Raw genomic sequence first — 120345 nt, forward strand, 5'->3', positions numbered from 1 at the left:
ACAATTTGTTTGCCTTACCTGGGACTAGTCACCTAAATAAAGCAAGATCAACTTGGCCCTATATAGGAAAGTTCACTTACCCAAATAAAACCTTTTAAAAATACTTAACTATTTAATGAGCAAAATCACTACTTTTGAATTCCCATTCTCCCATTAGTGTGAATCACAGCCTTAAAATTCAAGGCAATGTCTGAGAAGAATGTCCTGTTCTAAGAGGAAGCAACTATAATCTACTCTTTTCCTCCGAGACTCTGTTACAGGGAAATATAGAGAAAAAATATTTTCCTTTTTTTGACAGCACTGACTATAAACTCAGACAGGTAACTATAATTATAGTAATTAACATGTTCTCTATTCCTCCAATAAGTCAACAGGGATATTTCTATCAATTAAGAGCATGCTGATGGATATGGAACACAATTGTCTTAGGTGGCTGAACTGAAAAAGCTTTACACAAGCACTTTCTATACAAGCCATTTATTTGAAATGCCAACTATATGTAGGATAAAGTCATGGTACATGCTTCTCAGCAACAGTAGAAAAATAGAACCAGTGAAAACCTTTTTACAACTGTAATGGTACTCAAAAGAGAAATGTATTGTTTTACAATGCATCACACGAGACTAGAATTCAAGTTTGGAGGTACCTAAATAAAATACTATATTTAAAAAAAACACTATGTACAATTGAAGCGTAAACAAGTTTTACAAAGTACTGGTTATGCAGGTTGTAGAAAAAACACTTGCATAGGACATGAAGTCAGTTAAGAAAATTTTCTGAGCCTTTAGCATTGAAGGCACTTGACTACCAGTAACAGCACAAGGACAATAAACAAAATGTAACATTGCAGAAGGCCAGGCCACCTTCCAGAAGCAGAGATACGAAAAAAACTAGCAAAACAATTTAAAGGAAGCATCCTTTTCAGGAATTAAGGTATTCATCCATACACAGTGTTAGCAAACGGGGCGGGGGGGAGAGGAGAAATCTGTGTTTTGTTTTTGAATAAAAGATTGTGTACTGATGTTTTCAAGTAAATGAACATTAAATCAAGAACAGGAAATCATCCTATGAGTTGTGAAGTAAACGTCTATTGATGGATCTTGCATCAAACAATGTTACAAAGGTAAGCAGTTTTCTCTCTAATTCAGAATTATATGAAAGAACAGGGAGATCTTAGAATTCCCACTCTAATTTAAAAGTCTGTCATGTAAACAAGGGGCTTCTGCTGCAGCCAATAAACTGAAAAGAGATGAAGTATAGCCTAGGGCATGGTAACATGTCTTTTGTATTAAGTAGCTTAGACAACTCACTACCCCAGTATGTCACCTGCTTTTTGGGGTGAGGGGAACGAAGATTAGTTTCAGCATAATGCTTCTAAAGAGTAGGATGCATGCATTCCTTTTATTAGGTTTCACATGTCCAGTTATACAAGCCTGGGGCCAAATTTAACCTTGGGATGAATAGAGGCAACTCCATTCACTAAAAATGGGTTGTATCAACTTAAACCAGGGCATAATTTGGCCTACTTTGCCTATACTACTTAAAAACTAGAAGAAAAAACTGTCAGCATTACAAGCTAAGTCTTTCTTCTCAAGGAGACTCCAGTGATGACACAGGAAATACAAACTAGACAACACTCCTTTGATACATCTGCAAGAGACATTCCACTGTTACCTGGAGGTTCCACCAAAACAAACAAACAAAAAATCATCTCACTTAACTGATGAGATTTCTAAATTGGTTAGGACTTGGGGGGGAGGGGGAAGATGGGAAGTGATGCATGTTTACTATACACAAAAATATAAAACACCCCTGGGATTAGAGGACAATTGCTACAATGCTATCTCATGCAACTTTTGGTTTCAGTAATTACACTTTATCGACAATTTAGAATGTAGATTAAATCCTACAATTTAAAAAAAGAAAAACCCCAACGAAAGATGACAGTTACCCTCCCCTGAAAATATTTTGAGATCAGCAGCAATTCTCTATCTTCTTCCCAGATCAATATGAGTAAGTGAAAGTGTAGATTGTCTTAGTGGCCTGATTATCTTATGGCCTGTCAAGGACGTCATGCTTTTTCATGGATTTTTTCCTTAAGTACTGCTTGACGGTGTTAAATGCCAGCTTCTGAGATCTTGAAAGTGGCAACTGGTTTCTAAGGGCAGACAAACTTTCCAATAAAAAGCTTCTCACCGACATATTCCACCGCAAACACATTTCATGGGTGCGTTCAAAACATACTCATAAAACTTCTCAGCCTTCTTCACAAGCCACCCCTCCGCAAGTTCTATCAAATAACTACTCATACTATTTCTAAGAGATATGAGCCACAGTTTACCATACAGTACCACCTCAAATATCATCAATAGCTAAAACAGATTTCCTGTAAGCGGATGTATCAAGGTGTAGGTAAAGTAAGTTATACAGAATAGTAAGTCTTCTGTTGGAAGCTATGATTTAAAGTGATCAGGTTACTAACATTTGAACACAGCCTTCAATGCAAGTAGTAATTTACTTTTGGGAGAGGGTTGTATTGATTTCAGTGCTCATGAGCATGGCGGGGTGTGGGGAGGAGGAGTACGTATGGCTAAGAATTAGTGTTAGAAAATGTAGTGACAGACTTCATAGAGCAAGACCAATGTACCTCAGTCCCTAGCCTGTGCGACACCAGTGTTAACCCATCCTAACATTGGTGGAGGTGAGGACAACTTTCACACTGTGTTACAATTCTATGAACACAACATAGATTAGACCTGAGGTCAGAATCACCACATGCATTTTGTACTTGTGACCCAACCCAGATTTCAAACCAAGCCTCCTAAAATGAAAAAGACTAATTATCAACTGTAATTTAGTCAACCTTCACCACCCAGTATCATTAGACTAACATGACCGTACCTTAAAGGAATCTTAACATGGTATGAAAGCACTGCAGGAGAGATTATGATTTACTAGATCACAAACCCATGATAGTTTACCCAACCACCACTTTCTAGATTGAAAATTCAGTATATAGTTGCACAATAAGGTCTTATGGCTCCTAAGCCTTGTATACATTAATGAGAGGTGGAGAGGTTGCTTTTGAGTTTTGGGGGGAAGGGATGGGCAAGAAGAGACTCCTATCTTTTACATGAAAATTGACTTATACTAGAGGAAACTGAAAGATTTACATTTAAACAGCATTAAGCATTTTTAAGGTTAAAATAGTCTTTAGCTCACACTGATTGAGGTCTTCAACTGCTGCAAGATCTTTTGTTATAGTGACCAACACAAAAAAAGGCATTTACCAGAAGTTACTACACTGTGGTATCATATACCAGAGTCTTCACAACATTCAGAATGGGAAATAAGTGTGGGGTAACTATTGGCAAGTGTTGACTTTTCAATGACCATCAATAAACCCCTTATACCGGGTAACCGCAGCACAATGGCAAGGCATGTGTCCAAACCACCAGTGTCTCCTCTCTACCTTGTATTCATATTAGTGGAAGAGTTAGGACCACCCCCCCTCAAAAAAAATTGTTTTAATCAAGGGGCTAGAGGTGTAATTTTAAAAAGTACTAAGCCATACGCAACCAATGAAGAGAACACAGTTACTCTTCAGTCCATGAATTTGTTCACAAGAGAGAACGGCTGAAATGATAAATTCAAATATTAAGGAAAACTGAATGACATTAGGTAGACTAAAGCCCTTTGTTTTTCTCATAGGCAGAACAAAAGAAGGCAATGAGCAGTCACTTCAGCACCTCCACTAGAGAGACAGCCCTCTCATTTGACAGTGTTATAATTTAGACATCATCAGCCTGATCTTCCTAGAGCTTTAGGTTTTGGCATGAATCCTCTGAACTCTGACCTTCACACAGCCCAATTCAAGGGTATCCTGTCTAGCACAGTAATGTTACAATCAATTTGCAGTATTTCTAAGTTTTCTTCACAAATCAATCATTTGAGTCTAATAATAAGTACTTCTCAGTGCCCATGAAGTTCTCCAAAAATCACAAATGGACCAGAAAATGTAGGCTGAGATTTTCAAAGGAGCTGAATACAGCAACACCCAACTTCAAACGAATTTCACTGGTACCTGGAAATCAAATCTGTTAGGTTCTTTTGAAAGCCCCAGCCATATGTTTTAGAGTAGACTTGCGGAATCACAATGAATGGAGACCAGCTGCCATGACTTGTTAAACAGAATAGCATTAGACTGGATTTGCAATAGCGATAGACCAGGAAGATTTCAGACCTCAACAAACAATGTTACTAAAAAAGTATTTTGATGTGCTGTTCTTTGGAATTCCTATAATAATTCAAAAATAAACACATTGTTACTATCTCATAAGAAAATACATTTCATAGTGTGCAACCCAATGCACGTGGAGAATTGGTAGGTGAAAGGTAAAATGCAGAAGTATGAAAATACAGTCCTTTAAATGTAACAAGAAAGTTTAACATATTAGTACAAAACTAATACAGGTAAAATAAATGTACAGGTGCAAAAGGCTACCAATTTGTAAAAAAAAAAAAAAAAAAAAGTGCCAGCTATTTTTTTGTAAAGACTTAATATCTTCAAACCACAAAAATAAACCCAGAAGCAGCATTCAAAATAAACTGATAGCATGGCGTCTCCAACAAAGCAATGTATATACAAAAAAAGTGAGCAAAATTGAGTTTTCTGCTGGCATTAATGAATTTGTCTGACAAACGTCAGGCCAAAAGCTGTGAAGAATGGGGTGTTTCACAACTTTCAGGCACAGAGAAATAGTGGAGGTTGCTTTCAGAGGGCAGATTTTTTGTATAGAAAGTCTGGTTTGCTTGGAGACCTCCTTCCTCTGCTTACTGCATCTTCCCTTTCCAAATCTGTATTTCTCTGTGCGTCGTGTTCCAGAGGTTCTTCCTCTGTTAGTCTCCTGCTGGATCGCTCTTCTTGCATCTCAGAGCTGTATGTAGAGAGTGAAGGTCTGTTAGAGGTTAGCCCATACGTTAAGTCAGTTTCCATTTTTGTTCTTCCCCTGATGTGAACTGGGCCATTACCAGCATTTTCCTGGGCAGCCAATGCCAAGTCCAACCGCTGGGGAGGTTGTTCTAAGACATCGAGGTGTATTGGCTCATTCTTTTGTCTGTGCTGATGCCCATCTTGGGAAAGCACATATTCTCTCCTAGAATCCTCTTGCTTTTTAGGAGATAACTGGTTAGGTAGATAGGCTGACATTAAGCCACTCGGTGATGCCTTATTGTGGCTATACAAATCTGGACCAAAATACATGCCTTGGGAAGGGGAAGGAGTATGTCTGCTAGGTGCTGGAGTGGAAGGTCTGCATGCTGCATTAGAGAAATCATAGAAATCTGGATACTCCTGTTGATTTTCTCGAGTATCTATTTTTTGCTCTATTGCATGTTTCTTTCGAGAACTGTGCATGTGCCTAGTCTGAATACATGAAATATGCTGGGGTGGTCCAGGTCCGACCTCTGCCACTGGCTGGCTTAATTCTGTGTCAACAGTGAGCTCTGGCAATCTTCTGTCCTTTAGAGACATCGTTGACACACCCATAGCAATATCTGGCATCAACTCATTTAACATGGGCTGAGTACACTGGAAAAGAAAGAAAAAAAGTTAACTTTACTTGGATTTTCCTTTACTTCTATATTTGAATAAAATTTATCTATATCATCATTTTCTTTAGTAGTTGGTGATACTTTTCCTTTCTGACCCACTTCAGTCTTCTAGAGCAATCCTGGCCAATAAATTCAACATTGTTTCAAAATTTGTTTAAGAGCATGTACTACTCCAAATTAGTTAATATTTACACACACACACACACACACACACACACACACACCAATCAGTAGTTTACTTTTCAGTTTCCTAGAGGAGGGACTCATCTACTGTATTCCATACATTTGATCCACACTAACCAGCTTTAAAAGCAGGTTATTACCCAGAAGGTTATTACCTGAGAAGCAACTATTGAAAACATCCAACTCTGCACATTGCCCTTGGAAAGAATAAGTAAAAGGAAAAGATCATGCATATCATTTCTACATTGGAATATGCAACTAATCAAATCCCAAGAGAATGGCCCTCCCTTGCAAAGAGCAAACCATGTCGAATCTCTCTTCCCCGCTCCCTTATGAAATGGTAGCTACTTCCAATTGACAAAGAAGATTTTAGTCCTTTGTTCAATAAACAATACAAAATAAAATGTATTACATGTGCAAGTTCAGACTGCCAGTTAATAGACTTTAAATATGACTTCTTTCAGCCACCTACAATATTAGTTTTTCAAAAAATATACATTCAGTGCAAAACACAACATTAGTGAAACATTATAGCTGAGAATTTAAATGCATAAAAGTCAGGAAATGTATATATCTGGTTGCAACCTCTCTGCACATATTCTGTATTTTGTAAATACAGAATAATTACATTTATGCTTTATATATTTATATGCACACAATATGGCTGAGTTAAAATTGCTGTGGTAGTTATGAAATTGATTCTTCTCTCCTTGTTACATGTTTGGAGGTGATCTTATCAATTACAGACCAATAAACCTCCCAGGAAAATGGTAATTTCTACTTTTATCATCTACAGCAAACCATTAGATGAACACGACTTGACAGGGATAACCTAGTACAAGGGCTGTGAAGGAAAATTGTGCGTTTCTACTTTACTATTTGACCACATTGGCTAAAGAATGGATAAAGGAGAAAAAGTCGACATAAATTTGAACCCTCATATAAGGCTACTGAGGAAGCTACATATTCATGGATTGAGAAGTAAACATTTTTACTGATTAGAAACTAAGACAAGTGGGGATAAATAGTCAATTTTCAGCATGGCAAAAGGTTAACAGCAGGAAACTATCAAGGATTCTTTGCTAGGACCAGAATTGTTTAATATATTTATTATCTAGAAAAGGGAGCGAGTAGTGAGATGATAAAATTTGTAAGATGACAAAATTATTTAGTTTAGTCAAGACTAGAGAAGACAGAAGAACTTCAGATGGACCTAGCAAAGATAGGTGAATAGGCAGCATAAGTGGCAGGTAAAAAGTCAATGTTAAATGCAAGTGGGAAGGAATAATCTGAAACAATCATACACGTTTCTGGCTCCTAAATTAATTGTAATCACTCAGGAAAAATACCCAGGTGTACTTTTGCTTACTTCAATTAACACTTTTTCCCCCCCCACCCACTTTTGCATGCTAAGCAAACATTAATGGTATGCCCTCACCTGACATACTGTGTTCAAGTCTAGTCACTCAATCTCAAAGGGTAAAAGAAAAAGAAGGACGCAGAGATAAAGTGAAAATTGAACGGACATGGAAAGATTTCAACAGGAAGAGAGACTGAAAAGATTGTAACTGGTAAGAAAATGAATAAGGGAACAAGTTAAAGGTATCCAAAATAATGAAGTATAGAAAAGATAGTCTAACAGGAATCCCAACTTTTTAAATAATATAAAAATAAGGAGACAACCAAAGAAATTGAAAGGCAATACAATAAGGAAATACTTCTTATCCCAAAATATAAACAAACTTTGGAGCATCATTGCCACAGGATAAAGAGGCCAAGGGCTTAAGATTTTTTTTAAAAAAAGGATATATATGGATGACAATGTCTAAAGTTATGTTAGAAATGATAAAAGGATATTTAAAATGGTTCCTTATGCTTTAGCATGAGGCAATTACTAACAGAGTGTGCTAGAAAGCAACTTCTCTTGTGGGCAGGTTGTCTACTACAGGATTTCCTGCACCTTTCTCTGAAATATCTATTATTGGTAACTGTTCAGAGACCAGTAGGGCAATTCCTATGCTAAATACTTAGTTATTACTTTGCATTCAAGAGAGTGGGGGGTTTCTTTAAGTTAATGTTAAAGAGAATACAAAGAAGCATACATACAATTGCTTTAAATCAAGTTCCTTCTTTAAAAGCAGTTTCACTCATTCCAATCTGTGGAGTTCCCCCCATACATTTGCTTGTTAATAATCTAGCGGCTAATAAGCATGCAAGCTTTGTGCATGACTTTCAGACATTAACATATGTCAAAGGCATTTCTTAATATGAGGAATAAGTACATGGCAAGTTTGAAATCACTTAAAAAAGGGTTATTTTGTATTGGGAGCATAAGAAAGCACTTGAATATTTTCTTAGAATATGAAAACAATTTCTACCAAGTTCAAATAATTTAGAACAGGGGTTCTCAAACTGGGGGGTCGGGACCTCTCGGGGGGATCGTGGGCTGTCCGCCTCCACCCCAAACACCACTTTGCATCCAGAATTTCTAATGGTGTTAAATGTATAAAAAAAAAAAAGTGTTTTTAATTTGTAAGGGTGGGGGGGTCGCACTCAGAGGCTTGCTATGTGAAAGGGGTCACCAATACAAAAGTTTGAGAACTACTGATTTAGAAAGAGCTGAACTGAACTGAAAAACAAGTCACCTTTGGGTGCAGAAGCATATAGAAGTTCAGATTTAAGTAAATATAAATTGTTTGGAAAGATATGAGTGACTATAAACAGGTTTTCAGAAACTGAAGTATAGTGTGTTGGGAGACATGCACATGCACAGTCTCAAAACAGTTTTAGGAGTCCTAGAACTGATATCAAGTAATGTTAACATTAAAACTTTTCTTTTTAAAATGTACTCTTAGCAATTACATTTCTATCCAGACATACAACCAATCAAATGATGAAGTCAGCTTCATTCAAGGAAACCAGTCTTTCTACACAATTTTTTCTTTACCTTTAAATATTAATCCATGAACACTTTCTATATATGCATATATCCCATTCTCCATCACCTGCCACCGGCTTATTCATTTTAGAATCCAATTCAAAATTACCCTCTAGACATTCAGAACTCTCCATGGATTTCGTCCACATGCCTGTCTGTCTAAATTATTTCTCAAGTGAATATGTATTGCAAGAGTAACACCTACATCCACCTATTCCCCTGTCTATTCCACTAGTTCTGCTCCTTCTGTTTTGGCTCCCTCTACCATGATGGTTCAGGTATTTTACAGAAGGGTTGGAGGGGGAGAAGGTTCATTTATGCTCCCCATTGAGTTATAAATGCAGCCTTTGCACCTCCCTCCAAGCCATATTACGTCATTACATTTCACCTTAACTTTCCTTTTCATTACTTTACATTACAAATTACTTCAATGGGGGGGAAAAAAGATGCACTTACTGCTTGCTTTTCAGCTGCCATTACAGCTGCTGCTGCAGCTACTGTTTGTCTTCCCAGCCCTGTAGTGTTAGTGCAATCAGGGGGTGCTGCTGCTTTGACACCAGGTAAGTAGACAGGTGGGGGAACTTTAGGAGCTGTCCTGGAGTGGAACAGTGAATGGTTACATGGATAAGAAAAGGAACGTGAGGGATGCTGACTCGGCACCTTTTGCTTCCAGCCCATTTTGAACTGGCTATGAATAGGAGTAGCTGGTGGATGGTAAGGAGGTGGAGGAGGGGGCAGCGGTGGATGGAAGGCCACATAAGAATCAAGTTCTGTAAACATGGTTTCTGCAGTGGGAGTGCTGTTAACTCGACATCGTCCAGACTGTCTCATAGTTAGGAGTGGACTTTCATCCCCAAACCGCTCGTCAGGAAAGAACTTGTGAGGATTCTGCAAGGAAATGCAACAAAATAGAAGAGATTAAAAAAAGTTGTGGTTTTTGGGGCAGATTTCCTATAAAACTAACCAAAGACTGGGACTCGTAATCGAAGATTACGGACTAGTAATTACGGACGAAGATAATGGACTAGTTAGTCCCACCATTTTAAATAATACACTGAAAAACTCAAAAAAGGTGACGAAGAGCTGATCATGAACGAGTCAGAGGCAAGAGCCTTGCATCAGCTTCACTGGTCAAATTACTCACCGTGATCAAGATATCCAAATGTATTATTTGCATTCCAGCAGCATTTGGAGGCCTCAATCAAAATTGCCCCTTTCCCTTCCCACCAATCACAGGAGGTGCTGTACAGGCATATCGTAAATTCTTTAGGGGGCCAAGGACTGACTTACTAGCTAAATATTTAGTCCTTTTCACTCTTCATGACTTGTTCTTGAACCAGTTTGTTATTCTTAAGTATTCAGAGTTGTTTGGATGAACAATTTGCAGCCTACAAGTTGTTCACAAATTGCTCACTTTCACTATTTACAGTGAGCGGTCACTTAAGTCACATGGTATAATTTTTGCTCCGTGTCTAGATGGAAGCTTTTTGAAACAGGAAAATAACCACCAACAAATTACAAAAAGCAAATAATAAATAGTGAGCACAGTCTGCTCCTACTCATGCTTGAATGCTTGTGCAATACCTATATTATTTTGGGGGACAAGTATACCTATTCTCTAATGTTCATGCATAGCAAACACCACTGCAAATGTTACTGAACCAATAAACAAATCAGAATTCAAACCAGTGTCACAAGTACTGGAACACCGTTTTTGCAACATTTAACCAACCAGTTCAAGAGGAGGAAAAGACAGTGTATTTACAACCACTGTATTACATTATTGCAAAGACCTTCTCACCTTCCTATCTACTTTGAGTCTGTGCAATTATCAGCCCTTTCCCCAATGAGAATTTTTTAAAGGTAAGAGAGAAGTGTCTGAACATCAAGTGCTTTGCAGTGTGACAATGACAACAGCTTCTCAGATTCTGAGACTACATGTAACCAGTGTCACTAGAATCAGGCACTGGACATTTTCACTCCACATTATGGCATCTTTTCCAAAAAGAAGCATTAACATTTCTTCTATCTCCCCTCCACTTCTTTCAACAAATGCCACTGCTGGTTGATGCTGGAAATAAGCTAAATTTATTTGCTATAATAAAAATATGCGTTTTCTTACTGGTAAAAATTCTTCACTTTCAAGCCCATTTTATGATGTATAAATACCACCCTCTTTCTAGCATCCAATTTTCTACACCTCCAGCAAGCAGTTCATTACTAGTGCCTGATCACTGAGTGGAAATACAAGGGCAGATTAAAAAAAGTAGTGTACACCTATACGTTTGTTTTTGTTGCAGTCCTAGTCAAACATTCAGTTTTCAAAAGATTTGCACCAAATCACTCTGGAAGAGGAATTAAACTTATCCAGACAATTTTCCATACCTGCAAAAGCTCAGCAGCAGCATCAGAAAGTCCAAACTCTCGCAATACACGAATCTGAATTTCATAACTGACCGTGGCTCCTTCTCCACAATTAAGACCATATGCTCTTTGAACCTGCTCAGTATGACGGAGCTCCTGGAGCCGTTTGACCATCTCTTTAACAACAAGGAGATGGGGAACTGCGGGGGGGAGGGAGGGGGGAAAATGACAGTGAAAAGTTACAAGAGAATTTATTTGTTAAGATGTTAATGGAACTATGCAATTCAACGCTGTGACTAACTTTAGTTTTTAAATTCAGAATTAATGTTAGGTTGACTATGTTGCTGAAGACAACCGGCACCGAGCCAAGAATAGTATGACTTACATATTTGTGCTTAATGCCTTAGAGAAACTTTATGGGATAAAGTGTAGAATACACTAGTGCTAAGGACGTGTGCCATTTTTCTGGCTTTTACGAAAGCGAACCACAAATATACTCTTCTTTGTAAACGCCTTACAGGATGCAGGAATTTTATGATTTGGGGGCCATGATATTTTAAATCTCAACTGCACATTCCCTCTGGAATACTATACGCCAACAATATGCAGATGTTCTTGGCGTAATTTATGTTTTTGGTGGAATACTGAGATCACAAGACCATAGTACCAGTAATAACTACAGAAAATGCATTTTAAAGAAATTACATGAGTTTTAAGCCAACAAAAATCTGTGAAAATTACACTGTTTTATGCAGCTGCCTTGAAATAATTAGAAGCCTTTCCAAAAGGAAATCATATGTAATTTTGGTTATTTGGCTATCCTATTGCACAACTATCATGTAACATTTTGTTGCTGTCTGGTGATGGGTGATATTTCTTTGTGAATTTTCTGTCCCTAGTAACATGAGCATATCTTAAGAAAAGTTAAATTCAAGCCTCCCTAAATGCAGCGTCTGAATTGTGAACCTCACCAGCTATCCAGTGGCAAAATATTACCATCTGTGATGTCCACAAAGATTAAATGGATTAGACAGCAAGAGCAATGCATGGGGTATTTGCATTTCAGAGGTGAAATAAACACCACGTCACGTAACTACAAACGTCAATTGCTTCTAGTTTTATAAATATCACCACAGTGTGTGCAGTACAGGGTGGATTTGATTTAAATAATGATTTAAATCACTAGTCAGGAAGACTCAATTTAATCATGGATTTCTACATAAAAGTGCATTCTTTTTCTTTGGTTGTTATAACCTTAATACATATTCTTCACAACTCAGAGACAGATGTGGGTTTCATTTTTAGAAGGTACACACTATATATTTTTAATGTAATTTATTTTGAAAACTTTTTAGATTAGTTTTACAGCTATATCAGAAAATGAATGATTGGTTATTTCATTTACCAAAGGTAATTGAAGCAGATATTTATGAAGTCATTGAGAGGTGAACTATCTCCAATTCAACATGTTAATCATTAATATTTGGAGGATTTTCTTGCCATGCTGTATCAGGAGGAAAACATCACCAGACATTTAAGTTGTTTTATTTAACTAAAACAACAACGTTATGTATTCTGCAGTATTTTTCTTTAACAGCAAACATATATATTAACAAAACAAGCATATGAATTTTTGAATTCAGTTAAACATTGAAGTTTTTTAAAATCAGGTTTGTTTTTGCTAAAATTGTTTTTAACTAAAATAGTTAAATGAAATGAAAAAAATTAAATAGACAATGACAGCCAGGTCAACCTAAGAGATTTATAATATTGGCTTCTGCAGCTAACTCAGTTGTCTTTCACCTTCATTTTCCTGTTGGTCATAATCTGGAAAAGAAAAACAAGCTTTCCTGCTTTTTCAGGTCCCAAACGATTTCTCAGTCTGGAATGAATTTGTCCAAAGGAAGAAACTATTCTTTCTACACCTCTCAGTAAGTCCAACACAGCCAGTTTTTCCTCCAGCGTTGGAACAGATCATCTGGTGCTCAACTGAAGAAACAGCGAAGTAGTTGGCTTGTGTTTAGGGGCCATGTTGTACGAAAAATACATATCTTTAAACACCAGAATCACGCTCAGCGCGGTGAGATGCTCACCAGATCGGCAGGCAGCAAACAATCCAGCGGGGGTCAATTTTTCGTGTCTAGTCTAAACACGATAAATTGACCCCCGAGTGCTCTCCCATCGACTCCTCTACAGTACTCCACTGCCGCGAGTTATTGTTATTTTTCTTTTTTTTTGCTGAGAGCATATAGTTGAATTCGCGTAAGTTAAATGCGCGGATGATGCGACTCCGCTATACTCTATTTCACCATGGCAAAACACTCAGACAGTTAAACACTGTATGTGTCAAGGTAACACTATATGAAAGGAAGATTTCAAGGCAGCATGACTCAGCCTTCCCTTCAAAAGGTTTGTTAACAATAATCTGGCTTGAGTTTGGAGCTATTTTTCATAAGTCAACACACTCAATCTTCTAAAATCACACACATTTTAGCGTTGTCTGGATGACATCCATTGTAGAAGCAGGATACAGAAACAATATGGTTTCACTCAGGAGTTCATGGGCCAAGTTCAGCTCTTGCATGATTTCTGATTCAGACAAACTCAAACAGGTCCAAAGCAACCCTGACAAGAGTTTGCTGACCCTAACCTGAATATTGCAGGCACAGTTCAGCAGAGGTTCACAAAGCCTCAGGAACATGTCACGCTACCAGCCCAAAATGTTCAGTCTGTCCTTGTAGGGGAATGATCAGCTGAGAATCATACCTAGCCCCTGGAGCACAGACAGGAGAATGCTGCTTGGTTCTTCAGGTGACCAGCTCTTTTCTGCTATCTGTGCTCCAGGGACGGCTCCTGGCATGAGTGCACAGCTTATTGTAACATATGCCTGTAACACAAACCTATTTGGCTCAGTCCACAGCTCTAGTGATTTCCCTGCTCATGAACCTGGCTAAACAATCCCTTTTTCATATTGTTGGTGGAGCATTAAATAAGGTGGGCCACTACCAGCACAAAATCCTTGTGCTCAAAATGCTGCACTGGCTCACTCTGTTTTCAGGTGTGAGTCAAAGTGTTGGTGACAATCTTTAAACTTTGAATTGCCCAGAACCCAGCTACGATGGCATTTAAGATTGGTCAAGATGTTCATTCCATGTCCTTGGAGTGGAATTTTTCCAGGAGTGGCAGCAGAACATTTTCAGTCAAGGCCAACTTATTTTGGGGAACTTTTTCCCGTTGGCAGTTCACTAGTGTTTGAATTTGGCACAGTGCAACGTGTTATATAATTTGACATTTGGTTGATTTTTTTTTTTTTTTTTTTTTTTTTAGTCTAGTCTATGGGATGGCAGTGTTTCTTTCTTCTGCTGTTGGTGGCACGTCTGAACGCTATCAGTTATGGACAGCTCTGTAAAGTAGATATTTGATTCTAGTATCATTTATAAAAGTGCTTCTACACTAACTGAATACTAGCACCCTTTCTACCAGGGCGCCTCTCCCTCACATTTAGAATTCTACTCAAAAAAATTCCTACTCATCCCAAACTCAGAGTCCTTGGAGGAAATCTCTTAAAACAAGTAGTCCATCTACCAACCCCAGATGTGAAAACTCTGGGAAACAACAAGAATTTAATAATCCCCATCAACAAAACCCCCAGAGGACAGTAAATAGTTTGCTGTAGATCAACTAGCACTCTTACCTGGGATTTCATTGGCGACAACTGAAGGAGGACTGGACTGATTACTGCTGATTTGCTGGTGGCTAATTATATGACAGCACTGTGGCATTGCGTTGTTTACCATGTAGAGGGTATCGGGGACATTGGACATTCTAACCATCCGCAAACGAACTAGGTCTGTTTGTTCCACCATCATCTCATCTAGCACTGACTAAAAATAATAGTAGTTAGATAATAAGAACTGCTAAAAAAAACTATTTTTCCAAAATCATATTTTCCACATGGAGTAACCATAACACAACCAACTACTGCCCCCCGAAATATGCAGATCAATTCTTTTAAAAGATACCATGAGTATGTAGGAAGCACAGTACAGTGCTGTATGAAGGCCCAACAGTACACAAACCCATTTCTTCTGCTCCCAATTTATAACATTACTTGGGTTTTCTAGAGTATTTTCCACTCAAAAATCTCACAGCACTTTACAATCAATAAAGTAAGTTTAGGCACCCCTCACAGATAATGCTGGACATATAATCTCTTCATTTTATAGATGGAAGAACGAGAGAGTCAAGTCTGCTATACCCCCACCTTCCTCGGGTTACACAAGTAGTTCGAGACAGAGGTGGGAATATTACTCATATTTCCTGACTCCTAATGCTATAACTCTTAAAGATAATCCTTCCTTTAAGCCAATACACTATGCACCTTTCCTAGAGGTGAAACATGCTTCCTTAAAACTTCTCAGCTGATGACAGAAGGGGATTTTCATGGACACCCTGATTAAAGTTCTCATTTAGTTCTAAACTGATTCCTTTATATGAACAGGAGGGTAATTTAGGTATTTAAATATTAATGAAGGTATAAGAGAATTTGATGAAACTGGAAATATGTGATTTATGTGCATAACAATACTAATCTGGTATATGAATTAACATATACAATCACTAGATTAAAAATGAGTATGTATGCATAAAAGGTCAAAAATAAAATGTTCATGAGAATCAATTTTTCACATACAAAGTTAAATACTTAAGGATTGATTTAGAAACAGTGGAACCAAGCAATCAAACACACCTCGATTCCAGGCAATAAATACATTTACAGAATGTATCATCTAGTTTTTCCTTAAGACTAGTGATAATGCACCCTCATGCAGATTGCTAAAAACCACAAATATTAAATCTGTTATCTTAAAAGCATTACACTAATAGAAGTTACAATCAAAGATTTATCATGGTTAACTTTTTTAGTCAATACCTTTTCTTGCCGCTATACACATCAATGTTAGAAATTTTAAACAATATTCTCTAAGTCTAAGACACAAACTAGAGGGTAAGATGGATATTTTAGTGCAAATGTCTTAGTTCTTTTGAGTAACTCCGGCCAGATCCAATTTTGTTTTAGGTAAGATCTAAAACATGGAGGAATGAATTCCGATTAATATTAGCAAAAGAGCCTTTAATGGTAGCAAAAGGGAATTTAATGTTGGAGTTTCTTTAGTTTGACCCCATGAAGAACAAATTAGGAATCTCCCCTCAAAAAAAACACATCAAAATCTCACATGCTTATGGACTCTTCTTATGATTACAGAATTTCGATCTTCAGATGCACAAGAGCACCATGGGGGGGCAGTGTTGGGATATGAGAATAGCTGGCTTTACACCGCACTTCTGCCATCCAAACCTACACACTGCTGAGGCCAAACCAGCTCCTGGCATAAGTCATGGCTGCTTTAACATGTAGCAGTGGTCTACAAGGGGCCACTGTGATATCCAGGATTGCCAGATTGCATCATACTCCTAGCCCCATCACAGACATGCCCTGGCCCTTTCCTAAGCCTATCCTAGAACTTCACCTGCTTATGCTACCATAAGGTGAGTTATGGGAAGATGGTTGTTGGAGGTGCACAACGGAGGGCTTCAGAAGAGCTGGACAAAGACAGTCAGAGGATTTAGAGATTTTAAAATGCGGCTTAGTATACATTTGGAATGAAAACCAAAAATTTCAAAATTCTCTGAAAGGTAGAATTGCCATTCTCCACCTAGGAGAAGCCAGGACCCCCAGACTCTCTGCTCTCCATCAGCCCACCAGGAGGTCTTCCCTCAGAATTTCATCAAAATCAAAGACTCATCAAAACATTTTGATTTCAGTGAATCAAGAAATTCTGACTAGAAAAGTAGTCTAAATTCTGCTGACAAGCTGTAGACTTGGGTCTGATGATTTGTTAAACTGTAAGTGTTAGTATTTTAGACCAGCAGACGCAAACAATACAAGATATACGGAAACTTTCTGTCTGCAGAATTCCTTGTTGATGCCAGTTTAGTAATGTCCACATATTATCAAGGTTACCTTTGCCTCCTCTACATATGGTGAGAACAGTCGTGGCCTAACATATATCCCAGCACTTTTTTGCCGTAGCCAGGCATTTGACTTTCCACCTTCTGCTGTTGGTAGCATATCTGAAGGAGGGGTACTAATGAGGCCTCTCTTCATCTGTAAGAAACAGAATTTTTAAACTGAACATATTACAATTTATATTATTAATATTTTAGTAACCAAACACCTGAATAGGTACAGCCATACTCCCTGAGGAATTTAAGTGAAATCATTTTTTTTTAATCAAGTAGTATTCACTTGGATCCAAAATTCACTAGCCATTTCAAATTTTGCACAAAACTTGCATTAAAAACATTTTAGGATAATTATCAATAACAAAAGTTCATAAATATTCTGACTGATAACATTTTGGTGCTTCTGTCTCAAAAAGGTAAAATAACCCAGGACTTTTGCACTGCATGAAGTATAAAATTCCATAGGCTAGATCTGTGTGTCTGAAAGTAGACTGTGGAGTGAGGGAGAAGAAAAACTTACAGCATCACTCAGTATTTCACTGTTCATAGGTAAAATGTGCTCTATGCGGACAACAGGTAAAAGAGAAGACAGGATCTCTCTCAGCTCCTCAATGTCAAGATCTCGCCTCTTTACCCCTCGCTTGTTCACACTGTGGGCAGTACCACTCAGTAAATTGGGCTCTGTGGAAAGGAATAATAAATGTATAGTCTCCACCTGAACAAACATTTTTTAATAGGAAAACAGAAGTTCTACCTTTCTGTTGCAGGAAGGAATGGGAAATCTGCTTAGTCAGTGACAGTGCCTGGTATTGTTTTCCCACAAAATGAACCTGCATGCCACCAGCACAATCCAGTCTGATTCCTATGGATGAGAGTCAGCTGCCCCAAAACCATTTCCCCAACATTTATTTTCTATCTGGCTTGTTACTGCTTAAACTGACAGAAAGATGGTTTGTACAGATATTTCTCAGGCCTTTGCAAAACCATGCTCCTGCAGCAACAAAAAACTCTTTTCATCCCCAACTGTTGGTAGTTCCTCAATACTCTTCTGTGGATTCTTTCCCTTTCTCCAGGGGTTTCCAAGAAAGACCAGACTATTTTCACAGATTTTTAAGGGCAAAAGGGACCATTATCATAACTGAGTCAGCTATACAGCACTGGACATATAATCCATCTAGTAATTTCTGCAAGCCCATTATTTCTGCTTGAGATACAACACATATTTTACTATATACAACTGCAAATATGCTGAACAGCTCTGCAGAATGACTTCAGAAAAAACTGAGGAACCATCTCTTGCACCTCACATATTCCAGAAGGGATTACCTAAAACAAGAAATCACATGCTTCTACACACTGGAAGAAAAAATATCAGGAAACCCACCCAGAGACCATGCAAGAACCCCCAAACAACTATAAAAAACCTGATGACAGCTACCCACCACAAAAACAGAAAGTGGAACCAACTACAACTATTTGACAACCATGGAACACCACATTCAGGAGAAACCATAAACCAGGACCCACACCCAATCATCCACTTATCAATGCTCCTTTAACTGCAGTTGAATTATATGTACTCTTCAAGGGACTGAACTTTTCCCCACCACAGAACTTGATACCATACTACAAGAGAACTAGAAGAATTCTTTTGCTGACTCTGCCTTAAACAATTCTTTCACAAAAAAGACAGCACCACCCACAACTACCATCATACGCCCACAGACAGTCATAAGAAAAAAAATCATCTGACTTGACATCCCACAGCAGACGAAACTACACACTTGATCATTACATTAGTTGCTTGAGGAAAATCAGTGAAATTCTTAACAAGCATCACATCGATCACAATCTTTCCACTGCAGAGAGGGCAGCTATAGAGTCCCTGAAATCCAACCGCCAGATAGGGATCAAACCAACAGACAAAGGTGATGCCGCTGTAGTCCTCAACCACGATGATTATGTCAACGAGGCCAACTGACAATTCTCCGATACCACCTATTATAAAGGAATCAAAGAAGATCCCACACCACTATTCAACCAGCAATTTAGGGATATCATCAAATCCTTTCCCAAACAACTCTGAGAAATTATACAACCTCATCCTCCATCTTCCCAAGATACACAAATAAGGGAACCCAGGCAGACCCATTATATCCGACCACAGCACTCTTACTGTAGGAATATGAGGACTCTTCGAAACCATCCTCAAACCACTCAACACAGAAAGGGCCAGTTTCTTCCAGGACACAACTGACTTTCTCCAGAAACTCCACAACACCAACCTCCCACAGAACATTATTCTTGTACTTCCTAAATACATCAATCTCTCTCAAAACAATAGTACTGCTGTCTATCTCAAATATCTAGAAGACAATGGACAACACTGAGATATCCACCCTACAGACATTGTCAAACTGATCCTTTTCATCTTCAGCTTTAACAATTTTACATTCAGTAACAAACTTTATCCAAAACCATTGGAATAGCCAGGCTTACTAGAATGGCTATTCATGGGCTGCCTTGAGGAAGAACTTCTGAACAAATGCACCACAAAACCAGGGTGGATAAAAATCAATGATTTAAAATAAATAAATAAATAAATTTTAAGAAATAGGTTTTTTTCCTCAAAAAGCATTTTATCAAAAAAATCCGATCTAAAGACACATTATAGCTCAAAGATCTCTCTTCATGGAATAGGGATTATAAATTCTAATTCTATATATTCATGTAATGTTTAAGAAAAGTTTTATAAATGAGTTCCAATAGTTCATGGATTAGGGACCCAATTTTATGGAGTTTCAGGGGCTTCTGTATAGATTTAGGTTAATCTTTCTATCCTCCCAATGGGACTCAGTGCTCAGTCTAGAAGACACCATCAGAGATGCTTAGCTTTACAGTTCTCAAACTGGATTTGTATCTCCAGACATAACATGCTTATTAACAGCAAAAATGTTTTTAAATAAATAAAATAGAGAGAGATGAGAAATAACGGACCTCAACCCTATTGTCCCTCTGCAAATTTGTGTACACAGAGTCAATCCCTTACTTCTCTCTAAAAATGAAAAGTTTCAAAAAGTTCAATGACTAGAAGATCGTTGGGGGCAAAACAGATCTCGACAAAGAGAAGAAGTCTGGAGATAAATGTGAAGAGAGGAAACAGTCAGTAGAAACAAAAGTGAAACTGTTTGAGCAGCATATTTCAGAAGTCTTGAGGTCTTTCTGAGTGTAGCCTTCATTTATTTGAGATCTACCATGTCATTCTCTCACTAGAAGGGAAAACCTATAATGGCAGCAGGCCACAAAAGAGATCCAGTTTGGGAAAATTTTAATTAAGTTCCTCCATCTGTGGGTAAGACAGGCATGCGTGCAAAATGCAAACAGTGCAACAAAGAAAGGCAAGGCCTGGTTGCCAGAACGAAACATAATGAGGAGTGTTTCTTCTCAGGAGGAAGCTGCATTAAAGATGATGAAAGGAACATGTCTGAATATGAAGGATCTTCAGGTTGGTAAACTTTTTTTATTTCATACTTCTCTCTTAAGGACTGCCTGTCTTCCTTCTGGACTATTCTTGAATTCTCATGTTTGAGCAAAAAATATAGTTGTTACTCTATGGTACTATCATTTTAGATGCAGTTGTGATAAAAAAAAATAAATAGCTGAAATAGGCAGATCTTCCTTTTACAATCTCACCTTTAAAGTAGTACTGAGTGTCAGTGAATGCAGTGAGTAATACTAAATGAGCAGTATGGTAATAATAATTAAATAACTGCATTTACTTATTTTGTTTAAGAGAATCCATCCTCAACATACAGGATTCTGAAAACTATCCACCTTCAAGATCACTATCATTTTCTATAGTTTCAGAGTTATCTGCCAATGATAGTGTTTCAGTCACATAATGTATGTCACATAGCCACAATATATCATCTGTAGCAAAAAGAAAAAAAAAAATCTCTATCATCCAGAAACAACCATAGATAAGTTTGTGATACGGTTGCAGTGCTCATTTGATGCACCTCCTAACCAAAGACTTCAGTGTTCCAGAAATAAAGGCTAATGTTGTTGAAACTGCAAAAAACTTCCGTAACAACCACTTTGCAGCAGCTGCTCTGAAAAAAGTGGGAGGAACCAAGCTAACTCTCCCATAAGACGTGCAATGGAACTCAGTAGTGGAGTGTTTTGAGCACTATATCAAGAACTGGCCTAATCTGATGACAGTTTGTGAACAAAATCATGAAAAAATAGATGGCACTGTCACAGCCAAAGTTCTCAACATTGCACTTAAGAGAAATGTTGAACACATGCCGAGTACCCTGAAGCCTATTTCTGTAGCCTGCAGGGAAACAGCTGTTTTATTGCCGATGCTGATGAAATTTGGAAGGACCTGAGTGAGATCTTAAAAAGAGAAATATGCAATGACAGAATTAAATTACAAGCATTAAAAAACACTAATGGGACAAGCACTATCTCCAGCTCATTTTCTTGCAAATATTCTCAATGCTTGGTACCAAGGTCAAACCTTAACTGCTGAAGAAGAGGAGTTGGCTATGACATGAGCATCCAGCAATCATTACTGCATAATGCCAACTATAATAAACTTCTGATCTAAGGGTGAACCCTTCAAGAAATATACGTTTGCTGATGATGTTTTAAAGAAAGTCACAAAGTGAACTGCTGGAAGTCACTTAAGCACTTGGATTCAGAGACTGTTGAAGTGATAATCTCACTTTTAACAGCAGTAGCTTCTTCTGTCGGTGTAGAAAGAATATTTTCTTCCTTTGGACAAATTCATTCCAAACTGAGAAATCGTTTGGGACCTGAAAAAGCAGGAAAGCTTGTTTTTCTTTCCAGATTATGAACAAACAGGAAGTGAAGGTGAAGACAACTGAGTTAGCTACAGAAGCCAATATTTTAAATTTCTCATGTTGAGCTGGCTGACTGCCAATTTAATTTTTTTTTAAAATTTCATTTAACTATTTTAGTTAATTTTAACAAAAACAAATCGATTTTAATAAACTTGAATGTTTAACTGAATTCAAAAATTCATATACTTGTTTTGTTAATATATTATATCTGCTGTTGAAGAAAAAAATCCCGAATACATAACGTTGTTGTTTTATTTAAATAAAACAATTTAAATGTCTGTCTGGTGATGTTCTCCTCCTAATACAGCATGGCAAGAAAATCCTCCAAATATTAATGATTAATCAGTTGAATTGGAGATAGTTCACCTCCCAATGACTTCATAAATATCTGCTTCAATTACCTTTGGCAAATGAAATAACCAAACAATCACTCATTTTCTGATATAGCTGTAGAACTAATCCAAAAAGTTTTCAAAATAAATCACTTTAAAAATGTATAGCGTGTACGTTCTAAAAATGAAACTATATCTATCTCTGAGTTGTGAAGAATATGTATTAAGGTTATAACAACCAACAAAAATGCACTTTTATGTAGAAATCCATGATTAAATTGAGTCTTCCTGACTAGTGAAGTAAATCAATTTGAGTGCTGAGGGAAGAGGGGTTTGGGATGCGGGAGGGGCTCAGGGCTGGGGCAGAGGGTTGGGGTGTGGGGTAAGGGCTGTGGGAGGGTGCTCTGGGCTGGGGCTACAGGCTTTGGGGTGCGAGAGGGGGCTCTGGTTTGCGGGGGCTCAGGGTTGAGGCAGAGAGTTGGGGTATGGGAGGAGGTCAGAGCTCTGGGCTGGGGGTGGAGGCTCTTGTGTGGGGCCAAGGATGAGGGATTTGGGGTGGGCTCAGGGCTGGGGTGCAGGATTATCTCGGGCGGCTCCCAGTCAGTGGGAGAGCTAAGGCAGGCTTCACGCCTGTCCTGGCACTGCGGACTGCACTGCGCCCCGGAAGTGGCCAGCAGCAGGTCCGGCTCCTAGGTGGAGGCGTGCAAGTAGCTCCGCGCAGTTCTCGTCCACAGGCACCGCACCCCCATGGATTCCCAGCCAATGGGAGTGTAGAGCAGGTGCTCAGGGTGGGGGCAGCACACAAAGCCCCGTGGCCCCCCTGCCTAGGAGCCAGACCTGCTGCTGGCCGCTTCCAGGGCGCAACATGGTGTCAGAACAGGTAGGGGCTAGCTGGGCAGTACCGCCGACAGGACTTTTAATGGCCCCGTCGGCAGTGCTGATCAGAGCCGCCGTGACCCAGTGCCTTACATTCCACAGTTTGAAAATCACTGCCTTACCAAACAAGGATATTCCACAAGAGAAGTAGACTGCATCATGGAATGGACCACCCAAATACCCCAAGAGAACCTGCTTCAATACCAGAAAAAAAAAACTGATGACCACACACCCCTAGTTGTCACTTATCTCACAGGAAAGTATACAGGGTATCAAACAAGCAATTATAACCCATACTTGATGAGGACTATATCCTGAAAGAAATCCTTCCCAAATCCCCTCTTCAGAGGTAAGTTCCCCACAGACCAGGACACACAAACTCAAAATGGCACCAGACCCTGCCATAACAGATGCAAAAAACCTGCAGACATATCTCCACTGGTATGATGTTCAACACACACCACAACATACCCTTCAATAGCCACGGCTTCTACACATTACTATTACAACATGTGGCGTATCATATCCAGTGCATTAAATGTCCCAATAATTCAGTGGGGGAAATGAGACAATCGCTATACTCTTGAATTAACTCAAAAAAATAAAAGAAACACACCAGATCACCTCTGGACGAACGCTTCTCAAAAAACCATCACTCCATAGCTGTACAACACCTTCAGAAGATGAGCCTGGGAACTTAAATCCAAAATTCTGCTAGACATCAAAAGTAATGGACTTAAAGACACTGTTATAATAAGCCATAAATCCAATGTGTAACCGACTAACTCCCTTTGTCTTATGACTATGGCCCTACCAAATTCACGGTCAATTTCACAGCCAGAGGGTTTTAAAATTGGTCAATGTCACGATTTCAGATGTTCATATCTGAAATTTCAGAGAGTGTTGTAACTGTGGGGGTCCCAACCCAAAATGGGATTGTGGGGGGGTTGCAAAGTTGGTGGGGGTGTCCAAGATTGCCACTCTCACTTCTGTGCTGCCTAGGTAGCAGCCTCCGAGATTCTTGCAGTTAGAGGAGGTTCCGGGAGGTGAAGATGGGTAGGATCTCCCCTATGCTGCTAGGAACATCCCAGCCGGGGGCTCCTAGTCCAGGCTAGTGACAGATTAAGGAAGTCCCAAGCCCAGCCAGTGTAGTGCAAGAAACTGCTACCTGTAGCAGATACTCTTATGTAAGGGATTGTAAAAAACGGCTATCTGATATAGCAAATTCCTACAGATAGCAGTTTTTTGCAATCCCTTACATATGAGTAACTGCTACAGGTAGCAGTTTCAGTTTCTCGCACTGCACTGAAAGGAGCGGAAGCTCGGAGCCTTGGCAGGAGGGAGGCGGGGAGAGAGAAGCCCCGAGCCTGGACTACCCCGGGTGCAGAAGCCCAGAGCTTGTCTCTCTAATATCAAGAGTGCTTGTGGCTATTTTTTAGTACAATGTTTATTTGCTACTGCTTATGTTTCAGGGCTTGTCTACACTGGCACTTTACAGTGCTGCAACTTTCTTGCTCAGGGGCATGAAAAAACATCCCCTTGAGTGCTGCACGTTTCAGCGCTGTGAAGCGCCAGTGTAGACAGTGCTCCCAGAGCAGGTAGCTATTCCCCTCATAGAGGTGATTATTTTATAGTGCTGGGAGAGCTCTCTCCCAGCACTATGCTATGACTACACAGCCATGTTAACTACACGTTAACTACACAGCCTGTGGCAGTGCTTTAACATTGCCAGTGAAGACATGCCCTCAGTGAAGACAAATTACCAGTGTAGTGCTTTTGTTTAGCTTTCCTTCGCTCACAGTATAGTCAGGTTACACGTTTTCTTGAACGAAAAACTATCAGTTTGAAATATGTCCTCCATTCCATTCATTTTTTAAAAACAAGGTTCTTACCTCTGTCTGCTATTCTTTTCATCAACTGATGTTCTCCCCATTTAACAAGATACTTAAGAATATCTTGTTCACTTGCCTATAATAAAGAAAGGGAACACAATGCATACTTAGTTTATTAACAATGCGTTGCATGGGAACCACTGAACATACAAATATTTCTCAGACAAAAAACTTAATTGAGTCACCTCACAACAAAAGCATATTCACATTAGCCTTCATTCTACTGTACCACTATGGCTTCAAGTACTTTGTAGTAAAACTGATATCTAAACTTAGGAAAAGACAGAGTAGGAATATCTAGCTGTAAGTTCTGCTATATAATATAAGTTTCCCAAAGTAATACAGTTTGCAAAGAACCTGGTGTAATTCATCTAATCTACAAAGTGACTATTTATTTAAAAAAACAAAAATAAATCCTCCTCAAACCTGCTAACGCTGTTTGTTTTTTTCGTTATGATTTTACAAGTGTCCTCCCCCACTGCCTTCTCTCTTTTAGGAGTTTAAAGTTTTTTAAAAAAATATTGTTTCTAGAGTTAAAAAAAATCTCCCTTTTTAATAAATTCTTTCTATTCATAAAAAGTTCTGGAACTCACCTGTGCCACATGCTCCACCCTTTTCTTCTCAGCAATCTAGAGAGTTACCACCGGGCCAGTATTTTTACCAGTTGCCAGGGAAATAATTTAATCTGCGCCTCCAACCCCCCCTTTTAAAAAAAAAGTAGGATCTAAAGCTTTCCATCATCATCACAATACACTGGGGGGAGAAGTGGGGAAAGATATCTAATGTTAAAACTTTGTGCCCAGTAGGGCTATCAATCGCAGTTAACTCAAGTGATTAACTCAAAACAAATTAACTCGATTACAAAAATTAATTGTGATTAATCAGTTTTATTCGCACTCTTAAACAATACCAATTTAAATTTATTATGAATATTTTTGGATGTTTTTCTACATTTTCAAATATATTGATTTCAATTACAACACAAAACAGTGTATAGTGCGCACTTTATATTTTTTATTACAAATATTTGCACTATAATAAAGATAAGCAAAACAAATAATATTTTTCAATTCACCTCATACAATTACTGTAGTGCAATCTTTATTGTGAAAGTGCAACTTACAAATGTAGATTTGTTTTTGTTACATAACTGCACTCAAAAAATAAAACAGTGTAAAACTTTAGAGCCTAAAAGTCCACTCAGTACTACTTCAGCCAATCGCTCAAACAAGTTTGGTTACATTTGCAGAAGATAATGCTGCCCGCTTCTTGTTTGTGTCTCCTGAAAGTGAGAACAGGCATTTGCATGGCACTGTTATAACCGGTGTCGCAAGATATTTATGTGCCAGATACACTAAAGATTCATATGTCCCTTCGCGCTTCAACCACGATTCCAGAGGATATGCATCCATGCTGATGACAGGTTCTGCTTGTTAACAATCCAAAGCAGAGCAGACCAATGCATGTTCATTTTCATCATCTGAGTCAGATGCCACCAGCAGAAGGTTGATTTTTTTTTTTCGGTGGCGGTGGTGGTTCGGGTTCTGTAGTTTCTGCATCAGAGTGTTGTTCTTTTAAGACTTCTGAAAGCATGTTACACACCTTGTCCCACTCAGATTTTGTTCGGCACTTCAGATTCTTAAACCTCAGGTCAAGCGCTGTAGCTATTTTTAGAAGTCTCACATTGATACCTTCTTTGCATTTTGTCAAATCTGCAGTGAGTGTTCGTAAATCAAAGAACACGTGCTGGGTCATCATCTGAGACTGCAATAACATGAAATTTATGTCAGAATGAGAGTAAAACAGAGCAGGGGACATAAAATTCTTCCAAGGAGTTCAGTCACAAGTTTAATTAATGCACTATTTTTTAAGCGATCATCATCAGCATGGAAGCATGTCCTCTGGAATGGTGGCTGAAGCATGAAAGGGCATATGAATGTTGAGTGTATCTGGCATGTAAATACTTTGCTATACCATCTACAAAAATGCCATGCGAAAACCTGTTCTCACTTTCAGGTGACACTGTAAATAAGAAGCAGGCAGCCATATCTCCCGTAAATGTAAACAAATTTGTTAGTCTTGGCAATTGGCTGAAGAAGAAGGACTGAGTGGACTTGTAGGTACTAAAGTTTTACATAACTGCACTCAAAACCAAAACAATCTAATAAAAACAATTCTACATTTGTAAGTTATACTTTCATGATAGAGATTGCACTACAGTACTTGTATGAGGTGAACTGAAAAATACTATTTCTTTTATCATTTTTACAGTGCAAATATTAGTAACAAAAATAATATAAAGTGAGAACTGTACACTTTGTATTCTGTGTTGTAATAGAAATCAATATATTTGAAAATGAAGAAAAACATCCAAAATATTTAATCAATTTCAATTGGTATTCTAGTGTTTAACAGTGTGATTAATCAAAATTAATTTTTTTTAATCAGTTAGAGTTAATTGCATGAGTTAACTGCGATCAATAGCCCTACTCACAATTAATTGCGATTAATTTTTCAAAATTGTTTGACAGCCCTAGTGTCCAGCTAAAGATGCTGCAGTGTTCCCACTTCTGCAGTTTAAAAAAAGAAAATATTATCAACCTTGTGTGTGTTCCCTCTTTAGGTACTATAAGTGGCTGTTGAAGGGGGGTTTGCGAAGTCACCTTGTGGTTGGAGTTGCAGTGGGCTTGCCTTGTGGGGTGGGGATGCATTTCTTTTGCATTTCAAAGGTGATAACCCTATAACAATCCTGTATATTACTTTTTAAAAATATAAATTCTCTTAGTATGTCCCCAGTTACAGACATGAACGTGATCTTCAAAAACAAGTTTTGTAAGCTTAAAAGGGAAAATTGTGTCTCATCTGTGAATTTTCATTCTAGAACCCTCCGCTTCAGAAAGTCTTCACAGTGGGCATTCCCTGTCTCCAGGAGAACTAGGAACAGACCAGATCTTTGCTCAGAGCCTGAATTTAGGATCACCCCACAGAAGGAACTCTCCAGAATTATAGCTTCCAAAGCTGAAGAATACTAATTATATAGAGGTTCAAAAAGCACTATTCCACTCAAACCATTTGAAGTATAGTTGTGACATGAAATTTAGGGATTTCCTGGAGAAACACATTCTTCCCTTTCAAAGTGCTTAAGAGAGCAATAGCAAGAAAATACCCTGGACATATTCCAATCTTCCAAAGGACAGTCCCAGAATGAAAATTCACAAGTAACAGAATTTTACCTCTATCAGTCCCCTATCTGTCAGTCTTCACAGTGGGATGCAGAAAGCCATCCCTAGGAAGGGAGCAAGGATTCAAATTTACCCACACAGGACTGAAGATCAACTTGTGGATTACTGGGGCATCCTGGTCTGGAACATCTTTTCTACCAAACGTTGCATCAGGAGGACTGAAGATGTCAACATAGTGTTTGAGAAAGTGTGGGTGGGAGGTCTCATCATAACACGCATGATCTCTTTACCCATTAAATGGCTGCTGTTTTCATAGAGTGCATGGTAGTGAGAAAAGTTTTACTCCCTGTAAACTCTGTTCACATCTAACATGAATTTTACTTCCCTAGGATGTTTGGATTCATACAGAAGGACAATATCATCACTTATTACAGGTGGAAGTGGGGATGGAGGCCTGGCTAGTACATGGAACCACCATGTTTGATAGAACATAACAGGTTTTCAGTGAAGCATGGCAAGCTCTAAAAGCCCCTGAGAAAGAAGGTGGTGAATAGGCAAGATAGTTTTAGTGAGAAGAGGAAAGGACATACAAACTGAAGCTGAAGGTCGGTTTTATTAAGATTTGTATTGCACAGATCAAGATCATGACAGGAATCTTCCCATTGTGAGAGATTTTTTAAGATTGGTGATATTCAGGAATCTGTTATGCGACAATGATTAGGAATGGGTTTCTTACAGTGAAATATGCCTGCAGTCACTGACTTGTCTTTCCAAGAAGTTTTGGCCTTGATCCCCATGGTTGAGAATCTTGTAAAAACACTACAATGTCCATTGCTTCAGCCGACTTGGCCCATATGTCTCTTTCTTGTAATGCCAATATCTAAACCTCAAGTGATATATACAGAGACAAAATCTGAATTTCCTCTAAGATGCTAGTAAAATATTTATCACCATTTTAGAACAAGTGACTATAGTTCCTCTCTCTCAGCTTCCCAGCTGATGGGTTAGGCAGCACTGGATGCACTTACAGGCTAGATGGTCGACAGCATTCCCTCAGTTCTAAGTGTGTCTTGCTGAGCTGGCAGACCTTAACTTTCCTTCTTAGTGTAGAATCCTGAGGAACAGAGTGAACATGGATAGGACATGAGCAAAGCTGCTTCTCCAAAGAGTGCTGAAGGTTTTCTGCTTTTTTAGAAACATACCCCACGTGTCTGAAGAATCAGCTGCTGAAAATGAAGGAGTGAGCGTGATGGTCCATCGCATGACACAGGGTATACTCCATGTCTTCTCCTTGAGCCACCCAGCCCCTCTGTAGTCATACGACCCTAGATATATTTCTACATGCAATCTGGGACCTGCACTGATAACCAGATTCTCTGGACTTTACATTTGGTAACTTAAATAATATTAAGAACCAGTTCACTATGAGATTATAGTACTGGATCTGGATTAAGATCTTTATATACTGATTTGTTGCAATTCATGGTTGGAAACAAAGCAAGAATTGTGCTGAGTGTTAACACAAGACTCACTACCCCAGGAACTGACTCAGATTATTTTAGGAGGCATGTGCTATCTTCCATCTCTTTTCTGAAATAAAGATGGTCTTGGAAAATAGAAGATGTCCACATTTTGTGAAGGCTGTAACTGGCCCTTCCACTTGTTCATTCAAAGTCATGTTTCTAGAGACTTGGTGATGGCTTCTGGGCCCTGCATAACATGATGAGAAGCCAATCGGACAATGGTAGACATAAATCCCTTTTGCTTGAAAGAAGGGATGATATGGCAATTGTGAATAATCATGCAGAAGTTGCAAGTCCAAAAGGGGACTACATTATATCGAAAATTCTTGTTGTAACAGAAGCCAAAGTATCTTTGAGTGACTCTCCCCAATCATATGTTCACTAGATTCCAGGAGTTTGTTTTCATATTCTGAAACTCTGGGAAGATAATTCTGTAATGACAGATTTCAGTATTTCCATTTGGAATGTACATCTCCTTGTAGAGCTAAAACCTGAAATCTTAAATGGGCTGCATTGTTTTATTTTGTACCACAGATAATTATGTGACCCTACCAAAATGTCTCTCTCCATGGAACTGGTGCTACCGTTCCAATGAGCAGGAGATAGACTATTCCAACCTGCATCATTTGATGCTAACAAAGATCTTAATGATGTTGGTTTATTTTAATTTACTTTGGGGAAAGAATCAACTTGCCTCTGGAGCAATGAGTGAGTTCTACTGCATACAGTTCTCAGATTATCTCAAGCCTCTTTTTCTGAAGTGGTCCACTCCCAGGTAAGGGCCAATCCTGAAGCACTGCTCAGAGACCTTGACCCATTTCTACTGGGAGCTGGTTTCACTGTGGCCCGTTTCAGTCCATTGGTGTGGATCTTGCCCATACTCCAGCTGGGAGCTGGGCTCCTTAGCCCTGTTATCTCCATCTGCCATTTCTGAGGGTGGGGAAGGGAGAAGAAATGCTGTCCTTCAAACCCTTCTCAGAAAGTCAAAACACATTTTTTTGCTTTTCTTTTGTAGTTTTGAGGAATACCTTGAAGCTACTGAAGAAACTAAGACATTAGTTAAACGTCTTTTGAAAGCTCTGCTAAGGAGGGAGACCGTTGTGTCTGCTGCTTGGAGGCAGAGAATTCTGGAGAGTTCTTCCTGAGGTGCGGTTCTAAGCCCAGGCTCAGAGAAAAAGATCTGGTCTGCCCCCAGTTGCCCTGGGGACTGGGAACACCCAATGTAAAGATTGTCTGACATGACAGATTTGTGCTGCAGAACTGAAGCTTCTAGGACATGGCCTGGATAGTTTCACTCTTAAGTTCTTAAATTTTGCCCCGTAGCTACAACCTTTCCACTAAAACAAAGGTGTTAGAGAGGCAGGCCATTAGCATAACTGCTTCAACATATCTCCCAAGTCTCAGAAGCTTACTAACTAGGGCTGGTCAGAAAACAAGAATTCTATTTAAGGGGGTGGGAAGAGGTTTTGACATTTGTTTTTGTTCCACATCAGAAGACATTTTTCTTATTTACTAACACACACACACACACACACATATAGGGCACTCATCTCTGATGTGGGAGACTCAGGTTTAAGTCCCTGCTCTGCCTAATTCGGAGAGAGATCTGAACCTGGTTTTAAAACATCCCAGGAAAATGTCCTAACCAGTCAACTATACAGTGAGTCTCTAGTTTTGACCAAAAATTCCATCCTACACACAAGAAATCTTCGAATTGAAACCAATATGTTTCTGCAAAAAAGTCTTAGTTTTAACAAATTGGCATTTTCAGATGAAAAACACTGTCAAAAGACATCCAACCAGCTCAGTTACTCATGGATCACTTGTGTGGTGCAGTATGGCCATTACTCTTTGCCTACTGTCTATTTCTAGGATGCCAAAGGCCAAACTACAAGAACTAGCAGTCTGGGACCATGAGAAAATGCCAATAAATCATGATTAAGAATGAACTTTTATCAAGCCATAAAAGTTACAGAAGTTATTCCAGGCATCTACAGCACATCACTATGAAATTATGAGGAGCTTTGGCTTGAATCAGCAGCATCTGTAAATGAGAAGGGAAGAAAGGACACAGAGGCTAAATGCATTGCTGGCTGAACATCATTGCCACAGAATGGCACTTATGTCATTTGGATTCTAGATTTAGCTCATACATTCAGCCACACTGCAAACATAATTACTTTGAGAGGAAAGAGAAAACACAGACAGGTGGGAAAGTACAAAAATAAAGGTTCATTTGAGTGACTAATCTTTAGGTATGTCTATGCCATTGATCCAGCAGGGGCCTAGTCTAGACATGATAATCAACCCCCGATCACTCTCCCTTCAACTCCTGTAACTCCACCACTGTGAGAAGCGCAGGCAGAGTCGACGGGGGATCGGCAGCAGTCGATTCACCACAGTGAAGACACCAGGGTGAGTAGGTCCAAGCACGTCAACTTCAGCTACTTCATTCACGTAGGTGAAGTTGCGTAACCTAGATTGATCTCCGCCCCCCCAGTGTAGAGCAGGCCTTAGTTGTTTAAAAAGGTGATTTGGAAAGGAAAGAGATGTGGGCTTACGCCACCCATGATAATTTTTTCCACTTGTTGAAAGAAGTTCATAGTTCATTAGAAGTTCATAGTTTTCCAGACTACACAGAACCTGATAAGTGAAAAACTAGTGAAATGGCCACATCACAGGAGTTGAAGAATGAAAGAAGAAATTTTTATTAAGACTCTTCAAATCAATTTTTTTTGTTATTTTTTGTTAACATTTAATTTAAATTACTAATGAACATTTTAGAAAAAGGCCATGTATTACGGTTTTAACGCTTCTGCCCCTTCAAGAAAGGTGTAAGAGCAAACAGTATACATCTTCATAGAAGATCAGCGTAATCATCATTAATATTTCTAAGGTAAAAGATAAGCAGTATGTTTAAACACAAACCAAAATAATGTTTGAACACAGTTTATACATCAAAGTAGCAAAAATGAGACTGCAATTTTCATAAAAACTTAAACAGGCAAGGCAAAAGTTTAACCTAGAACTGTTTCACTTAAAATAATTCGCAGCTGTGGACTACTCTTAGACTTTCAAGGAATAGTTTATACAGCCAGTTTAGGTTGGGTTGAAAGTCAAGAAAACAAAATACTTTCCTTAATCAGTTCCTCTACTGTGATTTTTGTGTATATGTGAGTGAAAGAGAAAGCTTTATTCTGCGCACACAAATGCACAAGAATATTAGTATCTATTCTTCCCATTTAGGAAGATTTAAGATTTTATTCACTCTGAATGCTTCTGCTAAATGTATAATACAGCTTCAAAACATAATTAACTACTTTCGGAATGATGAGATTAAACATTTACCTGTAAATAGTCAGACTGGATAGCAGTCAGCAGGTGATCCTTGCTCAGTTCATAAAAGACATCTGAAGTCATGACCTGGGTAAACTCCTCACAGAGGAAATGCAATGCTTGGCGGTATACCCACTTGGAGCCATACGGCTGAGAACTCCACTTGAGAATGGCAATTAAAGTGTCTAGTGAGATGCTCTCAGCAATAATATCCTCACAGCCTACAAAAACAAAACAGAGCAGCAACACTACTAGAGGCAGTTTAATACTTAAGGAGAACACGCACCTAAATCTGTACCTAAGGTCTTACACGGCTCCCATCACTGCATAAATCTAAATAAAACTAGAAGAGCCCTGTAGACAAAGATTAGAAAAGGTCAAACTATGGTGTTCTGAGTACATTTAAAAACATTTATAGTTATGTTTCAGCATTCTGATGTATGCAATCATTCAAATTTAATCTTCTTAAAGCCAAACAGAGCTAGAATTTTGTTCATCTGCTTGTGTGCTCCAATAGAAAGAGGAGGTTACCTGTAACTGGAGGTTCTTTGATACGTGTGGTCCCTATCTGTATTCCACCAAGTCTTATGCGCATGCACCATGTCCCCGAAGCCAGAGCTTTTTAAAAGTAGTAATGTCTGTTGGTCTGCGCATGCACCCTTGTTTCATCTCATATCGACCGAGGTGATGAAGGGTGGGGCGGACCAACCGTGCCCTCAGTTTCTCCTCCACTACAAGTCCACCAGATCCATAGCAGAGGATAAGGAAGACGGGTTTGGAATACACATAGGGACCACACATCTCAAAGAACCTCCAGTTACAGGTAAGTAATCTCCTCCTCTTCTCTGAGTGACAGTCCCTATTGTATTCCACTGGTGTGACTGACAAGCAGTACCTAGTTAGGAGGAGAGTGCAAGGAAGATGATGGAACCATGGAACAAAGGGCAGCCACATTGACTGAGGCATCCATCAGAGTCTTGCACGAGTGCATATGGTGAGGAAAAGGTGTGCACCAAACTCCATGTGGCCGCCCGTCATATGTAAATGAATGACACTTTGTGGAGCATGGTTGTAGTGGATGCCTGTGCTCTCATGAAATGATCTCATGGCCCATGAAGCACAGACACATCCGATACTTGACAGCAGAGTGTGATGCACTCTAAAACCCACTTAGAGATCCTCTGGGTAGAAACGTCCTCCCTCTTAATCCTGTCCATGATAGCAACGAACAATCTAGAAGACTTCCTGAACAGCTTCATCCTCTGCAGGTAGAAGACCAGGGCTCTATGGACATCAAGGAAGCGAAAGTGTCATTTCTCTGCTGAAGAGTGCTGCTTTGGAAAGAAGGCAATAAAGCGTATGGGTTGGTTGAGGTGAAAACAGGAAACCACCTTTAGAAAAAATTTAGGATGCAAGCATGGGAAAACCTTGTCCTTATGTAATGTGGTGAAAGCGGGGTCTGCCATCAGGCCCCCATTTCGCCAACTCTTTTCGCAGAGGTGGTAGCTATCAGGAAGGCGATCTTCATGGAGAGAAGAGAACGAGAACAGGAGGCCAGAAGTTTGAAGGGTGACTTCATGAGTGCCATTAGGACAAGGTTACGGTCCCACTGCAGAGTGATGGGTTGGACAAAGGGATATGTTCACACGAGGCCCTTCCAGAACCTGACAGTTAATGGGTGAGTGAAAACTGTGTCCTTCCATAGGGGGTGTGGAAAACACTAATGGCTGCGACATGCATCTTGATGGAGCTGAGAGCGAGTCCTGATGCTTTTAGGGACAGGAGATAGTCCAGGAGGAGCGGAAAGCCTATGGCCACAGGTACCAGACTGTTGGGCTCAGAAGACTAAACATTTCCATTTGGCCTGGTAGGATTGCCTCATGGACTCTTTCCTGCCACACTAGCGCAGATGCCCATCAACAAAATAGGTTCTCAGGTGAAGCACCTTCAGGTCTGAGTGTCTGATCCTGCCACTTGCGGGTGATGCGGAGAAGGGGAAACCAGAACTGGAGAGGCCAGAACTGGGTGATCAGAAGGACCATCACACTCTCCTGTCAAATCTTGTGAAGGACATGGGGCAGAAGCGGAGGGAGGGAAGGCATAATTGATCTGGTCCTATCAGTGAAGGACCAAGATGTTGCCCTGGGAGCAGGCTCTGAGCATGCCCCTGGAACAGTACTGGGAGTATTTGGTGTGGGAGGCAATGAGATCCCTGGCCAAAGCCACCCAGCGATCAAAAATGTCTGCAACTACTGAGTCGTGTATCTCCCATTCATGGTCAGTCACAAAGTTCCTGATGAGAGAATATGGAACTACATTCTGAGTCCCCAGGAGATAGGCTGCTGACAGTGCACAATGCACTATTTTCAGAGGCACACCACTTCTGCACAAAGCACTGGCGACCTCATACCCCTTTGCTTGCTTATGTAGTAAACTGTAGTGGTATCGTCCAACACGATGAGAACATGACGGGAGTGGATGGATGGGAGAAAGGCGTGACCTGCTCATTGTACTGCCTGATGCTGTAGGATGTTGATATGCAGCCTGTACTTCCACGCAGTTCAAGTTCCCGAGTCATGTGGGCACCCCATCCATCCAGCAATGCATCTGTAATGATCAGCACGCTTGGGGAGGATGGAAAGAAGGACATTCTGTAACAAACCTAATTTGTGTTTGTCCAACACCGAAGGGAGGACAGTCAGAATGGTGTCCAAGCAATGGAGTGGAGAATGGGCTCTATAACCATAGTTGTAGACAGCAGAAACAATAATGGTATGGCACAGTGCCACGTGACCAAGAAGGGAATGACAAATACTGACCAGAACTTAGTGGTTGGAAGTCAACGAACTGATCAGTTCCAGCAGGGTTCAGAATCGGTCCTCTGGCAGGTAAGCACATACGGAGGTTGTGTAAACCAATGACCTGTGCTTCAATGAACTCCAGGGACTGTATGAGAGCCAAAGTCGAATTTTTTGGTATTTCTTCTCCTCCACTCCTCCCTCAGGGAGAGCATGATCAGCTGGGATGTTGACGCTTGAGTTTCTCATCTGGACCGTGCCATCAGCAACCAATTGTCAATGTAAGGGAAGATGAGGACTCAATGCCGGAGGTGGAACGCCACTACAGAGAAAACGTTGGTGAAGATCCAGGGAGCAGCGGTGAGTCCAAATGGGAGAGCTCTGTATTGGAAGGGTTAAGGGCTCAGCATAAATCTCAGGGATCACCTATGGGTTGTGTGGATGTCTATGTGAAAGTAAGCAGCTTGCATCTCGAGAGCCATAAACCATATGCCTTTTTCTAGCAAGAGCATGATGGCTGCAAGCATGTGAAACTTTAATATGTGTATGAAGTGGTTGAGACAGCAGACATCTAGGATTGGGGTCTCCATCCTCCTTTCTTTTTGGGTAACAGGAAGTAGGTGGAGTAGAACCCTGTGCCCTTAAAGGTCATGTGGAATGGGCTATATCACTATCTATTTCCCTTCAGGGGGGATGTGGATGAAGTAGCGTTGTGAACTTGATCATATAGCCATGTTGAACGACACCCAGGACCCACTTGTCCCTTGTTATCACACTCCATGCTGGTAGAAAGTCCCAGACTGCGCCCCCCAGGGGGGTGACTGGCAAAAGCGGTGGGGCACAAGGCTCTTTACATGCACTCAGAAATAACTTACATGAAGATAGGGTGTTTTGTGTGGAGAACAGTGCCAACCGGACCTCTGGGTCTCAGAATGCTTTTAGGGAGGCTAATAGGATCGCTGGTGGAAAACCTGGGGAGCTCTATATCACTGTGCAGAAGATGGACGATAAAACTTTATAAATACCCAGCGACCGTAGAGTGGCTTTAGAGCATTTAAGTGAATGCAGGAAATCATCAGTTTCTGGTTGAAAAGGTGGGCTTCATCGAAGGGGAGGTCTTCGATTATGAACCACCCTAGGGAAACCAGAGGAGTGTAATCAGGATTCCCTCCTCACAACAACCCCAGTAGCTACAGTGAGCAAAGATGTGTCTGTGGAATCTACCACAGTCTGTAGCATCATTTTGCCTTCCTCCAGAACAGAGTGGAAGCGGGCTTGACCCTGTTGGGCAGTTTGTCCACAAAGTCCTCTAACTGGCCATTTTTCAAAAAGTCGTATTTAGCCAGCAGTGCCAAGTAGTTAGAGATGCGGAACTGAAGGCTGGATGAGGAAAAGACCTTGCAATCTAGAAGGTCTAACCTCTTACCTTGTTAGCTGGGGTGGAATGCAGGTGCTGCTGCCTGTCTCGCTCTGAAGCGGCTTGGATAACCAAAAAATTTTGTGAAGGGTAAGAAAAACTCAAATCCCTTTGGGGTGGGAGTTCATGTGGTTGGGGTATGCCAGATAGTGTGGGCTGGTTGGAGAATGGCATCGTTGATCAGTAGTGCCACTTTGGCTGGTATCGATGCATTCAGAATGTCCAGCAACTGATGTTGACTGTCCTGCATCTACTCCAACAGAATGTGTAGAGCAGCTGCCACCCTCCCCAACAGTTCCTGGAATTGGAAGTAGTTGCTGGGGGAGAAGACGATGTCGATGACTCAGCTGCATCAGGAGACAATGAGGGGAACCGCTCCGTATCCAGTGGTACTGTCGGACCCTGGCTAATTGGTGCATCCTTCAGCCCTGGTTCCAAATGTCAAATTGACAAAGGGTGGAGTGGCAAAATGTGGGATTCCTTCCAGGTGGATCAGGATGGTTCTGAAGGCAGATATAGCCACAAAGAACCCCAGTACAGCCAGCCAGGCAGATTCTGCAGCTGTTGTGGTTGTCCCAGTGGAGCTGGGTATCAGTGGCTCCTGTGCTGGGACAGGGAAGGATAGTGCCACTGGGCTGGTGGAACTGTCAAGTAGTTCTGGTGATAGTACAGGAACCGTGGACCATGTGTACTGTCAAAGTCTTCCCACTCTGATGAAGAGTCAGATCCTTGTTCAAAGGGTGGTGCCACTGGAGCTGATGGAGTGGAGTGGAGCCACAGGGGAGCATGCAGGAACATGACTTGAAGGTGGCAAGTCTAACATAAGGGAGTGAGCCTGCTTATGCTGTGAGTGCACCAGAAAATGCGGAGACCTCACCGCACCCAGGGCAATCAGTTCATGAGGGCTGGGAGTGGATTCAAGCCTTTCTGGTATCAACGACACATGTTCCACAGACAGAACCGGAGCTGGAATGGGAGTGGAGGGCTTCCTCGGAAGCGACGACTCCAGGGACTTCAATGGAACCAATGCAGAGGAGGTACGCTGCTCCGAAACTGGGACCAATGGGTCTGGCTTCTGATGCGACTTCTAGTGCTTGCAGACCTTGGATCATGCTGCTTCTCTGTGACTGGAACTTGTGGACGATGCGGCATCTTTCTTAGGCCTTGAAGAAGATTTATTGCCATGCTTATGCGCATGCTTCATTGCCTCACAGTTAGGCCCCGGCACATGCTCTGTAGTGCTGGTACCAGTGGAACCAAATTGGAGCTCCATGGTAGGAGGTGAATTCCTTGAGTGCTCAGGCTGATGTACCGGGGGAAGGGGAAAGAGGATCTCTGGCCTGGGCCCAACTGTGGTGCTCTATGAGGTGCTTCTTGAGGCAGAGAACTTGGCCTTCCCAGGTACGGGCAGGGAAGAAGAGGCAGATAAGGCACCTGGACATGACATGGGCTTCCCCCAAACAGTATAGGCAGCACTGGTGCTCATCACTGATCAACAATGAGCAAAGGCAAGAAGCACAAATCTTGAAACTCATCTTCAGCATAATCATGAACTCAGGCTTGGTGCTGGGTGGTTGGAGGGAAGAGAAGGAAGGGGGCTGTTATAATTAAAAACTATTACAAAAAATAAAAGGCTAAGTGCAAGAATAAAACTTTTTTGCTAAGTTTGAGAAGTGTGTCACAAGGGATGGGAGATCATCAGAAGCACCGACCATGTGGTGGTGAAAAGGAACTGAGCATGCTGTCAGTCCGCTCTGCCCTTTATTACCTCAGTCAGTACCATGAAGTGAAACAAGGGTGCATGCATGGACCAAGGGACACTACTATTTTTAAAAAGCTCCGGGCGAGCATATGTGCATAAACCTCAGTGGAATACAACAGGGATGATCGCTTGAAGAAGAAACTGTAGTTACTGAATTGAGACACTACACTATGGCTCCCTTTGGTTTAAAAACAAAACATTATCTGAAGTTTTATCGAAAACAAATAAAACAATAAAATTCCTTACAAAATGTTTGAGTTTTGGATCACTACTGTTTACACTGATGATGCCACTCTTCTCAAACTGTTACCTGTTTTTATTAAGTACTTTCCATTTAGTTCTGCACATAAAACCAATCTTAATTTTTTTTCTATTAACAACCAACTCCAGGTGCAAACCTGCAAATACTTACCACCAGGCACAGTACTTAATATCATGAGTAGCCCCAGGATTACTCATAACAGTAAATTTTATGTCCAAGTTGAATAAGCTGTAACCACTGTTATCTTAAGAACATCTATGATGCTTTTAAAAATACCTTGAAATGGCATTGTCCTCAAAGTTAAAAGAGATGGTCAAAGTGTATGAAAAGCTTCTAGGAAATCAAATACATACAGTAGAGTAACTGTAGGCAGTATTACGCAGTTGAATGCTTTGCTATTTATCTTATAGATATTCCTGATAATCTTCTGTAACATCATCCCCTTTAAGGATGCATATTAAAACAAAAAATATTAAGGAATTGTTTTAAAATTATTTTCTATTACTGAATCTCACTGGTGGACTGCATTCTGTTCTATTATATATTAAAGATGTATAATATGGTAGCATCCAGAGTGCCTAATCATGGCCCCTTTCTGCTAGGAACTGCACAAGCACAAAGAGCTCATATGTTGACAAAGATAAGGTTGACAAAGCTGATCAGGGTATATTAATGAAATCAAAAAGATACAAACCACTATGAACAAAGGTGAAAAGTCAGTATAATGGTACATAAATATTTTCTCCATTTCTGTTGTATCCAAAATGGTAGTAGATAGGTATCAAATATACAAGAGTAGTAAGATTTATATAACTCCCCAAATAAACATAGTGCTTTACAGACAAATTAAAGGAAGTCCCTACTACAAAGATTACTTGGTTGTACACATGCTGCTTTCATTATTTTCATTTATAATTTGTTATTAAGACACCGTGTGAGATGCTTTCATCTGAAAAGACAGTCACTTCACTGAGTATTCTGGGGAGAGTTCTCAGATTACGTAGCTGATGTTATGTGGGAAGAAACATGCAGGCACATGGGCCTCACACTGTGACCCAAAGATAGCAAAGAAAACTTTTCTGTTTTCTGGCAGGAGGGAGTCAGCTATAGTCAAGGACCTCCAGCTCCCAAAAACTTCACCTGGAGCCGTCAACCACAGTGCAACCATTTTTTGATGTTGCCCATGTTGTCTCCAGAGAGAGACAAGCAGTATTTGAAAAGTGACTGAATATTGAGTGCTGACAGCAGTGTGCTCAGTGGATGGCCTCTTATTTTTTCATTCATTTCACCACACTGATGCTATAAAGCCCAAGTCTATTGATTTTTGAGGCATAGTTCAAGGTCCATCTGTTCTTCTCAGGCCTTCCCTGAAGTAATAACCACTGGATTAACACAGTTTGTGTTTTAGAGGGTTGTGGTGGTTATAAGTGTCTTGTTGACTTAGGGTTGAGATTTCAAAAGCATCTAAAAAAGGAGTCAGGCTCTTAACTGCTACTGAAAGCCCATGAAAGTTAGGCAACTAAAGGAATTCAGTATCTTTGAAAATTTCAACCTCAGTTTTATCCTCCCCTGCTCTCCTCACCTCCCAAAAATGGCAACAAACAAATCTAGTATCTCCGATGAGCAGATTTCAGGTATCTCTGATGAGCTGATTTCTGTACATTTTAAATTTTAAACACTTAACTTGTTAAATTTTCAAACAAGCAGCTTCATTCTTTCTCTGTCGCCCCTTGCGCTTGAGAGGAGCTCCCCATAAGCAACTATGAAGTATTATCATCTAATCCCTCCTTAAAACTCTCCTTCTCCGTGATGCCTAAAAAAAAATTCAGAGTGCTAAGGCCACTAGTGTCCTATAACCACTGCTGACTAAAAATGTTTCATTGTCTCCTGGTTGTTTTCCGTCTGTTGTCTTATATTTTTGAATGTAAGCTCTATGAGGTAAGGAGCATTTTTTGTTCTATTTGTACAGCATCTATCACAATGAGGTCCTGATCCAGGAATCAGAGTTTATGCCCAGAAGGGATCACCAGATGATCCAGTCCGACCTGTATATCACAGGTCACCTACACATGCACATTAAATCCACTGACCAAAATATTCCAGCCCACAGGAGACGAGATCATCATGTGCCATAGGGAGAGAACAGGAGGGACCAAGGTGCACTAGTGCCCAAGGCCCTGCAATGGCAGGAAATTGATTAAATGAAATATAGCCTGATGATCCCAACAAGTGACCTGCACCCTACATTACAGAGGAAGATGAAAAAATCCCATTGTCACTGCCAATCTGACCTGTGGGAAGTTGCTTTCTGACCGCACATATGGCAATCAGTCAGACACTGAGTATATAGGCAAGGACCAGTCAGCCTCAGAGTGAGAATGGTCGGTACCACCTCAGGACACTGACTGGGGTGGGCTGGTGCTTATCCACAACTGGGGCCATCCCTGATTCTTCAGGGGAAGGAGATTAAAACAATACATTTGGGGGGGAATCCCTCCCTAGGTTATCAGCTGAAGCATGAGATTTTAGGAACACAAGATGTAAACCACAAGGGACTCCCAGGGCTGCAGAGCCCTGCACCCCATCATTACAAGCAGCCCTATCATAGCACTCAAATTTGTCCAACTCTCTCAAAACTAATCTGTCTGCACAACTTCTTTTGGGAGGCTGTTCCAGAACCTCACTCCTCTGAGGGTTAGAAACTTTAATCTAAATTTCCAGCCTGACTTTGTTCATAGTTAGTTTATACCCATTTGTTCTTGTGCCAGAAGTATTCTTTAGCTTAAACAACTATTCAGCTCTCCAGTGTTTACCTTCCTGCCTCTCCATCCCCCACACCCAATGTATTTATAAAGAGCAATCATATCTCTTCCAGTTTCCGCTCCATCTCCCTGGTCATCCTAGTAGCTCTTCTCTGCACCTGTTCCAGTTTCAATTAATCTTTCTTGAACATGGGTGACCAAAATTGTACACAATATTTCAAATGAAGTCTTACCAGTGCCTTATACAATGGCATTAATATTTCTCTCTCTCTACTGGAAATGCATCCTCACATTTGCCTTTTTTGCAGCCACATCACCCTGGTGATTCACAGTCATCCTGTGATCGACCAAAATACCCAGGTCTTTCTCCTCCTCAGTTGCTTTCAAATGATGAGCTCCCAGCTTACATCAGAAATTCTTATCAGACCTTGCACTTTGACTACTGAATTTCATCCCATTTTTGTTACTCCAGTCTTCAATACAGAGGGTGAGTGGAATATTATTCAGGAAAACTTGGATGACCTTGATGATCCCTCCCAACTTTGTATCAGCAGCAAATTTCATTAGCACATTCTTACTTTTTGTGCCACGCTAATTTATAAAAATATTAAATAAGATCGGTCCCATGATCAGTCCTTGAGAAATTCCACTGGCAACCACTGTCTGGCCGTTCACCTATCAGCATAACCCGTTGCCATCTCCCTTTAGCCAGGTCCTTACACACCTCACAAATCTTTTGCTAATCCCCATCATCTAAAATTTAACTAAAATTTCCCATGCGGTTCCATGTAAAACACTTTACTGAAGTTCAAGTATATTAGATCAACTGAATTTCCCTTATCTGAAAAAAAGTTCTCCTTAAAGAAGGAAATCAGGTTAGTCTGGCATGGTCAATCTTTGGTAAACCCACGTTTCATTATACCCCCTTTTCTGTTTGCCCTAATTAATTTAATTATTCTTTCACACAACTTGTTCTAAAGCCTTGTACACTATTGAGGTACAGACTAACAGATCTAATTGCCTGGATTGCTCTTTTCCCCTTTTCTTAAATATAGGTATGATAGTAACTATTCACTAGTTATATGGTATCACCCCCAAATAGATAGCAAGGATTTTTAATAAATATACATAACATAAGAACGGTCTGACCTAGTATGGCCAAAGGTTCATCTAGCCCAGTATCACTGTCTTCCGACAGTGGCCAATGACCGGTGCCCCAGATGGAATGAACAGGTAATCATCAAGTGATCCATTCCCTGTTGCTCATTCCCAGCTTCTGGCAAACAGAGGCTAGGGACACCATCCCTGCCCATCCTGGCTAATAGCCATTGATGGGCCTATCCTATGAACTTATCTAGTTCTTTTTTGAATCCTGTTATAGTCTTGGCCTTCACAGCATCCTCTGGCAAAGAATTCCATAGGTAACTATGTGTTGTAAAGAAATACTTCCTTTTGTTTGTTTTAAACTTGCTATTAATTTTATTTGGTGACCCCTAGTTCTTGCATTATGAGGAGTAAATAACACTTCCTTATTTACTTTCTCCACACCTGTCATGATTTTATAGACTTCAATAATATTCCCCCTTAGTCCCCTCTTTTCCAAACTGAAAAGTCCCAGTCTTATTAATCTCTCCTCATACGGAAGCCATTCCATACCCCTAATCATTTTTGTTGCCCTTTTCCGAACCTTTTCCAATTCCAATATACCTTTTTTGAGTTGGGGAGACCACATCTGCACCAGTATTCAAGACGTGGGCATACCATGGATTTATATAGATGCAATATGATATTTTCTGCCTTATCTATCTCTTTCTTAATGATTCCCAACATTCTGTTTGCTTTTTGGACTGCCGCTGCACCTTGAGTGGATGTTTTCAGAGAACTATCTACAATGACTCCAAGATCTCTTTCTTGAGTGATAACAGCTAATTTAGACCCCATCATTTTGTATATACAGTTGAGATTATGTTTTCCAATGTTCATTAATTTGCATTTATCAACACTAATTCTTCGCAGTCTGCCTGGGACTTAACTATCGAGTAGTTTTGTATCATCTGCAAATTTTGCCACCCCACTGTTTACTCCTTTTTCCAGATCATTTATGAATATATTTAAGAGGACTGGTCCCAGTACAGATTCCTGACGGACACCACTATTTACTTCTTTCCATTCTGAAAACTGACCACTTATTCCTACCCTTTGTTTCCTATCTTTTAACCAATTACCAATCCATGAGAGGACCTTCCCTCTTATCCCACTATCGCTTACTTTGCTTAAGAGCCTTTGGTGAGGGACCTTGTCAAAAGCTTCCTGAAAAATCTAAGTACACTATATCCACTGGATCCCCCTTGTTCACATGCTTGTTGACCTCCTCAAAGAATTCTAGCAGATTGGTGAGGCATGATTTCCCTTTACAAAAAACATGTGGATTCTTCCCCAACAAATTATGTTCATCTATGTGTCTGACAATTTTGTTCTTGACTATAGTTTCAATCAGTTTGCCCGGTACTGAAGTCAGGCTTACTGGCCTCTAATTGCCAGGATCTGGAGCTCTTTTTAAAAATTGATGTCACATTAGCTATCCTCCAGTAATTTGGTACAGAAGCTGATTTAAATGTTACAGACTACAGTTACTGGTTCTGCAATTTCATATTTGAATTCCTTCAGGACTCTTGGGTGAATACCATCTGGTCATGGTGACTTATTACTGTTTAAGTTTATCAATTTGTCATCTAATGACACCTCAATCTGGGACAGTTCCTCAGATTTGTCACCTAAAAATATTGGCTCGGGTTTGGAAATCTCCCTCACAATCTCAGCCATGAAGACCAATGGAAAAAATTAATTTAGTTTCTCCACAATGGCTTTATTGTCGGCACCACCATGTTGCGCGATGGACACTTGACAAAATTACCATACTTAGTGACAGACATTTGGGGAGGTTATGTCATTCAATTTTTTGAGAAATTACTACAAACCTCAAAATTTTTACCACTGACATGTTGCTGACCCTTTAGCACTTGATCATCCAGTGGCCCCACTGGTTATTTAGCCGGCTTCCTGCTTCTGATGTACTTAAAAAAATTTTGCTATTACTTTTTGAGTCTTTGGCTAGCTGTTCTTCAAACTCTTTTTTGACCTTCTTAATTATATTTTTACATTTCATTTGCCAGTTTATGCTTTTTTCTATTTTCCTCACTAGGATTTAACTTCCACTTTTTAAAGGATCCCTTTTTGCCTCTCACTGCTTCTTTTACTTTGTTGTTTAGCCACAGTGCCATTCTTTTGGTTCTCTGTGTTTTTTAATTTGGGGTATACATTTAATTTAAGCCACTATTATGGTGTCCTTTAAAAGTTTCCATGCAGCTGGCAGGGATTTCACTTTTGGCGCTGTACCTTTTAATTTCTGTTCCATTAACCTCCTCATTTTTGTGTAGCTCCCCTTTCTGAAATTAAGTGCTACAGTATTGGGCTGCTGTGGATACTTGTATTATGGTTTCTATTACCAAGAGTTCCAGCTATATTCAACTCTTGGACCACATCCTGTGCTCCACTTAGGACTAAATCAAGAATTGCCTCTCCTCTTGTGGGTTCCAGGACTAGCTGCTCCAAGAAGGTGTCAAGAAACTCTCTCTCTGCCACCTGTCCTGAGGTGACATGTAACCAGTCAATATGTATCAATCAATGACAGAATGACAGATACATGTATCCAGTCAAGTTGAAATCCCTCATTGTCATTATTGAGTTTTTATTTTAATGGCCTCTCTAATCTCCCTGAGCATTTCACAGTCACTATCGGCATCTTGGTCAGGTGGTCGGTAATATATCCCTACCGTTCTATGCTTACAATTAGAGCATGAAATTACTATCTATAGAGATTCTATGGTACAGTTTTGGTTCATTTAAGGATTTTTACTTCATTTGATTCTACTCTTTCACATATAGTACCACTCCCCCATCAGCATGACCTGTTCTGTCCTTCTGATATATTTTGTACTCTGGTATTACTGTGTCCCATTAATTATCCTCATTCCACCAAGTTTCTGTTATACCTATTATATCAATATCCTCATTTAACACAAGGCACTCTAATTCACCATCTTATTATTTAGACTTCTAGCACTGATACCAGACAATCTCATGTGCCAGCTCTTTCAGTGTTCTGGGACAGAAGTTGTTCCCTCAAACTCACCCAATTTGAATGCATTAAACCCTAAACAGTCCCCCAGTGCTGTAACATTATTAAAATACTGAAACTGCTAATAGCCAAGATGTATTTAGATAGGCTTCTGCAGATTGTCTTGGTGAACCCAAAAGATAGATCTTCATTATCCACCAGATAGCAGCCATATGCCATTGTAGAGCTCCAAGAGCCACCCAGCTCCTTGATGTTGACTGCCCCCTGGGATCATAAAGAGATACACTCATTGAAGCAGGTCAGTAGAATTAGAGTGGGAAATGACAACCGCATTTACTTTAGGACTGAATAGCCAGAGCTCATGGATACTTGGTTCCAGATTATGGTTTTCCAGAGGTTCTTGGTAGGTTGATGTCAGCATCTGAAATGGCACAGCATATTTTAAACTAACTTTTAGATGGAAGTATGAACAAAGAACATTTCCCAGGAACACTTTGAAAGATGGCAATGTTCTTTACATTGGCAATCTTAGCTTCTCTTATGGAATTTGTTGTAGGCATCTCAGTGCAAGGCGACCACATACACCTATAGGCTACAACATGGCTGAGTGCTAAGAGAAGAATAGACTCTTTCACAAGAGGTATATCTGAGGACTCCTATGCCTCAACAAGTTAAATGTTGCCATCTTAGTCACTGGTGTCAGGCTCCCTGTAGGGTTTCAGGAAAGGGTGGTGCCTTTAGTGAGATAAGCACACTGTTCCCAGTGGTGACTTAGTGTGGTGGATAGCAGAGCTGTCTCCTGATTACAGTGAACAGAATTCTGTCAGGAAGGCTAGAAATAGATTTCTGCAAATTCAGTGCTCCTTCTCTCATAGTATTTGAAGATTTGGCTCCCCTCACCCTCTACAACTGCACAGGCAAAGCTTCAGTTTAGTATGTATGGAAGGCCTACGTGGGGCATCGGCTGCTTCTAGGAGCAAGGCAAAAACAGACTGGACCGTAGTGAGAGCCTGTGGAAGAGGGAGTGCCAGATTCAAATAGCCTCTGTTCAGATTGGCTGCCCTCTCTCTTATGGACACACCCTTCATTTATAGTGGTGATATCCAAGGCACAAAAAAAAAGTATTCTCTGAAAATGAAAGCTTTTAAATAAAAGTAATGACCAATTAAAACAGAGACCTACACAAGTTCTTGAATGCTACTTATATTTGTGAAAGAGTTACAGTTGTCTTTCCTACATGTGCAAACCTGGGATTTTCAAAGGAACCTAATGAAATTGAGTGCTTAATTCCCTTTAGATCCTTCAAAAATCCCATGTTAGATCTTTGAAGACTAACATTTAAAAGAAAGGCTATTTAAAAAGGAGGGGGTAAGCTGAAATCATTTGGGAAGTTTAGCTGTCAAAATACTTCATAGTGTGTTGCAAAATGTCATAAACCAGATCTTGGAGCTTAATTTGTATGGTTTAGAAGCCATTTTAACTATCATGAGATTTAATAATTTACATTTTAGTGAACTGCTATTTTAAAACCTTTTCCATTTTGATTTTAAATAGGAAGTTCTAGCAGAACAAAAAACTTGGCAATGAAAACCTATCAGCCCGTGGGAGATGATTTATGATGGTATGTTTAGAAGAAGGATTAACTTTTCTAAACAAAACAGCCTGACTTCTTGAAGGAGTTTTTTATGGAGGTGGCTGTTTTTTTTTTGGTTAGATTTCTTGTTGCATTCATTCTGTCCCTGCCAATATTGCACTGCAGGTTTCTGTGCAATCTGGTTATAAATAGTCAGATTTGCAGGCAAAAAGACTATCCGATTATTCCAAAAGTGTCCTGAAGTCTGAAAACGACATGAAAAGATTTTTGGTTCAAAGGAAATAAGCAAAGCTAATCACTGACACATCACTCAAAAGAAAAGTCTCTTCTCAGAATCCTAAAGAGATTTATTTCAAAGTAAATGCTGTCCATATATTTTACACCTAACATTTATTTTTGGAAAAATATGACTACAGCTGTACTGTGCAAGACTGAAAATCTGCATTTCAGTGAGATTCTTATCACGTACTTGTCTAGTCTTGAAAAGCTGAACAACATTACTAAAAAACGCAGAAAAGCAAAAGAATTGACCAACTGTCTTAAATTTTCTATTGAGATTGACAGGTGTATAGTGACCATATGTGTCACTGATTGGATGCAAGGCTCATTTGAAGTACAGAGTAAAGAAAATGGTACTTTTTCTCCAAAACAGAATGTGACAGAATACAGGCACAGTAAATAATTCCTTGATAAGCAAGGAAGTGTTAGGCAATAACGGAACTATCTAAAAAAATTGGTACATCTTGAACATTAGGCTATGGAAAGAGTCCAATTTAGTCTCTTTCCAGGCAGTCATGTGGCTATGAGTGACAGCCACCTGGCAAGGAAAAAGATTTACCTAAAGGATATTACGAGCCACAGTGTTGTTCCTCCCAATGGAATGGAGCTTTCTGCTCCCATGTAAAAGTACAATAAGGCAAGCCAAAATAATTTGAAGAGCCAAGAGCACAAAAATTAACAGCAACTTTTTTTTTAAAAAAAAATATATCAGAAGCAGGAAGCCTGCCAGGGAGCGAGTGGGGCTACTGGACAATCAATGTACTAAAAAAGCGTTCAAGGAAGACAAAGCCATTGCAGAGAAGCTAAAATAATTCTTTGCATCAGCCTTCAGTGCAGAGGAAGATCCCCACACCTGAGCCATTCTTTTTAGGTGATAAATAAGAGAAACTGTCCGAGACTGAGGTGTCAATAGAGGTAGTTTTGGAACAAACTGATTAACAGCCATAAGTCACCAGCATCAGATGGTATTCATCGAAGAGTTCTGAAGGAATTCAGATATGAAACTGCAGAACTGTGGTACATAACTTATAGCTTAGATCAGCCTCTGTACCAGATGACTGGAGGATAGCTAATGTAACCCTAATCTAAAAAATTAAAAAAGGTGATCCTGGCAATTATAGGCCAGATAACTTAATTACCAGGCCAATGGGTTGAAATGATAGTTAAAAAGAAAAAACCCACTAGAAATAAATGTTCAGTTTTCACAATGGAAAGAGGTAAATAACAGAGTCCCCCCAAAGAATCTGTACTGGGACCAGTGCTGTTCAACATATTCAACATATAAGTGATCTGGAAAAAAAAAAAAAAGAGGTGAATAATGAGGTGGCAAAATTTGCAGAGGACACAAAATTACTCAAGATAGCTGACTGCAAAGAGTTGCAAAGTTTGACCCGGTGACAAAATGGCAGATGAAATTCAATGTTGGTAAGTGCAAAGTAATGCATACTGGAAAAAAAACTATACTTACAAAATGATGGTATCTAAATTAGCTGTTACCACTAAAGAAACATTTCAGAGTCATCATGGAAATATCTATTCACTGTGCAGTGGCAGTAAAAAAAAAAGCTAACAATGCTAGGAGCCGTTAGGAAAGGGATAGGTTATACAGAAAATATCATAATACCACTATATAAATCCACTTGTAACCACACCTCGAACACTGTGCAGTTCAGGTTGTCTCATCTCAAAAAAAAAAAAAAAGATACTTTAGAATTGGAAAAGATGCAGAGAAGTATAACAAAAATTATTAGCGTTATGGAACAGTTTCCATGTGAGGAGAGGGGGGGAAAAAAAAGGGCTGTTCAGCTTAGAAGAGAGACTAAAGGGTAGGAATGACAGAGATCTATGATTTTAAAAACCATGAATGGTATGGAGAAAGTAAATAGGGAAGTGTTATTTACCTCTTCACATAATACAAGAATAAGGGGTCATCAGATGAAACTGACAGACACCAGGTTTAAAACGAACATAAGGAAGTAATTCTTCACACAACACACAATCAACCTAGGGAACTCACTGCCAGGGGATGTTGTGAAGGCCAAAACAATAACTGGGTTAAAGAAAGAACTAGGTAAATTCACCGTGGATAGGTCCATCAATGGCTATTAGATAAGACATGACTCCATCCATCCCAAAAAAACTCCAACTGCCAGAAACTGGGATTGGATGACGGGATGATCACTTGAAATTGCTCTGTTCTGTTCATTCCCTCTGAAGCATCCAGCACTGGCCACTGAGACAGGATCCTGAGTTAGATGGGCCATCAGGTTGACCCAATATGGCTCTTACGTATTTCAGTCCCCGTGATTCAGATGGGGCAACCTTTCCAAAGACCTGTTTGTCAGACTTGCCTGAGAATACTCTAACTCCAAGCTTTGGCAGCCATTACCATGATCTTTAGGAGATTCCTATGGAGCCAAATTTTGCCCTTCACATCTCCTATTGTCTCATATCTCTACAAAATTATCAGTAGTATCTGGACTATTTCATAGGAAACAAACAGGCTTCTTTTGTAGGATGTCAATTTGCTCTCTTAGGCCTTGGCTAGACAAGGAAAACAGGTGCTTTTTCAATCAAGAGAACTTGATTGAACTAACTTTGCTCAGTTGTTATTCAGTTAGATTTTCAGTGTAGACAGCCCTTTAGCTCAATTTGAACAGATTGAATTATAGCCTGGGGTCTTGCCAAAGCGATAATTCACCTTGCTATAAATCAAGCTGAATGTAACTACAGTAGAACCTCAGAGTTACAAACTCACCAGTCAACCATACACCTCATTCAGAACCGGAAGTGTGCAATCAGGCAGCAGTAGAGACAAAAACAACAAAAAACAACCACCAAACAAAAACAACAACACAAATACAGTATAGTACTGTGTTAAACCTAAACTACTAAAAAATTAAGGGAAAGTTAAAAAAATTTGACAAGGAAACTGTTTCTGTGCTTGTTTCATTTAAATTAAGATGGCTAAAAGCAGCATTTTTCTTCTTCATAGTAAAGTTTTAAAGCTGCATGAAGCCAATGTTCTGTTGTAAGCTTTTTAAAGAACTATAACACTTTGTTTACAGTTACAAACATTTTAGAGTTACAAACAACTTCCATACCAGGTGTTCACAATTCCGAGCTTCTACTGTAACTTAATTGGAGGAAAATAAAGAGAGGACTTCTTCCCTATTCTGGACAAGACCTTGAATCAAAACTCCACATCTCATGTAGCACATCAGATCTAAATTTCTTGGTAGGAACCTTGGATTTATTATTTTAAAGCAGCAGTGGACCGAAGAAGGGAGAAAGAGAGAGACCTGTGAAAGAGAGGTGATGTACCAGTTCCGCTTGCTGAAGAAGGGATCCATCCAACATAAGTCCACAGAAAGGGGTTTATGTGCACAGGGATGTAAATGGAAGGTAAGGAGAAATTTTAACTGGGGATCCTGGTGTCAGTGGGTATGTCTACACAGCAACTGACAGGCTCGCAGGGCTTGGGCTGTGGTGCTTTTTCATTTCTTTATAGACTTCTGGGCTTGGGCTGGAGCTCAGCCTCTGGGACCCTCCCACCTCAGAGAGTCCCAGAGCCTGGGGTTTCCAGCCCAAGCCTGGAAGTCTACACAGCAATGAAATGGCCCCAAAGTCTAATTCGGCTGGCACAGGCCAACCGTGGGTTTTTCTTTGCTGTGTAGTCATACCCAGTAAGGGTAAGAGGGATTTAGGCTTGATAACCATTAGCCATACTATTAAAACTTGGTTGTATGCACAACACAAATTTTTAAGTTGCAACCAATGAGCTTTTAATGTGGTCTTTGTAACTTGCTTTCCAAGCATCCCTCTTTGCCTTCCTTAGCCCCCTAGGTCCACTGCTTCCCCCTCCTCCAACCCTCACTATGCAGATTACCAACAGCCCTTCCCCACCCCCCCCGACTCCAATCTCCTGTAGACCTCAGGAGGCATCCATGTCTTCCTGTGCTTCTTGAAAATATTTTAGAACAATGCCTGCCCACCCAGATGCACAGCACCTCATCTCCAATCTGAATTTAGGAGCTTTGCAGAGGTAGGTAAACGTCACAGAAGCAGCAACAGCAAAATGGTGGAGTTATGCAGTACAAACAGGAAACTGCAACCTTTTTAGGAAAAAAAAGGTATACTACGCACCAATTTGCATGGCCCCATAATTGCATAGGACACACGGGGCCTTTCTCAGAGGGAATCTTTCATCATAATCTGAATAGTCCAGTGGCAGGTACAGGGCAGGCTAACTTCAGCATAGTGCCTTCTCCTCCCAGGTGATTAACGCTTTTCTTTAACATAAGAGATATGGCACTCTGGTAGTATACCACAACATTTAGAAAAAAGGTTTTAGTATCCTCAGCTAATCTTAGAGTTTATTTTTACTGCCAAAAAAATGTAGTTTTTACCTGTAAACTAACATGCATATGTGGGCTATCCTGAGGTAAAGACACAGTGAAGACAAGGCTTTCTGGTTTTACTAAGAGATCAGTTCACCAAGTTCAACCCTATCCTCCTGCCTGGGATTGACCTCTCTGAGCTCACTTTATGGTAACACTGAAGTGTCTTGCTTCCACTGTACTTTTACCTCAAGATAGCTCACACACTGTATCAGAGAGGTAGCTGCGTTAGTCTATCCACAAAAACCACGAGGAGTCCATTAGTCTTTAAAGTGCCACCGGACTCCTTGTTGTTTTCACACACAGTAGTTACCCTCAGGGGTAAAACAAAAACAAAGTTTTTTTTTTTTTGTTTTAAACAAAAAGGATAAGCCCTTAGACATACTGATTTTTTTAAATAATGGGTGAGACAAATGGCATCAGTACTCATCTGCTCTCAGTCCATTCTAGAGTTCAGCAACATTTTTTGAGAGTTATCTCACCAGGAGATTCTCTGTTTCTTCAAGACGGCAGCCCTTATTAAGCACTCCAAGCAAGCAAGTTGCTCTTGCCTTCAAACCACCCCCAACTAGTGTAATAGTTTGTCCTCACTCACTGCTCTAAGACTTCCTAGCAGAAGACCAAGAGAGTGGCAAAACACTTAGTAGTCCAGTAGGGTTTTTCCCAGTGCTCTTGTTGGAAAAATACCACTGTCCCAGTGTACATATATAGCCAGTCATCCTGGGGTTTCTAATAAGTGGGAGACCAAATTTCTCAATCTCATATCAGCTTTAAAGCCCTAAGTGCATACACACGTGTTTTTGTTTTGAGGACAGACATCTACCATGGAGCAGAGTGAGGCAAGCAAAGACATTTCATTTAAGAAAAGCCACATTTGAACTCCGGATTCCAGAGGAGAATAGCTGATGGATTTAAGACCAGAATGCCACTTCATATTCTCCTCTGGTTCAAAGGGAAATTTCAAATTTTTTCTGCATCTCTGACCTACTTCAGCAATGTAGGTTTCTTTTCTGTTCTTCAGAGGATATTTACAATTCAACTTCCTCAGGTTTTCAATCTTTAGTTTCTTCTAAACATACTTTATAACCATTAAAAATTTCAGATATTCATATGTTACCATTCTTGGAAGGCTGAATAAAAATGTTTTCTTAATTGCTACAATACAAAGTATGATTCTTTGCCCATTTTCAATACACATCTGGCTTTATTTTATGCACTTGATATCCTATTTGATTTTTTCTTTCATAACAGTCAAATTTAGTCCATGCACCATTTTGTTTAATATTAATTGTAACTTATTGATGTCCATGGAAACACATTTTCTTAGATGGGGCAAACGGCTATTAAGGAACACATTAAATAACTATTATGGACAATTCATATTAAGTTAAGATTTTTCAAGTCAAATATTTAAATTGTGACAAAATAGTTGTATAATTTACCTACTCTTCACAAAAGCTTCAACAGCTGGATTTCTGAAATACTGAATCCACTAAAAGGTCACAGATATCTAACAGTCACATATTTAGCATATTAAAATATTTCCAGGCAAAAAACAAAAGATGCCCTTTTTCTCTGTATGCTGAGAATATGAATTTTTCCCATTTCAAAATCAAAAAGAACTGCAGCATGTTCGAGTAAAATTTGTGACAATACCATTAAAGACAGCATGTAATTGCTTCGTGCAAATGATTCAATATTAGGAAAAGCACTCACATGCACAGCTTCATAGTTCATTTAGTTTGTCACACAGCAAAACAGATACACAAAGTTGTATGGATTTAGCAAGCCTGAAGTCTGCATTTACCTCTTCAGCTCTGTTTGTAATTATCAGTTGATAATGGCCCTCAACTTGGCTTCAACATTCCTTAAGAAGCACATTCAAACTGCATGAGCTAAACTGCTGAACAGGAAATAATCATGGAACAGAAGTGAAAGAGCTGCCAAATCAACCAAACTAAAACAGAAGGAAGAATTTTAACATGGGAACAATGTGGTGAAGCTGTAGTGAGTGGGAAGAGTGGGGGAGGGAGTGCAGCTAGCCATAAAGCCATGCACCTTGGAACATAAAGAGGCCGCTGAAAGAAAAAATAGGACAGTGCTTTCAATCAGTTTCCCTGCTAGAGTTCAATTTCTTTTTAAATGCCATAATTATTCATAACAGACCAAATTCTCCATTCTAGGAACTTTCCAGAATTTTGTATACCATGTTCACTATTCCACCTGAAAAGGGTATTCTTCCTAATTTTCTCAGCATAAAACCCGTAAACTGATGTAGGGATTAAGTACAAGTAGTTCAAGGCTAAACAGATCACAGATTACTTTAGATCAAGGGTTCTCAAACTGGGGGTCGTGACCCCTCAGGGTGTCGTGAAGTTATTACGTGGGGGTCATGAGCTGTCAGCCTCCACCCCCAAACCCTGCTTCGCCTCCACCATTTAGAATAGTGTTAAATGTATATATTAAAAAAATGTGTTTTTAATTTATGGGATTCGGTCACAGAGGCTTGCTAAGTGAAAGGAGTTACTAATACAAAAGTGTGAAAACTACTACTTTAGATTGTATATTTAGATATACTCACTTATATTTACTTTACTTTGTTGAAATGAGTAAACAAGTTCTTTGAGTACTTGATTATTCATGCTGCACTGATCTATAACTGACATAATATTTGCTCTAACTTTCCCACAATACATTTATGTACATTTAATGTTGCTAGTATGGGTTTCCTGGCACTTGGATATTTCTGTCCTGCTGAGATCAAGAGTACCTTTGATGTTAGATGGTGTGTGCCTCCAGATCAAAGACTGAATAAGGCTTTGAAAGAAATGAAGTGTCTTACTTTTTACTGCTGTTGAGAAACTAAATCAGCATCTCAAAAATAATGATACAACAATAGCAAGAGACCTGGAATTAAAGTTAATTTTTCAGGCAATTTAAAATTGTTTTCCACACCAACTTCAATCTCTAGACAAGGAAAAAACTACAGGCAAAATCCTAATACAATTGATATTTACATAGTATGCTATAGTATCTTAGGATCTATAACTCTATAAACACTTATTGCCTAAGCATAGCCTTTTTTTCCTACCTGAGTAGTCCCATGAGCATTAGGTCCAATGTTATTGACATGATCGGTCTATAGAGCAGACGTTCTCTGACCAGTTTAGTTCATACTCCAAAAGGCCCGATCTAATTTCCATTAAAATTAATGATTCTAGAGTAAATTGCAAGACTCCAATTAACTTTAATGGAAGTTACATCAGGCTCCAAGTAAAGCAAAACATTTTCATTTGAACAGTAGAGTGTCCTTCAAGAGCAAATACATTTTTTAGTTACGAAATAAAATCAGTGGCTTCATTCTTAATTGAATACTCAGTTAATCTGAAAGGTACTATTTGATTCATAGCTGCCAGACATCTGCTATCTAAAGTTTAGCAATTTGGTTTGAAGATTTAGTAAAAAGCTACTAATAAAGGCTAGTAATGGAATTTCAAATATTAACTTCTCCATTAAAGAAAATTAACAAAACTGACATGGGGCCTTGTCTTGATCTTTATACACAACTTAACAGCTGGCTACTCTGCATGGTATTTGGAGTTGTGTGAAAAATATTGCAGGTATCACCAGGTGGCCCTGTTGCACACAGTCTTACTTTTTTTTTTTTTTTTTTTCTATTAGCATGAAAGCAAATGGTCTTTCTTGGGAAGACATACTGTATTGTTATTTTTGATTATGCAAGATAATATGTAGAGGTTCTTGGAGAGTGTGCTGTATGAGCAACAGAAGAAAGTTTGCTCTCTGCCTTGGTCTCTAATGAGAGTCAATTCTCAAGGCAGAGTAGCTCTTGAGAAGTGGGCTCACATTACTAAAGAAGGGATTGCCTGCATGCTGTTTGACCATCTCTATTGCAGGACCGGTTGTATAAATAAAACAAAGTTACACTTAGAATATACCCAGACTCTGTGTTACTGACTACTTCTCCACCGGGGAGCCAGCATGCAGGGCCACAGATAGTAGGACAATGGTATCAGAAGAAACAGAAAAAAAAACAGTTGGATTAAAAGCTATAAAAAGTGTTTGCACTGATTTTGAAGCCCACCTTCAAATGCCCAGTCTGGGCTGGGGCAAAAAACAGACTGGAAAAGAGGATCAGCAACCTGACTAGCATGAACCAAGATGTTTTCCAGGAAACCAGGGAGACTCAAAGCTTTGGTCAATTTGGAACTTGCTAACAGGGAGGAGCTGCAGCAAGGATTTAAGGAGCTGAAAAAAATTACCTGTAGAGGTAATGTCACAGGATTCAGCTGCTTGAATGTGGCCAGAGAACTTGGGTTAGACAGGATTTACAGCACTTTTTACCCACTCCTTTATCCAGAAGCACAGATAGGAGTGATCTAACTGTCCCAGTTTGAGGAAAAAACTTCCTGGGAGGCTCATTTCATCCAATTTAACATCATACCACAAATGAATGATTGAATGAATGGTTGAAAGGTGGACAGATAGGGTTTTTCTAGCAGTCAACTTAAGTGAACCAGTTCTGATAGGGTTGGATAACTTATCCCCAGAAAAGACAGCTATCCAGACTTGGTAAAAGCTCCTGATATACTGTTTGGAGCCAGTAATCAGAGCTAGCAAGGGTTCAGCTAAGGGCCAGGAAAAGAGCAAAAGTAGAGACCAGAACTAAACTAGCAGAGGACCTGAGGAGACTGTTTTATCTAGCATATCCAGATACCTGTGAAGACATCCAGGATATACTGGCAATAGACCTATTTCTTGACGCGAAGATGGACATAAACTTGAAATCAAAGTCAGCAAAAGGAGACCAAAGGCACTTCATGAGCGAGCAGAATTTGCTACATAGCTAGAATCCTTCCATACAGCAGCCCAGTAGAGAAGGAAGCTATTAGTGAAAAAGGTGGAAGCTGATTGCCCATAAGCCCTACAGGCAGAAATCTGTATCTAATATGCAGGATAAAAAGGATTCTAGTTCAACTAATTATATTCTTATTAGTTAGATAAGTTGTCGCTTTGAGACATAGGCTCTAAAAGCAGAACAGATTCCTGTTGGCTTGCTAAATGTTTTGGACAAACAAAGTAAAAAATGGGAACCTCAGTGGCAAAAAGTAAGCCAGTGATTCTAGTAAATGCTGGCAGAAGAAAGCTCAAAGAAAGGGGAAGGGGAAGCGGGGGGACAGCTACCAATTGTTCCAGCACAGTGATGTACATTAAATTAGGAGCAACAGAACGGTTAAAAGCCTTTGTGGGAGCTGTGCTCCTGATTCAAAGAAATATGCTGTACCACTGCAACACTTAAGATTGGGTCAGCTTCCCCAAATGTCAAAATATGTATCTCAATTGTTATAAGTTCCAAAGAGACAAGACCACCAGTGTCAGGCTGAGATTCCTGAGAGAAGGGACAGCCTGAATGTTGTTCGACCACCTCTACTCCAGGACAGGTGTATTTAAATAAAATAAATTACACTTAGAATATACTCTATTTCCATGTCACGTATTCCTTGTCAACTGGGAAGCCAATCTGAAAAGATCCTGAACATCTGCTACTGCTTTCCAGAGGGGTCATGTGGTATCAAAAAAAGAACACTGGTGTGGAATAAGAGTTATACCATCACATACAGTTCAATAGATCGAGTTTTGCTTTGATGAATGAAAAATGAATCCTGTTACTTGTGTCATTGCATACATATAATTAGTTATACTTTTCCTTGATAGGTATACAGTCACACATTTAGTGTGCTAACTAGAATAACTATTGTTCTGAATCTTACAGATACCCACAGAAAGTCAGTCAAAATGAAAAAAAGGAACAGCAGTCTGGAAGTTTTGCAAGTTCCAGGTAGTCTCCATTGTAAATTTAAGATGTTACTGAGGAAACTACGGTTCTTCTACTATGTTTGAAGTTTGAGTCAGTAAATCGGAATCAGGCATCTTATAATTATTTTACATTTATCGTACATATTTATTCCATAGGAAAATGAAATAATTAATGGAACATTAAGACTGCACCATTAAGCACAAAGAGGCCAGGAAATACCGGTGTTAAAGTCGCAATATACAGTATTACCTCCCCCCCCCCTTTACAGTCAATTTATTACATGACCATATGCTATTTCTGTAGCAAGTTATTACATTTTTTTCATTCTTCATGTGCCTACACTATATTAATATTGTTCAGTATTGCTGACTTAGGCTAAAGTTTACAAAAATGACAAAGGCTCTCTCTTCATGAGGGGAAAAAAAAAGGTATGTTCTTTACTCAAGTTAGCTAACTTAAGTTAACTAGCATGAGTAAAACCCTAGTGAGATAAGGCAGATTGTAATTTTCACACTAGTTAACAAGTTGAGATAAACGCTAGGGAGCCGCCAAGCGTTTACCTGGACCTTAGGATTTTAATCGTGTGAAAAGTACAAACTTTGTTGTCTTCATCAGAACTTAGCTAAATTTAGTTAACTAAACTGAGATCAAGTTGAGTAAAGAACATGTCCTCACTAGGAAGAAAGGTAAAGACAAGGTGTCCTAGGAGCCTAAGTCTCATTTTCAAAAATTACTTAGGATCCTACAACTCACTGAAGGTCAGTGGATGAAATGAATGCAGAATTTGACTCAGTCTGAAATAGCTTTAACTGTGTTCTTTTCATAAAGTGAATTATTGACCCTTTGGCATAGAGAGTAGCATATAGTACAAGATGCTTCATGTTATCTTAAATGATGGGAAAAGTGTGTAGGATATTATATTGTATTTACAAAACTGTATCTGATCATGTAATTAAAGACTGTACTCAAATACATATCCTCGAAGAGGAAGAATTAGTGTTGTGTGTGCGCAACTTTGATGCTGGCATTTCTTGACTATAGTCTAGTTTATTAACATAACTTCTTTTTATATATAAATAGATTTCCAAGAGTGTTGTAGGGGGGTGGTTTTTCTTAAAAAAACAAACAAACAAAAAACCTGAAAAACTTCACTCTCTAGGACATCAAAGTTCCACTGACTTTCAAATGATTCCAAAGATACTATTTATTCCATAATCAGTCTGCTTGGCGAGATATCACTGAACATCTCTGGAATCCTATTCCATGCATCTTAGGTGCACCTCTCATACTTTAAATCTTTTAAACTTCGTATTCTTGGTCACAGCTTCAAATATGCTAGATATGGAAGCAGAGAATAGTACACTACTGGAGATTTATGTAAACTAATTATGTGAGGCTAAAATACTACCCGTCTCCCTTCTTCATCTTATACAGTGATCATTGGAAGAACCACTTACTATTGTGGTTATCCTTAAAAAAAATCTGCACTGTGCTAAAGGATTTGATAATCTAACACACCCATCTTTTTTTCTTGATTAATAAAATGCATTACTTTTCCATTTAACTGAGATTATACCTTTTCCCACAAATCTTCGTATCAAAACATTGATAAATGGGAAATATGAATTTCTGAGTACCACAGAAATGCAGGGAAGGAAAGGACCACGAGATCACCCAGTCTAGTCCCCTACACTGAGAAAGGATCAAGTATACCCAAGCCATCCCTCACAGGTGTTTACCTAACCTCCAGTGATGGGGATATCACAATTTGGGGCACCAAATTCCCCCCCCCCCCTAAATTTTGATACAATCCACTAACCTGAAGCTACAAGTAGCAATCACAAAATTTCTACAAAGTTCAAAGATATCCAGTTACTGGAAAACATCTTAAAATAGCACTGGACTTTTTATACTTAGCACTGGGACAAGTTAATACCTACGATTACTGTAACTGAAGTAGAGAAAACATGTTTCCACTTTCCACCCTAAATTTACATTGGATAGCACTTTGCATTCACTTTTCCCCTGTTTATAGTCCATCTCCCCTCTACGCTGTTTTTTCCATTGAGAGAAAAAAATTTGAAAATAGAAAAATATTTTTATAAGTCTTCAGAAATTGGCATAGGTCTTTAGGAGTAGGCTAAAGCACATCATTTACTTTTAAATTATTATGAAACGGAAAAGTTTTCAAGATGACTGTGCCCCAATAAGGAATGCTTAAATTAAACCCAATAATTTAAAATTATCTATATCAACAATAATGCCACCATCTTCATGAAAATAGAATAACAATATAATTAAAGTTGAAATTCTATCATCTTTAGTTGAAACAGTTTAAAACACGCTGAGCCAAAAATGTTTCAGTTAAAAAAAATTAGCAGAAGTAAAACAAAATGTAGGTAGTGAGAATCAAATTTTAGTTGTTCAGGTTGTGTCACAGAAACACCTAACGGAATCATTTCTCTATGCTCACTATCAATAATTCTCTGTGTCCTTTTGCACTCAGTTTCATATCCGAATATGACAGTTTATCAATTTAAAAGCTGATTTTACTCCTGAGGGAGTTCTGTGCCAAAAAAATTAAAAACTCAGCAAATTTTATTTGTCAATAAATAAATGTGGAGGCTCCAGCATGGCAGTGGAGAGCACAGGCCACTAACTGCACAGAGGTGGGAGATCACCGTGCAGCCCCTCTCCCTGTCCCCCAGGACACGGATTCAGTGGTGAGACTGCACCTAACCCTGACACAATGCAAAGGCCAGACCAGCCCCAGAAACACTTTGGGGCTCTGTCCCTTCCTGACAAGCACACTAGATGTAGGCAGGCAGGCTCAGCCCAGCAGCATCCAAGTGTGGAGGGGCTTAGTGTGGGGAGATCAGAGTCTGAGATGATAGGGTTCTGTGTGGGGCTATCCGATTGCGGGCAGTTTGGTGAGGGGTGCAGAGGAAGGGGGGACTGGATAAACAGGGGCTCATTGAGTGGGTTCTGGGTGCAGAGGTAAATTGGAGCCTGCAGAGGGGTCCAGGTGAAGGAGGTTGGGGCTTAGCAGTGGGAGTCTAGGTGTGGAGGGGGCCTGGATGAAGGGGGCTAGTCAGGGTGGTCCAGGTGGGGTAGGGCTTGTTCAGGTGGAAGTTTGAGTGCGGGCAGGGGGGGCGGTCTGTTTGCAGGGTGAGGTCCGGATGCAGGGAGGTGGGAACCTCCAGATGCAGAGGCTGAGGCTTGTTGGGGTGTGGATTTAGGTTCAGGGGGCTCGGTGGTGGGGTTCTGTGTGCAAGGGATGAGGCTTTGCAGGACTATTTGGGTATGAGGTGGGTCCAGATGCACAGTGATTGGGCAGATGGGGAAGCAGCTCCCTGTACAGTGACCCCTCCTCCCACCGGCTGAGGAGTGGGGGGGGGGGGAGGGGCAGAGCTTCCTGCAACTGGAGAGGTTTCTGGGGGTGACTTTGACCCAGCCCTGGTCACTCCTTACAGGGAAAGAGGAAGTCCCATCCTCCCCAGCCCAGCCAGAACTAGCAGCTGAACCTAGTATAGAGTAGGAGCCACTGGCTGCCTTCCCCCAGTGATTTACCTCTCTGCTGGCTGCTCTGGACACCCAAAACAACGCACCCAAGCTGCTGGGGAGCAGTGCATGACCGCTTTTGCCGCACCCCTTTGCTTTCCCCATCAGAAAGTCAGTTTTCTGTGGGGAAACAAAGAAATCTGCTGTGGACATAAATTCTGTGCATGCACAGTGGTGCATAATTCCCCCAGGAGTATAATTTATACATTTGTGGTGTTTACTGAGCATCTTTAAATTCCTCACTTTCATTTGTTGGGAATCAGACTTCTGATTTATTTATAAAAGAAAATAGCACAATCATTCAGTGTCCAAGTGCTTTATTCTCAGCTTCTAATTTCCTCATTAATATTCTTGAGAGCTAATCCTTTTGCCAGTATGTAGTGTGTATGTACACTTAAAAACTGTTGAGTTTTGAGAGGTTCTACAATTAGAAGTAGACATGAAAAATTATAAAAAAATAATGATTACCTATCTTTCATAACTATTGTTCTTCGAGATGTGTTGCTCATGTCCATTCCATTCTAGGTGATTCACAAGAAATATCTGTGGAGGTGGGCTCGGAATTCACCGCTTGGCAGCTTGCTGTACTGCTCTACCAAAGCCAGCATTATCCCAGACCTGCTGGGTAAGCTCATAGTGGGACGTGAAGCTATGGACCAATGACAAGGTGGCTGCCCTACAAATGTCCTGGATAGGCACTAGGGCCAAAAAGGCTGCCGAAGAGGCCTGAGCCCAGGTAGAGTGAGCGGTGACTATCGCCGGGGGTGGCACCTTTGCTTGATCATAGCAAAAGCGAATGCAGGCAATGATCCAGGAGAAAATCCTTGGAACAGAAACAGGTTGACCTTTCATCACAGTCAAATAATTGCATCGACTTGCAGAATGGCTTGGTCCTTTCAATGAAGAAGGTCAGAGCCCTCCTAACATCCAAGGCATGTAGCGTGCGCTCCTCCTCCAACTTATTCGGCTTCAGAAAGACGACCAGTAAGTAAATGTCTTGGCTCAAATGAAACAGACCACCTTTGGAAGGAATGCTGGGTGAAGTTTCAGCTGAACCTTGTCCTTGTAGGAGACCATGTAACACGGCTCTGAGGTGAGCGCCTGAAACTCAGATACCCGGTGGGCCAACCCAACCATGACCAGAAATGCGACCTTCAAGGAGAGGAGAAGGAGAGAGCAGGAAGCCAAAGGCTTGAAGGGGTGAGCTGTGACAGCATCAGATTCAAGTCCCATGGAGGAACAGGATCCCTGACATACAGGTAGAGGCGGTCCAGGCCCTTGAGGAATCTGGCTGCGATATCCTGAGAGAAAACCAATCTGCCTTTGAGTGGCGGGTGGAAGGCTGAAATAGCTGCTAGATGGTCTTTGATAGACGAGAGCGACAAGCCCTGAAGCTTGAGGTGTAGGAGGTAGTCTAGAATGATCTGCAATGCAGCTCGCTCAGGACAAATCCCCTTATCCACCATTAGCAGGGGAATTGCTTCCATTTGGCCAAGTAGGTGGGCCTGGTAGAAGGCTTTCTACTGCCCAACAGGACTTGCTGGACCTTGGATGAGCACTGTCGTTCTTGCGTGTTTAGCCAGGCAGCAGCCAAGCTGTCAGATGAAGCGCCACCAAGTTCAGGTGCAGGAGACTGCCATGGTTCTGGAACAACAGATCGCCCCAAGTGGCATCCGGAACAGTGTCATCATCAAGAGGTCCAGAAGTGTGCTGACCAGTGTTGGCGCGGCCATGCCGGCATTATGAGGATGACCTTCACCCCGTCCTGCTTGATTTTCATGAGGACCCTAGGCAGCAGCAGCACTGGAGGGAAGGCGTACATCAGAGCCCCCGCCCATGTGAGTAGGAAGGCATCTGACAGGGATCCCCTTTCCCTGCCCTGGAATGAGCAGAAGACGTGGCATTTCCTGTTCTGCCTGGATATGAATAGGTCCACTTGGGGAGTTCTCCACCTGTGGAAGATAGAACTGACCACCTCCGGGTGAAGGCACCATTCATGGTGAGACGAGAATGTTCTGCTGAGGTGGTCTGCCCAAGTGTTCCTGGCCCCTGGGAGTTGAGTGGCCACAAGATGGGCGTCATGCTGCAGCCAGAAATCCCAGAGCCGGAGCACTTCCTGACATAGGGTAGACGATCTGACTCCCCTCTGCTTGTTGATATAGAAGACGGTGGCTGTGTTGTCTGTGAGGACCTGAAATCGCCTTGCAAGGGAGGCCCTGACCTCCCTGACATTGATGTTCAGGACCGATCATGATTGGACCAATGGCCTTGAGTACTGAGATCACACAGATGGTCTCCCCGACCCAGGTCCGAAGTGTCAGAAACAAGAGTCACCAATGAGATTGGGGCTGCGAAAGGGACTCCCCGCCAGCACCAATGCAGGATCTTGCCATCAGGTAAGGGACGACAGTATGCTGTCTGGAACCCCGATCACCCAGTCCGTACTGTGCTGGTTGGGCACATAGACCGACACCAGCCATGCCTGTAGGGGCCTGAGGCAGAGTCGCGCATGCCTGACCACGTAAGTGCATGCTGCCATGTGACCCAACAGTCTGACGCACATGTGGTGAGTGGTTGGGCACAGAGATGAGATGAGGACCACTATGGCTTGGAACTGAGCCAGAGCCTTCCTCCCCAAGACTTGAGTACTGCCCCAATGAATTCTATAGGTTGCACTGGGGTCAGGGTAGTTTATTATTAGGCCCAGGTAGCAGCAGGTGGAACAGATCAGATTGAGATGCCTCCGCCTGATCTGAGGACCAGCCCCTTATCAACCAGTCCTCAAGGTACAGGTAGACCTTGACTCCCCGACGTTGCAGGTAAGCGGCCACTGGCGCTAAACACTTTGTGAACACTCTCCAGGCCGACAAGACACCAAAGAGCATCGCTATGAACTGGAAATGGCGCTGGCCCAACATGAAACTGAGGAAACGCTTGTGCCCCGGGAATATGGAAATATGGAAGTACGCGTCATTTAGGTCTAGGGCGGAGTATCAGTCTCCTGGATCTCAGGAGGGAATGACAGAGGCCAGGGAGACCATACGAAACTTCAACTTGAGAGACTTGTTGAGGTGGCGCAGGTCTAGGATAGATCTTGGGCTCCCTTTTGCCTTCGGAATGACGACAAAGTAACGGGAGTAAAACTCTCTTCCTTCCATGTCTTGTGGAACCTCTTCCACTGCTCCTAGGTTTATGATGTTTTCAACCTCCTGAACAAGTTGTTGCTTGTAAGAAGGGTCCCTGGAGAGGGATGGGGAAGGGGAATGGAAGGATTGGTCGGCTACAAACTGCAGGGTATAACCCGACAAAACTGTGTCAAGCACTCAGCGGTCCAAGGTGATATGGGACCAGGTTGACCAGAAAGGACGGGGGCGGTTGAGGAAGACGGAGAGCGGATCCGGTACAGTGACTGGGGCATCATCCTCGGGCGCACCCTCAAAATGACTGCTTCCAGGTGCCTCAGTCCCTGGAAGAACCAGGATGAACAGGTGGATGAGACGACGGCAGGTGGTGTCACTTAAAACCGTCTTTGTCCTTTTTGTAGGAGCCAGAACCAGGGGTACCCCAAGACCTCAATAATGGTGGAGGGGGCAGAATGGCTTTCTGGCCCGCTGAGGAATATTAAGGCCTAAAGGAGTGGAGGGTGGCCTGGGAGTCTTTAAAGTCATGGAGCCTAGCATCAGTTAGCTCCAAGAAGAGCCCCGTTCCCTCGAATGGGAGGTCCTAGAGGCTGGATTGCATCTCCTGGGACAGCCCATAGGTCTGTAATCAGGAGCTACGCCTCATGGCTATTATGTAGGTGAACACCCTGAATGCAGAGTCTGTGGCATCCCAGGGCATCTGGAGGACACCCTTGGCTATCGCCTTGCCCTCATCTATGAGAGTGGTGAACTCCCGCATCAGATCCTGTGGGAGGCTCTCTTTGAACTTGCCGACGGAGTCCCACAGGTTGAAATTGTACCTGCCAAATAGGGCCTGATGGTTAGAGACCCTAAATTGGAGGCTTGCTGTGAGAGATGGAGCAAAAAAACAAATCAAATAAACACAAACCACTTTCTTCCAAATACGTCTAGTCTCTTGGAATCTTTATTTTTGGGGGTGCCACTTGCCTGGCCCTTTCATCGGTGGAAGACATGACCAGGGACCCCACAAGAGTGGTGTATAAGTATTCAAACCCCTTGGTGGGAACACAGTACTATTTTTCCGCCTTCTTGGATATGGGAAAAATGGAAGAAAGCATCTGCCACACCAACTTGGTGATCTTCAGGATCCCTGGGAGAAGGGGCAACATGACCCATGGAGCAAAGGCAGAAATGACACTGAAGAGGTCTTTGGGCTCCTTGACCTCCAAAGTTCAGGTTGGCTGCCACCTTTTTAAGGAGGGCTTGGTGCTCCCTGAAGCCATTGGGTGGGCTACCAGTTTGTGAGGGCCCCGTCACCTCCTCATCCATGGATTAGGAGGATGACTGCACCACCAGAGGCCTCCCTCGGGGTTACCGCTTCAGATTGGGCCCCTTGCTCCGATGCCGGCTGTGCCAGAGGTAGCTTGTCCGATGACACCTGGGGAGGAACCATGGGAGTACGGTTCCGGCATTACAGGCACCCCTGATGGGTTCCAATATTGCCACTGGGCAGGCTAGATCGGCTGGGAGATGATTCATCCCGTACAGGGGAAGGGCTAAATTGTTCATCCGACCCAGACCACTGTCCTTCTGGGTACCAGGGCAGGGCTGTGGAAGCCCGAGTCTGTTGATTGACTCTTGTCAACGACCAGTACAAGGAAAGTGAGGTCCAGTTCCTGCCTGAAGAACGGTACCAGCAACCAGTGCCATGACCAGGAATGGTCTTGCATCTGAGGAGACAGACGCCTAGGTGACCTGCGAGGCGATGGCAACCAGCACTTTGGTTATTTCTGGCGGGAGGTCCACTGATACAGAGAATACGGGGATCGGCATCGCGATTCCGGAGTCTCGTGTCTTGCAAGCAGAGACCGTGGCATCAGAGATCTGGGCCTCCTGGCCAGAGACCGGGGTTGCAGTACTGGGGTCCTTGGCCATGGCGAAGGAGAACAACGCCTATGGTCCGGGGGCATTCCACTGCCTTTAGGGGCAGTCCCATTACAGGCTTGGTCATCTGAGCTGGCGTCTTGGTGGAATCCGCCATGCGGCCAGGCGTCTGTTGTGCTGGTCGGCCTAACTGTTCTTCTGACCGCCGGGCCCACCTGAGGCACAGATGGCCTGCAGGGATCCCCTACCACTCCCTGGCGTCAGAGGTGGGTCCCTGGCTGGTATCCACCAACTGGTACCCATGAAAGCCTCCATTCCAGGCATGCGGCCTAACCTTTGCCTGAAGCTCCCTTTTGCAGTGCCTGCAGACCAGATGACAGACCACTTCTTCAGTACTGGTGAGGACGAACAGTGCTGGGCGAAACCTGGTGCCGGCGGTGCACTGCGTGCCAACACTAAGGCAGTATGCATGGAATCCGAGTGCGAGGGTTCCGATGCTGGGCACAGAGCAGCCTCCATTAGGAGGGCTGTAAATCGAATGTCCTGCTCTTTTTCAGTTCGGGGATGAAAAGTTTTGCAGATCCAGCATCTGTCATTTCGATGAGACTTTCCCAGGCACTTCAGACAACTGTTGTGAGGGTCACTGATGGGCATCAGCCGGCTGCACTGGGAACATGGCTTAAAGCCGGGGGGGAGTGGGGCATGCCCCGCTCCAGGACAAAGTCCCAGCTGGGACTCTAATTACTAAACTACTACTAAAACACTTAACAGCTAACTAATCACTGACTGAACAACAAAGGAGAACAATCTGAACAGTGAAGAATCCCTAATGCTCTTGCTAAGCAAGACCAGGCACTCCAACCAACTGTCAAGGTCAGTCAGAAGGAACTGAGAGGGCGTAGGGCTGGTGGTGCCTGATATATCGCCGCATGAGAGCGCCACTCCAGAGAGCACCACAGCTGGCTCTACAGAAACAACTGTATACATGGGCGCGCACACACCTAGAATGGAACTGACATGAGCAAGCACTCAAAGAAAAACCTGTTTTCACTATTTGTTTTCAATTCATATACCAAATACTCCAGTTTTTAGATTGCAACATTTGTTATTGCTTACAAATAAATACCTACTACTTTGATTAGCTACAGTTGTATATTTTGTCACTTTTTACTTATGAACTAAAACCTGCAGTTTCATTTTCTTAAAATATATGTTTTATGTTATTTGTCAAATTAATCCATAACTGCAATATAAAACAGCAATACACAAACAGTTATTGATCTGAAAATTCCACTATCAAAATTTTGAAACCCAAGGAGACCTCAAAGGATGGTGGCACTAAAGCTCTCTCATCATGACTTGGAACATACCTCTTTAGTTCCCAATTTCATCATCATTATTATTATTTTGCTTTGCTTGCAAGATGGACATATATTGCTCTGGTACCTTCCTTCTTATCATCATGGAGATTCTCATTTGGACATTGACAAAATTCTTATACAAGAGCAATGGACTAATCAACTTTCTGATGTAGTTGCTAAACTGACAAGCCAGGAGATCATACAGAAGGTTTTCCATGTACTCGGACACCTTCAGAGTAGAAGCAATGACATTTCTTAGTGCCAAACATACATTTCACATTCCTCGACTGTAGAAGTTACAGAAAAGTGTTTCATTATAGTTCAGTTCATTCTACATATCATGGTTCAGACACATTTCTAGTAATATTACAGGAAAGAAAACTCTGCAGTAGCATTCTTCAAGAAACATGCATCCTTCATGTTTCAGTAGTTCTTATGTCAGCATCAAGAACTGTTTCACAGCCTTCAATACTATTACCTGCAAAATGTTTTCCTGATATAGTCCTCTAGGAAAGGACACAAACTACTTAAACAAGTCAACATCCCACATTTCTGTCTTCCACAGTTCAATATCACTCTTACAGTAGCCCATATAAGACATGATCTTCCTCCAGTAATTTCATCTATTCTTTAACACCAACATTGCAGACTAGAAAGATTCTGGCAGTGTCTGTTAAATAATCTATATTCTGTAAGTTTCCTAAACTATCCAAGTTTCTTGTTACAGTTAGGAACGTGCAGATCTACTTTGAAAAGTGACTGTTTAAAAAATGGCATAACGGTACTGTATGTCACTAGATAGTCTCAATATATTCCATTACAAATCTGCCAGTTTACAAGTAAAATTATGGTTTTTTTCCCTACAATTGTCAACACTGAAGACAAACTGAGTTCTGAATGTCCTGCTATGTTCTCTACTTTATGCATCGTCAATAATAAAGATGCCACAAGACAAATTATACCCTCAGTTATACCTACACAATGCCTGTCCAATGTCAAGCTGGGTAGGAAAGGGCCTCCATGAAAAGGAGAAAAAAAAAAAAAAAAGGTACTCAGGAGGAGGTCTGAGCAATGGTGGCCTGAAAGGATAGAGATGATCTTTTCTCCCTCAGACAGGGAGATTAGAAGCACTGCGGTTGCTGCTCCATGCTATGATTCTCCCATGGATCCAAGCTACCTATATACTTGGCCTGCCATATACTGCATCTTCTGTTCAAATTCATTGCAACATTATAAGGTATGTCGGATAAGAGCATACGAACTGCAATACGAGATCAGACAAATGGTCCACTGGTCTAGAATCCTGCCTCTGACACCGGCCAATACCAGATACTTCAAAGGTGCAACTCCCAGAACGCATGACATGGTAGCACCTTAAATTCAAACAACAGATAGTAAGGGCCAACACCTGACCTCACCAGAGTCTGCAGGTACACTGGAGCTGTCTGCATTATCTTCACAGGCGTAAGGACCAACAACATAAAATGAAAGCCCGAATTATGCATAAATTGATTACTCCCTAACCACCACTCCATTTGCTAGGAAGTGTCCTACTTGTCAATGATTAAAGGATTTTTCAAACCCAGAAAAATGTTTGCAGCTAAAACCACTTTTTATTCCTGTTATCCACAATGCCCAACATTTGTTTCTCATACATTTTGCTTTATTCCATTCTTCTTCTTTGTATTCAGTGATATTTCTCATTAATCTAACCTTGAGAGGCACTAGCCATCAACTTTTCTCCTTTGAATTTTTATTTGAAAACTTTTTTGAAAATTGAAAAATTGTTTAAATATCCTTTCAATTATCAATGTCTTTACGAATTTAAAGCCTTCTTTTGCTCTGAACTTCCCCAGTAATCCGCAGAAATCATGTAATCTATTTTGCATAATCTATATAGCCAGTCATTCAAATTTATACATCATCTTAACAACTTGCATCCTATTATGAAACTCGGACTATTTCCTTCGGTCTCAAGATGAGGCTTAATAACAAAGCTCACTAATTTTCCCGTCTCATGTCATTTACACCCACAAATAGATATCTGCCTTCATTCTTTTTCAAACGAGCGAAAATGTATTTCATTTAAACAAGTAAGCCTATGCTAACAGTGAAACAAAATATCTAGGCTCTTATATCATGCTTTTCACCCACAGACTTTAAATATTTTATAAAGGAATACATGAAGTTATCCCCAATTTACAGATGAGTAAGTTAACAGGCACAGAAAGATGAAGTGATCTGCGCAAGATCACCCAGCAACTCAGTACCAACAGAGCTCATATTTTCCATCCACTGGACCATGCTCTCTCCCTTGAAGTGAAAATTTTAAACAAGGTTTAATTCAAGACTTACAAAAGTGACTAGTGATTTTAGGTGCCCCACTTTTGGGGTGTCCTGGTTGAGACACAGTAAAGGGCCCTGTTTTTCAGGTGCCATTCCTCAAAGATGTACTCATATTAGCACACCCTGACTCAAAAGTAGATTAGAACAAATGAGCCATGTCTTTCTGTAGTGTCCTGGCTTCTAGTCTTGCTAAAATAAGTGGCTATGTTATGGGAGACAGTGTGGCCTAGTGGCTAGAGCACTGGATGGGACTTGGGAGACATGGGTTCTATTCCCAGCTCTGCCACTGCTGGGTGATGTTTGGGCAAGCCATTCAAGTTTTCCTTGGTGCCTTGGTTTCTCCGTATGTAAAATGAGAACAATGACACATATTTTGTAAAGAGCTTTGAAAGCTACTGATGAAATGTGATAAATAAGAGTTAGTACCTAATGGCATAATAAAACTCAAGTGTGACAGGGAAAACATTTTCAAAAACTAAAAGGAAGAAGCAGTTTAACCTTGTATTCAATCTGAGGAGTTAAAATGAACACAATATTACATACCTTGTGCAAGCATGTTAAACTCCAAAAACAGTGCTATGTGATAAAGCTCCATAGCTTCTTCAGCCCTAGTCATGTTTAATTTTCCTGCTACAAGAGCCTGAACTTCGCTTAGACTCCCCACTGAGGGGCTGCAGTGCAAAACTGAGAGGTCCACCACATCTGTATACATACAGTTTAAAATGACCTTAGCATATTTTTTTGGTATGATAGATTCATCCAGTATAATTCTAGTTGGAGTCCGCAGGGTTCGGTCTGTGATTTCTTCACCAGTTCGTATCCTCCTTTGCAGTAGGTGTCGAAAAAATGGTGACCGTGATGAAATAATAGCTTTGTGAGCTCTGAGCTCTTCATCTAAACAGTTTGGACTTCCACCAAATGATTCTACCAGTTCAGAGTTGGATGAAAAACTAAGAACCACATCATAGTAACACATAAAATCAAACAACCCACGCATATCAACATCTAAGGAATTTGGTGTTCCAAATTCTTCACTAAGCTGCACAAGGATATCAACATTTTGGAATCTCGAATCCTCCATTCCAAACTCTCCTGTATAAAGGTAGTGTAACAAAGCAGAAAACATTGGCATGTCTATGCCAGCTGTGTTGATATCCATTATTATCTCTGCTCCATATTCTGGTGAGGAAGAAAGCAGTGTCTTAAAAAATGGACACCTTGCTGCTAATATCGCACGATGCACAGGGAAGCAAGTTTCTTGAAATATTAAGTCTACATCAGTACAGTATTTGTACTCATACAAATCAGCCATGTCTTTCTGCAGTGTCCTGGCTTCTGGTCTTGCCAAACTCGCTTGTAGAGAAAGTTCCTTTAAGGCTGAAGTTCCCTCATACTCTTCTACTAATGCATTGACATCTCTAACATCCCAGCCTGAGAGGAGCTCTCGCATCTGCTTGGCATGATCAGCAGACCGGCTAGATTTCCGACGCTTAATAAATTTCTTTTTGAGGGTGGCAAGGCCAGAGCTTTTCTTTTTCTTGTCTTGAGGTTTCTCATGGCCATGGTCAAGGCTATACAGTTTTGATTCACAGCCATAACCTTGATGAGAGTAGGATGATGTTCCTGAAAATGAAAGGAAAATTTAATGGGATTAAAAACATTTGAAGAAAAAATTTAAAGCTGAACCACTGGTATCTTTGGTTAGATAAAGATTAGCAAATGTCATCACAATTTACATAATCTTCTCTTCTCTTTACATCAAGTTCTTTAAATAGGCACTAGTCAGATTTGCAAATGAATCACTGCAGGTTCATTTATTCATCTCAGAGCAATAGCCTGTAGTACAATTTTGTTAACCAGAGGCAAAAGAGTAATAAAATGATCCACTTTTCCAGAGTAGATAATAAATTTGTATTATCTAATTCTAAAGTTCACAAATACAATATGGTTCCCACCCTAACCCACTACATTGTGAGAATCCATTTTAATTTAAAACAGATGTTTTGACTGCATTTCCAAACTGTATCTACTGAAAAAGGCATGACCAAACTATGGTTTTCGCAGATTTTTATTTCATTTAACAAATTTTTAAAATTTTGTTGCAACCCACGTGTTGGCCTCATTTTACTGATAAACTCCAATCTCTGAATACACTATTGCAAACATGGCAAAAAACACACCAACGGAAGTCTTATTTTTTCCAGTTGCCATATGACAGGTGGGAAAAAGATTTCACCTAAACCAAACAAACCTTACATGGGGAAATATATTCGTCTACTTTAGAAAGGCAGCAGATATAATCTAGCAATTAAAAAAAAGTTCCAAAATGGTTATGGTAACTATACTCATTTAGAATAGTATTTTCAAATATAATTTTTAATAAAGTATTTTATATGTCTACTATTGATATTACACAGTGTGGTTCTATCTTTTCCAGTCTGCAGATTCACTACACCACCTCTATTCTCAACTAACTCTAAGCCTCTGTGCCCTATATAAACTAAAAGTTTTATCATAGACTTTATAACATATATACTTTATTGTACATTTCTCTAAGAGATCTTTATTGTTTTAAGTAGGATTGAGTGATAAATTCATGTTACAACATTACCATGAAATTAGCCTGTGAAAATACAGTGTTACTTATGTAGCATTTCAGATTAAGCCACATGAACTGTGAAAAGCACAAACTCAGCTGAAACCACTTTTAGAACCTGGTGGACTGTGGGAACAAGTAATTTTTCTATAAATTGTTGTGACTCACTGTCACCAATGCAAATGGCTATCTAATTCTACCGTTTACCCGTTACGCAAAAGCAGTTCAAAACTCGCCATCCATTTTATGGGATTTGCTTTACTGGTTCTGCAACAGTTTGTGGATGAAGGAAGTGTCTCTCCCACTGTACCCAGCTTTGTTTAAACTCTACCGGATCAGAAATGCATCAAGTTTACAGTACGAGTAACAAGTAAAATTATCTAAAGATTATTTAAATGAAAAGCTAAGGACAACTCAAATGACTGCAAGCCAAAATATCCTACTTCACAATTCCAAAAACAAACATCCTTTCTCCCTATGTTTTATTGTTCACTGATCTCCCCATTGCAACATCTTTATTTGTGAAATCTTTATATTAGACAGAAAGCTAGGAGCAGGATTCTGCTCTTATTTTCTATCAACGAAGTGCCAGCCACACTTGTGGCACTATGTAAATAATTATAATTCCATAAAATACACTATGTTAAAGTGCATTTTCCAAAAAAGGGACATGCAAGAATGTCAAAAGACTTGCAGAAAAATTAGAAGTACTTAAGTCGCATTTGATAGTTCTGTGATCCCCAGGCTCCAAAATATAAGATTACAAAAAGCACCTAAAATAAAGTGTAAAAAAAAAAAAAAATGCAGACCAGGACTGCGGAACTCTCATCCCCTCTTTTCTTTTACTTGCACCTGAATCACCACTGGAAATCAAAACATGGTTCAAATTAGCATGTACTAGATACCATGTATGAGGTACAGACCCTAACTAACTAATATTACAGTATTACCCACAATCATGTATTCGCCTATCTATTCTGAGAGACTAATAGTACACTATTATTTTAATAACTATGTCACCCAGGTTTGAGCCAGAGGGAAAAAATGAGAAAGCCTGAAGATTTAGATGGGTCATTGTTGTAATCTAGCAGCATTTAGCAGCTCAGCATCTCTCTGCAAAACACTATTTTCAATTAATGTCTCCATATGCTGATTTGATTTTCTTCTTAGTGTAACAGTGGGAAAAGAAAATTAAAGAATTTATTTTTCCCCTGTGAGACACTGAGTTGTTAAGTGCTATGAATTTTAAGATGACAATAGCTTCATGCTCCTCGGTTTAAACTGGTCTTTGAGCAGATAAACATTTCAAAAAACAGATAACTGCCCAAAGAAACTACTTGGCCAACTGACAATGAATAATAATGGGATTTATCCAGTCCTCCGCATGCCTATACTTTTTCAGAATGGAATTGCAGAATTATATTTAAAAATAAAACCTTAAACAGGCATCTCACCATGGTAAATGGTATGAAAGCCTTATTCTGAGTTTTGTAAGCAAAGCAGTAACAAAGATGAATATGTTATGTTTAAACCTTTAGTGGAACAAACGTAATCTGACAGCAGCAAAAAAAAAAAAGAGGGTGTACCTTCTACTTTACGTACTCTCTCTTTATGAGCTGCAAGTGACACTAGTGTTCTTGGAAGAAAGTGACTAGCAACACAAGGTAGGCACCATGAAAATACTCCAACTGCTTTGCCAATCAGTTTTCTCAATTTGTAGCACTCAGACTATATCTATACTAAGACGGTGGTATCAAGTTTTAATGGGGAATAAGTAGAGACTAAGATAACATGGATTTGAACCTAGATCCCCAGAAGTAAAAAGCTAGTGTATACAAAACCACTTTATGACCTTGTTCTCATATATCCAGTTCTATTTTTAGAAAGTAAATAAATCTCATGAATAGAAAACACGTTCCATACACAATCACCATGTAGAAAAGTGCTGTTTTCTAAGAACAAACACTAGTTATTCGATCAACTGCTGAAACACTCAGTAACAGTCTTATTCTGTTTGAGCAAAATATCTGTTTTCCTCTGTCATGGAACCAAAAGAATGAAGAAATAAGAATCAAGACGACAAAAAGGCAAGGAAACAAGAGGGAGGGGGAAAAAAAAGGTAGGGAAAGATATTAGGGGAAAAGGCCCTGATAAGCCTTATTTATCATTCTTATATAGCATATATAATCATGGTATTGTAGGGTTTTAGGCTGGGATTTTCAAAGCAGCCATAAGAGGACTGGGTGCTTAACTTCCATTGATTTTTACTGAGATTTCATGCCCCATTTCCCTAGGCTTCTTTGAAAATCTCAACCTTAATTCTCACTGGATAAATTGTGCGTCGCTGAAATTTAGAGATGACAACAATGTTGGTATCTATCTTAGGGTTTTATATTGCAGCCCATCACTGCATCTTCCACATACAATTAATAGCAATAGCGAAGTTCCTAGTTAACTCCATGGAGTCTCTGGCATGTCTCCTTTTCAGGGTAAAACTGCTTGGGGTATGATCTGGTTGGCTGGTTGACTGATTTCAGGGTCAGCTGTTTGTGGGAGGAGGGGTGGTTTGCAGCATTTAGGTAGATGGAGATATCAATCTTGTGAGTGTCATTCTTGCAATAGTGGAAAGACTTTAGCTTGGGACTGTAAAGGAAGATAGCTCAATTTGTTTACCACTGTTAGTTAATCAGAAATTAAAGTGATCTAAGTGGAACACTTAATTTTTAAAGCCTTGAAGGAAGTAATGTCCCATACACTGTAGGCACTCAGGCAATATTTACTACAAGAGTTTTCTTGGCATTCTAAAGTGAGTACACACACAAAATGGAGAGTCTACTTTGGAGATAAGCAATATGTAATGAAGATTGCATCTACTCAGATATTCAGTAACTTCTGGTGGATTAAAAGATACATATTCAAAAAGGATTTGCAGATAGCAGATGCTTCTCTGCTTAGGACATATCTGCACTTTCAGTGATTATTAAATATAGAACAGGAGTACCTGTGGCACCCTAGAGACTAACAAATTTATTAGAGCATAAGCTTTCGTGGGCTACAGCCCACTTCATCAGATGCATAGAATGGATCATATAGTAAGATTATATATGCCCACGAAAGCTTATGCTCTAATAAATTGTTAGTCTCTAAGGTGCCACAGATACTCCTGTTCTTTTTGCAGATACAGACCAACACAGCCGCTACTCTGAAACCCGATTAAATATAGGAATAACATTGCATCACGATCATTGGTTAACTATTGATTCCACATCACACGTCAAAGCACTCAAAAAAAGGAGTTTCAAATCTTATGTAACTAACTCTGTGCTTACATTATAATTTAGGATTTTAAATCTCAACAAGGGGTAATCCAAGAAAATAAGTGGTAGCATAAGAACATTTATGCTATATACCATTAGAAGAACAATCTTTAGGCTGTCAGATTTCTGAATAATTTTAAAAAAAAAAAAAAAAAAAAAAGATGCCATCAGTGAAACCACTCAGCGTTTTATTTTTTTGTGCTATGGTTGTGTTTAGGGGTTCCCATTGTGACACACACACACCCCTCCAAAGATCTTTGTTTTCAGAGCTCCTAAAATACACAAATTTCTGTTTAAGTGATTTTAGTGCTGCTGGAAAATAAAGGCCTCTGTTTATCAGAAGAAAAATGTAGTGGGGACAGGAGGATGAAGTTTCCCAGGTTGTGCCCAAACCATATACTGGAGTGATCATCTCTATGGGGGAGAAAGTGATTCAATCTCTGTGTAGACAGTGTCAACAACACAGGAAAGAGGACATGGGGGGGGGGGGAAGAGAAGAGGAGAAAGAGAGAGAGAGGGGCGGTAGGAATAAAAATAGAAACATTTTAATTTTATTAAAATATGATGCACAGAGCTTTCTGGAGCAAACAAAGCAGAAAAATGGTACATGTACTGTTTAACAGTTACCATCTGTCCCTTATAAGCAAGAACTGTTGTCATGTATGGTTGAGATTGTCCAGAGAGCCAACTGTGATGGTGGTTTTTAATCACATGGACATCTGTCCATTAGGAACTGGGAACATCAACTCATTTTGCACATAGGGCAAATAGTTATTAGAAAGTACCAAATTTCACACACTACTGAGCTTGAATGGATTCAAACAGGTGAAGAAGATGATAAAAGGCTCTGCATCCCACTACCGATACTTCAAACAATCCAATACAAGCACATACAATACAGTAAACGTTATAAAAATAGAGGGAGAATTGAAAGTTACCTATGAATGTCTGTTGTGCCTGCGAATTTCCCCCTACCCTTGGGGAACACGAATGAGGGTAGTTAGATGCATTAGCACCCATTTTGTTTAGTCACTCAGGCATGCCGCCTGCTGGCTCTTCAATGTATAATTCTATAATCATTATAAGCCTTTAATCCCCGATCCAGCAGCCTATGTTCTTCCATTTCTAAAGAAAAAAAAACAAAAAACAACAATAAATTATTTAATTTTGTTCATTGTTCTCAGTAGGTACTCTAAAATATATTAAATTGAAAAAGTTCATTTATGTTCCTAATCGGACATCCTCAAGTACAATTTTCAAGACAAAAATAACTTTAAAAAGTGATCATCCCATGGATGAAGATCAAAGAATATTTTTCTTCCAAATTATTCATATTAATAATGCAGTTGCATGTTAAAATCGCCAAGTAACAGGATAGCTGTATCAATCATGAACTTTTAGCTCGCAAGTTTACAATTATGGGCTTGCCTATACTTTACTGATAATTAAAGCAGCAAAGCTTTAAAGTTAAAATGACAAGAATTTCCTTTAATGTAGGTACAGCTGTAACTATATAAAATTGATTAAACCAGGTACAGCTTCTTCTGGTTGGAAAAGCAGAATAAACTATCCTGGTAGAATGCACCTTTATACCATTATAACTGCATCTACACCAGAACTTAAAACTATTATATTTATTATGTAAGTAAACTCCTAACTTACGGTAATAATTTTCTAGTGTAGACCAGCCCTAAAAATTTAGATAAATTTGTTAAAAGCAAACCAAGTCTTAACATAAAATAAATTCCTTATAGAAAATCTAAGGTGTACTTTAATGTCAAAAAGGTAGTTAATCATGTACAAGTAAATATTGTGAGGCACTAGGTAAACCAGGGAACTCAGCACCAAAGACATACAGCACAAGGATTCATGTTGTATGTACAGACCTTAGACCAGGAGTCCCCAATGTGGTGCCCGTGGGCGCAATGGCGCCCGTTGGGGCAGTTGTGTGCGCCCGCAGGACAGCACGCTGCTGAAATGCCGCTGCGGAGCGAGGCCACCGGAGAACCACCGGCCGAAATGCCGCCGAGAAGCGTTGCCATTTCTCGGCAGCGATGCTTCTTTCTGCTGCCGCTTCTCGGCGGTGGGTGTCTGGCACCCACCACAGGTCTTCTGGGAATAGGAATGTGCTATTCCCACAGTAAGGTTGGGGACCACTGCCTTAGACATTAGTCCATCCCGTGCTTTGCTGCATATTGGGCTACCCACATTTGCCATCCTTGCCTGTCAACTGCCCTTCTCTTCAAATCTTCCCATTTCATGTTGAGGTCTTGGATGTCATTCAAAAAACTTATTTTCCATGTTATTCGCACTCTTCCTCTCTTTTTTCTTGCCTTTTCTGGATTCCATTCAAGGGCGGCATTTGATAAGAATTTTTTTCCATTCTCAGCACTTCCCAGCCACTGATGTCTTCTTTTGTAGATTACTTGTGAGAGAGTGCCTTGTCCAGTAATTCTGACTTCTTCATTCCTCTTCCAATCTCTAGATGTTATTCCCAATATTCTTCTCAGACATTTGTGATGAAATGCATCCAGCTTTTGCACATCTTTCTTGGTAAGTTGCCATGTCTCACTGCTATATGTTGTGATGGTGATAACAATTGCTTTGTACACGTTCAGTTTTGTATTGAGGGAGATGTTTTTGAGTGGTATAGAGAAAGTAAATAAGGAAGTGTTATTTATTCCTTCTCATAAGACAAGAACAAGGGGCCACCAAATGAAATTAATAGGTAGCAGGTTTAAAACAAACACAAGAAAGTATTTTTTCACACAAACACACTCAACCTCTGGAACTTCTTTCCAGAGGGTGTTGTGAAGGCCAATACTATAACGGGGTTCGAAAGGGAGCTAGATAGATCCATGGAAGATAGCCATTGATGGACCTATTAGCCAGGATGGGCAGGAATGGTGTCCCTAACCTCTGTTTGCCAGAAGCTGGGATTAGGTGACAGGGCATGGATCGCTTGATGATAACCTATCTGTTCATTCCCTTTGGGGCACCTGCCATTGGCCACTGTCAGGACAGGATACTGGGCTTGATGGACCTTTGGTCTGACCCAGTATGTTCTTCCAAATGCAGCGTCTGTCTTCCCAATTCTTATTTCCTTAGAACTTTTATGTTGGCTGATGGTACTTCCAGGATATGTAAAATTGTCCACCTTCTCCAGTTTCTTTTTTTCAATTTTGATTTCTGTCCCTATAATCCCCTTTAACATGACTTTACATTTCTTTGTATTGTATCTCAAACCTATCTTCTCCATTACTTCTTTCACTTGGTTTGTACATTTTTGTAGTCTGTTGGCATCTTCATTGATAAGAGCAATGTCGTCGGCAAAGTCTAGATCAAATAGCCTTTAACTGTTCCATTTTAGGTTATACGTATCACTGTTGCATTGCTTTATTCCATAGTCAATGACTAGCATAAACAAAAATGGAGACAGGACACAGCCCTGCCTTATATCTGTCTTGATGCTGAATGGCTTACTCAATCCATTTTAATGCAGCATTTTGAGTTGACGTAGAATGCATTCATAATGTTAATTAATTTTGTTGGAATTCCATACTGTTGCACAATTTTCCACATATTTTTCCTCTGTTTACACTATCGAATGCCTTTTGAAAGTCCACAAAATTGATGGCAAGACTGCCTTGGAATTAAATTGTGTTCTTAATAATCCATCTCAGGGTGAAAACAGCGCCTGTGCACAATCTCCCTTGTCTAAAACCAGATTGTTGTTCACATAGCATGGTATCCATCTTTCCTTTCATTCTGTTCAGGAGGACTGCTGCTAATACTTTTCCTGTGACTTTTCCTTACTCCCCTCCAATTTGAACAATTGTTTAGATCACCTTTCCTTGATAACTTGATGATACCAAGGGTCCATTTTTCCGGCACTTTTTCCTCCATCGATACTTTGTTGCATAGCGAACAGACGACTGATTCCATGTCTTCACCTCCATATTTAAGCATTTCAGGATGAATGCCATCCAAACCAGGTGCCTTGTTGTTATTCAGCTTCTGCAGTGCTTTTTTTTTTTTTTAACCTCAAATAATCTATATCTAGGTCTAATAGTTTATCATTGTTACATTCCAGTCTTGTAATTGGTTCTGGTTGGTTTAGCACTTCTTTGAAGTGTTCCACCCATCTATTTTCTTGTTCCTCCTGTGTTTTCAAAATTTCTCCTTGTTTCTCTTTCACTGGGTCACTTCTGAATTTTGATCCATATTATGTTAACTGTTTCAGGATTGCGTAGACTGTTCTTGTACTGTTTCTTTCCCCTGCTTCTTCAGCTTCACTAGCCTTGCTTTCTATCCAATTTTGCTTATCTTTTTGCATTGTTTCTTTACTGCTTTGTCTATATGTCTATGTACAGGCACAAGTTTATTTACATTCTCTTCTCAAGAAGATCTGTTTAGATTTGTTTTCAATTTGCAGTGTTAACATTTTGTCACCATAGGGAACAGCCTAATGGTCAACTGAATAGCAGCAGCTTAAGGTGCACATCCTCCCCCGCAATGAAAACACAGATGCATGGGATGGAGGGGATTATGTACTTACAATGTCTAAGTTGAAAGATGTCTACAAAATTCCTTATTATAATAGCCCAGGAACCCCAATAAGGTTTAGGGACCCATTGTGCTAGGCACTGTATAGAAAGCAAAAACAGTCCCCTGCCCTAGAGAGCTTACAGTCTAAGGGTTTAATCTACATACAAAACTTGTAACAGTTTAACTATACCAGTATAAAGATTCAAGTAGTACAAACCCTCTCGCCCCCATAATTAATGCTGGTTGAACAACAGAACAAAAGTTAACAAGTTGCATTTAAATGTACGAAGTTAGATAACTGTATTTAATTCTAACACTGGCAAACAGTACACATTTTATTCCTTTAAATCATAGAAGACATGACTTTGAGGGTAGTGACTTTTGAGGTGGGGAAGGGGAGGTGGAGGATATTCTTTCTAGTTAGAAGGCTTAGGACTTAGGCTAGTAAGTGTAAATTTTTCAAGCTCTGTACTTAAGCAACAGGAAAAAAAAAACGGTCTCAAATAGCACAGGGGCTCAGAAAAACTTGTCAAACAGAAGGCGATGAGAGAATAAACTTTCTTTCTGCCAACTCCAAAATTTGGTTTAATTATAAATAGATTTAGTTTCTATAAACAAGATACTCTTATTTTCTTGAGCTCTCTATTCAACAACTGTATTGTCTTCCAGGATACATAACTAAAGAGCAAAGGTTACAAGGTTCTCTTGTTTCTGTTCTTAAATATCCTGAAGTGACTGTAAAGCTGTCACAGCTACTGACAATTATAAACAGTCATTTAATTTCTATTCCCTCAGCCCTATTTTCCTTTTGTGTTAGTTATACTTGGGGATTGATCCTCAAAAGTGCCGAGTACACTCAAGACACAGTGAGTCAATGGAAGCTGAGGATGCTCAGGACCCTTGCAGAAGGCACTATGCACTTCACAGTAACCAGTCCTTAAACTGCAACTCACTGAAATCTCTTGGTATAAGTCTCTTGGGCACCCAAAGTCCCCACTGAAGTCAATGAAATATCTGGATGAGCAAGATGTGCAAGTGGCCCATAAATCTACACAATATAATAGAATTCACAAATATTTAAAGCTGCTCAAGTGTTGCATACATTCACTAAAAAGTAGTTGCTAAAATTTCCCAAATTACATTAGACGAATAAGCGAATTTCAGCCAGAGATGGATTACAAAAATATTAGATGCTATATATTCTATTATTAATAATCAAAGTGAATCCTTTCAACAAATCTAGAATATCTAATGTGAAAAAGTTATCCAAGATGACGTAGGCTGTGTCAAAACAGTCACTCCACAATAAATAAAATTCCATTTATATACGCAGGATTTCAGCGTGGGAGGAATTTAGTGAAAGATTCAGTAAAATATGCTTTGCACAACCTTACCAAAACCTCATGCTTGAAAGTCTGCTGTTTTATCTCCTTTTTAGCAGTCTCTTTGTTCTTCTTGAAGTTGCTTTCTGGTGTTGCATGGCCATTTCTATGGAAACCATAGGAGTTTCACCAGCCACCATGCAAATAGCACAGATATATGTGGAAAGCGCTGCATATTTGTAATGTTAATATTGAAAGAATTCTTTAGCCCAAGATACAGATGTATGAAGGAAAGTGTGTAATTAGAATATATTTAAATGATATACATATATTTAATTATATCTTATAGGTCAAAGTTAAAGTTACTGAATGTTCATGTCAGTATGGTCATTAACTACATATATGAATTGCAAGTGTAATGGAATACTTCTGTAAATTTTAATTGATTGATATTTTCCTCCCCCACATATTTTGAAAGCTTGTTTTTCTTCTATACATTTCTTCTGGAATTGGAGTTATTGCCAGAGAATTATGAAATATGTCCTACTCTGAAAACTGAAGAGGCTAGTAAGTTACTTACACAAACATGATGTCTTTATGTCTACAATTTAAATCAGTGGTTCTCAAACTGGGGTTCATGAACCCGTGGGGGTTTGCAAAATGTTACATGGGGTTCTTGGGAAAAAATTCCCTAATGGTGAACAGCTGTCCCTAGGGACCCACGCAGCACAGGGCCAGCAGCCCGGAGTCCCTGGACTTCCAAGAGCTAAGCAGATCAAAGCAAGCATGTCTATCACACTGAGGAGATTTAAACTTCAAGACTCCTTATAAGAAATGGAAAGGGAGGTGGATATTTTTTGCTGTTTTTAAAATTAAATAGGCAGCTAGTAATGTTTTTAAAATTATTACGAAGAACACATTTAAGCTTTGTTGCAACGTGCGTTGTTTGCCTGGACTGCTCAAGACCTGAATGCTTGTGTAGGAGGAACTCTTTTAGTTGGCTTCTTAAATACCTTCATGCTGCTTCACATCTGACACTCCTTGATGAACCATAGGAGCCTTGTCTTATAACAGGCTTATTCAAAGTGATACAAGCTATGAAAGTGAGATCTTGGAAGAGTGTTGCTGTTTTCATAATGTAATAAAAATACTGTAATGATAAACAATTAATAATAGTGTGTAATAAGCATGTCAAAAACAAATTTTATATTTCCAAGATCACTGCTCTTATCATTTGTACTCAGGTAAAGGAGAAAATCCCTGGAAATATTCATTTTTAGGAGGGAGTTCGCAAAACTTGACATTTTAGTGAAAGGGTTTCACAGGTTGTTAAAGTTTGGGAACCACTGATTTAAATGAACACATTTTACACAGAGAGCAAAAAAAGGTTCACAGATTATAAGGCCAGATGAGACCATTGTGATCATATAGTCTGAGCTTCTGTTAAAATAAATAGATTGAGCTCCTTGAGTTTATCATGATAAGGCATGTTTTCCAAACTTTAATCATTTTTGTTCCTCTTCACTGAATCCTCTCTAATTGATCAATATCCTTCTTGAATTGTGGACACTAAAACTAGACATTCTATTCCAGCAGTGATTGCATCAGTGCCAAATACAGAGGTAATAGAGCCTCCCCCTATTCCTACTTGATAGTGCTGTTTATAGCTCCAAGGATCACATTAGCCTTTTGGCCACAGTAAGAACTCATGTTCAGAGTTAGGAATACCAATTGCATAAAATTATACACTTGTTTCTTATTGCTTTTATCCAGGCTAGGGATACTATAGTGTTTGGTTCACCCAACCATTCCTTGGGCTTAATATCAAGTAACGAACTAAGATTCCATTTTCAAGTTTTAACTTTAAGACAACCAAGAAATAGCACTGCACTGTGATTATACCATAAAAACAACTGTATGCAGTGTAGTTGTAGACGTGTTGGTCCGAGGATAGTAGTGACAATGTGAATGAGGTAACATCTGAAAGGCAAGGTCTAACCATAAGTATGTCAAATATTTACAAAAAAAGAACTTTACAGACTGTGCAACAAAACCAAATGAAGGAGATTTTGGAGGGACCCAGTCAACTACAGGCTGACACTATTATTAATCTCGTAGAAATCTGGCTTGATGTAGTTAAAGCATTTGAACACAACAGTAAAAAACCTAGAGAAACTACAGGGAACCTTTCAATTACCTAGCCTGACCACAAATATGAAGGTCATAAGTTTAGGCCAAAAGAGGAAGAAACATAGCTGATGGAAAGTAATCTTGAGTTTATCCTTCTCATGTAGCATTAAAAACCTGATGGTCCAAATCTATAGCTCCAAATCCGCGCTTGCAAAGGAGGCTGTTTCACAGTTCTTTGCATCAAAACAGTAAGCAAAAAAATCACAGTAGAAAGGACGGTTACATTTACATTTCTGACCATTTTTAAGAAACCGGCACATTCAAATTAGCTTGGTCAAAACTTCATACTAGGCATAAAAGCGTATCAGAGGTTACTAAGGAGCAAGTACAAAGAGTAGGCCTAATTAGTCAGTTGTACTAGGAAAGATTATTCTTGTGGCTTTCTTGAAGAATTACAAGCTTCAGACAATGTGCTCCTTTATGAAGTTAGGATAAAAAAAACCTTTTCCCTGTAAAAAAGTGGGTGTTTTACAAATTGGAGAAAACAAAAACAAAAAAACCCACAAAAAACCCCAAACAAAACACAGTAACCCTGGTCCTTCATTCTAAGGCCTTCACAACAAGGCTTAAGCGAGAAGGAAACGCCAGCAAAGCTCTCTGGCGCCATAGTGGTGAGAACCACATCCAAGCTTTCTTCTTCCACAATGTCACATGCGTAGCCTTAAAGGTGCATTATACGAGAGAAAGAAAATAGAAGAGCGTATAGTTACAAAAGCAGTCTACTTTTCAAGGCCATTCACAATAGGCAAAGTTGGAATTTGACACCCAAGGCCAAGACCAGATCAGTGCAGCTCAAAGTGATACTCTGTGCACACATCCTGTCCTAGCAGCAATCATAAAAATTTCATCAGCAGGAAATGTTAAATCCAAGGATTCCGCTCCCCACACCCCAAAAGAGCAACATTTATATAAATGGTCAGACAGAAGAACAAAACCCACAATAAAATGTTGTGCTATACAGCAGACTAACAATAGCAGTACTAAGTCCCTATTTACTGTACCAAGCTACTCCCAACAATGTTTTAATATACTGACAAATTGAATCTCAATCTTACCACATACGTCTTTCCAGCTCATTACACGTGCTCTAAACTTAAAATCAACCTACTTGCATTGATCAGATTTACATGCAAGACTTTAATAATTCATATTTCATTCAAGATTTGATGAACATGAAGCATTTTTCGGTCTAGCAAATTCAACAAAAAGCCACCATTTTTACCTTCTAGGACTTCTGTTCAAATTACACACGACTGCATGTCTTCTGCAATGACTTTCCATTTTCAGAAAGTTGCTTAATTTTATCTGACTCAAAGACAAAATGTCTTTGCATCTCTGCTATGCAACAGCATTAAATATATCCAGCCCCCACCCCCAAAAACCACCCATGCAAATATCACTGAACAATACCAAGTCTAACTGCACACCTTTACAACGAATACAAAAAATGAGGAAAATCCCCCCTAATTTAAGCTGATCTCCGGCATTTGCAATGTCTTCTGACATAATATGCTACCGTGGCATATTTTTGAGAAATCTGAAATTAAAAAAAAAACATTCTGGGCAAATCAAAAGGAAGTATTCTTTTTCTGTTTTTTTAAGTACACAAAATAAAATAAATAAATCCTTTCTGATACAATTAATATGCCGCAGGGGCATTAGCAAAGTAAAGATGGACAATATAATTGTCATGGAATATTTCAGGCTGTTAAAAACAAAGTTGAAAACATTTTATGTGCTTTTAAATTTCTTGTATATTTATAAAATATACTGCTGGTTTTAATGCATATCTCTGTGTGCCATATAACCACATGTCTTGTTTACTGTATGACTTTTCCAAGCAGAATCAGTTAAAACTTAAACCAAACTAGGAAATAGCTTGGACAGTATTCCCCACCCCCCTCCAGCCCCCTTGAAAAAAAACAAACAGCTATATGATTAGTTTTCGTTCTAGTTGAGTCAAATATCTGAGAATTCAGTTTTTAATTTTCCACAGCACATAATTAGCTTCAACCATTTTGTTTGGCAACTGCTATAATTAGTTTTCAAATATGCAGTCCAACTAGAAACACTGAGCAAGGCAAAAGGTTATTATCAGCACAGCATATCACAGTCAAAGTGCCAAGAAAAAATACCTTAAGACTCAAAAACTAATCTTTTAGTGGTAAAAAACCTATTAGAGAAGAGATTGGGTTTCTTGTACAGCATGTTTACAGTGCTAATCATTTAGTAAGCATTAGTAAGTAGATCAGCCAAGCCTAAATAATTTTTAAAAATATAAATATATGGCATCTTCACTTCCAAAACGCAGCAACTCTCTTATGCACTGAGGAAATCCATTCTTAAAAATATGTGAAGATTAATACTTGTTAAAGCCTTCACAATTCGAATTTGAAAGAACCCTTAAGCGTATGTGCACTTTTGGTTTGTTCTCAGGGCTTAAACTAACGATATCACATAAAACAGAAGTGAACTGTAACAGTAGTCTTGGAATTGGCATGCAAAAAAAAAGCACACAAACAAAGGCAATTCAGAATTCTTATGTTCTGGGCCACCAAAATAGATTTGCTTTTATTTAAATGGCATTTTTATGGGGCTTAACATTAATATCTAAATGTCTCACAATACCTCACAAAATAGGAAAGTATTATTCCCATTTTATAGATTGATCACAGAGGGAGTTATTTATAACTTCCTAAAGTGAGTATGCAGTAGTGTTGTGGCCATGTTTGTCTCAAGATATTAGAGAAACAAGGTGTATTTTATACCTCACCCATTCTGTCTCTCTAATTTTCCTAAAGTAATAGAGCAGGGGTTCTAAAACTGGGGGTTGGGAGCCCGCAGGGGGTCAGGAGGTTATTACATGGGGGGGCACGAGCTGTCAGCCTCCACCACAAACCCCGCTTCGCCTCCAGCATTTGTAATAGTGTTAAATATAAAAAGTGTTTTTAATTTATAAGAGGGGGACGCACTCAGAGGCTTGCTGTGTGAAAGGGGTCCCCAGTACAAAAGTTTGAAAAGTAGAGGAAGTAATCAGCAGAGCCAGGAATAGAACTCAGACCTACTGATTCCCAAATCTGAAACATAAGACCATCTTTTCCTGCCTCAACATATAGTTTTATAGATTGTAGCAGGTTTGCCCAATATACGCTATTGTCATAGCTCTTATAACAAATTAGATGATCTATATCAACATGCTTGTCCGAGCATCCAGAGTTCCACAACTTGCTGCCAAAACACAAAAAGAAGGCTTCTTTCCTTTCTTTTAGCCTCCATATATTTAGGATTTTCTCTCTGATAATATAATTACCAGTAAAAACTTTTATCTTTCTGATTTACTTACAGAAAATAAACTTAATACACCTATTTTGTGTAAACCAATACCAAGCACACATGAATTGGGTGAGGTTACTTACTATGCTGATCTCCAAGACAAAAATATGTATTTCTGGTTCCACAACAAAGTTGACTAAACTTACGGCATCCTAAAAAACTTGGTGTGCTGTAGCAGTAGAGGACAAAAGAGCTCTGAAAGAAAGTGGGATACATAATATGCTCGTTTGCATGGTAAATACCCAGAAAGCTCTTGTAGCATTCAGCTATTTCACTGAAAAACTTATGCATCTTATAGTGCATGGATCAGTAACTTGTTAAAAGATAGGAAGCAAAGGGTAGTAATAAATGGCCAGTTTTCACAATGGAACGTGATAAACAGTGTGTTCGCCCAAGGATCTGTACTGGAACCTGTGCTATTCAACATATTCGAAAGTTATCTGGAAAACTGGGTAAACAGTGGGGTGGCAAAGTTTGTACCCAATATAAAACTACTCAAGATAGTTAAGTCCAAAGCTGATTGCAAAGAGTGACAAAGGGATCTCACAAAACAGGGTCTTGGGCAGCAAAGTGGCAGATAAAATTAAATGTTGATAAGTGTAAAGTAATGCACATTGGAAAACAATCCCAACTACACACAATATGATGCGGGGGAGGGGGGTCTAAATTAGTTGTTACCACTTAAGAAGAGGTCTTGGAGTCATTGTGGACAGTGCTCTGAAAACATTTTCTCAATATGCAAGGGGCAGTCAAAAAAAAAGCTAAATGAATCTTAGGAACCGTTAGGAAATGGATAGATATGACAAAATATCAATGCCTATATATAAATCCATGGTTCACACATCTTGAATACTGTGTGCAGTTCTGGTTGCCTCATCTCAAAAAAAAAAAAAAAAAAGATTAGAATTGGAAAAGGTATAGAGAAGGGCAACAAAAAGGATTACAAGTATGGGAAGCTTCCATATGAGGAGAGATTAAAAAGACGGACTGTTCATCTTAGAAAAAAGAAAAGGAGTACTTGTGGCAAGTACTCCTTTTCTTTTTGCGAATACAGACTAACACGGCTGCTACTCTGAAACCCATCTTAGAAAAGAGATTGTTAAAGGTGGATAGGATACAGGTCTATAAAAATCATGAATTGTGCGGAGAAAAATTAATAGAGAAGTGTTATTTATCCCTTAACACACACAAGAACCAAAAAAAACATAAGAAAGTACTTCTTCACTTAACACACAATCAACCTGTAGATCCTGTTGTCAGGGAATGTTGTGAAGGTCAAAGTATATCTGAGTTCAAAAAAAGAATTAGATACGTTCATAGAGGATAGGACCATTAATAGCTATTAGCCAAATGGTCAGGGATGAAGCCCTATACTCTGGGTGTCCCTAAACTTCTGATTGCCTGAAGTTGGGACTGAGCAACAGTGGATGGATCACTCAATAATTACATTGTTTAGTTCACTCCCTCTGAAGCATCTGGCCACTGCTGGAAAACAAGACACTGGGCTAGATGGACCATTGATCTGACCCACTATGGACATTCTTATGTTCTTATGGTATCTGGGCATCAGGTCTAACTTCTCTCACAGTTTTTTTTCTTAGAAGTTGTTTACTCTGTGCTCTGTTCATTCACGGCCCAGTATTTTCAGCCAAACAAGTGATTCTACCATGATCCACAACAAAAAAAACAAAAACAAAAACAAAAAAAACAGCTTGTGGTTAAGCTATTCACGATTTTCAGTTCAATCCCTTCCAAAGGAAAGAATTTATTCTGCATGCACTATCAAGCAGAACTGCAGTATCGAAGTACCACTTACACTATGTTTTCTTATGAAAATGCTGATCTAAATATTAAAACGAGCTATGGGATAATGTTTTACATATTAATTGGAAAACAACTAGAAGTAATTTTTAATAGATTGGGGGGAGGGCTTTGGGAAGACTAATTTTTTTATACAAATAGAAAGCCACAAGTCTGTTTACCTTTCACTTGTTTTTCATAATTTATATTTTTGACAGTTTCTTTGCAAGGTGCATTGTTCTGCGGTTTGGCTGAACAAATGTTCAGTCAGGGTGCAATTCTTTGGTAGGTACGGTTCATCTGCAAGAGCTACTGAAACTTCTAACTAGCCCAAGATGTTCTCTTTATGCATTTGTTCTGTCCTTTTGTTCTGACACGAATGAAGGGAAGAGAAAAAACATTTGCTATACTGAATTACCCTATTTATTATTACAGTATACTAATTTCACTCCAAGCAGACTGAGGATCATCAGAACCCTATACACCCTTATAGCTAAATACATCTACAATAGGAGCATGTATTCCAACAGTATGAATTTAAATTACAAAGGAGTGCATATAAAGGTAATAAAGTACAACATAGCTTTGTATTGTAGAAACAGTTCCATCAGTGTTTCTCTGCAATCTCCCATGGTTTCATAAAAGGTGCCTAGAAAACAATCACTGGTTATAGCCACCCCCTGCCGCCTTCCAACCCCTTCCAAGCTATCATATAACAACATACTAGTCTCTCTTCTGAAGCACTGGGCAGACACAAGCCACATTTTCTCTCCCTCCACATGGCAGTTACGTTAGCATGATTTGATTATATCCAGTCATAACGAAGTCCTGATCAAATAGGCTCTCCCATTGATCCCTGTTCATTTGGGCAAACTAACATTTTTTGCATAAAATTCAGATATTTCTATATTTTTCAAAGGTCTGAGGATCAACTTTCAGGTAACTCCAACAATAAATGAACTCAAGTGGCCACACAGCTTCACTGTGCAAGCATAATTCACGGGCAAGTATTAAAAAAAAAAAAAAAAAAACCAACAAAACACAGTTGAAATGAATTAGCTCCACATGAGGTAGGAATAAAATTGGACAAGTAATTTGTCTCAGCTTCCTTTAAATTCAAACACAAATCATCCGGGGTGTTGCCTCCTACATCAGTGATAAGATTCCTTATCTCAAAACTGGTGGAAATGAATCTGCCATTTTACACTGGCAAAAACATTTTTAAAATGGCTTTACTGTAACTTCTACTTGCAACATATTCCTCTGCATTACACAAGGACTTTTGCTTCTCTGAAAGTCATTCTACACACCTTAACTTCCTACCTAGAGTCTTAAAAAGAGAGTCCCCCCTTCTTGCTAAATACAGTTGACCAGATGGAAACAATTTTAGACCACAGATTATGTTTTATCAATTATTGCTTGATCTTTCTGAATAAAGGGATATTTTCCTTTAGATATGCATCTGTCTATTTACAATATAATATTGGATCATGTCTATAAGATGCACCTAGTTTTGTAAAACTGACTTGCCACATCACAAGAATTTAATCTCTTTAGATTTTTTTTTTTAAATCATAATCTACTGATTTTACATGCACCACAAAGAGGTGGCATTGCTAGAGAAAAGTAGGAAGTGTTATTACCTTTTACAAGTTTGACGCTTCTTGATGGGTCTGCTTATGTGGGACAAAAATTGGAGGACGAATGTTAACGGCCTCCCCGTTTCAGGTCAGTATTAAGTCAGACTATGGTCACAAAACAGAATATGTCAACTAGAGTTTAAATGGAATGGCTAAAAAACAAATGTATTGCCATCATGTAAGCCACAATCAATCAGACTCCAAATATCTTAACAATATACGTGTGACTATTATTTAGTTGTATTACCATAGAGCAGGGATCAGCAACTTTCGGCATGCAGACCACCAGGGTAAGCCCTCTATTGGGCTGGGCCAGTTTACCTGCTGCGTCCTCAGGTTCACAGCCAGTCGTAGCTCCCACTGGCTGCGGTTCGCTGCTCCAGGCCAATGGGGGCTGTGGAAAGCTGCGGCCAGCACATCCCTCAGCCTGCACCGCTTCCCGCAGCCCCAATTGGCTTGGAGCAGCAAACCTGCAAATGCGGCAGGTAAACAAACTGGCCCGGCCCACCAGGAGGCTTACCTTGGCGGGCCGCATGCCAAACTTTGCCGATCCCTGCCATAGAGCCTAGGAGCCCTAACCATGGACCAGGACCTCACTGTGCTAGGTGCCATACAAACAGAACAAAACCATGGACCCTACCCCAAACAGTTTACTATATAAGAGACAACACATGGAGCACAAAAATGAGACACGATTAGTCAGCATGATATGCAGGAGTCTCACCATACAAACAGCCTAGCTAGCTATATAAATTGTCTTACTATCCTTTGTTTAAAAAAGAAAATCTAACTAAAAGAAACACTTAAAAATGGCACACACAAAAAGCTACACTCAAGTTGCCTGCAAACCAAGAATAGTCTACAAAAATGTGGACAAATTACATAACAGTAATTGCTATTAGGACCCAGTAAGAAAAGAGCTTCAGTTATAAATCCACCTTCAGGAGTTTGTAAATCAGTTGTTATGCATACACACACCCTCCTCGATAAAACCTGATATGCAAGATCTCAGCCAAAGGGAAACTTTTTGTATTTAGCCACTTTCCCATTACAAGAATGCAAAAGCACAGGCATTCTGATCTCAGATACTTGTTTGTAGTGAAGTACCCAAACATACAATCTACGGCCCTAACATGGCTGTTCTCATTTAGCTATTAAAATTTATATATTGTAATTTCTTATGTAAAGAGATCTTTAATGGGTCATCAGCATTGATCCTTTCAGCATATTCTGAAACAGGCATTTCAGCACATGTACATAAGGAAGCATAACACAATGACACTTGAGTGCTGCAATATCGGCATACACAAGCACAAGTTCTAGATAAAAAGAAAAGGAGTACTTGTGGCACCTTAGAGACTAACAAATTTATTAGAGCATAAGCTTTCGTGAGCTACAGCTCACTTCATCGGATGCATCCGATGAAGTGAGCTGTAGCTCACGAAAGTTTATGCTCTAATAAATTTGTTAGTCTCTAAGGTGCCACAAGTACTCCTTTTCTTTTTGTGAATACAGACTAACACCGCTGCTACTCTGAAAGCTCTAGATAGCGTCAGAAATGCACCATATTAAGAGCTAAGCCAGCCACTTATCTACATCTAATTTTCAGTCTGACTGCAACCTGCTGTAACTTTGTTCATAAGGTTTTTTTTCTATTTGAAAGAAGATGCTGTGTTGATGAAGAAATAGGCTCTTTCTTCTTAGATGGGAAAAGAAGAGAGACCAATTAAGCTCAGAATGAAAGATTTAATCAGAGAACCATTTTAGCACTTAGATAGCAAACTTGGATCTTTGTTTACAATTTTCCCCCAGCAAGAAGAGGAAGTTATGTCTTCCAGATTTTCTACAGCAAGCATTTTCTGGATTTCTGAAGTGGTCGCTCCTTGTCCTATCGCATGAAGACAATCATAACAGAAATTTTACATAAAAATCCAGGGAGTGTCAAATACTCATGTCAATTTATTAAAAGCCTAAAACAGATAAATATTTTATGGAAAAGTACTATATACACATGCAACTCATTTACTGAATTTTGCAACACCCACATACTGCAAAACGTGTGAATGTATGCATCGTCGGTCTTGACATGTAACTACTAGAACCTCTGGCAAAATAAATAATTAGACTAGTAAAATAGCCCCCTGAACAGCGTGATTATCCTTCCCTAAGACAGATATCTTGGACCTTTACAATTGTCCCACACCACAAATTAAGTACACTCTGTCTTTGGATAGGGCTGGTATATTCTAATATTATGTATAGGGGAGAGGGGAAATTTCTATTTATTTTTATCATCAGTCAACTAGGTTGTGTTTATTAGTGGAAAGACACCATTACAATCTACCCTCTAAAAATGAGAGAGTAATCTGTGCCCTATTTTATACTTCACAAAATACGCTATCTTTCTCTGGTCCCCACAATTTCTCCCTTCCCCATTTCATTTTATCCTGCACGCTCAGTTAATGTGTTGGGGAGCGGGGGGAGGAGGGAAAGAAGAGCAGATGACTCGTCCAAGATCTCACATTTTTCTTTACACTCGTCCATTATCTGCAATGGTGATCCCTTTATGGAGGGCTGAACATGCACTTCTGAAGACTGTCAACATGGCTTTTTAGTCAAACAATTAGTTAGGAGAGAACAATACAAAACACTCCCTCTTGAGTTCTTTTCTGTTCCTCCAAGTGAAGAAGGAAACACTCTTTCCAGTTAACATATATTGATTGCCACTTGATCCTCAGTTTAGCTTCCCACTGCTGCTTCTTCCTTTCTATTTCACAAAATGGTAAAAGCTCCTTTACACTTGGTGGAGGTGAAAGAAAGCGAGAGGAAAGAAATTTCTGTATTACTCACACAATAATAATAAAAAGAAAAGGAGTACTTGTGGCACCTTAGAGACTAACATTTATTTGAGCATAAGCTTTTGTGAGCTACAGCTCGGTGCATCCGATGAAGTGAGCTGTAGCTCACAAAAGCTTATGCTCAAATAAATGTGTTAGTCTCTAAGGTGCCACAAGTACTCCTTTTCTTTTTGCGAATATACGGCTGCTACTCAAACCTAACAATAATAATAATAATAATAATAATAATAATAATAAAGGGAACAACAGACTCAGTAACTGGCATATAGTTTCCAAATTAAAGTATTTGCAGTTACACACTTTAAACACCACGTTCGGTAACCTCTTGTTCATTTCAAAGTAATTATTCAGTAGGCTCTAGAAGTTAAGATGTCACACTGCTATATTTTGAGGCATAAATCTTCTCATATTTGTACAACAATGGGATAAACCTAGAGATCAATAGGTAGCTGAGAAATGTCTTTCTAGTTTTGTAAAATGTTAATAGTTATAGATACATACAAAAGAACAAATTGATAGCATTAGAAAATGTGTAGTCACTGACTGTATTAACAAAGATCTATTCAAATGTTTGTTGATTTAGTTGTGGGGGGGTTGTTTTTTGAAACTGAACCATAACTCCCCACCCCCTACCCCAAAGTATGGTGAAGCTGCCATGGAGCATGGTATGAATAAATGTCACCGGGGCTGCCTGACAGTCCAGGAACATTCTGTGAGACCAATCAAAATGTGTTTCTAAAATGCATTGGACATATTGTTATGTAAGCAACACATGGAATGTTAAATATGTTTCCCTGCTTCAGCCTGTTACCAGTTAAAATGTTTAAAGCAGGGCTGTCTACGTAAGGTAGGTCTCCACTGCAGGTTATCCAGGTCTAGGCACTGTGGTAAGCCAAACCCATCTGCAAGATTTCAGAGCTACACTTGACTCATATCCACATAGCTGCAGCCACATTGGTCCTGCAGTAGTCCAAGTTAAGTGCTAGGATTTCTGTAGGCATATCCCAGGATTCTTAGTGCTTCACTAACTTGAGCCACTCTGATTTATATTGTGGGAGAACTTGGCTGTTCTTCCCAAGCGTCTGTGTGGAAGTGTTCACAGCCTGCCACCATAGTAGCATAAAACACTTCTGGCTCAGCACACTCCTCACTTCTTTCCTCTCCATCCAGGTCAAGGCATGGTTCCCACATCAGGTGTATGAACTGTTTCCTACTTTTGGTAGCACTGTTGTTTCAGCAGGATGCAATTACAGATATGGGATACGGTGGAGGGCATTTCAACAGCTGTTTGCGACCTCCTAAGGCAACCACAGTTATTCATTAAAAGATCATGCAAGCTAGATGTTGATATGGCAGAGCAGAGACAGCTGACGCATACCATCTATCGTATGTGGACTGACACTTCTAGTGTACAACAACCTGTAGTGTGATTACATCATCATGCAGATCTGGGAAGATCAGCGATGCCTCCAGAACTTCCCCATGAGAAAACAGATCTTCAGGGAGTTATGTAAGGATCTTGCCCTGACCTTTCAGTGCCAGATCATGCTAATACGGGAAGCCATACCAATCCAGAATGGGTTGATACTGCCATCTGGAAGTTTGCTACCCTACACTGCACAGGTCCATGCCTAACCACTTTGGTGTTGGCAAGCTAACTCAGTGCTGTAGTGATGGAGCTTTGTGGGGTAGGTACTGCTGTGTTTTACCGATGGGTAGCAGACACAGTTAGTATGCCTGAAACAACTGGCTTTGAGAGAATGGGGTTTCCAAACTGCACTGGAGCCACTGATGACATACCTCTATCCATTGTTTGCCCGGCACAAGGAGCATATGTCAACCAGCACGGACATTACTCAAATCGTCATGAAGGTCTTGGTCGACCATAAGAAGTCATTCACTTTGCATGTCCCTATGGGTGCTCCACTTCAGGAGCACATGTGCCTCTCAAGGCCCGAGTCTGCAATTTTTCTGCTAGCAGTACCCGTTCAGCTTATGCATCTTGGTATCTGGCACAAGGACACCAATATCTGTGAGAATAAGGGTGAGGGCTTCCACCAGGAATGGACACAAGACATTGCTGGTTTTCAAGTCCAATATAGGCAATCAGAGATTGCACCGGTCTTCACTGAGGCTGGGTTCAGGTAAGCAAAATAAATTAAGGATTCTTATGTTCCCGCATTGCCCACATCCTTGCATCACATGGTAACATGCCTCAAGAAGCATAATGATGCATACTACTGCAGTGTGTATGCGCATGAACGCATATGTGTAGATATATGTTTATCTGCTATTGTGTTTGTGCAAAGTAGGTATCTCCTCATGTGCTGACTGTAAATCAACAAACAGAGATGGTAAACTACAGGGCAGCCACTGGAAGAGTGGCCTGCCCAGGAATCTTACCAACCATCTTGGATCACTGACATAAAAAAAAATTATATTATATTATATATAAATCACCAGCCAGGCAGGAGTGGAGAAAAAAAATTCAGGCAAGCAGTAAGAGAATGTTTACCCAAGATACAGAAGCTTGAGAACACCACAAACTCCTTCCTCCTCCCACAGGCCTGGACAGCATCAGGAGACCAAGTACCACAATCACCGAAGACTTTTTCCACTTAGTACAATCACTGGGACTTAAAATCCAGGCTGTCTGGAGTTAAGACTATTATTGGTATAACTGTGTAATAGTACACCAGTGTGTAGAAAGTTATAAGGCAAGGAGTCTATGTGGAAATATGCATTTATGCTTGCTAAGCTTATAATCCCATCTTTGATTCTCCCCCCGTCCTCCAGTAATTAGTTCAAACATAGCTCCACTGAATCATTAGTTGCATGTTTAATATCCATTCCCCCCCACACAGAGCTTGGAATCCATCTTAAATCACACATATAGGGATGGAAAGGGGGATGAAGGGTGAACTGAAGCTAAGGCTGCCCCATAGCTCTAGTCCCACCGCTGCTCCTGCAGCAGGGATTGACTGCTGCTGCTCCCGCCCAAGGGTAGCTGACCAACTCCAGCCACTGTTCTGGTGGTCCCAGGGCTGGCCACCAGTCAGCTGTTCCGGTGGCCACTGCTCCGGCAGCCCCAGGGCTAACAGCTGCTCCAGCCCTGCCCCAGAAGTAGTCATGGAGGTCCCAAAAAAAAAAAACAAAAAACCCACGGAATCTGTGACCTCCATGACAGAATCATAGCCTTAGTCATAACCTGGGAAATATTCCCACTTAAATTGCAATTTCCCCCCAAATAATGAAAATGGAAGCAGCCAGTTATTCAGCTGTAGCTCCATCTCTGCTGCTGCTTCCTATGCAGTCCATTCACCAGGCTCATCCTCAAATAATTGTCAGAATAGAGATCCAGGATGTCCCCAAGACCATCAGACCATATGGTCTGTTCCAGCTCTTCTGCACCCTCTGCTGTCCCTGATCTAAAAACCACACACAAAAACAAAAAAAATAAAAACCCAAGCCATTCTGGGTCAAAAGCCTATCATGCATGATAGTGGACTCAGTACTTGGGGCTATGGCGATCACCTGATTCAAACTCCTTATGTTAGGGGCAAGGAGACATTGAGTTGCCCGACTTGTTATTGGTGTCCTTTGGGATAGGCACGCTTGACATTTTTAATTCACTCCCGACACTGGATAGCTCGCCACTTGATCCACCTCCTCTGGCAGCCTCTTGACAAGGACAGTTTCGGGTGCATCTCAAATCTACATTATTTGCTGTACCTACACGAGAGGGCAACCAGAACCCTGACGTGATCTTCTAGCCAGCTAGCAGCACACTGGGATGGCATCTTCTCACATTATTCACCTGAGCTGATCAGTGCAGAAATGGAAAAAGCCATAAGGACTTAAACACTGACCAGGTATATATATAAACCAGCAGGTTGCTTCTATTAGATCGGAGATTAATGCAAAGTTAGTAGGTAGAAGGGACAGAAAATACAGACCTAGAGGATTGGGGTATGGCATTGTGGACTGGCACTTAAGGACTATCAAAACCCAAGCTTCATAACCCAGGCCTCAGTTGCTTCCCCTCTACAGTGCAAGTACATTTGAACCCAACTTACAACAAAACCTGTGGTTCTAACCTATACCCCTCACTGGGCAAGCAAACCTGGGCTTAAGGGTTGTGTGTGTGGATGATGGGGGTTGGTCTAAACCCATATAAGAGCCTAGGTTAAGCCTACAGTGAAGACATACCCTGACATAAATTTGGCTCCAAACACATTTCTGTGCTTTCTTGACACTCATCCTCTCCCCCCAAACCCCTGCAATTCCTCCCCTTAAACATATTTCCTGGGACATTTATTGCCATTGGAGATTAAAAATGCAAAACCAACCCTTAAGGTTTTTTTTTGTTTGTTTGTTTTTAATAAGAGATTGTATTTAATTTCATTTATCAAGATGGACATGATAATGCACTGTTGTCTTTGGGTAATGAGATTGGGCCAAGGATCTGAATTCAGATCTCCTACTTCATGACTTGCTCTACAAATACTACTATGCAGAACCAAGGTAATTAGTACGATTAATTTAGAAAGCAGAACTTGCATAAAATTGCCTTCAGCATCCGCATCCTAAAATGAATTATAGAAAATGTGTTATCTATCCATATCTTAGATTTAATAAAGTAGAATATTAAGGTGTGGGAAATTCTGGTACTAGAAAAATTAATCCATCAAGCAAGCAGGAAGAAAAAAAAAAAAGATGACTACTTAGAAATCTAATGAACTTTTTGGAGTTTGCTGGAAGAGGTAATTGCCTGCCACAAAACCTGTTAGTTTGAGAACTCTGTTTACTACAGGAGGAGAAGCGACTACAAAAATAGTCTAAGTTAAATTTGATATTAAAATAAGGGAAATAGGAGGGAAGAGGAGAAATGCTTAATATTGCTCAGAGTTTTGATAGGACAACTAACAAACAGGTTATGCATCTAAATTTAAGAGACACAGAGGTCTGGACCTAAACATGAGATAATGAAAGATCAACCAACAAGATGGAAGAGGAAGAGTAGAAAAGCATCACTCACAGTGTTTGATCAATATAAAGTTGAAGAAAATGACTAAAAGCAGCTTGAGAAACTTCCTTAGGCCAATTTATAAATTGTGTGTGTGTATACTAAATTTCTCTAAGTTGTAAAACAAGTTTTACAAGATTTCTGTTACAAAGGACAGGTTTCAGAGTAGTAGCCGTGTTAGTCTGTATTTGCAAAAAGAAAAGGCGTACTTGTGGCACCTTAGAGACTAACAAATTTATTAGAGCATAAGCTTTCGCGAGCTGTAGCTGTAGCTGTAGCTTACGAAAGCTTATGCTCAAATAAATTTGTTAGTCTCTAAGGTGTTATAAAGAAGTGGATGTTAATAAACACAATATTTAGAAATACTAGTAAGAGGAAATTGTACAAAAAATGTAAACTTTCGACACACTGAGATTGATGCAGTCTAGCAACTCTAGCTAGGGACATGAAATATGCAAGCCAGGACCCAGTCATTTTGACATTTTGGCTGAGGAAAGTGAGGTCAAGATCAAAGAGACATTTAAGTGTTGGTTTTTGAAAAAATATTTCCAGAGGTGAACATTTGAAAATACACAAGATAACAGCCAACATTTTCCCTCCCAGTGGTCCACCAGATCACATTACATTGTTGAGATGCTTTATACATTAGACAGTTGTGTCACATCTTTACACACTGCAACCAGTTTTGATACTCAATGGCTGGGATTGAGGGAGAATGAAAAAGGCAGCTCTCGACCTCTGACACCAAAAAGGAGTTTGCATCTGACAGGCTGAGCAGAGGGCAGTCAGAAATGATAAAAGGAGAATGGGCTCTTTAGAAACATCTTCCTTTACTACAACTAATCCAAGACATAGTACCTAGCTATACTCTTGCTACACATAAAGACTAGCTACACTAGCACACAATTTCTTTGGTTTAAATCATCTCAATCTTTGATTGTTTTGAGGTGAAGTTACGTGGTAAATCCCACAAGGAAAACCAACTTCTGACCTCTTTTGAAGAATTGTCTGGGAGAAGATAATACGTATCTTAGAGCATTCTGTTGAGGCAACTCCTAAAGTAGTACCACTCAAAATACTGGCTGTAATGACGAGAGACAGACAGAGAAAAACTGTCAGTCATGATGCAGAAAAGAAGTAATCATTAAATATTTCTGTTCTGCATTTGGAAAGCAGCAAGATGTATTCAGCCATACAGTGATAATGATATTTTTTTATTCCATCAGCAAGCATGGAGAATGTTAAACAGCAGCTATTTACGTTTTTTAAAATCTGGAGGACCAGATAACTTTCATGCAGGAGCATTAAAAGAATTGATCCAGGAGCTCTCTGAATAACTGATGTCTGTTTTTAAATCTTGTAATACAAGGGACAAGAGAACAAGAAAAAAAAAAAGCACTAATGACGTGCCAGTATTTAAAAAGGGTAAACAGGATGACAGATCTTGTTTTTTGATTATGAGACTGCAAGTTTGGTTGATAAAGATAACTGTGTTGACATAATATTCTTCCGTGTCATTTGACTTAGTCCCGCATGACATTCCAATTAAAATATTAGCACCATATTAAAAACCCAATGTAGACCATATTAAATGGATTCAAAACTGGCTGATGAGATTTCAAGAAGTAATCCTTAATAGAGGAATCACCACCCAGCAGGAGTGAGTCTTGTGGGGATCAGTTTTTGGCTCCAGGCTACTCAAACTTTATTAATGAAGAAAGAATTACTGATAAAATTTTCAGAAAACAAACTGTGGAGTGATAAACAATGGGATCAGTTATAAAAACTGAGCTGGATCACTTGGTAAGGTGGGCTCATTTGAACATCAGTTTTAATGAAGCTAAATGCTAAGTCATACACACCTAGGACAAAAGTACATAGGTCACACTTACAAAATGGGGGACTGTATCCTAAAAAGGAGTGACACTGAAAAGGACTTAGTGGTCATTGTGGATAATCAACTGAACATGAGCTCCCAGTGCGGTACTGTAAAGGGTGACCATGATCCTTGTATGTATAAGCATCTAGTTAGGAGAAAGAAGGTGGAATTATTATACAGCATTATATATATATATAGCATTAATGAGACCATTAGTGGACTAGGGTGTCTCGTTCTGGCGTTCACATTTCAAAAAGGATGTTGAAAAAATGGAAAGGGTTCTGAAAAGAGCTACAAGAATATCTGCAGTATGGAAAATGTTGTATAGTGAAAGACAAACTCAATTTAACTTATACAAAAGAAGGTTAAAAGGTGACAATCATAAGTTCCTACAAGAACCTACATGGGGAAGAGTTCTTTAATCTATCAGAAAAAGGCACTGGAAGCTGAAGCTAGACAAATTCAGACTAGAAATCAGGCACATAGTTTTGACACTGAAGATACTTATTCACAGGAACAAATGACCTAGGGACATATGGTTAAATTCTCCATCTCTGGAAGTCTTTAAACCAAGATTGGATATTCTTCTAAAAGAAGTGTTATAGCTCAGAGAGAACTTACTGGGTGAGGTTCTATGGCCTGTATTATGCAAGTGATCAGACTAGATCAGTGGTTTTCAAACTTTTTTTCTGCCGACCCAGTTGAAGAAAATTGTTGATGCCCGTGACCCAATGAAGCTGGGGCAGGAGGCTGGGGTGTGGGAGGGGGGCAGGGCTCTGGGTGAAGGCTCTGGGGTGGGGTTGGGGGCACAGGAGGGTGCTCTGGGTTTGGGTAGGGCTTAGGCAGGGGTGCAGGCTTACCTCAGGTGGCTCCCAGTCGCAGTGCAGCAGGGATGCTAAGGGAGGCTTCCTGTTTGTCCTGGGACCATGGACACCACTGCACCCTAGAAGTGGCCAGCAGCAGATCCGGCTCCTAGGCAGAGGCAGGCAAGCAGTTCCCGCCCTCAGGCATCGCTCTCCCCGGCTCCCATTGGCCGATTCCCGGCTAATGGGAGTGCGGAGCCAGTGCTCAGGACAGGGTCATTGCACGGAGCCTTGTGGCGGCCCCCCACCTAGGAACTGGACCTGCTGCTGGCTGCTTCTGGGGAGCAGCGCAGTGTCAGAACAGGTAGGGACTAGGCTGCCTTAGACAAGCAGCACTGCCAACGGGACTTTTAATGGCCCGGTCGGTGGTGCTGACCAGAGCCACCGCAACCCAGTGCCTTACATTCCACAACCCAGTACTGAGTCGTGACCTGCAGTTTGAAAACCACTGGACTAGATGATCAGAATGGTCTCTTCAAGCCCTAAAAACTATGAAAGCCAGTGGACCAAAAGCTGGTAGACCAAAAGAAATAGGGGACTGAAGTTGGAGTTTACATTACCCAAATTCGTTGTCATACAGGTGACAAGCATAGATTTTCACTTCACTAATACCAGCAGTGGAGGTGCTGGTGAGTATAGCAACTATGCTAAGCCCGGGGAACGTGTGGTGTGACGAGTATGTGAGAAAGAGGCAAAAGTGATCCTTGCATCACATTACAGCTCATACAAACTCAAAGATGCTAACAAATGTCAAAAGAAACAAGTTGCAGCTCTCTGTTCAAAAAGAAAGGAAATTTGAACCTACACGGATAGGGGCTTACTGAGAACGTTTTCTACTGGTAAGGATCCTCAGGACCTAATCTACCTCAGATTTAATATAGCTGAACCTCATCAGTATGAATACTGTCATATTTTCAAAAATATCTCTCCACAAAAATACAAAAAACTATAGGTGAAAAATAGGGCAACTGGGTAAAAACAACAGATCCCTAGAAAACCTAGGAAAGTCCCAGCCTATTAATTACAACTGACATTCTAATCAAAATAATTGTGACTGAAGAACCTCTTAAGGCCAACTGCAAGAGGGTGAAGGGGGTTACAGAAATCTCATTAATCTGCTGTGTACATTCCATCTTCACCACACATTATGTGAGGCCTCAATTGAAAGTCAGTGTCACACTGGTCATCAATATTATGAAATGTATGTACATGTACTATTGAAAGAGTTATTTATCTGTACCAGAAAATTTTTCTTAAGCATGCAAGACAAAAGCAGGATACCAAAAGGTGACACACTTGAGACTGATCATCAAAAAGGCTGACATAGGAGGTACTGTAGTCATCATGAATAGGTCAGAATACGAATGAGAGGCTGCTAGGCAACTCTCCGACACCACATTCTACAGGCCATTACCATATGATCCCACTGAAGGTTGCCAAAAGAACCTGTACCATCTGCTCAAGAAACTCCCTGAAGCAGCACAGGAACAAATCTACACAGACACATGCCTACACCCCCGACCAGGGGTATTCTATCTGCTACCCAAGATCCATAAACCTGAGAATCCTGGACGCCCCATCTCAGGCATTGGCACCCTGACAGCAGGATTGCCTGGCTACGTGGACTCTCTCCTCAGGCCCTAAGCTTCTAGCACTCCCAGCTATCTTTGAGACACCACTGACTTCCTGAGGAAACTACAATCCACTGGTGATCTTCCAGAAAACACCATCCTTGCCACTATGGATGTAGAAGTTCTCTACATCAACAAGCCGCACAAAGATGGACTACAAGCCGCCAGGAACAGTATCCCCGACAATGTCATGGCAAATCTGGTGGCTGAACTTTGTGGATGAGTACAAAGTCACAACAATTTCAGATTTGTGGACAATTTATACTTTCAAGTCAGCAGGACTAATATGGGTACCCACATGGCCCCACAGAATGCCAACATATTTATGGCTGACTTAGAACAACGCTTCCTTAGCTCTAATCCCCTAGTGGCCCACTCTACTTGCGGTATATTGATGACATCTTCATCATCTGGACCCATAAGAAGGAGGCCCTTGAGGAATTCCACCAGGATTTCAACAATTTCCATCCCACCATCAACCTCAGCCTGGACCAGTCCACACAAAAGATCCACTTCACGGACACTAAAGTGCAAATAAGCGATGGTCACAACCACCACCCTATACCGGAAGCCTACTGACCACTATACTTACCTACATGTCTCCAGCTTTCATCCAGACCACACACCACACAATCTACTGTCTACAGCCAAGCTCTAAGATACAACCGCATTTGCTCCAATCCCTCAGACAGAGACACACCTACAGGATCTCTATCAAGCATTCTTAAAACTTCAATACCCACTTGGAAAAGTGAAGAAACAGACTGACAGAGCCAGAAGGATACTCAGAAGTCACCTACTACAGGACAGGTCCAACAAAAAACACCACTAGCCATCACCTACAGCCACCAACTAAAATCTCTCCAGAGCATCATCAAGGATCTACAACCTATCGTGAAGGACAATCCCTCACGCTCAGACCTTAGGAGATAGGCCAGTCCGCACTTACAGACAGCCCTCCAACCTGAAGCAAATACTCACCAGCAACTACACACCACACAACAAAAAACACTAACCCAGGAACCAACCCCTGCAACAAACTCCATTGCCAACTCTGTTCGCATATCTATTCAAGGGACACCATCACAGGATGTTACCACATCAGCCACACCATCAGGGGCTCGTTCACCTGCACATCTACCAATGTGATGTATGCCATCATGTGCCAGCAATGCCCCTCTGTCATGTACATTGGCCAAACCGGATAGTCTCTATGCAAAAGAAAAAATGGACACAAATCAGACATCAAGAATTGTAACATTCAAAAACCAGTAGGAGAGCACTTCAGTCTCCCTGGACACTCAATAAAAGACTTAAAAGTGGCAATTCTTCAACAAAAAACTTCAAAAACAGACTTCAGTGAGAAACTGCAGAACTGGAATTAATTTGAAAACTGGACACCACCAAATTAGGCCTGAATAAAGACTGGGAGTGGTTGGGTCACTACAAAAAGTAATTTCCCTCTTTTGATACTCACACCTTCTTGTCAACTGTTGGGAATAGGCATGTCCACCTTGATAGAATTGGCCTCATTAGCACTGACCCCCCACTTGGTCAGACAACTCCCATCTTTTCATGTGCTGTAATATATATATTACTGCTTACTGTATTTTTCACTCCATGCATCTAATGAAGTGGGTTTTAGCCCACGAAATCTTATGCCCAAAAAAATTTGTTCGTCTCTAAGGTGCCTCAAGGACTCCTCATTTTTTCCAGACAGGGATTAAGAATTGGATCTGTCAGGATGTAAATTAACCATTTTAAGCTTACAATATTTTCCCATTTACAAACAAAGTCAAATGTTTATGAAGTCAACAAGAAATGAACAGAAGAAAAAAATAAGCTGAGAGAGGTGAAGGTGGTTAGCCTGTCTAGGAGTAAAGACAATGAATTCAGGGGATGGGGGTATTTCCAGAAAGCAAAGACAACACCTGGGCATCCTGCACCTAGGAAATAAATGGACAATGTATTTGCATTCATGAAAGCAGGGTCTCAGCCAATCTTGGTTGAAAACGCTGTAGAGGACTTTGGGTGACAAACTTCTTTAGACAGAAGGTTAGCCGATTAAGTTTAGTCTCTAGAAAGCATGTTATGATTTTGCTTTATATGTAACCATTTGTTCCCAATATCCTTACTCGCCTTGTACTAGTATTTGACAGTACAGTAGATTCGGCTTAATATCAATCCTGACATTAGCAGCTTCCGGTTACTGGCAACATATTGCTGGGAATCAATACCATCCCATTAACATCAGTCTTAATGGAACTCAGATACTAGCAATGGCACACCACTAATTAGAAACATTTTTGGAAGACAGACACTACTTGGAGGCAGGTTTACAAGGCTGCAGCCAGGGAAGAAAGTGCTAGGATATGTATTCTCTGGCTGCAGCCCTGCAAACTTGCCTGCAGTCTCAGCCTACCTCAGCTCTTCCTCCTGGGGTTGCAATCTGGCAAACCTGCCTGCACACAGGGACCACACAAGTAGCAAGGGGCTGTGGGCAGAGCAGTAACAGGGAGAGAGGCTGCAGCCCAGATGCTGGAGCTGCATAGTACCTCTCCCTGTGCTCTCCAGGCTGTGCCCCGCTTGGGGACTGTATGCAGGGAAGGAAGTTCTGAGCCCTGATGCCTGGAGAGCACATAGAGAGGAACAGGCATGCAACTCCGTGGGCCCCACACCTCTTAGAAAGCACCAGAATCTGGGCTGCAGCCCCACCGTCCTCCCTAACTTCTGCCCTTCCCACAGGTAGGTTGCAGGGCTGCAGCCAGGGAAGGCACCTCCCAGTGCTTCCTTCCCCAGCTGCAGTCTCACAAACCTGCCTTCTACTTATTAGCAACTGCTGAATAATAGAAATTTTTTGATAGCAATCAAGGGCTTGCTAATAAGTGGAATCTACTGCAACATATTTATAGTGAAAACAGAACATCTCAGTGCTGTGGTGTTAAGCAAAGTGCTGCTCCTCAGTTTAATCTCACAAGCTGTTATGTACTGTTCCTGTGGGAATAGCAGACCTGGTAACTCTGGCCCACCTTGCTAGACATTGCAGAGAACGCTTTGAGGACTTGGGGGTTGGTATGTGCCTATCATATTTAATAATTTTATTAAGATAATGTTGAAGTAAAAAGAAAACTGTACAGAGTTTAAGCAGACACGTTTCTGGTTATCAGGGAATAAAGTACAGATTATCAAGGGTGCAAAATTCGGTTTAGGAACAGGTGGCGTAAGGAATACATAATCTGCAATCTCCCCGAGTGGGGGTAAAAGTTTAACGGGTCAAAGTACAGACATTGAGATATGGGGGTATATCTACACACAGAGAGCAAAGTCTGCAAGGACCTGGATGGCATTGCTTGTGTCACCAGAGGCTGGTGGGTTCTGGGAGCTGTTCCACAGCAGGCATAGACAAGGCTGCTTCACTCTAAGGGCAGGTGTGGTAAGGGGTTACACAACCCGGAGTACCCCAGCGAGTATCACAACAATAAACTGCAAAGCCATTCAATGTGTCAGAATTACTTGAGATGTTCTCAGTAGTGAGAATAAAAATATTTTGACAAAAATATACCTCAATCTCTGGGTGTACTCTCCTTAAAATGATAGTTAATCCAACAAAAGCAAATACTAATCTTTTGTAAATCTCTGACTGGTAACTGACTACTGATATTTTCCGGACTCAATGGTTAGAGAAGAATTTTATCACCAGTACTGCCTAGGTTACAGAGTCATTTACTCAGTCAAATAAAAGCCTAGATTAAGCACAGAAATGCCTCCAAAAACACTCCCCTAAGACTGTAGTCTACATGTTTGTAATTAGACATTAATATTGTAGCAGTCGATGAAAACCCTTCTATAATAAAAAGTCTTTCAGTATTTCCATTATAAATCCTTTTTTTCTGGAGGTGTTTAATAAGTGAATAAAAACTAAAGTGATTTTAATGGTTGAGTCAGAGATGGGAGCTACTTTCTGATCCAAATCTGATAGTTCAGAAACAAAAAACATGATAAGCATTCAATTCAGACATAACAGATGGCTGAATTACCAGCATATGCACATTTCTGGAGAAATCAAACCCCGCATAGCACCAACTATAACAGATTTCAGTGAGAACACAGGTGCTTAGTACGTCTGAAAGTCAGGTAATAACACAATATTTCTCATGTTCTTCTACACACTGTATGTGATACTTGTTAGAAAATACTGAGCTTTCGCCCAGTACATCATATTCGGTGTCAAACTACATTTACAGTTTGGAAACAAAAGCATTGCAAAGTGCACTGCTTTGCTTTATAGTTAAAAATGTCACTTCTATTACTATACCAAATGATCCATGTCTTCATGGCTCCAAAATATGCATTTTGTCAATATTTAGTATTAATGTTTCCATCTATGCGGCAACGTTTAAATAAGGTAATAGTATAATGCACCTCAAAACTTCCTAGAGGTACCACATCAGACTGTAATGGAAGCATCTACACGGAAAGTGGCAGGTCTGATGAATTTAATTGTTTTTTTCTTTAGCAGTAGATTCTAATAATGTTTCTGAAGAAAGCACACAGCCAAAAGAAATTGAGAAATAAAGCTAATTAACTCAGCTATTCCCACATATTATAGGACTTTATATCTATATCAGTTCATCCCCTACATATGAGGAGGAGGGATAGCTCAGAGGTTTGAGCGTTAGCCTGCTAAATCCAGGGTTGTGAGTTCAATCCCTGAGGGGGCCATTTAGGGATCAGGGCAAAAAATTGGGAATTGGTCCTGCTTTGAGCAGGGGGTTGGACTAGATGAACTCCTGAGGTCCCTTCCAACCCTGGTATTCTATGATATCAGACATCTGCAGCACAGATGCCTATAATGGGGGCAAGACAAAATGTCAACCTTAAATGAATTTCCATGTTTGGTTTAGGACAAGAGCCTTCATGAAGAGTGAGCTAAAGGAGAGGGGATGACCAGAGAAGTCAAATGGAGAAAGAACAGGGTTTCATAGGCCCTGACAAACCAGGAGTAATCAATATCTGGACCACGGACCAAATCTGGATCGCCAGACACTTATGAACAGACTGCAAAAATCTTTACTTACTTACTTATTATTGTTATTATTTTTGTATTATTTTCTCTAGAGTCTAGACCTTAACTACATTTTGACAAAGAAATTTGGACCTTGTCAAAAAAAATAATTGATTACCCCTGCTGTTATCTTATAGCATTCTGTTGTTTTGAACGGTCCACTTTAGGGGAGGAAGGTGGGGAATAGAAAGAAAAAGGTGAGTTATATGTTGGGAGCAGGAGGAAAAGAGTAAAAAAAAAGCACCTTTCCTTTCATTAGGATTACTTTAAAAGATAAACTTGAACCACCTCCCTATCATGCAAAGGCATGATAGTATCTTGCTATAGTCTGTTTAGTCTGTAAAAAATAAAAAAAAAAATTAGTGTTGCAGTTGCTGTGGGAAGCAACATTCTCATTTCACATCTTAACACAAGATAAGCCAGTGGTTCTCAAACTTTTGTACTGGTGACCTGCTTCACATAGCAAGCCTCTGAGTGCAACCCCCCTTATAAATTAAAAACACTTTAAAATATATTTAACACCATTTTAAATGCTGGAGGCAAAGCAGGGTTTGGAATGGAGGCTGACAGCTCGCAACCCCCCCCCCCCCATTTAAAAACCTTGTGACACCCTGAGGGGTCCCGATCCCCAGTTTGAGAACCCCCAAGATAAGCAATCCAGTCATTCAGAAAAATACTTCACAAGAGATCAGTATAATAATAATACGTGAGCATATTCCTTAAAAAAAATTTAAGATACCTTGGAAGGAATGCAAACATCACAAGCTACTTAGGTTAATATAGGTACTCTTTTCAGAAAGAGGAGACTACTACATATTACCAGACACAGATAAGAACAGTCCTTGCCCCCAAAGAACTAACTAGCTAGCTAAACCAACTAGCTTAACTAAATTGATAAAAGCTATTTTTAAACCAAAAGTGTCTCCATACAGGAGTCTGCATAAATTTAAAGACATTTAAAGACACCCTTGGTTAAAGGGGTGCAAGTGTGTAGACTTGGCTTGGTCAAGACTTGGTGTAGACAAGGCTTCACATGAATAAGTATTTGCAGGATTGGGACATAATACACAGAGGATAACACCCACTTGGAAGAAAAATAAGCTAAAGTTAAGACCATCTCAAATTCCCTCCACCACCAGTCTTTTCTATTAAGAAACACTGAGACAGAGATGGCATTTGACTGCATGGTCACACGTATACATTGTGGAAGTCTTTACAAGGAATATGAGTGAGACGGGTGTGGGCCTGGCAAGTAGAAAAGGAGTACCCGTGGCACCTTAGAGACTAACAAATTTATTAGAGCATAAGCTTTCGTGAGCTACAGCTCACTTCATCTGATGCATCCGATGAAGTGAGCTGTAGCTCACGAAAGCTTATGCTCTAATAAATTTGTTAGTCTCTAAGGTGCCACGGGTACTCCTTTTCTTTTTGCGAATACAGACTAACACGGCTGCTACTCTGAAACCGGCCTGGCAAGTGTTTCCAAAGTATAAGGGACTGAGGTGGGAGAAGGAAACATCAAGAGCACTGAGGGTGGCACCATTAGTGGAGTGAAGGAAGACAAAATGAGATCCAAGATGTAGGCCAGGATGAAGCTGTGTTGAGCCATGAAGGCAATGAGGAGAGTCTGATTTAAGATTTTATATTGCTTCCTAAAATGCACTTCCTTATTTTTCTAGCTTTTTAGAAGTATTTTTCCTCAATCTATCAGAATGACTAACTCATGGCAATAACTTTACTTTTAAGGTTTCAGAGTAGCAGCCGTGTTAGTCTGTATTCGCAAAAAGAAAAGGAGTACTTGTGGCACCTTAGAGACTAACAAATTTATTAGAGCATAAGCTTTCATGAGCTTTTTTTTCCTTTTTCCTTTTAAGCTTTTTAATTTTGCTTCTTTGCAGAGTTATCAAAGCAAAGACAGGTAACTCCCCTCTTGTATCACATTTTATAAAGAGATCCTGCTTCTTAGGCACACTCCTAAGGTAACTGACAAATATTTATGTCAGTACACAAAAGACACTCCACAGGATTAATGTTAGAGACAGGTTTGTACAAAGTATTTAAGCAAAATCCTGATTAAAATCCTACCTCTGGACTATTAGTTACATACAAGGGAGCCATAATTGCATCTAATCTCAATATCTGACTCCAGATCATAAGATGACATTGATTGGCACTAAATTTTCAGATCCACTAATTGAGGGACACTTCTCAAAGTATGTAACTCTGATAAAGTGACACATTTACTAGCAAGCCTCTACATGTTGAAACGGAAGCATCCATATTAACAGCAGAAGTTTAACACAGATCTGTCAATCAGTTCTGAAAGTAGCAGAATTTTATTAGGTCTTGAAAAAAACAAAGCTGAAAAGCTAGGGAAAGATTTTCTATACTCATTAACTAGTTAAAAGTTTAACTACGACAAATATATTTCCCTTGGGATGATTGTCTTGAGTCTTTGGTGTTAAGAAGTTGAGAGACAAATGTACTTTTACCATACTTAAGAGTAACAGCTGCAAATTAGCATACTGAAATAACACTATCTCAAATAGGATATAGTAGAAAGAGGGAGATCAAAGGTGGACAACGAGAATGATCGGGGCACGGAAAAATTCTCACATGAGGAGAGACTGAAAAGATTACTCTGTTGACTTTAAAGACACAAACAACAGGAAACGTGATGCGAGTTTACAAAAACTACAAATGGTAAAAGTACATTAGGAGCTTCTATACATCTCAGTACAAGAAAAAGGGGACATTCATTGAAATTGAGAGGTGGCAAATTCTAAGAGTAAAATTTTTCATACAATACACAATTAAACTGTTGCACTCAGAGCCCCAAGACAGAGGCCAAGGACCTAAAAGTATTCAAAAGAGGATTACACATTTATATAGAGAAGATTATTCAGTTATTATAGTAAATATATATATTTTTAAAAGCTCTGCAAGGTATTTGAACTACCAATCTTCAGAGCATAAACAAATCTCTAACTTTGAGGGATTTGAAATAAAATTCCCCTGGAGGCAGGTTATCCCCACAATTACCTACTGCAGGTCTCTCTCTCTCTGTAGCAGCTGGTACTGGCTACTGTTGGAGAAAGGATACTGGCTACATAGGCCACTGGTCTGATCCAGTATGGCTATTACGGGAATGATTTAAATGTAAGAAAAGGACAGAGGCTAAACTCTCCTCCCCCCCAAAAATCAGTAAACCATTCAGTTTTTACTTAGTTATTGAATTACACACTTTTAAAATATACACATATAAAGAGTCCTTCACTGTTTGGTGTGGACTTCTGTACTAAATGATCAACTTAAACAGTTTCCGATTTAACTCAATGTCTTAATGCTGCAAGAGAGCTTTGTGCTCTAGTTATGAGAACAAAGAACTGCAAGAACAGAGGATCCTGAATCCTGGTCCCAGATGAGCTGCTGACATTATTTGACTTCCTGCTGTAAGTCTAGCTGGGGGAAAAAACAGGTAAAAAGCACCACTGCACTAAAAATGAGAAGCTGCAGCTAAGGTGAGATTTCAGATACAAGTTACAAAATAAGTTTTCCTTAAGCCTGCTTTGCTATTTAGCTTTCTTTTTTTTCTTTTCTTTTTTGTCTAAAAGATTAAAATAAAAGTACACAGATTGTGTACTGGCTTATCTCAGTCCAGTTCCCAGCAGTCATTAGCACTCAAAACTACCATTACAGTCTGTATACGTTTTGGTAGGCCAGGTCTACACTATAAATTTATATTGGTATAACTGTGTCACTCAGGGGTGGGAAAAATTCACACTACTAAGCTACGCAGTTATACCAACCTAACCCCAGTGTAGACAGTGCTATGTCGATGGGAGGGCTTTCCCCATTGACATAGTTACCACCTCTTGCAAAGCTGGATTTATGATGCCAACAGAAACAGCTCTCCTGCCAGCAGAGCAGCATCTTCAGTGAAACGCTGCAGCTTTTTAAGTGTGGACCTGCCCATAGTCTTATACGGGACAAAGACTGAACGGGCATGAAAATTCAATTATTCTCTCATCCCCAAAGACAGTCCTGTCAGGTCACAGCATATGTATATTGGTAGATTAACATGGGAAATACTGTGCAATTGTGTAGCAATTTCCATCAAAGCATTTAGCAGCACATTGAGAATTAAGCCTCTCACATTCCTGAGAGTACCTAGGCAGTAAAAATAAGAAGAAGAGCGATTAGGTGACTCACCCAGTGTCACAGAGTTGGGGTTAGAGCCAGATCTGAATACAGATTTCCTAAATTCAGGTTGTGTGATCTAATCACAAGACTAAGCTTGCTGATTACTTTTCTGCATCTGTTCTGAAAAGAGTGTACCAGTCTCAATAGCCATTTGGCAACCTTCACAAATACATCTACACAAACATGTTTAGAAGTATGAAAGCCTCAGTTCTAGTTATATTTTTGTAACAGTTTTAAACAAGAATTTGCCACAATAAATCCTTAACTAATGCCAATTACAAGTATGATGTATTTTTAAAGGTTGTCTTGTTTTCTCCACTGGTACGAACCTGGTTTCATGTTCTCTGTGTGTGTATATCAATCTCCCCTCTGTTTTTTCCACCAAATGCATCCGATGAAGTGAGCTGTAGCTCACGAAAGCTTATGCTCTAATAAATTTGTTAGTCTCTAAGGTGCCACAAGTACTCCTTTTCTTTTTGCGAACCTGGTACTGTATCTCATATGCAGCAGTTTCTTATCTCATCTCAAATGAAGGCTAACTTTGGTCTCAAGGCACTGAAATTAATTCAAAGAAATTAACTAAGACTGCTTATTCTACAATTGCATCAGAATATGTAATATGTCTACATACAAAATTTCAAGCTGTCTCCTAAACAGGCTCAAAACCTGAGAAAACAGCCCAGCAGCATGTCTATGCATGTATTCTAAGATGGCTTATAAAAATAATTCAAGTCTTTCATATATGCATCTCTGTAAGTCAACCAATGCCAGGTATACATGATTACAACACAACCATCTATGACTCAGCTGGGGAATCTGGACATACAAGGAAACTCATTTACATTAACAAGTACAACCATAAAAAATTAAGACAGTAACTAAGAAAAAGTAGTTAGAGATTTCCAAACTTTAAAACTGTGTTTCTAATCTGACCAAATATATAAAATTGGTAGGAAAATGTCAACCCACTCCAAATGCTGCTCAGCATCCTGAATCAGATTAACATAACTCTTAGTGAGACTGTGTCAAAGTATAAAGAGACAAGGTGGGTGAGGTAATATTTTTATTGGCCCAACTTCTGCTGGTGAGAGAGACAAGCTTTCGAGCCACACAGAGCTCTTCTTCAGTCTCTCATCCCAACAGAAATTGGCCAAATAAAAGATATTACCTCACTTACCTTGTCTCTCTAATATCCTGGGACCAACATGGCTACAACACCACTGCATACATCAAAAGATAAAGAACTTAGTATCAGTTCTTTGGAAAGCATCAGGAATAGAAACAAACATTGATTGCAAACTTGAACAGGACTTTCTAAATGTCCTCTTTTCCCACATGAATACCCCAGGCAAGCCAACATTTGAACTGAATTACCAATTACTGCCTATCACACCAACTTTTCAAGTCATAGATAATAAAAATCTGATTCACTAGGCCAGTGATTAGTATGTGTATGTGCAGGAAACAGTCACTAAGTGGTGTATGTATACAGAGCATGGTGTTGAAGTACAACAGAACAGCAGAGTTACAAACACTTCGGGAATGGAGGCTGTTCGTAACTCTGAAACGCTCATAACTCTGAACAAAGCATTATTCTTGTTCTTTCAGAGTTAACTAAACATCGACTTGATACACCTTGAAACTTTACTGTGTAGAAGAAAAATATTGCTTTTTAACCATCTCAATTTAAATAAAACATAGAAACAGTTTCCTTTTCTTGTCAATTTTTTTTTAAACTTTCCCTTTATTTTTTAGTAGTTTATATTTAACACAGTACTGTACTGTATTTGTTTTTGGGGTTTTGTTTTGTTTTTTCATCTCTGCTGCTGCCTGATTGCATAGTTCTGGTTCTAAATGCGGTGTGTGGTTGACTGGTCAGTTCGTAACTCTGGTGTTTGCAACTCTGAGGTTCTCTTGTAGTAGGTTCAATGTACCAATTACAATTCTAGTTATAGGAAAATTATTCTCTGAAGGTACACACACCCCAAGAGCATTCCTTTGAGTATATTACACTTTCAGATATTCTGCCAAGAGTAACCATTTCTACTTTTTAAAAGTTCAGACAATGCAATCCACAGAGTTTATTTATATTTGGAAAAACTAGAGAACATAACCCCACCCTTCACTAAGAATAAAAGTACCATCTACTCAGCCAGATAGTTACGCTGGCATTGAACTTCTAATTGGGAAATAAACATTTGTATTCTGGTTTCATAAACAAGAGCTCCAAAACAGGAAAACATAAGTCAGTGAATGTAAGTAAAAGGAATTCCCCTCTCCTTATGCAATACAAGTATAATACTTGTCCACTGAGAGTGGTGTTAATGTTTGTAAAGTGTTACATGATGCACTCTTCTATACCACCTTTTAGTCAAATAAATCAAAGCTTAACACCTCTGTGTAAGGTAGATAAAGTTATTACCACTAACAAACCCATGTCCAAAATGGATGCAAGAGAAAACAGAAATGCAAAGTGTTATTTACACACCAGAAGAGGTTGCATTTCAGTGGTGCTGTATATGCAGTTTGCCAAGCATTTCAGATGTATCACATTATGCTGTATTGGTTTGGCTACCAGGAAGAAAAAGAAACAAAGCTAAAAGATGCTGTGTTGAATTCTCTGGGCCAAATCCAGATACGGTTTAAATGGGTGCAAATCCTACAAAGTTGATGTCTTATTACCTTCCTATTTATCTGTTAGGATGACAACACTTTGCATTTCTGGGCATCTTTTGCCCAAGAATCTCAAATTGCCTGAAAAACACGCCACTTCTACCGGGTGAGGCGGGAATCATCATACCCTTCTGTGACAGAGAGAAAATGAGATGCATAAGCAAACAGCATGAAAACCCCATCCCACCAGCAGCGGGAATGTTCCAGAGGGGCAAGCATTGCACATTGTCTGCAAAGCACTCCAAGTTCGTTTAAGACGAGCAACGAGATATTCATGAGGAAAACGGTTGGGGTGGGGGTCCTGCAACACACCACAGGGACGGTGCAAAGTCCTGTGGAGTGGAGAGGGGGCCAGCCACTCTCTGGTTTAAAGCGAGACCCTGAAGACAGCCATGGAGAAGGAAAGCTAAGCCAAGCCCCGTGGGCTGAAAGGGAACCCTACAACTCAGTACGAGGCAGAAGGGGAAGCTGCCTGAGGTGGGTGTGAGGGGAGCCCTGCAGCCCAGCACTAGGGTGGGAGCGCAGGGGAAACCTGGAGGGAGAGAGCGAAGGGGGCCGTATGCCAGCACTGGGGCAGGTGGGCAGTGGTGGTGCTGGAGGGCTATAGTCCAGCCCCGCCCCAGCACTGTAGAGACGGCGGTCTGGGGCTGGAGCTCAGCTCTTGGACACGTACAGGGAGCCCTGTGGGAGAGAGGCCACGGCGATGGGAGCAACAGCCCAACTCCCGGGGGAAGGGGCCGTGGCCCGTGAGCCCAGATACTCACCGCCCCGCCCCCGGTGGCTCCTCACCTCCAACAGCAGCAGCTGCTGCCCGCGGCCTCCATTCGCGACGCGGCCCGGCCCGCTCAGCGGCTCCTCCTGTCTCCCCTCGCCGGTCCTGCTGGTGCCGGAGCCGCCGCCGCCGCCGCCGCCATTTTGATCCCAAGCCCTAGACTTGGGGAGCGGCAGGGAGCCTGCGCGGCGGCGGCTCTGCGGCGCCGGGGTCACGTGGTTGGCCGTGGAGGCGGGCGCCCGAGTGGGCCCCCCCCCGCAGGCGGGCGGAGCCGCGGGCCGTGAGGCGGAACCGAGCAAGGCAGCGCCGCGGATGCCGGGGAGCCGCGCGGCGGCGGCGACGTGGAGCGAGGAGGCGGCGGAGGCAGCACCCCACAGGTCTCCCACGGGCCACGCCCGCCCTCGGTGGGGATGTGCCCGCCCCGAGAGCCCAGCCAGCACCGGGGCCACCAATGCGCGCGGGTCCCGCCACCGTGGGTGTTCCCCTCCCTGCTCCTGGCGTGTGCCAGGTACCAGCTCCGTGCCAAGTGGCGCGGCCCATAAACGCAACAGGCCCAAGCACGTGAGCCCGAGCAGCGCGCCTGAGGAGATGCCGACTGGCATCTTCGCTATTTTACAACCTTCTGTTCGTTGCTTTCCCTGGTACCTCCCCTCCCGCCGCCGCGGTGTGGAAATTATGCTCGCTTTGCCGTGCCGAACTGGGGCAAGTTACAGCATTGTCCCTCTTCTCGCCGTTTTCTGGCCCGTTTCAACACGCACGTGTAATTTGCACCAGGGCTTATAGTACTGCTGTCCTGGGACTACCGTGGGAGTGGGAGCTGCTTGCAACGAGAATTAATGTAGCTCCTGTTTTGTTTAAACGTCCTGTGAGCTTGTTCACAGATTACTAGCAAAATTCTGATCACAATCGGATTCCAATTGTATTGGAGTTACTCTGGATTTATGCTGGTGTGTTCTAGATCAGAATCTGGCCGCTCTCATCCTCTCCCTACTTCTTCTACTTGTCTAGCATTGTATTAGGCAAGCTGGGTGAGGTCATATCTTTTATTGGACCAAATTTTATAGCAGCCAAAAGTATGCTAGCTGTGCTTCATAGGAGACACAGGTCAGAGCAGGTCTAGATCAGTGGTTTTCAAACTTTTTTTTCTGGTGACCTAGTTGAAGAAAATTGTTGATGCCCATGACCCAACGGAGCTGGGGATGAGGGGTTCAGGGTGTGGGAGGGGCTCTGGGCTGGGGGAGGGGCTGGGGAAGGGGGTCAGGGCTCTGGGCTGCGGGTGCAGACTCTGGGGTGAGACCGGGGATGAGGGGTTAGGGTTGCAGGAAGGGTCTCAGGGCGGGGGCAGGGTATTGGGGTGCGGGGTTGGGGCATGGGTTTACCTCGGGCGGCTCCCAGTCAGTGGCACAGCTGGGGTGCTAAGGCAGGCTTCCTGCCTCTCCTGGCACCATGGACTACACTGCGCCCCGGAAGCAGCCAGCAGCAGGTCCGGCTCCTAGGTGGAGGTACACAAGTGGCTCCAAGCGGCTCTTGCCCGCAAGCACTGCCCCCTGCCCTGGAACCGGCCAATGGGAGTGTGGAGCTGGTGTGTGGGCCAGAGTCAGTGCGTGGAGCCCCATAGTCCCCCCGCCTAGGAGCCAGACCTGCTGTTGGCCACTTCCGGGGCACAGCATGGTGTCAGAACAGGTAGAGACTAGCCTGCCTTAGCTGGGCAGCACCGTCAACGGGACTTTTAACGGCCCAGTCAGCTGTGCTGACCAGAGCCACCGCGACCCACTCCCTTACATTCTGCGACCCAGTACTGGGTCGCGACCCGCAGTTTGAAAACCACTTGTCTAGCAGTTACAGTAATAAAAATGCCAAAGGTATTTTTCTGCTGCATATCCTACCATGGCTACCTCTGCTGCTACTGCAACAGTTATTTTCAAGAAAACTCTCTGTAAATAGATGAAGCCAGAAAGGATCAAATCATATTAAAATCAATATGGCCAAGAGATCAGTTTTCCCTGACTCCACAGAAGCCACACAAACATGCCTCAAAGAGTTATTATTGCGTGGGGTGGAGGGTAGAGGGTGAACCCCTTCATCAAACCTGATTGCCTGTGGTCCACAGCAGAACCCAACACCTGTGAGGAACAAGCATCTTTCTGTGTTGGGAAAATAACCTGCATCTGGGAAGGTTTTTCAGGATGCCTGGAGCTAGATTTCATACACAGGCCAAACACCAGATCGCCTCCCTCCCTCCCCCCAGCTTATCATGTTCATTGTATAAGAAGTGCTGGGCACATTGAAAAAGGCATGGCCCACCACCTGCGAATTAGACACATCTTTGCTTGTTGGTGAAGAAGAGCTATGATCACTTATGTCCTCTTCTGACTGAGTTTTCTAACATTTAATGTATGGAAGAAATCCTTCCGCCTAGTAAACTTTCCTAGGTGCAACAGAGCTAGCTAACTACTACGGGGCATAACATTTCCCATTCCTAAGCAAACTTATTGAGAAGCTAGGAAAAAGTCAACTTTATGCAACAGTCCACAGGACCACAGCCAATATCCTAGACAAACTCTTCACAAACTGTTTTCAGACTAGAATATGGAACAGAAACGCAAGTGGTGGTACTGATGGATGATCTCTTACAGTTCACGGATATCTGTCTATCTATGGTATTTATCTGGCCCACATTATCATAGTATCTGAGCACCTCACAATCTTTAATGTATTTACCCTCTTAAAACCCCTGTGAGGTAAGGGAATGCTATTACCCCCAGTTAAGATTGTGTCAGTAACTTAGTTCAGTCCCCTTGAGCGTATGCATTATGACACATTCTTTAATCACATGATCATGTATTTTTTTCCACAAGACCACTACCTCATTAAGTGCACAGGATGGGCAGTGCTCATTTAATCAGCATCTATTCAATATTTTGATTAATCCAGGGTGCCCAGTTTGACATAGCTAGGCCCTTATTTTTCACAGTACTTAGCATTGTACAGCACTTTATATGTTCAAAGCACTGTTCCCATTGACTTCCGTTACTGCTTGAGTGCTCACCACTTTTGCAAATCAGACCTCAGGGTCTCAGATCAGGCACTCAGAAAATGAGGAACACACAATTAGTGACAGCCTGTGAAAAATTTGGTTGAAGTGACTTGCCCAGTATCACATAGGAATTCTGTGACAAAAGCGAGGATAGAATTCAATTCCCCAGGGCAGCATTCAACTGCCTTAACCATGAGACTGTCCTCTTTCTTCCTGTGATCACCTGTCTCATTCATGTCACACCTTCCAGCTTCTGCAATAAATGAAGCATGAGTCCTATAGACAACAGTCCTGCACATCCCTGATTCATCCCCAGGTCTATCCTGTGCACTGAAGGAGGCAGGGGTCCTGTTGCAATGTTCCCTCTAATTTTTGACAGGCTGTGTGCCCCAAAAATTTCTTCTACTCAAATTGTTGTGCTTCTCTGCAAATTTTTGTGCGAGCGGTGTTTCGCCATGTGCGCGGGGTTTAGGATCTGTGTGCGTGCGCACACGCGCACCGCTCAGAGGGAACAGTGGTCCTGTGTAAAAAAATATTATCTGATCATGTCGTTAAAGTATGTATTATAATCCACACACACACAAGCAGGCCATATTAAGGTTGCCTAGGCATCTTACCTTTTGACTTTGTAACCTTAATTATTGACATCCACATAGTTCATTGGCAGGGTTGAAACCTTTAGATCCACCATGCAAACCTCTGCCACTTGAGCTAATGGAATAACTAGTAGCAGTAATAGATTGTCCTCCTCTGTGTGGAGACGAGTAAGGAATGAGACACTGCCAGTGAGCCAGCTGAGGAATCGTGCGACTCATGAATCTTGGTTCCATTCCAGGCTCTGGAGGAGAATGTGTTCTAGCAGGCACAGTCTTTTTTGCCCATGTCCTGCAAGCTTGACCCATCTACATTATCTCTTCCACTCTGTTCCTTCCAGTC

At 40.6% G+C, this 120345-nt stretch overlaps 1 protein-coding gene across 10 annotated transcripts; it reads right to left on the minus strand.

Annotated features, from left to right (window-relative positions):
* Positions 1–461: 461 nt before the first annotated feature.
* On the minus strand, positions 462–116971 carry BTBD7 (BTB domain containing 7). 10 transcript variants are annotated; one of them, XM_043517880.1, is made up of 12 exons: positions 116365–116681; positions 101149–101310; positions 77508–77694; positions 71200–72279; positions 33147–33355; positions 25094–25169; positions 17646–17806; positions 17124–17267; positions 14793–14982; positions 11120–11298; positions 9191–9622; positions 462–5590 (listed from the first exon to the last, which is right to left on the minus strand). In XM_043517880.1, exons 3-12 carry the CDS (start codon positions 77587–77589, stop codon positions 4775–4777), a joined length of 3369 nt encoding a protein of 1122 aa, XP_043373815.1. In that variant the 5' UTR covers positions 77590–77694; positions 101149–101310; positions 116365–116681; the 3' UTR covers positions 462–4774. The 10 variants fall into 10 exon arrangements, 8 of the variants coding, with proteins under 8 accessions (XP_043373815.1, XP_043373817.1, XP_038261482.1 ...); XM_043517882.1 differs by lacking the exon at positions 101149–101310 and adding an exon at positions 82512–82605 and having other exon boundaries at positions 116390–116558; XM_038405554.2 differs by lacking the exon at positions 101149–101310 and adding an exon at positions 115610–115731 and having other exon boundaries at positions 116390–116558.
* Between the last annotated feature and the right edge of the window lie 3374 nt (positions 116972–120345).

Source organism: Dermochelys coriacea, chromosome 6, assembly GCF_009764565.3.
Source record: "Dermochelys coriacea isolate rDerCor1 chromosome 6, rDerCor1.pri.v4, whole genome shotgun sequence".
In the NCBI taxonomy this organism is placed as follows: Eukaryota; Metazoa; Chordata; order Testudines; family Dermochelyidae; genus Dermochelys; species Dermochelys coriacea.

Coding starts and splice junctions, on each gene's coding strand:
- BTBD7 (XM_038405555.2), bottom strand. CDS start 77,589: ATGGGTGCTAATGCATCTAACTACCCTCATTCGTGTTCCCCAAGGGTA. Junction 14,983..17,123: donor CATATGTAGAGGAGGCAAAG/GTAACCTTGATA, acceptor TATTATTTTTAG/TCAGTGCTAGATGAGATGAT. Junction 9,623..11,119: donor CTGCTGCTGAGCTTTTGCAG/GTATGGAAAATT, acceptor ATTTCCTTGCAG/AATCCTCACAAGTTCTTTCC.